Source organism: Fusarium phalaenopsidis (genome assembly GCF_050370095.1).
Source record: "Fusarium phalaenopsidis strain FUZ10S chromosome Unknown contig_32322, whole genome shotgun sequence".
NCBI lineage: Eukaryota > Fungi > Ascomycota > Sordariomycetes > Hypocreales > Nectriaceae > Fusarium > Fusarium phalaenopsidis.
In genome coordinates this window covers 43,246-184,548 of record NW_028145396.1, presented here as the reverse complement: position 1 = coordinate 184,548, position 141,303 = coordinate 43,246, and the positions used below count along the sequence as shown (strand labels likewise).

Genomic DNA, 141,303 nt, shown 5'->3' with positions numbered 1-141,303 from the left:
GTACATAAACAAGCCTCCGCCACCATTAGGGTTCCCAAGGCACGTAGCCGCAACAGTGCGAGTCGACAGTTGATCCTTCTCACTGAAAACCAGTAGTATAGTTGAACGATGGTGTTTGGATTGCCTGTTATGTTTCTTTATTTAATCGTGTCATACTTCGTTCAACATAACGTCGAATAGCAAAGACCGCGAACATCGCGACTTGTTAGACACTTCCTCCTTACCCTGCACTGGCATGGGCTAAAGAATGCTAACTAGCACGAACGTAAGTAGTCATCTTAAAACAAAGGCTCGACGAATCTCACGGCGTTGGCGTTACCAAAGCGAGCAGGCATGCCTCTGCGCACTGAGCATACAATGCGTTGCACCAAAGGAAGCTTGTTCCCATCGTGTATGGCCCGGTAGCGAGGCAAGCCATGAGAGCGCCAGCGCACCCGGCCTCACAAGCAGCTAGTGAGACAGGTCCTGCAATAACAACTGGTGCGAGAAGGAAGAACGGGCGCATTGCGGACTGTGATCGATTAAGTTAGAGCGCAGAACGACCAGCAGACATATAGGGCAGAGTCGATTGATGTTCTGATATCGTTATCGAAACTTACTGGTTCTAGGTATTACCGTAAAATGGCGGTGTTATGAGCGGCTCGCGTTAAGCCTGTATGGATAATAGAGGAGTGCACTGAGTTGAGTCCGTGGTAGTTGACGCTCTCTGATATACCCAGTCGGAAACAGCCAGCAGAGGGCGTCATTATATAGAGCTTCTTGTTGCTTTGGTATCGTATCTGACCACGAGAAGACTGCCTCGATCATCCATTTAGTGGCTTGGTATCCTTGCTGCCATACAGCGCAGATGGTCAGCTTGGCTATGCTCCAACTTGATAATGGCCAATCATGAAGGCAGCACCTAAGCCCGAACACAGAACAATGTCAGGCTCTGAGCACTCAAGTGCCCAGCCAGCCAGTGGTAGACAAGTTCCAGTGGGTCCTTTTTTCGGACTAATGCATTCGAGTTTTGTATGTAGCCAGTCATCCGAGCTGCATCGCTAGCGAGGTGTGGTGTGTGGCAATGGGTAGTATAGGTGGCGCCTTCTCGTTGGTAGCATTTGTCTTCCTGTCGCGAATGATCTAGCCACTGAATCACATCGAGCAGGGCCTCAGCATTTACGCCACCAATCGCATGTGAATGGCCTGGAAAAACCGCAGATCCATTGCACGGGTGAATAACAGATCATGTGAAGCTTGACCCTTACGGACCAACAATCTATATAGTGACCTATGGGGCTCACTTAGATCTATGTTACTAGCCCCAGCTCAGAATCATATAGCTACGATCTTATTCCACTACCCACCCTATCGATTACATTTGCAGCGTTAGCTATCGAGCGCTTTGCCAGACCGTTCAATTCATACCATCTCGAACATGGCCTATCAGCAATACCATGATAATGACTGGAAAAGGATGCGGCCTATCATCGAGGATCTTCTCTATTCGGAAGCAAAAACATATGATCAGACGGCCTCGATTCTCAAGGGCCACTATGGATTCAGAGTCAGGTATGCTATAAGCGTCGCATCACATCACATGATAGCACCGGGAAAAAAAAAACAAAAAGGGGGATAGAAAAAAGAGTTAGGAGGAGGGGAGGAAAAAACTCCACAAAAAAGGCCACCGAAGCATTATCTCGAAACAAAAGCCTAAGAAAAACCCAACCCAAACATCCCATATGGAAAAAGAGGAAGAAGAGCCCCGAACCACACAAAACGGGGGGGTCCCTCTCCCCTCCTCCCTGGTCGGCAATCAATGGGACCAAAACCCGACCCTTCTCCTTTGGGATCCCAAAAAGCAAGTTCTAAAAAAAAAGATGAACCGGAGAAGAATATAAAGTGGGGAGGGGGGTGGAAAAAAACAAACTACCCACCGTGGAATGATCCCGAATTAGAGACCCCCGGGGCCCCATCCCAGAATCAAATTAGAAAGAGGATGAAGAACCACAAACCGCCCCAGCCGCAGGTGCCCTCACCTCCCCCACCAGATTCGGGCACTCATGGTTGAACACCAACCCGACCCCTCCGAATCCCACAAGCAAAAAAGGGCTTCTCTTCTGTTTCAACCTATGTAACCGGAGCCTTCGACAACCAAGAATGGAAGACCGAGACATTTTCCAACGGTATTATAGATGATTTCGAGCAATGGACGTTTGACAACCCTCCCGGCGTCTTCAAGACGTTCGCATTTCTAATTTGCGCGACTCTGTGCTGCCAGCTAGGATGCATGTTGGGGCCCAGCTTCTGCTGGAGTCCGGACTTAAAGAACTTCCGACCTATCTCAACGCTTATTCACCCGGAAGCTCTTCTAACCCTTATTGTTTTGTTGGGGTTTTTCAGTGATCGCATGCCTACAGAGCGCAAGAAGCTTCTGGATTACTGCATCTCTACGGTCGAAGAGGCTAATCCTTTGGGAGTTGTACTTCGTCGTATACGTGACGCAGAGCACGCAGAGCACGCAGAGCATCAAAGCCCGGATAGCGACTTTCGGGCAAGCTTGCTTCATAACGTCGCGACCATATTCTGCAACAAATTGAGAGATCGACTAGGGCCCGATAAACTTGGTTATGCCATCTTGCAACCCTTGCACGTTACTGGAGAGAAAGAAGATTTCGAAAGCCTCGCATGGGACGACCCTGGATTAGTCCAGAAAAAAGATCAGAAGTTTTTCAACTCTGACCTAAACATCAAACGCTTTATCGTCCTGGCTGTTGAGAGATTCGGTGTGCGAGAACTCCTCCAGATTGAGGATACACTGAAGCGGCAGAGAAGTCTAGCAGAAACCAACAAAGACCTTGAGATGATAGACCGTTATCTGACGTCTCTTCAGCGGCCAATCCAGAGGATAGGGTTTCGGGACTGTTTCGATGACGAGGAGCTATTTAGGAAATACTGGAAGCGAACAACTGGCGACTGGGAGTCGAAGCAGGAACCCCTGTGCCCTAACCATATTATGGATATGTTGCAAGGTATTGGCAGGTTCGAGCTCTGGGGAGATACGACCGAAGTAATGATGATTAGAAAACACCTAGATCATGTCTTCTTGGCTCTAGCAACGGACCTAGGAAAGCGCTATAGGATGGTTGAAGGTGCAAGTCTCTATGGAGTATTGCAGGAAAGCTGAGATAATAGCTCGTGGGGTATATTATACCTCAATTTCAATGATATTTCTACTCAAGTCCACCCCCAGGCCCACATAGATCCACGGCACTCTACCTTGAGTCCATCGCCGTCAAGACCATCTAGTAAAGTGTTGTTTTGCTGATCCCTAAGGCTCGTCATTGCTAACCAGTTAATTAATTAAGCCTCGCAGGACGCATAGATAGTCAATTCTAGGGGTAAAGGTAAGAGGGATAATAGTAATAAAGGCTTAAGGACTATGATGGGCACGCATAGACACTTACCCCCAGGTTTGAAGGGATTCCAAGACCAGCAGGATGCAAGGTCTCTAGAGTCGCGCCGGATGCTGTGTATAGAATTCACTTAAGCGGCGATGTTCTTCGCCGAATTTAGTAGCCAAAACCGCGGCACTCAGACTTATTATATTATTCTTCTTCTTAAGGCAATAACTAGTTAGGCCTTAGATACCTTTTTGATTACTAGAGCGCTAGGATAGGAGAATAATAGATCTATAAATTATTTCCCCTCTACCACCCTGATTAGGTAGTGCTTAGTTTACGCCCAACAATCATAAACCCTAGGCCGTTTATCCCCTCATACCTACCCTATCGCATTAGCTAACATTCGCAACCTATATATCGCCGTCCTCTGCTTCCCCAAGATGCTTCTTCGTGTGTTCAGCTATGTGTGCCACCACGGACCGCCACGCATCCGTCGAATATACCGGCCCGCCATCACCGGGTGGTCCATCTGGCCTAGAACCCCTCGTCGTTGATCCATTCGATACTCACCATATTCAGCCTGCTCTGCACCTCCATCATCCACCCTGATTCTTCCGGCCAGGTCGAGAAGGCATCGTCGAGCACAATGACCTTGCTGTAGTGCACTATCGCTCGCAGCCGTTCCTCGAGGTCGATATCCATCGGCATCGGGTTCTTGTGGAACCGCCCTCGGCTGATAAAGTCCCTATCGCCATCATCCCCCGACACCACCGATCGGGCGAGGACCGCAATCCACCACACGAGCGGGTTGTTCCGCGGCGTCGACTTAGGCTTCCTCAACGCCTTCATAAGCAGCAGCTGGATCGGTGCCCAGACGCCCTCGAACCCTCCCCTTCTCCCGCCTCCGCGCTATCGCCTTGAGATCCACCTGCCAGACCTCTTGCTCGATATCTAGAATGTCGTCGATCTGGCTCTCCGTCAACCGCATACCCATCTCCTCCAGCGTGCCCTCGTCTTGCGAATGACAGATGAACCCCACCAGGCTCGTCCAGATGGACTGGTATCGTCGTCGCCGACTGAGGTCGCAGACGGCCGCGAGGCTCTCAAACGCACCTCGACCCTCATCTTCCCCGCTCTCATCCATGCTGTTCAATGCGGCCCGCGCCGCCCGTGGCCATCGCTCCGTCATGGCCTCTATCCCGTCCAGCCCGTTCCAGAAGGCCGACTGGATGATCATGCGCCTCTGACGATCCTGGACAAATCTGCGTCTCTGCTCTCTCGCATCCTCGCCGCCACTCCTGAACTGCACAACCTTGCGGTTCGGTGCCAGCGCTGCATCCGGCGTGGGGCTCGTCGCCGATAGGTATCCGATCCAGTTTCTCTTGATCCTTTTCCAGACTTCATCGTCCTCTGCCTCCCTGGGCGGAGGAAGTTCATCTCCTGGAGCCATCCCTCGCAGGCTGCGCGGTCTGTATCTGATAGCCGTGCCATGCGGTGCGGAGCCTCGTTGTGCTCTGTTGGTAGATCTGGCTGTGTGGACCGCTCAAGCGCGATCGTGTAGAGTTCTGTAGCCGTCATGACTGGATATGCCGGATGTATGCGTTGGCCGTGAGTGTAATTCTGCTGTAATGTTAAGGTAATTGGTATTTGCCGTGAAAAAGGAAATTTGTGAAGAACTATTGAGAACCTTGCTCTCTCCCTCTGACTACTGCAGGTTATGGTTCTATATCACGTGACCTTTGAGATTATGCTACCTACCCTGCTGCTGCTACCTATCCTCAAGCTTGGCTGTTGCCATGTAATATGGAGGCCGCTAGTTTTCGGTCTTATTACTGGACGATCATGAGTCGATCGAGCCAGCCGAAGCAGTTAAGCCACTTGAAGTCCTCACTTAAGAGATGTCAAGGCAATAGAATGATTGTTCTACACTGAGAAGTTCTGGCAATTTATAAAATGGCCTCGTAGTGATGGTAATTCAAGTGCAGCATGCTTTTGAAGAATTTGTTTACTTGTAACCCTGTCTTAGCTACCTATCATTAATAATAGCCGAGCATCTATCTACCCATTCTTCCTTATTACTCTTGAATACACTGCCAATAAAACTCCTCGGCTCCTTCCATGAGAAATATTAGGTCGTTACGTAATTTGAAGAGCTCGTCTTTAGGCGTGAGACGTGACTCGCAGTTGCGTGGGCTATCCCGATTGCCCTTGACTTTAATCCAACCCAGTTCTCGAAGCATTCGGTTGTTGACCCCTTTGTGCTCTACGGTTACAGACGGTTAGGTAATCAGTCATCCTATTTCGTCGACGTTGAACGGGACCGTGGATATGACTCACCGATTTTCTTCGTCATCTCAGACACCCGCAGCACTGAATCACGGTCTTTGTCCCATGGAAATGCCTCCGGCCGCAGGAACCAGAGCATTCTCGTCACCATGTTGGCTGCTAGAAGAGCCGGGTCCCTTCTCCTAGTCGTCACGTTGAAGGCCTTTGTATTGGGCCGAACCTCGGGGGTTGCACTCGACGCTGTGATGGTTAACGTGAGCATGAGCATAAGATCACATAATGGATCCTCGAGGCATTCTGTCAGACAGCAGTACGCCACACAGTAGTGGGATAGTACGCCCTGATCTCCTTTCGCGAATAGCCGACGTATCTCGGTGAAGCCTCTTTCCACAATATCTGGGATCTGCTTGAACGGTATCTTACAGCCTAGATCGATTCGTGGTCGGATCCTCGCTCGCTTGACGCCAACCGAATCGACCGACCTACGAGCCTCCGCCTCGAGCGCCCGCCTCTTGAGGCTGTCGGGCCGAGCCGCGAGGACAGTGGCGATGCAGCTGCTCCGACGAGTTGTACTACCTGCTGATGCGTCAATCTCCGGCGATGAGAGCCAGGTACCCACTGATACTCGCAGATACCATAGCAGCTGCGATACCCGAGACCCACTGGGCCCTCGTTGCAAAGACGCCTCTGGTGTGTTGGATGGCGGCCCGGAGGATAGAAGGCCATGTCGAATGTGTCGGTGCGATAGACTCAACTCCTGGGTGACCCTTCCTGCCGCCCTCCATCAGAGCAACGAACATCTCTTCTGCAAAGTCGCGTCTCGTCTTTAGCACCATCCTCGATTCATCTGTCGGACGGTCATCGAACTTGAGTACTTGCGCTGATAGTTTTTCGAAATTTCTGTGATGATGTCAGGAACGCTGGGGAAGCTAAAGAGACTCCTGGCACGTACGATGTTTTGAAGGGACTGTCTTGCGCCTCCCAGGCCTCTAACGCAATCATCGCCCGAGCACTCTCCTCGTTACCCGTGTCGGCATCACCATGCGATCCAACGCCGTCCCTACCGCCACTACGGATACCACGGTTCAAGCCACGACGAACTTGGCGCGCGATAAAAGCGGCCGTCTCTGGTACCCATAGATCTCGGAACACCTCGTGGAGAAATGTCGTCATCCTGTCCATCCCGTCTATCGATCGACCCCCAAGTTCAGCAAACCACAATTGACTGTGTCGGTTGGATGCCACCGTTCTATCGTAGTGATACTCTAGCGAGGCAACGTGCATCAGAACGGGCCGTCCGTTGCTCAACTGTGGCCATCCCACAAGGTTGACGAGTCCTCGCCCTTCTCGGATGTCCAGCATTCGCGGCGATATGAATGGCCATCCGCATGTTCTTAGACTATCAATCGTACCGAGAAGCCTCATAACTTTGGTAGGGAGCACCCTCGGGTCCCCGGTGAAGCAAAAGTTGCCCAGTCGATCGAGCGCAGCGACACCCTCGGAGAGAGCCATGCCCAGTCCTTTCGACCCAGCCTCGCGGAAGCGGCGGTCCATTTCTGCTATGGCTGCCTCCATAACCTTGGCGAAAGCCACCATGACTCCTGGGAAGATATCAGGAGAGAAACGCCGGAGGATACCTGCATAAAGCTGTTTCTCTTGAGGAAGAGTCGCATGAGCTGGAAGATGGGCTGTAGTACGCTACTGAAGTTTCGACGACGGCGCACGAGTCGTGGAGCATCGATGGAAATAACCTGCTCGAATCGGAACGCAAACTCATTCGCCTGCATGGCTGCCTCAACCCTTTGTCTCTCCCGCGCAAAAGGTGTCGATGCGCCAGGGTTGTCAGGTGTGAGTCGCCCCCGCACCTGGGCCAGTAGCCGCTGTTGCTTGTCCTTGAGCCGCGCCGTGCGCTGAGCCTCCGTCGAGGGGATGGTGAGAGCAGCTGTGGCGAGACCGTGGCTGGCTAGCAGGTCGTGAGGCCCATGACGGATAGACCGTTTCAGGTTGGAATAGCCCTGGAAGAAGCCGAACGAAAGCACGTCGGCACCCTGGTTCTGGTGGCTCATGTTCTCCTTCATGACAGTAAACAGGTCACTATCCAGGAAGGCAGGTGGACGATCCGATGTGAAATTGCCGTACGCTGGGTGGAAGCCGAGTGGGTAGAAGGTATAGTTGCTCCCGTAAACTCCCCAGCCACCCGGTTACGGTCGGCAAGTAAACATACAGGAGGACCTGGTCTTCCTTCTGCATCGGGATGCTTGTTTGCTGCAGTGCAATGAACGTCAACAGCCAGGGCATAGGAGACGTGGCTGATGTTGTCGAGGTTATACTTCGCCTCAAGGGCCTCACGCAACCGCATCAGGCCAGGACTATACAACGCATCATGTTCTCTCTGGTCCTCCGTTGCTGGTACAGATGCTGATGATGGAGGTAGACTGGGTGGCGAGACGTCTGGCGCTTGCCTTGACGGACGTCGCCACTACCGTCAGTATCTGGGCTCAACGGCTGCTGCTGGGAGTTGTCTTGCCCATCGTATTGATGCTCCTGATCATCTTGTAGCTGAGTCCCGTTATGTTGGCCCACATCAGTGTTCTCGGATTCGTTCATCCATTCAAGGAACCTCCGCTCCCGCTCTTCATCACCATCACCATTGTTGTCGTCGTCACCATTGTGCCTGTTCGCGTCGGCTTCGCCGTCAACAATACCTCGATAATCCGTATCGATTCGCCCTGGACTGAGGCTAGGTGGTATTTGAGAAGCAACATCATCGTCCGCCCTCTCCGACACGAACAGGCTATCGTTGTCTTCCACTTCGACGGTTGGTTGATCATCGTATAGCTCGTCGAGCTCATCCTCTCGTTCCTCCCCTCTAATTCGCTCCCATCCTTGCTGTGTCGCCGGCAAACTATTGTTTTCTCCATCATCATCACCGTCGTCGGTCTCGTTGACTCGTCGTCCAGACCGTCGAGATAGGCTGGCCTGATGACTGTCTCTTCTTCGAGGTTCGCTATGCCTTCGTTGACTTCTATGTTGATGTTGGCGCCATAGTCGTACGCGTGGAAGGCGGGCTGATGATCGGTCCAGAAAGGGTCGTCTTCTACGGAGAACCTTTCGAGGAACTCCGTCCAGCCATCCATGAATAGTGTCTGGAATATGACCCACTTGTCAAAGGCAATCATCTGCGTCTCCTTGCCTCCGAGGGCCCACCTCGGCTCAACACCTTCACCAAGGAGCTCACCTTGAAGGAAGATGTCCTTGATGTACGATGCGAGTAACAGAGCACGGCCCTGTACGAGGGCAGTCCTCGTATGTGTTGTATCGTGTCGTCGGCGGGGGTGGTTGGTCCCAGCAGCTCTCTGGCTTGGATGCATGACGATGAACCAAGCTTCGAGTGGCGCCGGTGGCAATGCGGAAGGTACGGCCGCTCAGGTCGAAATCGACGCCCTGCACATGCTTTGCGACATATGGGGCACTCCAGTGGCGAAAGGATATTGTGATATTGTCAAAGAAGTGGCTAGACCGGCAGATCGGCCGACGCGGTAGACCGACGATGCTAACGAAATCGAGCCGAAATACGGGGTAATAATCGTCGTCCTCGCTCGCCGCCTTTGACCCTGTCTTCTTGCTCCCATAGTCCAATACAACTCGGCGCTGGAGGAGGTCAAGAGCACGTGTCCCGTCGAAGGCTTCGTCGTTCGTCTCGTCGATGAGCTCGTCAGCTAACACGACATGTCAGTCAGACACCCCAGACAATTTGAAAAAACTAGCAGCGCGTTCTGGCTCAGGTTCTAGGTGGGGAAGAGCGTAGGAAGGGAAGGGAAAGGACTGAAATAAGTCACTGCTCCTACACGCTCTTCGAACAATGCTGTGCCATACCATACATCCAGGAATCACCGGCGCGACGGTCTACCCTCCAGCCTCTTTGAAACTGGTCTGTAGCGTCTTCTGTGCTGACTGCACTCCCTTGGATGCTCGCGGGCTCCTCGAGATAATGTTCATCGGCCGAGAACGGCGATATAAGCTCGCGCCTCTTCTTGGTCCTCGCCGTCATCAATGTCAGGACCATCAGAGCGAACATCGAATTCGATTTCTTCTGGAAGCCCTAAGCACGACATGGTAGGCTTCTCAGCGTCCGTCACAACGGTTATGTTGACCAACGAGAGGTGACCCTGATGCTCAGAGGATGCTGACTGGTGACGAAAAGGATATGAATTAACATGAAGGGTACGGGGAAATGACAATACTGAGGAATACACACTACTTGTTTCTGTCAGGAATATTCCATCATCGTCACCTGCGAAACTGCTCGCTGATTTATAGGATTCGGCTACTGTGCAAACTGGTACGGCTAGACGCGAGACGCGTCGCTCTGCCTCGTGCTGTCGTGGTCGCAACTGAAGCTCTTTACCAAAGGGACCGCGTCTTCAGTAAGGTTCGAAAGGAGAGCAGCTACCGTACCTACCGCCAGCTTTACCCCGAACACATCCATAAACAACCCGGGCCGGCATACCCAGGGTTAGGTGTCCGAGCGCGCGTGTGGCTGATGTCAAAACCTGAAATATACAGCGCTATCTCATGCATCTTCTTCGAATTATCACACGGAATGACATCAAATCCTCGTGATGCCCTTTATGCAAAGGGTTAGGGCGAAACCCGCGGGAAATGAGGTGGCTTGCTCGTCACAGGCACTATGAAACTCTGCAAGCTTATCACAGTTTAAAACAACAAGGGTACTCTACCCCCAGTCCAGTTCTTTCCGGCCTATCCGCATCTTTTTCCCTGTGTTTTCAACCTTTACCAGTGTCTGACTAGCCATCAGTTCCAGCAGGAGCGTACAAGTGGTCGCGATAGGAACGATTTTGGCCTAGCCTAGCTGTATCAATAACTTCTCACGGGTTAAAAACAATACATTTGGTCAAAAATTATGGCTTTTATTATCATTACTATTATTTTAATTACTGCTGCTTATTGTTTATTTATTGCTGTGCGACTGCCGATGGTTCGCCGGATTGAATCGTATATCTTTGGTATAGGGTATGGCTCGCTCGTCGTTCCCAGCTGCCGCCCCGCCTGCCCTGCGGAAGGATCAACGCTTACTTCCGGACGTCGCTACAGGCCCATCCATCCAGGATGATCTCTTTGTGGCTGCGAGCTAAGGGCTTGTTCCTGGTGACGCTGGCGTTGTCGTCTCGCCCTAGTCATCTGGGATTGGCTAGGGCTTGGCCGCCCGTTCGGTAACGTTGTCCTGGTTGCTGGTGATTGGTGGATCCAGCCGTTCCCAACATCTCCCTTTGGTAGTTTCTGCAACGGACGGCCGACTTCAGCTGCAATGTAAGACTTCTGAGGAGGTGGCTGATAACCGTGATCCGCGGCATTCCTTGCATGTGTTCCGTCTTGGTGGCGGGGGCTTCTCAGTGCCGTCTCCTGGGCTGGAGGCAATCCAGCGAACGGCGGCAACGAAGGTGGCTGCTGTTGAGGATGTCTTGATGGCTGGCGCTGTTGCCGCTGCTGCTGCCGCTGCTGCATTCGGAGTAATAGGTCTTCTTCCATGGCCATTGTGCGCCCGCTGTCACGCTGTGCCCTGTCTGCCGTGTTGATCGGAACAAACCTTTGCGAAGATGGGGGGCTCGATGATACGGCACCCTGTTGTTGACGGAGCACTTCATTCGGGACGTGGCTGATACGCTCGTCTGGCAAGTGCCGCTGCTGTTGCTGCTGATCATCGTGTTCGGAAATTGCAGTGGCGGACGTCATTCCTGCCAGGATCCTCTCGTACCCTGGTATGCCCCCCTGGGCGTTCTTGGGGGTGCCCCCGCCCGCCCAACGCTCCTCTCTCTCCGCTCTCCCCCTCTCCCCGCTCCGGCCCCGCAGCCCCCCCCGAGGGGGACCCCCTGGTCCGAAAAGGGCCCAAGTTCCCTCGAGGCGTACACGCCTCTCAATGCAGGATTCTCCTTCACCTCGGGAATATTTCCCAGCTGACTACAGATAGCTCGTGTGATGGCCGAAGCCGGTGGTCTGTGGCGCATCTCAGTCTGCGGCTGGTGAATCGCGTCATCCGCGCCGATGCGTTCAGGGATCGAATCCTCCCACACCGGACGAAATGCAGGACCAACAGCGTGTTGGACGATGTGAAATAAGCCCATCCAGAGATCGCCGGTGCTGAAGCGTTCTGCATATTGCTCATAATGTTCTTCTGGCATCAAGTCGAGATAGTGTTTCGTCGAGGGATCCCTGAACTCGGTCATATGGCTGCGGACGTAGTCGAGGACCTGCCTTTCCAGGGTCCGTGAACGCAGGTCGAGCCAGGACGCGACATCGTCGGCGCCATCGACATCGTCGTCTTCTCTGAGCCGAGTCCACCAATCGTCTCCATAAGCAGTCGCCTTGAGACTTTTGATCGCAGGCACCAGGTCTTCTCGTCGTAAAGGCTTGTTGTTCTCGTGAAGACCGATGATATCAGCGGGTTGGGTGTTGACCCAGCGCACTACATGGTCCATGACCTGTGCCATGACCTCGCCTTCCTCCTTTTTGATCCGCAATAAAGGCTGCACATCCGGAAAACGAAGAGTAAGGTTCTGTTGAAGATGGCGGCAAAGACTGTCATAGGCTTCCTTGTCAAGCGAGGTCAGAAATCCGGTTCGCCGTGTTGCCTTTGTGCTCGGTTTGCCAGTGGAAGGAACCGATGGAGTGGAGTTGCTATCGCCGCTGCTACTGTCCTCCTTGGGATAAAAGACTTGGTATACATCTGCAGCATCATAGGTGTCGTTTTTGAGACTGCAGGCGAGCATGGTCCAGTCTGAAATCTGAATGGACTCAGAGGCGGAGGCAGGAAGTGCCCTTAAAGTTTCGAGTATCTGATAGAACGTATCGAACCAATACTGCTCGTGCAGGACGATGGTACACCCAAGTTAGCCACATATTATTCTAGGCAAGGCTTGATCCGAGACTGTCTGGGGTGGGAGAGGTGAATGAATAAATGGTAGGTCCATCACGGATGTCAAGGGTGAGTTACTCACATCGTCCAATCTGTACCCTGCGATCTGATACCATTTTGAAATGTTGAATGTGGTTCTCCCCAGAGAGGTTCGACACCAGCGGGTAATGCGAGGTCTCCACCGCTCGCTTCTCCACAGCGTGACGAGACGGCTGATGGGAAAGCGAGCTTCACTTGTCAGGCACAGGATATCCAACATCCTTTTCTCGATACCCTTCTTGTTGACATTTTTCTCGGCAGAAAATAGAGTGGGGTCCCGGTCAAAGGCGGAGGCGAGCTGTAACCAGATCTGACCATGTGTATCGGGCAGGGTGAGATCGCGACGGTTGACACGAAGCTTGATGTCAAGTTCGACTGGTAGAGTGTCTGTGTATAAGGATGAGTATTGTTTGTTATGTATGTATAAGTAGTATATCAGGTAGAGAAGATCTGCGGATTGGGGGTGATTGAAGAGGGGTCACACCTTTGTCGTAAAATTCGCAAATCCACCACAAATCGCTCGAATCAGAATCCGTCTGTTTCACGTAGTCTTTCAGAGCCTCGATGCGATGCTGGCCGGCCATGAGCTCAGGTTTCTCGTCGCCGTTGAAGTCGGCCCAGTTTTTGAAGGATAGCACATGCTGACGTCGGTCTTGGGCAGTGCTCTGATCAGCGTCTGGGATGGCGTCGATCATTTTTTGAACGGCGGCAGCACTGCAGGAGACCTGGACGTAGTGCTGCTCGGCTCGACGTGCGAGGCCGCCATTCTGGAAAGAGCGACAAAGATGGGCGACGTGATTGCGGTCGAGGGGCCTGTTGTTGCCACGAGACCAGGCGGAATGGAGGAGATGGATGGGCAGCTCAGCGACGGCGAGGCGGTAGGGCTCCGCCTGTTTCCTCAGGGAATCGACCTCGGTGAAGGAAGGTGGAGGAGGCTTTGGTGACTTGGCGGGCTTAGGTGGTGATGATGGGGTATCGTCGGGGACGGGAAGTAGGGAGGAGAGGTGGATAGACGGGGTTCACGGGAAGGGTGGGTAGGGGTAGTTTTCAGCCGTTTGGAGGGCCGGGGATCGGGGTTGGATTTGGGAGGTAGAGGGCGACCAATTTTGATCATTGTTTGTGATGATTGATTGATGATTATTATTATTGGGATTTATTGTTTGTGATTTATTTTATTTGATGTGGGATGTGGAATTGTAAAAGGGTAAGAAGCAACAGGTGGGAAGAGATGAGGGTTCGGGTTATTATATTGAATGGGAGTGTTAAGGTACAGGGGGTGGGGAAGGTGACTAATTAAAAGAAAGGAAGACGGGAGACGGGAGACGGGAGACGGGAGACTTCTGGGCTGCTAGTCAAGAATTAGATGTCGTCAAGAAGTGGCCAAAGGAGCATAGATGGTAGTCAGGGAGAACGAATGAGAAAGGTGGAGGAGAGATGGAGGCTTAGAGGTTTGAGGAGGGGAGGGTGCGCACGGACACCTAAACCCAGGTTTAGGTGGGGAGGGCGTCCAAAAATGGCAAGTTTACTGGTAGGCTTCTAAAATATTAGGGGCTCGTGGTATGGATAGCCCAAAGACGCATAACTTTTAACCCTAACCGGGACCGGTTCGGGGTGATCTTTGACTGCAATAGCGCTAGCGGTTGTTTCTAATTCAATAGCGCTAGCGGTTGTTTCTAATTCAATAGCGCTAGCGGTTGTTTCTAATTTAATAGCGCTAGCGGTTGTTTCTAATTCAATAGCGCTAGCGGTTGTTTCTAATTCAATAGCGCTAGCGGTTGTTTCTAATTCAATAGCGCTAGCGGTTGTTTCTAACCCTAACCCTAAATATTTTAATTTTTTTTTCTTCTTCTTTATATTTTAAATTATATTTTATTCTATATTAATGCCTTTTTTTTTTTTATATACTTTTACTTTTCTTCTATTATTTCTTTATCTTAGTACCTCCTACTCTTTTATTTATTTTCCCTTTATAATTCTATATTTTTTTTTTTTTTATATTTTACTTTTTCTCCTTTATATTTTATTACTCCCTCTTTATATTTCTCTTATGCTATATATCTCTCTTCTTTCCTTATATCCTTATATATCCCTTTACTATACTCTTTTACTTTTAAATTTTATACTTTTTTATTTATTTTATTTTACTCCCTTACTTATCTTTCATTTCTTAATTATAATTATTACCTCTTATATAGCTCTTATTTACTTTTTACTCTTTTTATTAAATTTATATATTATCCTTATTATTTAATTCTTTATTATAATAATAATTTTATTTTTATTTTATTCTTTAATTATTTTAAAATTACTTTCCTATATAATAATAATACCTACCCTCTTACTATATACTATATAATTAGCTACCCTATATCTCCTCGCTTTATCCTTAAGCTCTTAGATACTTACCCTTTATAACTTTTATATTTCTATTATTATTTAGATTACCCTAACCCTCTAAAGCTCCTAGCCGATAGGGGTTAGTTACTTATATACCTCTATCTTATTCCTAACTAATTATAGCTATTAGTAAAATAGCTCTATATCTTATTTCTCTTTTTTTTTTTTTAAAAAAAAAAAAAAAAAACTTAATTTACCCCTATTATATATCCTTTCCTTTATATTACTCTTTTATATTTTTTTTTTTTTTTTTAACCCTATATTCCTTATTCTATTTCTCTAGCTTTAATTATATAACTCCCTTCTTCTACCTATCTAACCCTACTCCGCAGTCTCTGCCATATATAAGAATACCCTGCATATATTCCATGCTTATAACCCACCCCAATCAATCTGCCTCCCTATCTATCTCTATACCTCCTGCTACTTAATTCTCCCCTTATCCAAACTACCCCCCTCCCTTTTAAACCTAAGCCTAGAAAACAACTCCTCTGCCTCCCCCGGCGATAGCATATATATATACGCGATCATTGATACTATAATACCCCGGTACTAGTATTCCCCTATTAGAGTTCTTTGCTAGCCACCCTATACCTTATCTTCCTCCCACCTAATATATACTTCCTGCGAAAAAAAGCATTCATAATAGCCCCTAAAACCCTCTATTCTTCTTTCCCTCCTTAAATAACTTTATATCCAAAGCCCTATATTAAAAATCTTCCTCTCTAACCCCCTACTAGTCCATGCTATCTCGTAGTCTATTATAGTATAGTCCGCGTTATTATTAGCTAAATCTAGCCGATAGCAAAACATATAGCCACTAAATAACCGCTCCTAGAGCCTCTCCTTAAATAGCTTAACCTCTCTTGCTTCGCTTATAGCCCTGTTTGTCACCCAGCTTCGAATTAGCCGCATATTAATTTCTTGCTCCCTTATATCCACCTCCTTATCCTCTTCGCTTACCTCTAAATCTTCTAGTTTAGCCTCCTCGCTAGCGGCCCGGCATATATCACACTACTCCTCCCCTTTATCGCAGCCGTCCCAATTAATACGCCTATCTATCTCTGAGTCTAATACTATACGTCTGCATACCCTCCCGCTGACGAAGTCTTCCATAGACCCGTAACCCTTAAACCCTATTAGTCTCTTTGCCCGCCCCTTAATTACCACCCGCATTACTATCGCCTTACTCTACTTACCGTCTCTCTTAGCTCGTCTACTCTACTATGCGTAATCTACTATCTCGAATGGCATCTCTATATATATCACTACTTGAATATCTAGGACGTCGATCCCTAACCCGAGCGCATTAGTAGCTATAATCACCCGCCCTCCGCTATATCGCTCTCGCTCCACCCCACTCATCCAAGCTTATAGCCTCTCTGCCTTGCCATCTTAAGTATTAATATCTCGGTGGTAAGCGTCGCAGTTTAGCTTAGTCGCAAGAGCATTAATTGCTATAACTATATTATAATATATAATTATCTTCGCCGGCTATGGATACTCCTTGAGTTTCTGATCTAGAATCTCTCGCACCCTTGTCGTAACCGCCTCGCTAGCCTCTTTGGGGGTTACTGCTGCTATTATCTATACGCTATATGCCACGTTTGAGCGCGTTATGCTGGTTCTGATCATAGTTATATCCTCTGGTCGCGTATTAATTAGCTCGAAAAACTCCTTCTCCTTGCTTAGTGGCAATATTGCCGTTAGATATACTATCTATACCCCCACTAGTGCTAGCCGCCTAAGCTCTCTTAGCCTCGGTCAGAAGTCCCGCGTGCCCTCTAAGATAGTATAAGCCTCATTAAACATAAACCCGTCGAGTTATGCTATCACTTAAAGCCCTTCCACATAATTATAGAACCGCTTAGTTATTACCGACTCGGGCATAATAAAAACAAGCAATACCGCCCCTAGGGACTAATCGCTATGCCACTTAGCATATAGTATCTTTATCTTCCGGCAATATTCCATTAAGTCGCCCTATAGCGATACTAATAGAACTATAACCACAATTACGCCGCCTAGGTAGCTCGCTACTAGTAGCATAAAACCCAAACTCTTCCCACTACCTATTCTTATTACTACTACTATTAGGCTCTTATTCATTATAATCGCCTCGATTGCCTCCCGCTGCACACCCCAGAATATAGCCTGCTCTCCATAGAGACGAGTAAGTTCACGGTTAATATTAATTTAGCGGCATAGCTTCTATCTCTTTAATTATAACTCTTAAAGTGCTTCGTAGTATATAGATATATTCTTCTGCTTATGGCCTAGCTTAAGAACCTCACTGAACCCTCTTATCGTAGATAGAAATCCTAGTAGCCGATGCCACTCTTTACTAATATATTAAAAATTAACTCGATGCTCATTGGTCTTAAAAGCTCCCTCGGTTATAAGTCTTCTATAGATTAAGCCTGTGATCTTAGACCCGTGACCAGCTTACAGATCATACAGATTATCCCTATTATTATCGCTATCGCTATCGCTGTCGTCAGAGTCTGCTTCCCGCAGTAGTCTCGTATGGGCTATAGATGCATTCCGGAAGTATCGTCGTCTGATCGCAGTTAATATATGCCTCCAGCTGCTGATATTAAGCTTCTGCCCATACGCTGCAATACCGAGCCTTCGGATGATGCGTGCCAAGCGCGGTGACATCTAGTGCTCCCCGGGTCCTAGCTTCTAAGCGCCTTGCCCGCCCTCCCCAGCCTGGCTAGCTTATTCTTGACTAGCCTCTATAGTGCCGCCGGGTTATTTGTTGTCCTGCGGGCCACTACTCTCCGGTATACCCTTAGTAGCCCATAAACTAGCGTTAAAGCTAGACCGGTCTTATATATTAGCTTAGATATCCTCCCAGAACAGCAAAACAAGCCATAAGAAGTATACCAGCGGAGTGCTAACCTCCCGCGGTAAGAACCAATAAATAATCTTAAGCCTTCTAGATATTAAGAAGCCTTTATATATACCCGTGATAATCATAATGAGCCCCTAGTTAACTAAAATATTCTAGATTCCTCTGTTGGCTATATTGCGGTGTTGAATCGTGAGAAGCTTATATACCCTTAGGGGAAACCCGCCACTTAGCTACGCTAGAAACAGCAGCAACTCCAAAGCTTTCTCTACCTAGAGACCATATTAATATGCCGCCTTTATATTTAACTCTATGCCACCATCGCCATCACCTACTGATTTAACCCACATAGCCCTTAAGCTATCGTCCTATAATATCTTTTAAACGACCTAGCCTTTGCTTATGCCTCTATTATACTAGAATAGTTTATCGATAAATAAATAGCTAATCGTTTCGTCAGCAGCGTTATCTAAGAGCTTGCCCCACGGGATCTCAGGTAAGCCAAGCTTAGTCAGAGACTAATTTAAAAACTCTTTGTAAAATAGCAAGTCCTTATATAGTATATCTTCTAGCTGGTAGACAGCCATTCTTATCATAGCCTATACGTTAAGAATACTAAGCTAGATGCCCTTAAAGACAATATGTTCCTTATCCTAGCTTACCGAGCCTTGGGATGCCGTATTATTATGTGTAGCTATGCCAAAGTTTCAGAGTCAGATGATAAACTATATTAGCGTTATTTCCTAACCCTCTCCTCCTCCGACTATAAACCGGCGAGTTATCTCAGATATAAGCGCAAAGTTACTTAGATTATTCTCCTCTGCCTCTTCTCGGCCTTGGCCCTATTGCATCTTTTGCTTAATGGCCTTAGCTCGCTAATCAACTGCGTACTTAATGATATAGAGACGGGATATTGCTATGATTACGGAAAGCTTTGGGGTGAAATTCGCATAGCCCTCCTAAGTACCATCCGCATAGACGCTTAAAACCGTTAAGAAGCTAACAAGAACGCTATTATACTCTATGTCCTTAGTGAAATGATTAAGAATAGATATATAAAGCTCTAAAATGTTATTTTCGAGCAAATTAAGAAGCTTAGATACTTCGGGAGCCTCTAGGTCACCGCTATGGTCCTTCTAAGCATCGGTTAAGTTATCTACGTGCTCCATCATCGTATTATATGTATTCTGCTATCTCTTACTTAGCTTAAACGGTGGCCGATCTGCCTTGTTATTGAAAGACATATAGCGAACGATATAAGCAAGTAGTTGTTTGACTACGAGTGTGTATCGTCTCTGAGTCTCGGGCTTAAACTAGAAATGAAATAACTTGCTCCTCTCCTTAATAAGTTCCTTGCGGTTAACCTCAAATAGAGTATTCTAAGAGATATTTTCGGGAGTAATGACGGCTTTAGCGTGGTTAACCATTCGATCAAAAGCGATATATATAAACCAAAGCTGAGCGTCGTCTGACTCGTCTGGGTCGTTCGGATCGACTTCGTATTCCATAGAGATTAAGTCCCTTAGAAAGTCCTTTTTCCCGCTAAATTCCTTTAAGTAAAGAGCAGAACCAAGCCGGCGAAGCCATGGATTCGGCGCCGTAAAGTCATCCTCCGCATCGATGCGCCCTGCCTCTTAGCTCTAGATGCTATTGCCTTTTCTTTGAAATGCATCGATGGTCGCTTGAAGTCTGGCCTGCGAGCCGTGGTCTTGAGACCTTGACTAATCAAGATTTAGCCCCCTTGCTACTTCAAATAGCTCGCTGCCCAGACCTCGCAAGAATAATCGTTGATAATACACCCTAGTCCTCCACGGGCTATTACTTCTTTCCTCTTTGGCCATAGCAGCTAAGCGATGTCCACCCTTGAGATCTAGATCCCATTAGTGCTCGATCTTAAGATACTCTTAAATCCATCGCAACTCTATACCCACGTACCGGCAATCCGGCGGGGATATGCTCTGCTCTGTGATAAACTCGCATTAGATGCCTCCCATACCTGGCGGACCTAATCTAGCAATTAGCGGTATATTATTGGGCCTTAGTAGTAGATTATTATGGGCTTCGTGCTAGTTCTAAAAGACTTCATAATTAGATGCCTACCTCTGCGCATCCTTGATTATCTTAGCGCCAAGATAATGCGGAGCACTGCGAAGATATACCTTAACCTGCTTCTATGTGACCGTGATCCTATATATTTAATAATAGAGAAGCCAGAGTTCTAGGTTATATATAAAGTACTCTATTATAAATAATTTAAAGAAAGCAAAGGTTAAAATTCCTTCTCTAAACTCTAGTAGTAACTACGCAGCATTAATACCAGTTTAAACCCCCTTTATTCTATATTAATAGTTTAAGCTAAGTATAATAAACCTAATAATCAATAGCCACCGCCGACCCTTATAAGTTAAGACGCTCTATTATTAGCTGCAGCGGTTAACCCTATGCTCATTAACCCTATCGCCTAATAATCATTAAAGAAAATAATCTCAAAGTAAATACGCCGCTAAAGTATAAAACTAATAAATCTATATATAAATATTAGTATTAATTAACTCGCAGATATTTACTTTATATTATTTTATCTTTTTAGCTTATTATAACCATCACGGGGGCCACTTTACTAATCATTGGCTAGAGCTCATTTTAATCGTCGGCTAGAGCTCATTTTAATCGTCGGCACATCCATGTCATGTAAGCGCTAAAATATTTCCTATATTAAATTAATCATCGGTTGCCAGCCGACGCAAGCCATAAATGTCAGGGTACGGGGGGGAATGACAATACTGAGGAATATATATTACTTGTTTCTATCAGGAATATTCCATCATCGTTACCTGCGAAACTGCTTGCTGATTTATAGGATTCGGCTACTGTGCAAACTGGTATGGCTAGACGCGAGACGCGTCGCTCTGCCTCGTGCTATCGTGGTCGCAACTAAAGCTCTTTACCAAAGGGACCGCGTCTTCAGTAAGGTTCAAAAGGAGAGCAGCTACTATACCTACCGCCAGCTTTACCCCGAACACATCCATAAACAACCCGGGCCGGCATACCCAGGGTTAGGTATCCGAGCGCGCGTATAGCTAATATTAAAACCTGAAATATATAGCGCTATCTCATGTATCTTCTTCGAATTATTACACGGAATAATATTAAATCCCTCGTGATGCCCTTATGCAAAGGGTTAGGGCGAAACCCGCGGGAAATAAGGTGGCTTGCTCGTCATAGGCACTATAAAACTCTACAAGCTTATCACAGTTTAAAACAACAAGGGTACTCTACCCCCAGTCCAATTCTTTCTAGCCTATCCGCATCTTTTTCCCTATATTTTCAACCTTTACCAGTATCTAACTAGCTATTAGTTCCAGCAGGAGCATATAAGTAGTCGCGATAAGAACGATTTTGGCCTAGCCTAGCTATATTAATAACTTCTCATAGGTTAAAAATAATATATTTAGTTAAAAATTATAGCTTTTATTATTATTACTATTATTTTAATTACTACTGCTTATTATTTATTTATTGCTATATGATTGCTAATGGTTCGCCGGATTGAATTATATATCTTTTGGTATAAGGTATGGCTCGCTCGTCGTTCCCAGCTGCCGCCCCGCCTGCCCTGCGGAAGGATCAACGCTTACTTCCGGACGTCGCTATAGGCCTATCTATCTAGGATAATCTCTTTTATGGCTGCGAGCTAAGGGCTTATTCCTGGTGACGCTGGCGTTATCGTCTCGCCCTAGTCATCTGGGATTGGCTAGGGCTTGGCCGCCCGTTCGGTAACGTTATCCTGGTTACTAGTGATTAGTGGATCTAGCTGTTCCTAATATCTCCCTTTGGTAGTTTCTGCAACGGACGGCCGACTTTAGCTGCAATGTAAGACTTCTGAGGAGGTGGCTAATAACTGTGATCCGCGGCATTCCTTGCATATGTTCCGTCTTGGTGGCGGGGGCTTCTTAGTGCCGTCTCCTGGGCTGGAGGCAATCTAGCGAATGGCGGCAACGAAGGTGGCTGCTGTTGAGGATGTCTTGATGGCTGGCGCTGTTGCCGCCGCTGCTGTCGCTGCTGCATTTGGAGTAATAGGTCTTCTTCCATGGCCATTGTGCGCCCGCTGTCACGCTGTGCCCTGTCTGCCGTGTTGATCGGAATAAACCTTTGCGAAGATGGGGGGCTCGATGATATGGCACCCTATTGTTGACGGAGCACTTTATTCGGGACGTGGCTGATATGCTCGTCTGGTAAGTGCCGCTGCTGTTGCTGCTGATCATCGTGTTTGGAAATTGCAGTGGCGGACGTCATTCCTGCCAGGATCCTCTCGTACCCCTGGTATGCCGCCTGGATCGCTTGGAGTGCTTCGCCTGACCAAGGATTTCCTTCGTTAGACTCGTTGCTTTCCACTGCTTTGCGGCATCGATTGGAAGCCCATGCGAGGACAGTATGATCGATATAGGCACTAAGTTCGCTCGAGGCGTATATGCCTCTTAATGTAGGATTCTCCTTTACCTCGGGAATATTTCCTAGCTGACTATAGATAGCTCGTGTGATGGCCGAAGCCGGTGGTCTGTGGCGTATCTTAGTCTGCGGCTGGTGAATCGCGTTATCCGCGCCGATGCGTTCAGGGATTGAATCCTCCCACACCGGACGAAATGTAGGACTAATAGCGTGTTGGACGATGTGAAATAAGCCTATCTAGAGATCGCCGGTGCTGAAGCGTTTTGTATATTGCTTATAATGTTCTTCTGGCATTAAGTCGAGATAGTGTTTCGTCGAGGGATCCTTGAACTCGGTTATATAGCTGCGGACGTAGTCGAGGACCTGCCTTTCTAGGGTCTGTGAACGCAGGTCGAGCCAGGACGCGATATCGTCGGCGCTATTGATATCGTCGTCTTCTCTGAGCCGAGTCCACTAATTGTCTCTATAAGCAGTCGCCTTGAGACTTTTGATCGTAGGCACTAGGTCTTCTCGTCGTAAAGGCTTGTTGTTCTCGTGAAGACTGATGATATCAGCGGGTTAGGTGTTGACCTAGCGCACTATATGGTCTATGACCTGTGCTATGACCTCGCCTTCCTCCTTTTTGATCTGCAATAAAGGCTGTATATCTGGAAAACGAAGAGTAAGGTTCTGTTGAAGATGGCGGCAAAGACTGTCATAGGCTTCCTTATTAAGCGAGGTTAGAAATCCGGTTCGCTGTGTTGCCTTTGTGCTCGGTTTGCTAGTGGAAGGAACCGATGGAGTGGAGTTGCTATCGCCGCTGCTATTGTCCTCCTTGGGATAAAAGACTTAGTATATATCTGTAGTATCATAGGTATCGTTTTTGAGACTATAGGCGAGCATAGTCTAGTCTGAAATCTAAATAGACTTAGAGGCAGAGGTAAGAAGTGCCCTTAAAGTTTTAAGTATCTAATAGAATATATCGAACTAATACTACTCGTATAGGATAATAGTATACCTAAGTTAGCTATATATTATTTTAGGCAAGGCTTGATCTAAGACTATCTAAGGTAGGAGAGGTAAATGAATAAATAGTAGGTCTATCACGGATATTAAGGGTAAGTTACTTATATCGTCTAATCTATACCCTGCGATCTAATACTATTTTGAAATATTAAATATGGTTCTCCCTAGAGAGGTTTAATACTAGCGGGTAATACGAGGTCTCTACCGCTCGCTTCTCTATAGCGTGACGAGACGGCTGATGGGAAAGCGAGCTTCACTTATTAGGCATAGGATATCTAACATCCTTTTCTTAATACCCTTCTTATTAATATTTTTCTCGGTAGAAAATAGAGTAGGGTCTCGGTCAAAGGCAGAGGCGAGCTATAACTAGATCTAACCATATGTATCAGGCAGGGTGAGATCGCGACGGTTGATATGAAGCTTAATGTCAAGTTTGACTGGTAGAGTGTCTATGTATAAGGATAAGTATTATTTATTATATATATATAAGTAGTATATTAGGTAGAGAAGATCTGCGGATTAGGGGTGATTAAAGAGGGGTTATACCTTTGTCGTAAAATTCGCAAATCTACTATAAATCGCTCGAATTAGAATCCGTCTATTTCACGTAGTCTTTTAGAGCCTCGATGCGATGCTGGCCGGCCATGAGCTCAGGTTTCTCGTCGCCGTTGAAGTCAGCCCAGTTTTTGAAGGATAGCACATACTGACGTCGGTCTTGGGCAGTGCTCTGATCAGCGTCTGGGATAGCGTTGATCATTTTTTGAACGGCGGTAGCACTGCAGGAGACCTAGACGTAGTGCTGCTCGGCTCGACGTGCGAGGCCGCTATTCTGGAAAGAGCGATAAAGATGGGCGACGTGATTGCAGTCGAGGGGCCTATTATTACTACGAGACCAGGCGGAATGGAGGAGATGGATGGGCAGCTTAGCGACGGCGAGGCGGTAGGGCTCTGCCTATTTCCTTAGGGAATCGACCTCGGTGAAGGAAGGTAGAGGAGGCTTTAGTGACTTAGCGGGCTTAGGTGGTGATGATAGGGTATCATCGGGGACAGGAAGTAGGGAGGGAGAGGTGGATAGATGGGGTTTACGGGAAGGGTAGGTAGGGGTAGTTTTTAGCCGTTTAGAGGGCCGGGGATCGGGGTTGGATTTAGGAGGTAGAGGGTAATTAATTTTAATTATTATTTATAATAATTAATTAATAATTATTATTATTAGGATTTATTATTTATGATTTATTTTATTTAATATGGGATATAGAATTATAAAAGGGTAAGAAGTAATAGGTGGGAAGAGATAAGGGTTTGGGTTATTATATTGAATAGGAGTGTTAAGGTATAGGGGGTGGGGAAGGTGTGACGATCGTGTGTTTCCCAAGGGATAAACCGGTCGTGCAGGGTTTATGTTGGCAGAGAGTGCTGGGCGTAGTCTGAGCAATAGGTTGTAAGTCACGTCTGGTAATATGCTCAATGGTATTGAGTGTAACCAAGTTGTATTGATAGCTGAGGTAGCTAGTACATAAGAAAGTACAATGAGCGTGTTCTATATACTTGGGATCAATCCTTGGACCGACGTTCTCTGGGTTCGGTCCATTGGTAGGGCCGACGTTTTCAACGTTCGGTCCTGGGACCCATGGGAGCGACGTTCGGTTTCCTCGGTCCTGCTTAGTCAGAGTGTTTTCTGCCATGCTTCCCCGCCTGGCCCATGTCATGGCCGTGACACGAGGTTCCCTCCCCGTTGGTCTTGTCCTCAAGACCAGTTTCAGCGGCCAAGTGTTGTCGGTGGGTAACTCTGACTTGTAAAAATTTCCTTTGCTGACGTGATGTCAGGCCGGGTTTCCAAGCGTACTTCTTTGCGAAAGCTTTCCGAAGCGCAGGGTCTTTCTGCTTATATTGAGGCTTTTGGTTCCGAAATCATGCCTTGTACTCGTTGTTTCCGCCAGGGTCTGTCCTGTAAGGTGGTTTCCGATCGTTCCAACCGTTGCTCCAATTGTGTTGATGCGAAGGTTGTGTGCGATGGGGCCGGCGTGGCTTCCTTCCGTGAGTGGGTGTCAGTGCTTTTTCACGGCGGTTTGGCTGATTTCTTGTAGTTGCGAAAAATATCCGGGAGCGCAAACGCCTGGAAGGTGAGGAGGCTGAAGCAGAGGCTGCTTTGGAGGAGGCGATGGCTAAGCTTGCCCGCATTCGGAAGCAGAAGAGGTTGCTCAAAGCGCGTGGTGACGAGGCTTTTGAGCGCGGCTTACGTGCCTTGGAGGAATCGGGCGAGCTCCGTGAGGAGTCGTCCGCTGTTGTGGAGGCGCATTCTTTTGGGGCCATTGACTTGATTGATTGGAACGCTGTTGGTCTTGACGAGCCTGTGCTTGGCGTTGTTGGTGGAAGTCCTTCAGAAGGCGTTGTGCACCAGTGAGGTGTTCTGGGGGTTCCCATGTGTTTTCTGAGTCGGGGTAGTCCTTCCATTTGATGAAATACATTGTTTTGCCATTGATTTTGTTCATGTCGAGGATGGCTTCTACGATGTATTCTTCTGGTCCGTCGATTTCTGTGTCTGGTTCTTTATTTGTTTTCACCTGGATGGTGTCTTGTGCTGGCTCGAGTAATGAAATGTGAAAGATTGGATGGAGCTTGACCTTGGGTGGTAAGTCCAGTTCGTAGTTATGTTTCGAAATTTTCTGCTTAATCTTGTATGGTCCGATGTATTTGTAGTCGAGTTTTTTGTTTTGTCGTTTTGTTTCGATGTTTTTTGTTGCGAGGTAGACCATGTCTCCCTCCGAGAGGATCGGTCCCTCGATTCTTTTCTTATTGGCGTATGCCGTCATTTTGTTTCTGACGAATTCGAGTTCTGTTTTCATTTCTTCATGTAGGTTTCGTAATTGGTCGCTGGTGAGGATCGCCTTGGGGTTGATGATGGCGTCTCGGGATTGTCGGTAAATGTCTGGTGTGAACCCGAAATTGGCGTATGCTGGTGTGACCTTGGTGCTTTCGTTGGTTGCTGTGTTGTAGGCTAGCTGGGCAGCTGGTAGCTTTTCAACCCAGTTGTTTTGCTCGTAGTTGATATAGCATCGGAGGTATTGTTCCAGTGTTTGATTCATGCGTTCCGTTTGTCCGTCTGTCTCCTTGTGGTATGCAGTGGAGAGTTTGTGATTGATTCCCAAGTATCCTGTGAGGCTCTGCCAGAATTTTGATGCAATGGTGGTCCTCGATCTGTGATGATCTCGAGTGGTAGTCCATGTGTTTTGGCAATGTGGAAATAGAAGAGATAGGCGAATTCTTCGGCCGTTGTTGCTTCTCTATAAGGTATGAAATAGGAGAATTTCGTGAGTCTGTCCACGATGACGAGAATGCTATCGTAGAAGTTTCCAGTGGCTGGTTCTTCTGATAGGGGTAGTTTGGTGATGAAATCCATAGTGATTGAGTCCCATGGTTGTTGTGCAACTGGGAGTGGTTGTAGTTTTCCGTATGGTTTGTGGCGTCGTGCCTTGGTTTTCGCGCAGAGGTCGCATTGGTTGGCGATGGTTGAAACAATTTTCTTCATATTAGGAAAAGTAAACGTCGTTTTGACTCGTTCTAGGGTTTTATTGATTCCTTGGTGTCCGTGTAGCAGGTGTTTGTGTATTTCGCGTACGAGGTCGTGTTGTAGTTCCTGTGGTACTTGTTGTTTGTCTGTTTTCTCATTGTCTGGGAGGTGTTGGTTGTATTCTAGGATTCTCGTGAGTAGTGGATTGCCCTGTTCCACTGTGTAGGTTGTTGCAATGATTCGTTGTGTGAGGTGTCCTTCCTGCGTGAACTGCAAGAGTTGTTCCTTTGTCTTGGTTCTTCCCGTGTCTAGGTCGGGGCGTCGGCTGATGGCATCGGCTCTGCCGTTCTCCGTTCCTTTGACGTGGATGATGACGTAGTCGAATTCTGAGAGGTATTCGGCGTACCGGAGTTGGCGTCCGCTGAGTTCTTGTGTTTTCGCGAAGTGGGTGATGTTCTTGTGGTCCGTATATACCTTGATCTGGTGTTGGCTTCCTAGGAGATAGTGCCTGAATTCTTTGAAGGCGTTGACGATTGCGAGGAATTCTTTGTCGTAGATGGGGTAGTTTAGTTCCGCTCCATGTAGCTTGTGGGAGTAGAATGCGATTGGGTGTAGGAGTCCTTTGTCGTCTCGTTGTCCAATCTGTGCGCCTAGGGCGAAGTCCGAGGCGTCGGTTTCGAGTTCGATTGGTTGAGATGGGTCGAACATCTTGAGCACTGGTTCGCTCAGGATGAGTTCCTTGATTTTGTCGAAGGCGTCCTTGGCTTTGTTCCCAAATACGAAGGTCTTGTCCTTCTTCGTAAGTTCCGTCAATGGTGCAGCTATCCGTCCGAAGGCTTTGAGGAACTTGCGGTAGTAATTGGCGAATCCAAGGAAGGCTTGTACTTCCTTGACGTTCGTTGGTTCTTCCCATTCCTTGACCGCTGAGACCTTCTTGGGGTCCATTCGTATCTCGTTGTGAGAGATGATGTGTCCGAGGAATTCCACTTCCGGGGCGTGGAATTTGCTTTTCTCGGGTTCCACTAACAACTTGGCGTCTTGTAGTGTTTGCAGTACCTTGTGGACGTGTTCCGTGTGTTCTTCCTCCGTTTTGGAGAAGATGAGGATGTCATCCAGGTAACATACAACGAATATGTCCAGATGTTCTCGTAGCACGTTGTTGATCATTCGTTGGAATGCAGCAGGTGCATTGGTGAGTCCAAAGGGCATAACGAGGTACTCGAATAGTCCGTACTTAGTACGAAAAGCGGTTTTCCATTCGTGTCCTTCTTTGATCCGAATAAGGTTGTAGGCTCCTTTGAGGTCGAGTGCTGTGAAATACTTCATGCCAAAAAGCCGATCCTTCAATTCGCTGATGAGAGGTAGCGGTGTGCGATCCTTGACCGTAATGGCGTTGAGCATCCTGAAGTCGACACAAAGCCGGAGCTTTCCGTTTTTCTTCGGAACGAACATGACGGGGTATCCGACAGATGACTTGCTTTCCCTGATATATCCTTTCCGTATCATGTCTTCGATGTATTCCTTCAACACTGGTAGTTGTGCTTCGTTGAGTGGGTAGAGTTTGCTGAAGCCGGGTTGCTTCCCATCGATGAACTCAATTTCTAGGTCGTAGTGTGTATGCTCGGGTAGGCCTGTTTCGAGTTCTTCCGCGAAGAGTTTCTTGTAGATGCGATACTGCCATGGAATGTTCTTGAGTCGCTCTTCTTCTTCCGGGTTATCCTGTGGTTTCTTTTGTGGAGCTAGGTCCTTTTCGAGTTCATGAAACTGTTGCATGACTCGTGCGATCATCCTTTGTCGCTGTCGTTTTCGTCCTTTTGATGTTTGTGTCTTGTCCCTGTGGGTGGAGAGGTGTCTCGTGTTGGCCTCTGCCTGGCTTCTCCGGTTCCTTCGGTAGAAGTTTGAGATCTCGTGTCGTATTCTGAGTCGTCATTTGCTGTGGAAGGTGTCTCATCGTTGAAAGAGAGCACTTGGCCAGTCTTCCAGTCAAAATGTGGGTTGAATCGTTGTAACCATGGGTACCCGAGTACAAGATCATGTTGCTTGTTCGGTACAACGTCGAATGAAATGCCCTGGTTCTTTCCTTCAACGAAAACTTTGAGGTGATCAATCTCGCTGTCGATGATACCGTTGTTGTAGTCGAAAGGGGTTCCTTCTAGGTTGACAACCGAGTAAGGCGTCTGTTTGTACCTCCATGGTAGCCTGAGCCTATTCGCCGTTGTCGGGTCGAAGTAGTTCTGCTCAGCTCCGCTGTCCACTAAAGCGTTCAACCATTCTCCTCTGACTCGTACTTTCAGTTCTAGGCATCGTCGCCTGTGTACTCCGGTGGTGGAGTAGAGGGCCTTCTGGGGTAATGTATTCCCTTGTTCATCCACCCGTCGCCCTGTGTCGGATGGGGTGTCTAGTTTTTGACATTGCCAGAGCGTAGTTTGTGTGATCAAATTCACACTCGCTGTTTGCGCAGGCGTCGTAGTCGTGCGTGTCGTCCTTTTTGTGCAGCCAGTCCTGGTACTGCCGTTCTTGTTCGGCTCCGGGGTCTTCTTCGTTTTCCTGGCTGATCGTCTTTTGCCAGTCCTCGATCTTGTGAGTGATCCGTTTCTTCTCCTGAGTGGCGTGGTAGAGTTTTGAAGAATATCGCGCGTTCGCGACGCCGATGGATTCATACCAGTGTACCACTTTGTACCCTTCCGTTTCGTACCATAGGTAGGGTTTATGGTTTGGTTGATGTGGTAGTGGGACGGGGAAGCAATCTTGCTCTTGCTTCTCCTCTCGGTGGGTTTCGCACCAATGGTGTTGGCACGACATCCAAGAGATGCTAGCATGCTCCTGGTGTGTCGGGTATGTCCTTACGTCGTCTCGTGGATTGAAAGGTGCTTCCGGATGTCGAGGGTTTTCGGCCAATTCCCGATGGTAGGCTCGAATGCAAATTTCTTGCTCATCTGACGTTTCCACATGTTCTCGTGCGGTCTGGATGTACCTTTCCCTTAGGCTGTTCCAGTACCTGTTATTGTTTTCGTCGTACAGTTGGGGGTAGTCTTCCTCCTCCCATAGTTCTTTGTCGCTTTTCCGGGGCTTCCTAGAGCGCTCCTGGTGTAGTTCTCTCTGTAGTTGTCGAGCCTTGTGCTCGAACTTGGTTCGATTGATGTTGCTACTGCTTGTCTTGGCAATCCAATCATTGCGTGGCAGTCTGCTGTGTTGGTCTGTTTTTTGTCGTTCGCAGATTTCATCGTATTCCCGTGATGCCTCAATCTGGTGTCGAGGGCATAGGGTATGGTTGCACCGTGTGGGGTCATCTTGTCGGCAGTCCCTTCGGTGGACTGTGGCGGGCACCAAAGTTGTTCCTTCTTCTTCGTATCCCACAATCCATTTCTTGTGGTCAAATCCTTCTGCGGCGGCTTCTTGGAAGTCGGCTTGTTCGTTCGATGGTTGTTGTGCTGAAGGGGGTGTCGTGGGTTCTTCGATTTTGGGTTCGGCGCGTCTGGTCACGGCGATGGTACGTTGTGACATCAAGTTGCCTGGTTGCTGTCTTCCCTTGTTGGGCTCTGGGAGTGGTTTCCATCCCACGTGTTCTGTAATGTGCGAGCGGTTGTTCTTTTGAGGTTTGACTGGTTCGTGGAGTCGTTCCTTCGTAATGTTGTTGATCATATAGTTGCCTTCCGCCTGTTTTTCTGAGAGGTATACTTGGCTGTGTGGCATGTCCAGCTCATCTGGTTGGATGCCGGTTTTGTCGTATCCTTGTCGAGCCATTCCGAGTGTTCTAACGGTGCGGATGGCCGTCTGGGGTTCGGTATCTGCCCAGGTGGATCTTACCTGTTTCTTACCTTCTGGGAGGGGTTGTCGTGGCCTTGGTTGATAGCGTCCCTCCTCCGTATCCCGCTGCTTCTTTCGGCATTCATTTGCCTTGTGTCCCTTCTTGTGGCAGTAGTAACATTCAATGTCCTTGCTGTCCTTCTGGGCTGCTCCAAGTTCCATAGGTCCTGCGTGGGTCCCGTAGGAGGTGTTGCCCCTGGTCTGTTCTCGCCTTCGAGATTGGTTGGCGTTGTTCTTATTGCCCCAAATTCGTCCTTTGTTGGATTTTTCCATGCGTCGTTCAAACTGTCGGTTGTCGATCTTGATAGTCATGTCGATGTAGTCCTGGAGATTGTCGGGTTTTTCCGTTTTGCAGAGTTCGTCCTTCACCTCATCCTTGAGTCCTTCGTAGAAAGCAATCTGAAGGGCACTTGTTCCCCAATTGAGAAATGAGGTGATTTGTGTGAACTCGGCTGCGTAGGTCGAGGCGGCCTTTGTCTGTCGCAGGTTCTTGAGTTTCTGCGTGGCCTGTTGTTCTTCATCGATGGTTCCGAAGTTGCGTCTGATCGCTTCTTCAAAGTTTTCGTATTCGGCGAAAAGGAGTTGTGTTTCCTCGGTGGGTTCATTCCCGAGAAAGTCGCGCAGCTTGGGTTCAAACCAAGTGAGTGCGTTACCCGTGAGGCATCTGCTGGCGTGTAGGACCTTGCTTTCGGCACTGGCCATCCTGGTGGGAAAGTACCGTTGGTATGCTCTGAGGGACGTAAGAAACGTCCTGACGTGGGTGGCCTGTCCGTTGAATGGTTCTGGGTCCTTGGGTTTGATGATCTCGCCGATGTCTTTGTGGGTAGTACCAGCGGCGGTGTGCTCGAACGTCAGGTTGCCGAGATCGTGAACCTGCTGTTGTGCCAGGTCATTTTGCTGGGCTTGGAGCGTGGTGAGTCGGTCGATCCGGTTCTGTTGTTCGTTGATTGTTTGCTGGTATTGCTGCTGTTGCTGTTCCATGGCTTGGCGGAAGCGTTCCTGCATGTCGTTCATGGATGCCTCCATGCTGGCCAATCGTTCCTGAGTGATCCTGGCGTTGTTGCGTGCGCCGTCCAGGAGGTTGTTATGCTGGATGCTCAGGTGGTTGTACTTATTTCTGAGTTTGCGGACTTCATCTTCGTGTGAGGCCGGGACGATGTGTTCTTCGCCATCGTCATCAGTGTCCATCGGGATGTTAGGTTCCTCTGGTTTGGTCGCGGGCTGTCCCTGTTGGGGGGTGACAGGCAGCTTGCTGCGAGGGGTAGAAGGAGATCCAGTGTTGGGTGCCATGGTAACAGTATTGCTCAGAGTATGCAGTACACTACTGAACAAGAGCTATCAACGTGTGACGATCGTGTGTTTCCCAAGGGATAAACCGGTCGTGCAGGGTTTATGTTGGCAGAGAGTGCTGGGCGTAGTCTGAGCAATAGGTTGTAAGTCACGTCTGGTAATATGCTCAATGGTATTGAGTGTAACCAAGTTGTATTGATAGCTGAGGTAGCTAGTACATAAGAAAGTACAATGAGCGTGTTCTATATACTTGGGATCAATCCTTGGACCGACGTTCTCTGGGTTCGGTCCATTGGTAGGGCCGACGTTTTCAACGTTCGGTCCTGGGACCCATGGGAGCGACGTTCGGTTTCCTCGGTCCTGCTTAGTCAGAGTGTTTTCTGCCATGCTTCCCCGCCTGGCCCATGTCATGGCCGTGACACGTATAAGAGGGAAATAAATAAAAAATAGCATTTTATACTTAGTATAGCCTTTATAAATAGCTAGTTATACTATTTAGCCTTATAGGCGCCTTAGTGACCTTTTAATAATATATTAACTATATGCTATAGGACTACTTAGATAAGTTTTACTTAGCTTATATTAATAATATTCTTATTTACTTAGATAGGTCCCTAGCTAATTATAAAAAGAAGGTAAAGCTAGTCCTCTAGAGGTTATAAGAGGTAGGCCTATAGATTAATATTAATAAATATAAATTTAAGACTATAAGTATTAAATACCTTAGATTTATTATTAAAGCTAGGCGAGGAATTTAAGTTAACCTAGAGAAGGTAAAAGTAATCTAATTATAAGAGTAGCTTTATTTAGTTAAGGAAGTTAGAAGGTTCTTAGGCTTTATAAATTATTATTAATAGTTTATCTTAAGGTTTTTTTTTATTATATTACCTCTTATAGCCCTAATAAAGAAAGAGGCTATATTTATTTAGTTAAATAATTACTAAATAGCCTTTAAGGAGCTTAAAGCGCTTCTTATTAGCATACCTATGCTAGCCTAATAAGACCCTAACTAAGAGATAATCCTTAAGATTAACTCTTCTAGATATATTACTAGGGGTGCCTTTTTATAAGTAAAGAAAAATAAAATTCTCTAGCTAATAGCTTTTTTCTTAAAGAAAAACCTACTTATTAAATATAATTATTTAATCTATAATAAAGAGCTACTTATAATTATTTACTATTTAGAATACTAAGATATAAAATTAAAGAGTATAACCTCCTTTCTAATCCTTATAGATTACCTTAACCTCTAATACTTTATAAAGAAGTAATAACTTAGTAAAAGGTAGGTCTACTAGGCAGAGATATTATCGCGGTTTAACTTTATAATCTAATTCTAACTTAATAAAGAGGCTATTATCTTAGATGCCCTCTTATAATAAGAGTAAGATATGCTAGAGGATTATGAGGATAACTAGATTAGAGGCCGGTACTTATAGCTTTTATAGCTAAGTGAAAGGAAAGATAAGAAGTATCTAATTATAAGGGGAAAAGCAGGCTATATTTCGAAGGGTAATATAGACTAACCTAGAGATTAAGAAGTAAACTAAGATAGATAAATTAAAAACCTTTTTACTAATAATTAATTATAATAACTATAGGACTAAGGATTATAATAATATAACTAATACTAGTTAATCTATAAGGCTATGCAATAAGGCAAAAGGCGGCTGCCTTTATAGTAGGGACTCCCTATTATGCTATCTAAATGCTTAATCGATGAGGGAGAATAGCTTTGTTAGCGTGAGCGGATATAAGTCCTAAGCTATGAGCCGCTCCGCATAAGGATTATCTAAGATATGTATGATTCGGCGCTTACTGGTCACCTAGGACGGGATATATTAAAGTCCCTTGTTAGTAGATGGTTCTATTAGCCAGGGCTTGACTTAGACGTATAGTAATTTATGCGGAATTGTGATACTTATGGCCGGAGTACTATCTAGAGAGAGAAACGCCGTGGCCTCTTAAAGCTGCTCTTAATCCCGGACTAGATATGGTTAGAGATATCTATTGATTTTATTATGGATCTCCCACTAACTCGATTAAATAGTTCTATAAACCTTATAGTTATTATAGACCGTCTCTTAAAGAGTATTATCCTTAAACCTATGAAGGAGATTATAATTAGTGCTATTACTAAGACCCTATTATGGTGCTTTGTCTAATACTATAGTATCCCTAGGGGAATCGTAATAGATAGAGGGACCTAATTTATAAGCCGAATGTGGAAGAGGCTATATAAGCTGCTCCGTATCTAATAGAGGCTATTAATAGCCTGGCACCCCGAGACCGATGGAGCTATAGAGAGGGCTAATTAGGAGGTTAAAAGATATATCCGTATCTTCGCTACCTACGCATAGGATGACTGGGACGAACTCCTGCCTGCAGTAGCAGTGGCTATCAATAACCGTCTAGTAATATCTATAGGACTACTCGGGGGGCTGACTAATGATAGGCCGCCCCTCTCTTCACCAGAGAGGGGGTGACGAAGGCTATAACCGCGTCACTTTTGTAACCACCTTTGAAGCTGTAACTGCATCACATCTTGACGAAATAGAGGCCAAATAGAATAAAAATACTATCAGTGAATATCGATTAATCTGATCAATTGATACTATTAATTTGAACCTTCTTGAAGCTATTCCCACGTTGTTGTGTGTAAGTAAATGTGATCCCTAGCCTCGGGCCCGCGACTGCGGCACGGGAATTGTTACTCCGGCCACCACAATCACCGGCTCGACCCTCTCGTCATCCGAGTAGCTATTACGCACCCGATGATAGCCAAATCCGCCCCAATCTTCACGGCAAGATAGATCCTCTTCTTCATCACTATTCTCATGTGAATAATCCCCACTTCCGGCCGCCAAAGCGGTGCGCGTGAAGCTCTCGATCTGTGTGTTCGTGATGATCTCAATTTCATCGCTATCCGAGTCCTCGTTGCCGGGCAACAGAGGCGTCATGCCTCCTGATGATACCGAGAGCACATCCTCGGGTATATCGTCTTGATGACCTCGCAAGGCTGCAGCCTTGGCAACTTCTGCTAAGTAAGCGGCGGCCTCGGGAATAGCTTCGAGTACGTGAGGACCCCAAATTCGATAGTAGAAGTGCCGGGTTTCCTCGTTGGCTTCGATCCAAAGGCGCCGACGATTCTCTAAGATCGATATTTCCTCCTCAGACTGCAGCTTCTGGCGGTCAGCTTCTTGTGAAGCTATCGCGGCGGCTTCTGCGGCGGCTCTTTCTCTCTTCGCTTTCACAGCCGCACCTCCACGCAGTCGAGGCCTGCCAGCATCACGAAGATCACGAAAGTCGGCTTGCTGCTGGCGCTGTAGCTTCTTTAGGTCTCGCTGCCGCTCTTCTGACTCTCGAGCTTCCACCTTCTTCTTCAATTCACTTATAGTAAAAGCACCATCTTGAACCCCTCGAATTTGACGACGACTTCGTATGCGGCGGGCCTCGAGACGTATTCGTTCTTTCTGTAAAGCGATGATATTCTCATGTGAATACTGCGTGACGATCGCGAGGTCAATACACGCTTCAGCGTGCCGAATCGTCCTACGGGCCGGGCTATTGAGGACCTCGAGATCCTTCTGAATAGTTGCAAATTGCTTCTTTACTTTCCTTGGCGTTACTATCTGCTGTCTTAAAAGTCGTGGGAATAGGGGCTTATCTTGCTCTTCCACGTGATGGCGAAGGGGTTTGAGTATAGCTTCCGGGTTAAAAGGGAAGATTCCTGCCCTCTCAAAGCCAACGTATATATGACATGCTTTAAAAGCTGCGGCATACATACGATTCCACTGATTGAGGAAGTCAAATCGTGATATTTGAGTCCCTCCGCCTGTGATGAAGTCCCTGAGGGCGCTACGCTGCTCATTTTTGAGATGCTGATAGACTCCAACGTCAAGAGGTTGTAGACGATGGCTCATATGACTAGGGAGGCGGAAGGGGATAATATTAAACCTTTCACAATACAAGATAAATTCAGGGATCTCATGAGCAGAAAATGAATCCATCAACAGCAGCCTATAAGTCGTCGGCGCCGGCCGGACTTAGAATCGCGGTTTAAACGCGTATTCCTTATCAAACACTTCCTTCGTGATAGTCAAGGGATAGCCAAACCACTCCTCAATAGAGGAGTTAGCAAAACTCTCGCTAGCTACAAAGGCATAGCGGTTAAAGTGTTATAACCACTGCATAGCCCGCTGTGTATTATTAAAGCCCGTATCCGTGAAGGTGAGGACCACACGCTCGTCAATATCAGCACGTGTATACTCCTCGAGGAGGACTTTGGCGGTGAGGATAAGGAAAGAAGGAATAGCCCGGCCGGCGGCGCTGACGGCATCAACAGACGTAAGAGACTCTTTGTTCCCCGGCTGAAAGACAGTAGGTCGCCGATTTCGTTTCTTCCTAGTAGAAAAGAGCTTCAGGCTACCGTTTATCCACCCAATTTGTAAGGGGGTCTCATCAAAATTCCAAAGGTTATACGGCTTGATATCAAAGCGGCGCAAAACAGCGTCTAGCTCGTGGAACCAATCTGCGATATGTTATATATCCATCTCAGCGCTGCCACGGGTGACTTCTCTGACCGACGGCGACGAAAGTTGAAGCTCCTTATGCCGCTTTTTAAACCTCCTTACCCAAGCTTCTGATACAGGAGGCATAGGACCGTTGAATCGGTGTTGCCGTAGAAAACTCGCGTAGTTGCGAATAGCTTCTCCTGTGACCGCAAATGCGCACCCCTCCACAGACTGAATAAAGGTAACTAAAGCTCTTTCTTCTGGCCCAGTCAGGGCTGCTGGTGTGCCTCGTTGTGAGTTAGAAGGAAGAGGCTGTCCCCTTTTTAATAGATATATGTATTTCTTCGTCAAAGACTCCTTTGCGTGGTGAATTGCAGCTGTTTTCGCGATGCTGTATTGTTGTGGCGAGGGATTCGCCCGAGTTGTCGGTGGCGCGGATGCACCGGATAGATATGCATGCGCCGCACGCGCCGCAGCGGCGCTTTCTTTGGCTGAAAATCGAGGCATAGTGAATGTCAATTGAGAAGTGCTATTATTTTAATTTTGAAGCTATTCGGACTTGAATTCATTGAGAATTGGGATAGTTACAGCTTCAAAGGTGGTTACAAAAGTGACGCGGTTACAGCCTTCGTCACCCCCTCTCTGATGAAGAGAGGGGTTGCGTAAATCGCTTACCTAATCCCCCGAGTAAGTCCGTTCTTCCTCACGCACGGCTATAACCTGGAACCTATCGAGATCAATGAACGGCTCTGACCGGATGGGAAGTCGCCGGTAGCTCGGGCCGAGTCTATTATCTAAAGACTAAAAGAAGCTGCCGAATGGGCGTAGGCCGCGATGGCCTCAGCGTAAGAGCGATAAGAGGAGAACGCAAATACCCGACGGCAACTATCTGATTAGTTTAAACTAGGAGATAAGGTATGGCTACGACTCCGTTATATACGTTTAGACCGACCCTCTAGGAAGTTTAATTAGCTCTTAGCTAAGTATACTATCCTTGAGATTATTGGATTATATGCTTACCGCCTTAATACCCCCCTAGGGATCTATAATATGTTTTATATTTCCCTCTTATGGCTAGCTGCGGATGACTTATTGCCTTCCTAGTGGTCTGATGATTATTGGCCGCCTGCTATATTGATGGATAATGGCGAGGAATATGAAGTTGAGGAGATCTTATAAGTTAAGAAGGTGCGTAAGTAATGGAAAGCCCTAGTGAAATAGATAGGCTACGTGAAGCTAACGTGGGAACCACTTAATTAAATGGTTGATATAGTAGCTTTAGCACGCTATGAGGCTTAGCATGGCAGGATGGGACCTAAACCTCCCCCTAGAAGAGGAGAGGAGGGGGGTATTGTAATGGGCTGAGCCCGTGGGGGTCTCGGCTTGCACTCTCGACTAAGACCCACATAAGCTCAACAGCTAAAAGGGGCTCTTTTCGCTTCTCTTTTTTCACTTTCTTTTCCTTTCTTCCTTAGCTTTAGGATACTCGTTAGAGTCGTTCAGCTAGTTGTTAATATACTCAGCTGGACCGTTACATTATATTAGCCCTCCCTAATATTAAAGTACTAATAAACCGCTTTAGGCATAAAAGAGTTAAACCTATTAGCTTCTTAGCGTCTACCCATCTTAGTCTTAAGGTCTAAGCGGCGCTTAATAAATCTAGTCACCTAGTTATATCTTAATTCCGGTTAGTTGCCTTATTATCTTAGCAGGCTCATAACATAAGCGCAAATCTAATTATAAGATAGAGCGTATCCTAGAGACTCCTAATAAAAAATCTAAAACGCTAATTTATCTTTTTAATTCTTAGATAACTATTAGCTAGGCTATATTTATTCTTTTACGGGTATTTAGCCATTAAGTCTATCAATTAAAGTAGTTTAAGGCACGTCGCGTCGCTAAGCCGCCTAAGGGGGTAAAAAGCTATTATCAGTGATATCTAATATAGCCTCGGCTATGTCGTCTTCTATATATTTCTAACGAGGCTAAGATAAAGGCATTTTAGTCATATTATAAGAGACTAGCAAGAGTAATATTAAGAAGGAGCGGTAAAGAAATTAGGGGTTAAAGTAGTAATATTTCCTTACTACTACCCGCATATATTACATGCCCTATTTAGCAATATAAGAACAGAAATAGAAATTTCAATTAGTTCTATACTTAATAGAAGTAATTGCTCTCAAATAACTTTTATTCTAGTCAAGCTATGTGTAAATGAAAGTATTAAGTTTTAGTAGTAGATTTTTTTTTTTGCTTGACGAAAGGGTGGGGTTGTCGAAAGGGTGGTGGTGCATGGTAGTGGTCTTGCCCTAACAACGTCAAGTTTGGATCGGTCGAAAAGAAAGTCCTCTGTAGAGACCTTGAGATCCCGCTGCACCTCCAGAACGACATTCTCGTCCACAGTACACTTCGCATTTCCGGGACCGCAGAGACTCAGGTCGTAGAACCCAGTGTTTCTTGCAGTGAAGTCGAAAGTCATGGAGGTGCAAAAGTTGGAACGGTCGACCAGCCCGTCGGGGGCATGCTCGACGAGCATGTACAGAGTATCCTTCAAAGTCTGAGAAAAAAAGCGGTTGTCGGTGGAGGGCTGATCCCCGTTGTACCAGTCCAACGTGATCTCTCCAAGTTTGAGGCGGGACTCATTCGGAAGTGGTACGAGGCGTTCGATCGCGACTCCAGAGCCATAGGATGCCCCAAGAAATGACCTCTGTATGGCCTCCCATGGCGTCGAGGTGTATGGGACCTTCAAGCTGGCAGAGCCACCACCGAACAGGGCGGGCTCTTTTGCATGCCGTCCAAACACAGTGAGCCTTGAATGACGCTCGACGAGAGGGAGAGTGCCTTTTTCGTTCTTCAGAAGCACGATGCTGGCCTCAGCAGCATGTCTAAGTAGATTTCGTGATTTTGGATCGTCGAGATAATGTGGTTCTTCGGCTTTCGGGAGGGGCGCGGCGCCAGGTGTTCCAACGCGGCCTGTTTTCCGTAGCAGGTCCAAAACTCTTGCTGTGGAGTTTGTTATTTGATGATTCGTTATATCTCCCTGTTTCAGGGCCTCCAGAATGGCTCCCTGGCTGCGGAATTTGGTGGGCCCCAGCATCTCAATGTCAAGCCCGGCCGTGAAAGCGGCGGCTGTGCTATAGGTTCCGAACCAATCCGAGATGACCACACCAGCGTAGCACCACTCGTTGCGAAGAATTGACAGAAGGTCTTCAGACTCGGAGCAGAAGGAACCGTTGACCGAGTTGTACCTGCAATATCGTACTTTGGTCAGACTTTAGGCTCTCGAAAGACAGGGTCAGTGACCACGCTGTCATGATGCACCATGGGTTCCCTAGCTCCACAACGATGCGGAAGGGTTCCAGGTAGATCTCCCTCATAGCTCGTTCGCTGATAACACTATCTCTCCATCTCCGTCCATTCTCTGCCTCGTTCGCTAGGAAATGCTTCGGGCTGGCAGAAATACCTTGTCCCTGCAGCCCCTGCGTAAAGGCAGAGGCAATGACGCCGCTGAGCATGGGGTCTTCACTAAATGACTCGAAATTTCGGCCACCTGCCAACCCTGTCTGTCAGTCGAGGCCCTGAGAGTGTACTTCAGTAATACTAACAGAGAGGATTGCGATGGATATTCATCGTTGGGGCTAGCAAGCAGTGTACGCCCTTGCGCTTACACTCTTCCGCAAGCAGGCGAGCAAGCTGCGCGGTCAGGTCAATGCCAAAAGACGCCCCGAGAGCGGTGGCACAAGGAATGGCAGCCGAAGGCGCTCCATTGATCCAGTCTTCTCCTCGAACGCCATTGGGTCCGTCCGAGAACTTCAAACATCCGAGCCCGAGAGGTTCGTTTTTGCTGGTATGCCAAAAGTCTTGCCCGGAAAGTAGGCTTACTGCGTTCGCGAAGGAGAATCGAGAGGCAGGATCTTCTTGATCAATGAAGCCCATGATGTTCGGCTGTAGGGGGATGTCAGAGGCAATGACAAACTGGAGCCAAATTTAAACCGCTGTCAATTAAAGCAGCTGAGGAGGATGGACTTGCTGATACGAGATCTTGAGAGAAAGGGAATCGAGTGGAGGGAACCGACAGGTCAAGTTCACATTGACAAGTCCCCTAGGGATGGAGTTGGAGCGATATCGGACTGTCACCTACCCATTCTTGGATTGGAATCTACTAGTACCTCTAAGATCACACTCAATCCAGGAAGTTTTGAGCCGTTTCGGGGCATTTCGGCTGCAGTGCCGGCCTGGGCATGGCTCTGGGCGGGATTTGTGGTTGGTCGGGGCATTTCGGTTCTCTCGCCGATGGCCACCATGGTCTAGAACACTGACAAGAGTTGGCGGAACTGACAAGCCTCCCTGGCAATCTCGCTCTCCATTTCGCTTCTCCCGCTCCTTCAACCTAGGTTTGCGAAGGCGACAGAGCGACCGGCTACCCCAGATGGGGTAAGAGAGCCCGTTCCAGATTTTCAGGACACGCGAGGTTCAGCTGGAGACTTAGCTTCGACAGAGTAAGAGACGGAGGCGAACATACTCGAGGTCCAAGGGCGAAGTGTTCGCCGTCTTTGTCGCATTACTGATCATAAATACGCCGTGTCCCGATGCGAAAACGCTTGCCAGCTTTTCCATCCAAACATTCAACAGCCATCCTACACCGAACAATCGAGCAAAGCCAGAGACACCAATATGCCTGCGAAAGACTACGCCGTTCCTCAAAAACCCCGGCCTGCTGAGTCTCTACCTCCTCCTCGTCCCAGGCTCTTTGATTGTCAGCGCGGCAATGGGATATGATAGCTCTTTGATGAATGGCATCCAGGGAGTCGATCGCTGGGTCTCTTGTCAGTTCTTTCACCATGCGAAGCGTCATTTCCTCCTCGAGTTGCTAACTGTTGAGAATTTTGCAGACTTCAACAACCCTGAAGGTGCCCTTCTCGGCATTATGAATGCGATCCTTCCTCTCGGCGCTGTCTTCGGCACGGTTCCTGCTGCTTGGGCGTCTGACCACCACGGCAGACGATGGGCGATGGTCGTCGGCGATATCATCGTCATAATTGCGACGGTGATCCAAACGGCCAGCATCAACAGTCAGTTCAACCCATGATAATCTTAATTGAGCAGCCTAACAATCCGGCCAGCCGTCATGTACATGGTGTCACGCTTCATGATCGGTTTCGGAATCACCATTGCGTCGACTTCCGCCCCGATGCTGGCCGCGGAGCTGGCCCATCCCGAGTCGAGAACGACCCTTACGTCCATGTACAACACTCTCTGGTATTTAGGGGTAAGCGATATAATCCTATTGCTGTTGGTGTCACATTCTACTCACACGTGTTGTCCAGTCTATTATCGCTGCGTGGACGACGTATGGCACTTATCGCATCAACTCCGAATGGTCTTGGAGACTTCCTCCAGCCTTGCAAGCCCTTCCTGCCATTATAAATTTGTCCGCCATTTGGTTTCTGCCTGAGAACCCTCGATGGCTCATTGGACAGGATCATCACAAGGAAGCGCGCGCCATTCTCATCAAGTACCACGCGAATGGTGATGAGAACTCGGCATTTGTCGCAGCCGAGTTTGACGAGATCCGTACCACTTTGCAGCTGGAGCTATCCGGCTCGCGCTCCTGGATGGAACTTATCAAGACGAAGACGAACAAGCATCGCACATTTCTTGTTCTTTGCTGCGCCTTCTTCCCTCAGTGGTCAGGAAATGGGCTGGTGGTACGTCTACTTAACGAAACACCTTTCTGATTTTAATGTTAACCATGTCTCCAGTCGTACTACATTGCTCCGGTTCTGCGGTCCATCGGTATCAACTCTCAGGAGGATATAACCCTGATCAACGGCATCCTTCAGATCTGGAACATGATCGTGGCAATGACAGGTGCAAACCTGGTCAGCCGAGTCGGTCGACGCCCACTCTTCATCGTCGCTACCAGCTGCATGTTGGCCGGCATGGTTGCGTGGAATGTTGCGGGCAGCGTGTTCGCCAAGACCAAATCAGAGGCCACCGGTGCCGGCATCCTCACCCGTGTTATCTTCTTTGCCTCTTCCTACAACATCTGCTGGAACCCCCTGGCTGTGGCGTATCCCGTGGAGATTCTCCCCTTCAACATTCGCGCTAAGGGCATCGCGCTCCTCATGGGATCCATCAAGGGAGCTAGCTTCTTCAACCAGTTTGTGAACCCTATTGGATTACAGAACCTTGGCTGGAAGTACTATATTGTGTGCTGCGTCTGGCTCTCTATTGTCTTGACAACTGTCTTCTTTGCGTTTCCTGAGACCAAGGTCAGTCCACCCCGCCGATACCCGATTCTCGCGTCCCGCAATCTAATCAAACTTACAGAATCGCTCCCTGGAGGAAGTTGGTGAGATTTTCGACAAGAACACTGCAGAAGAGAATGTGAAGCGCCTGGAAGAAAGCACCGTTGAGTGCATCGAGGATAAGATCAAGGGGCAAGAGTAAATAGAAAAGTACTAGGGAAGTTGCTAACAGCAGCCCGTTGTCAAAGGCTAGCGATGGTATCTCATCATGGTCAAGATTAATCTCACCGGCTACTTTCTACCGTTAACTTGGAAACATGTTCGGATTGTTTTCACTTAAGAAAGGAGAATAGAACATGGATTGATAACGTTCTATTTACGTCAATAGTAAAAGAATACTATTCGACCCAGACTGTTAAAAGTAAGCCATAGTAAGAAATAGAAATTTGCGTTATACAACTTCTAAAACTAATAGGCATTCTTTCTCTTCCTCTACCCTGGCTGAGAAATGGGCTTGACCTTCTCCATAGCAGAACGAACTGGCATTTTGTATTCCAACGTGAGACCATCCAATTTCACACCGTCTGGCTCCTGGCACCAGATTAGGATTCCCAGCCAGCTCTCGCCCTGATGATTCAAAACACCTTCAGGTACACGAAAAGACTTCTAAGGGCCCACTTCATTGATATAACGACCAAAATTGTACCCGTTGACAAACAACTGCGCACGATAGGATGGCGTAGGAACTGCCTCGTTGGCGAACGAAAAGAAGAGTGGCACATCCCACCCTTGGGGAAGGTTCAGATCGAAGGATGTGGTGAAATACCCAAGGCCCGGTCCAGAAAGGCCCTTTGTAATTGGATTCCGTTTACTCCATGAACGCTCCTTCATCGGTGGTCCGGGCTGGTGAAAGCCATTTCTCTCAACGAAGCTGCCACCCTCGTTCAATGGCCCACGGACACGATCCTGGTAGTCTTCTCCGCCAAGATTCCCGGTAATTCTCCAGCTTATTGCTTCTTGTTCCCGTTGCTGAAGGGTGTAGTTCAAAATGCCTCGTGGATGCTTCATTTCGTCGTCCCCGACCCAGGGGTTAAGCTCATATCCTTGGTTGTCTTGAAGAATAGTGAGGGTGTATCTGCGGCCTTGATCCAACCGGGGGAATTCGTACGTCGTGTTGGCGTCAGGCCTTGTAGCGTTGACCTTGGATGATCCCAAGTAAGTGCCATTCAGCCACACGGAGTTGGAAAAAGCCCACCCTCCCTGATTCCAAATTTCCAATCCTGTTTCGTTGCCCGAGGAAACAAAATGTCCCCGATATATCAGAAGGCCCGCATGAAAGCCGTAATCCCCGGAATACAGAGAACTTGGTGTTGAGAGAGCGCGATAGTCATTGTGCGAGTCTCGCAAATCCGCCTTGGGCCACCCAGCGTCATCGTACTTGGGTTTCACCTCTGGTAGGCTGTCGATGAATTTCCAGCTGCTGGTGGAAAAATCGGGAAGACTGATACGCGGTGCTTCGAACGAGGCATCCGTTGACCAAACGCCCTTGATGGGTTCCAAGTGCTTAAACTTCTTGTTGTTGATGAATAGATTCTTGACCTGAGCGGGCACGGCGAATACTTCTACAGTGGTCGTCTGGTTGAAGTCCGCCGAGATTTCGAGTCTGTTGCCCTGGACGCGTACACTCCGAACCAAGTATGGCCCCTTGATAATGATTTTTGTTTCAGGCCAGATTTTTGCAAGTCAACGACCCAGTAGTCATAGGCCGAATACTTCCCTAACGCGACAGTGTCAATGGACCATAAACAGACTGCATCGTAGCTCTATGACTTACCAAGCAGAACCAGCCGTGTGCTTCCAACGTCAACAATTGAACGGTCTTTTGCTGCGTCCCAAGCGATGACAAGAGAACCACCTTGCCTCTTGGTTTTGATGGATGACCTAGCACCTTCACGATGCTGATAGATTTTTGCGTTGCGCGGGATGTCAATGGCACACTCGTGACGCTCGTCAGCTCGGCCGTACAAGACGAGGACTTGCCGGCCGTCCGTTTCCGTGATGGCAAGGATCTCGACACTTGAGTATCGAAGATGAGTGTTACCGCTCAGCTGCAAGTCAGTGGTGAGAATCTTGGAATCCCGACCATTCAAGGCCAACTTCTCAACTAGCTGCGGAATCGTTATGTTACCCGCCCTTGTGGGAAGGGTGATTTTATACTCTGTCTTCTTCCGCTGAGAGTACTCGGTATGACGCAGCACCCAGAATCCAGTCTCATTGGCAGAGAGCGGCGTGACGGTCAGGTCGGTAGTGGCCGTCAGCGCTGTTGTTGCTCTTCGCGGCACAGCTTCCCTTTAGGCCGACAGAGGAGAAGAAGTACCCCAAAAGCTGGGCCTCGCCCCTTTTTGCGAGTGATTGTGCGGTCTTCAGCGATAGTTGCACCATAATCATAAGAAGTGTAGCCCCTTGGGTAACCCAAGTTCCCCCAGTTGGTGCCGTTTAATATAAGCAGTGCTAAATATAACTAAGAGCTATAAATTCATGTTGTGGTTAAATATTTAGATCTAACGTCACTAGCTTACCTTGAGCAGTACCTGGAATAACTTAATGAATAACTAGCTTGCCAATCGGCCAGTGATAAAAGGTTTGTTCTTTGCTATACTATGACAGCTTACCCCCACCTCTCCTTAAATATATTCACGCTCAGCTCCCATCAACTCATGCCCTAGCATGTACACCGAGTAATTAGACGGCCTCGTTGTTGATTTTGCCAGTGATGCCATCAATGACAGTTGTATCAAAAGGATCGACAACGGTAGTCGCAAACTGGCGCGCCGGCACCTTCTTCGCAAACAGAATATCGAGCTCGTGGTACGAGCGGTTCCAGGTCTCAGGCAGACGGTAGTAGCTCCAGACAAACATGCAAAAGCAAGTACCGCCCCAGACGAACCCAGTATAACCCTTGAGGTTCCACGCCTGCGGGTTCATGAAGTACTGCTGCAGAGTGCCGCCAATGGTGCCCATAATGTTAGACGAGTCGCGAGCGAGACAAATGGTCTTTTGCCGAAGACGAGTCGAGCCCATTTCGGCAGGGAGAGCCCAGCCAAGCTGGCCGGCAGACAGCTGAAAGATGAAAGTCCAAAGGAGGGTGAGGCAGGCCTGTGTCATGGCGACGGCCGAGATGTGAGTCCAGACGTTGAGAATACCGATGAGAATGAGCACAAAACACATGCCGCCCATGCCCCAGACGTAAATCGTGCGTCGGCCAAAGTTTGGCATGAGGACGAACCAGTTGATCAGACAGCCAAAGAATGCCAAGCCGGTTCCTCCAAGCGCAAGAGAGTAGGTCGTGCTCGTTCCGAGACCAACTTGGGAGAAAAAGTAGGAGCTGTTGTAAGCGAAGCAGATTCCACACAGGATCTGACCAGCAAAGACGACGCAAGAAATCTCGGTACGGCGGAGCTCAAAGCCCTTGAAGCAGTCCCAGTAGCTGGTTCCGACCTGCAACTGCTGCTCGAGGTTGTTGGTGTAAATGATGGTGGAAAGTGTCTTCTGAGGATCGACGTTGGTGGCCTTTGACGACTGTAGGCGGCGCAGAGACTCTTCGGCTTCGTGCAGCTTGCCCATTCTGACCAGATACCAGGGAGATTCGGGCGACATCCAGATGAGAGGAATGAGAACCACGGGCCAGACCCATTGCAAGGCAAAGGGAATTTTGTAGCCCCATGCATCGGTGCGCGTGGAGAGTCCTTTGAGAACACCAGCAGAAATCAGCTGGCCAATGATGAAGCACATATTCGTATACGACGTCATGTAGGTCCGGAGAACTGGTGGTAGAACTTCCGAAGCGTAGGCCGGGGCCGTTGTGGCGAGAATGCCCCATGGGATACCGCAGAGAATCTCGCCAACAACCAACGTGGGCAAGTTGGGGGCAAAGAAGACGACAAAGATGAAGGCAGTGAGGGCAGCCAGAGCTGCTAGCTGCACCCTTCGAGAGCCATACTTGGATACGAAGTAGCCGCACATCAGGCAGCCAAACACAGAGCCGACTCCCCCGCCCTGAGATAGTCCGGCTTGCCAAGCCGGGGTCAACTGGTATCCCGTTGGGGTCTCTGGAGTAACTCCCACGTATCGGCCGTACCTGATCAAGAACGACGCTAGAGTTCGCAGTCAGCAACCAGTTTGCATCTTCACGTTTGAGACAGTACTTACGATAGGCAAAGAAATTGGAAAGGAGGTTCGTGTCGTAGCCTTCCATGATGACACAGGTAGACGACACAAGCGCCCACATGATGGCCTGGGGATAGGCTCGGATGGCATCACGAATGCTGAGTTCGTGTTCGTCGGCAGTGCCTTCCAAAGCAGCCTTTTGGAGCTTGGTGTTATGGATTGTCGCTACCTTGGCAACTTCGGTCAAGGTCGTCTCGAGTTCAACTTGGTTGACCGAGGACGAATCGTGCTTCTCCATCGTGTAGGGAGTGGTGTCGGGCAATTCAATGTTGAAGAAGGTTCGAATCCGAATCGAGGTGGGTGGTGTCGATCTGGAGAAAACTATTTTCGATGATCTGGGGAACATATATATATGAATTGGTAGTCAATGAAAGTGAAGGCGATCAATGTGGTGTTGCTGGCTTTGGGATGACTGCCGACTCCAAACGACGCTGTTTTGCCCAGTCCACTGATGGGAAGATAGTCTCGCCACAGAACCGAAGGGGAATTATTCGGACAGAGGCATCGAGGAAATTGAGGTAAACCGGTTCTTGGTCTGGGCTGCAAGAGCTAGGTTACCCGAGCGCCTGGAGGAATTAAGTTTGTCGGACCGACATGTCCCCTCGCCACGCATCGACAAAGCAGCTAATCGGCTGAGACAATGAAGAACAACGATCGTCCAGCTCGTGAGAGGAGGGAGCTGGTTCACGGCTGGTAGCTCGTTTTCCCCATGGGGAGACTCTGCAGTCTCTGGACCGATTTTGTGGGGAAGCACGGGGACAGTCGACGCCACCGGGCCTTTGACTCGCAGAGTCCGAGTATTACCCCTTTTAGATAAGTCTTCTGCCTCCGGGGCGTCTGGTGCTTCTTGTCCGAAGTCTAGCCCGTTCGCAGGAGAACCCAAACGCGGGGCACATGGGACATGCGAATCGGGCTCCCCCTAGGCTTGAGTCTTTGGGGGCTTGATGGAATTCGCTCGGGTAATCAACAAAGGCATTTTATTTTATCAAAATTCAACCATAACGATGCATCTAGCAATATATATACATAAATAATAGAGTAAAAAGTAACTAATTAATTAATCTCCATAGAGCAATTTTTTTTTTAGTATTAGCTAAAAAAATATATAAAATAAGTGCTTAGAGGCTACTTACGAAATGTTATTACACCCTGGTCGCTTAGTCTAGAGCTTAAACCAATCCCCTTGAGATGCGTAAGGTGCTTTTCGGTATTTGTGGACCCCTTTCCCCACCTTCCCCCCAGTACAAGACGGTAGCGAGGAATCGCCTCAGAAAGATTTGTAACTTTGACTCTCACCCGAAAGAGGTGGGATATCACGTATCGCACATTTTAGCCATTTTGATTGGATCCTTACCCCCCAGTACGCAAAAAGCACCTGACGCATCTCAAGGGGATGAAAGGAGGGCTTAGACCGGGCGGGGTCCTTGTTGACTCCACAGTGGTTTCCTAACAGGAGAGGCAAGCCGGTCGCGGCTTGCGCATAGAGCCTTGAGGAACGGAGATGGCTATGGCGGTTTTCAAGGTGTTTTACAGCATTGGCCAAGAGCCTGCTATGGAGATTTTCACAAATGCTATTCCCAAGGTTGCGTGGTCTCGGCTGGCCCAGTGGCGAAATGTTCGGATTTCCCTCGTCGGACAGCACATTCGGCGATTCAGGCTTTGTGGTGGAGGATGATCGTGCAGACGCAGGTTATTTAAACCTAGAGCATTCGATTCAATTGCAAATGTGAAGCCTCTTCTCTTCTTCAAAACCGATCCTTTGACACGCGTCAAATCGATCTTTGTAGTTGTTCTCGTCCTGCCATGACACGAACCATGATCCACACAGTCGTCGGCGCCTCCTCACCCAGCCGTAAGCCCTCCCCCCTCAAGCCACTCCTCATCATCTAACAATTTGCAGCCATCGTGGTCGACGTGACTTCATTCGCCCTCAACGGCAAACACGTCTCGCACCGCTTCCACGTCGATGCCCCCACCGGCGACCTCATCCTCAACCACTTTGGCGGGCCGGTAACCGAGGACCCCGCCGAGGACGTCGGCCCCAACGGCGGCGGCTAGTCCACGCAGCTGCACCTCCGCCGCGAGTTCCCTGACCTGGGCAAGGGGGGCTTCCGCACGCCCGCCGTGCACATCAAGCACAGCAAGGGCTATGCGCTGAGCGACTTCAAGTATAAGTCGCACGATATGATCAGGGGAAAGCCCTCTTTGCCTGGTCTGCCTAGCATGTTAGGCCGCGACGACGAGGTCGAGACGCTAGTGCTGCACCTACGGGATAGCTATAGCTCTATCGCGGCGGATCTATATTACTCTGTATTTCTGAAGCATAATGCTATTATATAGAGCGTAGGGATCACGAATAAGAGGAGCAGTGTGATTAGCGTTAAGAAGTGAGTGCGTTTCAGTATGGATTTTCCGTATAATGAGAATAAGATGCTATATTTGCAGGGGGACTATGACAGCAAGGTTGTGCTGCTGGAGAGGGTATAGATAGAGTCACGGGTATCACTGCTGGCTGCACTGGTTATGATTTTCTTTTTCTTTTTTTTTTTTTAATTACAAGCGTCGAAGAAAAGTAAAGACGGACTTTGGAAGGAATACTCATTATCCAAGTGATAGTCCAATACTTGTATCAACTTGTTCGCCCGATAGTCCTGCATCGTCCCAAGTTGGCGACGGTGTGCTCATGTCCAACATGCCTAATTCATCTCCAAACAGCCAGGTTAACGAGTCGACTGGCTCTTCAACCTGTGCTGATATATCCTCGACAACAGCAGTTGGGGTGGCTGTTTCTGTCTCCTGTGGCATTTCCAGCCGGAAGTCGATATGGGGGGTTGGGTCTGTGAGTCCCAGGACGCTTTCAGAGTATTTCAGCAGTGTAGGCAAGAGATGGGATTGACATCCCCGGATAGTAGATAGGGACTCTATGACTGCGCAGAGCAGGTCCCGAGGGCCGGTTTCGAAGGATGAGCAGCTCCAGCTCGGTAGCATGGCGCTATCCGCAAGACTGACGCCAACGTCAAAGAGTTTTTGTTCCTAGAATGTGTCACCTAGGTTAACTCAATATTGACGACCTCTCACTCACCATTCCAATTCCATGACAATCCTTTGATTTCGGGCCCACAGATCCCAGCGCCGATATGATAATCTTGCCCGCATCGATCGGCAGACTCGGCGGCAGCAGCACCCCAAAGTTGTACGCCGACGACAACGGCTTCTTCCCGACCGCGAGGCGCCACATGGACACCCTCAGCCATTGCTGCGTGATGAGCGTGTCGAAGCGCTGGCTCGGGATGACGCTCTGGTCGGCCTGGATGGTGCACAGCTTGTCGTTGATGGTGTGCACGAGCGACAGGTCCTCGAGCTGGTTGCCGTCGCTGGGGCTCTGCCACTCGTAGAGCGACCAGGGGAGGGACTCGAAGAGGCGGATGTGGTTGATGAAGTCGTTCATGACGACGGGGCAGTCTGAATCGACGGTCCGGGGCTTTGTGATGGAGCTGCGGAGCATGACTGAGCGGCGGTGTTGGAGGGCAAAGGTTCTGTTGGTCAGCTGTTGCACAAGCCTTGCATACCAGGGGCCTTACCGTTCTGTGACAAAGAGCAGCCAGAAGACGCGCCGCCTCTTTTCCCGTTCCATATCGGGTAGATCGTGGTACCCTGTCTCGCGGGTAATATCCAGCGACTGAGCAAGCGAGATGCTCTGGTTGAGGTAGAACCACGCATGCCGAGGATTGTTGAGGTTTCCGTAGCTTGCAAAGAGGAAAAAGGAAGCCAGCATGGAGTCGACGGTCGTGTCGTCTATGACGTTGTACTGGCGGAGCGACGTCTCGGCAAGGCGGATGAGCATCTCGCCCGTCAGCTGCGGCTCTAGCGGTATATCTACCTCTGGTCCTTCGCCAATTGGGGCATTATCTATCCCGAACTGCATCCTAGTGGCGGCGCAGAGCGCAAGAATGAGTGCGTATCGTGAGGGGGGCAGCTCTTCTAACCGGGCTGCGTCAGCGAGGAGCTCGTCGCCGTTGATAACGGGCATGATGGGGAATAGGACTTTGAGGAAGAGCTGGATGTGGGCGATGAGTGAGACGGATAGCAACCTGCTTTGACCCGGTCTCTCCGGCAGATGATTAATTAAAGGCAACGCCGTGTTGAAGGCGTCATGCTGAGTGATGACCTGTGCCGATGCTGGCGTAGGACCCTCCGGGCTGCGGCTGCTGCCCCCCCCGAACCAGAGCGGCGCCGCATCCCGGGTCATGGTCTGAAAGGAACTCTTGCCAAAATCGACCAGCCTCCGCCGTAGCTGCGACTGCCTGCGTCCCTGGCCCTCCTTGGGGCCCTTGCGGCGGATGCTGTACAGGTACTGGCACAGCAGGTCCCCGGCGTGGCAGTTCTTGCATGGCTGCCCGCGGTCGCATTTGACCTTGCGGAACCGGCAGCTGTCGCACGCCTGGCGAGGCTTCTCCCGGTTGCCGGCCATGTTGGGGTGGAGTTGCATGGGAATTGAGTTGGGAGTAATTGTCAATTGGGAGGAGATGAAGGCCGGCGGAGTACTGCGGCTCTACTGGGCGCCTGGTTCTCCGCAGAAGCGGCGAAATATCGATTGGATCACCTGCCCTCCCCAATGGGGACCCCCTCACTTTGCCTAGGTTGAGATCAGGTGATGTATCATGAGCCGACGGGTTAGACCCAACTTGCAAGTAGTACACACGCCTAAAAACGCCTCAATGTCGGCCCGACACAATGATTGCCCGGATAATCATACTATCTCATAAGTGCCCCTCGGCAACGAAACCAATCTAAACAGCTCAACCGCGCTACGAGAGCGCAGGGGTATGTATCATAGGTAATCCTCTAAGGATGGGTTTCCTACTCAAATTACAGCATCCCCTACATTGCACTGAGTGGGAGAAATTAAGGCAAGGGGGAGTACACCTTAGTCGATCGGCTTGTCACTGCCGTACTTGGCCTTCCAATCTTCATTGATTCCCCGGTAATCCTCAGGTCCATACGGATCCCAAATCTCGGACCAGAAGCCGCCTTGCGGTGAGGCTCCAGTCCAAGGTCACGCTGCAGCAGGTCAAGATACGGAACTGCGTCAAAGATGAAACTAGGGTTCCTGTTGCCCCAGTCGATAGGATAGCGCCATTTGCCGAAGCGGTTGTGTAGCACCGTCTCGTATCGCAGCTTCGACATCGACACCTCATCACCGACGGCGGCAGTAGGATCCTTTGCGAGTCGACCCAAGAAGTAGGCGCTGATCCAGAGGCCCTGGAGGTGGGCGGTGATGATGTTGCTGAAGTTGCTGACCATGCCGATGAAAGCGATGTCGCGAGTCCGAAGGAGGCGCTCAGACGGCGGCACTAGGAAATGATAGAGCATGTACGGAGTGAAAGACTTGCATGGTGTCACGTCGTCGCTACTGCTAATGCCTTTCTGGTCGGTCAGGGGAACGTAGTTCTTGTTCCAGACAGGCTGATGCTTGAGGCGTGGGAAGCGCTACATAATCTCGTGGTCAGCCTTCTTAATAAGCGGATGCTGATTCGCGGGAACGCCTAGGTTGGGTTGGCGGGCCCGCCAACCCGCCATTCTAGGAAAGATGACTAAGCCCCCTAATTCCTTCAGTATCAGTATCAGTATCTAATAACGAATTCAAATTCAATAACACAACTACAAATAAGACATAGCTACATAGCTAAATATAAAGATTACTGCTCCTCAATCTCCTTCTCACATGCCCTCCAGATCTCGCCTAGCCCTCGTCTGCTCGAAAAGGGCTACACTACTATCTCATCGGCTACCTAGGCGTCAAGACAATCATTCTCGAATTTATCCCAGTCAAGATAGGCCATCATCTCTTCTTTAGTCCATTCCCTAGAGCCTATTAGCGTTATACAGCGCTTAGTCATTTGCTTCCAGTCAAGGCACCAGTCGTAGTCGGCTTTGCTATATCATAAAGGCAGACCCATCGCCTTCCGATACTACTAGTTAGTCTTAATGCTGCCGCGAGGCTATGCCCTATACCAAGCATCTCTCGCCGCAACATATCTCTGATGGATAGCCCGGGGGTCATCATATCTTAGTGCCAGAGCCGCTACTACTGCCGGTGCCTCTATTATTGCCGGTGCCTCTGTTATTGCCGGCGCTGTTGTTGAAGGCGGCGCTATTACTACCGGAGAGGATAAGACTGCCTATGCCTGCCTCTGAGCAACCTGCTCTAAAAGCTCTTAATGCCGAAGAGGGCATGCGTGTGAAGACATTATATGGCCGATCTCATGGCATCTGCTGCATCTTAGTGGCGCCTTTTGCCTGCCTATAGCTTCAATAGCTTCAAATGAGCTTAGTAGCCTTCTTGTGCTAGATACTGGTTGACTAGACCTTGCTGCTCTTACCTCTACCATCTTGAGCGGCTCAAGCAATAAGGTCGGCTTCCCTAGCCGATCAAGATGCCAATGCTTATTGAAATAATGAAGTTAGAGAGATTGGCCTTGCTCTATGAAGGTCTAAATAGTATAAGCACATAGCAGCCCCTGAGTCCGAGTAAACACGCCTATATAAGCAGGCAGAGGCCCCTGAGCATCTAGAAGGCGCTTCCTTTATTCCTTAACCTTCCGCAAGGCATAGTAAGATACCCAGGCTTAAACACTACCATAGAGGCTTTTTGAGAGCTCAATTAGGGTGTGGATCTATTGCTTTGCTTAATTTGCGCGGAGCTTAGCAACCTAATAGACTAAAGCTCATTAGATAGAGCTCTAAGCCTCGAAGAGATCTAAGGTAGATCTCTTTAAATAGCCTTTAAGCATACTATGGATGCCTTCAACTTGGGATGTAACAACACTGCCAAAGTGAAGATGCTAATCGACCTAAGCTTTCACAAGCTTCTGCTTATAAGGGCTAAGCCAGGTTGACTTTAGGTATACTACCTCATTAATATAAGTAGGTAGATATTGCTCTTTAAGCTCTTGTACTCGTTATTCAAAGGTAGCTTGATCTAGTGAGTAGATGATTAAGTGCTAATGGCTAAAGAAGGCTTGCCACTTTTCCTCGCTATTATCTGCTAGATCTAGACCTAGCTTTGGAAGAACAAACTTCGGCCGGCAATTAGTAACAACAGCCTTATTAGCATACCAAAGGCAAAGCAGAGAGATTGAATCCGGAAAGCAGATATCAACGGCATTCATGCATGCCTCTGCACAGTCAGTTAGAATAACTAAAGGAGGTTGAATCTAACTGATCTCATAGAGGGATTTAAGCCGCTCAAGAGCCCACAGATAGTCATCTATAGTTTCCCCCCTTAGGAAAGCAAAGGCAATACAGAAAGATCAATTAGATCCATCAATGCCAATAATATCTAGCAGTGGCATACCAAATCTATTAGTCTTGTATATACAATCTAATAGTAGTAGCTCTAGATATATCTGCAGATAGGCAAGTGAGTCAGGGTAGGCAAAAAGAACCGCTTCAACGCGATTATGCTCATCAACCTGAAATCAGCTCCAGAAGCCTTACTAGTCTAGTTGATTAATAAGTGCTTACATGGAGGATCCGCCCTTACAGGCATCTCGGCGGCTCTATAAGATCTGATTTGAAATATCCTTCTGCGTTGCAAGCGTAGATATATTCTGCCATAGATAGGTGTTGATCTCCTTAGGAGCGATTCCAGCAGCATCAAGCTGACTGATCTGGCCTTGTTGATCTGCTATAAGCCGCCGGCGGATTGGATGAGCAGTTGGATGACTGCTTGGCTCGTGGTTATGTACAGCAAAGCGCTTATCGCGCCGATGGCGCAAGGCCCAGCCGCCCTCATCCTTTAGCTGCTTTCCAAGGATTAAAAATAGGCAACCAGTGCATCTGGAAGTTATCTGCCGTATGCGCTGCCTTGAGGGGCTAAGAGGCGCCCCTCTGCGGTCACAGGCGTATATAACAACACGCAGTCCTGATTTTTCCACTATTGACTTTCCGTTTATAAAGGCATAACCGCGAGTAAAGGCCCAATCGTTGATAGCTTGAAATAGAGCATCTCGAGAAGGAAAGGTAGCCTCAGGAGGCATACAGTCAGGTGGAAATTGCCCCATCTTTGATTAGAAGGCATAGATAGAATTAAACGTGTAACGGCCAGCAGCATTTGTTGCCTTCTGCGATGAAAAGGGGGCTTAGTCATCTTTCCTAGAATGGCGGGTTGGCGGGCCCGCCAACCTAGGCGTTCCCCTGATTCGCGAGGTCCTCTTCTGGCGCTCCCTCTGTTGGTGCATGTGGGAGACCAAGCTCCTTCTCGATTCCTTCAGGTAGAAACTTCATAGGCGGTATATGTTTCCAGCCGGTATTAGCAAGAAGAGCATCTGATTCAAACTCGGTGCCATCTGATAGGTGGACCTTTCCTGGGCTAAGGTGGTCAATCTCGCCAATGTGGATGTTAACCATATCACCCTTGACGAGCTCGAGGAAGTCAGTATCATAGTTAAGGATGCTAAAGCTGGTACCCGTAAACATAGCCTCAATCCAAGGCTTCAGCTTGGCCGTGTTCGGGTGCGAGTCGTACTTATTGAGGGCCATGACATCGCCGTCGAGGATGCTCCAGAAGCCGTTGACAATTGCTTGGCCCACGGCAGTGCTGTGTAAAAAGCTGCGAATACCTCTGTAGCCGTCAACCCCACCCCATATACAAGGGCTGAACCAAGTGAGGAACCGAATGTCTGCTCAGTCCTGTCAGAAGCTGGAGCGGGGAGGGGAGACTGAGCAGCACATACTCGCCAGCTTCTCAAGCCATTTCTTGAGCGGCGTCACATACGCCGGTGCCATCCAACAGGGACCATGTCCAGATGCTAGTTTCTCGCGTCAGTTTCGTCGAGTAATCAAGCGCAACGCCAGGACAAAAACATACACCGGATTACCCAGTTAACCTTAACACCGGCCATGATATACGCATAGACTGCATCCCAGGCGAACTTTGTCCCGCCAAACACTGTCACGGACTTGCCCGCTTGTATCGTGTCCTTGTTCTATAAAAAATACTTGCCGTGGAATATCTTGCCGCCAAACACCTCTTGGCCATCAAAGTGCGGGAGGAAAGCCTCGGAAGTCAGGCCGGTCGCGATAATGAGCCGGCGCGCGCAGACTTTGGTTTCCTCTTTCTTAGAGCTGGCGACTGTCAACACCCATCCACCCTCGGCCGTGTCCTGATGCTCAGCCACAAGTACTTTTGTCTTAACGCGGATCAAGTCGTTGATCCCGAACTTGGCTGCGTAGGCCTTGAGATAGGCGTTGATGACCCCGCCGGGATGTGCTCGCCCGGCTTGATGTTGAACGTGGCGCTGTCCATGGGAAAGTCGGGGTATTCGTAGGTTCCCAGGAGGTTGTTGCTCTTGAGGCCTGGGTACAGGCGATGGTCTGCCCACGTGCCACCGAGCGTGGCTTCTGATTTGAAGACCGCCAGAGAGTCCTCTGGGCAAGTGCAGTGATACTGCTTTGCGACGGCTAAGCCGTACCATCCTAACAAAGAGGTCCAAATTAACATCCCATGCTATACTCCGTAGGAGCCACTCAATTCGCCCTATCCAGCTACCTAGACGTGAAGGATACTAGGCCAGTGGCATGAGGATCAGCATTGGCGTTACTCACCCGCGCCAACGACAACGCAGTCGAACTTGTCCATTGTATGTCACTTTTGGTCGTCAAGATGCGTGCATGGGTCCAATTCTTAGGGATGACTTGGTACCAGGGTTGTGATGGCCAGGTTCAAATGCTAGGACTTTATGTCAGTTGCAGGCGGGAAGGTTGGACACACAGCAGCTGTTGACAGGGCCACGACGTGGCCTTCCTAATTGGGCCTAGTCCGCCCGACGAGCCGGAGATCACCCGGCCGGCCATTGAAGGCACGTGACCACCTTCAGAGCTATTGTACAGGGCCCAATCCAACAGAAGCTTATACAGTGGTTGTTTTATAGTATAGTCGTAAGCTTCCGTGGCGATGGATGAAGCCGGAATCAAATTCAGCCCCAGAACAGGCCTTGGCTACAGGGGGTTGCTGACACATCCCACCGAGGAACAGATGGAGGTTGGGGACCTTCATCCTCGGCTGACTTGACGTATAACCACTCAGGCAAGAAATGATAAGGAGAGCAGAAGAACAGATGGAAGCGATTAAACATAATCAATGTATTTTAATGAATAATACTTAAGAACTTGACCATAGGATGAAATCAAGAAGGGAGGAGCCAAGTGATTCTAACTGCAAGGTTGCACTGCAGTCTAGAGGATGTCTAAGTTAGGAGTATGCAGGCGTCATCACAACAACCTAAAGTCCCCCAAAGGTAGCATATGCAATGCTAGTCGATGACCGAGCACCTAGCTCATAAAACATGTGTGTCGTGCCATTCTCTGTAACAAAGTAAGGAGCAGCAACACGCTCGCTGGCCTCAAAGAGCACGACAGCCTCGGTTCCCACATCCCGCAGGGTTTTATCAATAGTTCGGGCGTAGATCTTGCCAGGCTCCCTGTGATAGACGACGTAGCGCTGGCCGTCCCAGTCCCAGAGGTTGCCACCAGAGACGTTAGCGCCGGGCTCGCTGACAACATAGTCATCAGCGACCGTCCAGTCTTCTCCGTTGAAGGACTCAGCGAGCCTGATCTTTCGGATGTTGTTGGGCTCGTTGACCATGTAGAACATCGCCCAGATATATTCAGATTCGGGGTCGGGGTGGCGGAAGACGCGAGCGTAACTCGACTCAGTAGTGGTAACAGGCGCGTCAGAGTTGCTAACCGCAATACCGCCGTAATCGAAGTTGATGCCATCTTCTGATGTAACCCAGCGGGTGACGCTGTTGGCGCCATGAAAGTACATGTACATCTTTTGCTCTTCCTCGTTCCAGACTGCGTCGGCGCTGGAGACATGCCCAGGCCGCGGGTTACCCAGCGCAGGCCAGTCCCTAGAGATAACCGGGTTGCTCTGGTACTCGATCCATGGCCCGTTGAGATTATCGGAGTATACGAATGAGATACCGCCGGGGTTGTCGTGCGGCGCGTAGTATAAGTACCATTTTGCGAGAGCGGCCTCTCCGAAGTAGAGGCTGGCATCGAAGACGCTGGGGAAGATGAACTCGTTGTTGGGATTGTACTTGAGATTTGCCTTGTTGAACGCCGGTCCTTCATTCTCGAACCTTGGCAAGACACCCGGCGAGGATGTGGGCTCAGCAGTTGTCGTGGAACCGGTAGTGGAGATGGTAAGGAAAGTATCCTTCAGGTCGGAATAGGAGCTAGTCGTCGAGACGGTAACGGATGTCTCAAACACATCAGGATAGACATCCGATGTGGAGGAGGAGGCGGCCTCGGCCGCGGTCTTGCTGGGTGCGGTCCAAGTAGTCGATCGAGAGGTGAGTCTGCAGGTGCTGGCCTGAACCCCGGCGAGGATTGCCAAGACCGCCACCAGGCTCATAGTGTTGGAGATCATTGTGCATAAACGGGTGGAATGCCGTGAGGTTTACTGAGTGACTGGACAAAAGGCCAAAGCCTTGAGAACGAGATCAACGAAAGCTGGGAAAAGGAGAGGAAACGCGCTGCCCCTTCCAAAACCGTTGGCAAGGCTCCGTGTTTATATACTGAGTAGATCCATCTTTCTCCTGGTTTGCTTCTAACTTTACTGTTGTGTGGTTCCGTTTGTTGTTGAGGAGCCCGCTGGTTTGTGTTTCGATGGCCTCTGGTTGCCGAGTTAACTTTGAGTGTTGATTGTTGGCATGCATTGCTAAGCGGCCGGTGCTACCCACACGCAAACCTTGCTACCTCGAAAAAAGCAGTACGTCCATGCGCTCCCAAGTTGCTTGTCTTCGGCGGTGCCTGTCAAAGCGGGCGTCGAAGCCGTGTGCTAGTGCAGCCCAAGCATATCAGATTGGCTGAGTATGAGCCTATCTCGCGATTGAGATTGGAAGGCAATGTATGTCCCTGGCAAACGTCATTATGTTATTGGCACTGCATTGATCTGTATGTAGGTGATGAGAATAGGAAGTTGATGACGAGAGTTCTACGGTATTGTTGAGTCTGAGCGGATATTAGCTCAGGGGAAATTATGGGGCGGGGAAGATCTTTCCTGTCTTTTGTAGGAGTATCAAGGCGGGTTTCCGTACGAGCTAAAATGTAACCGAGCTCGGGGCCAAATCTAGGTTTCAGTGCCTGGCTAGTACGCATTAAGGCTTAGGCTATCTGTGTGTAGTTGAGATAAGGTTTGGACGTTTGAGCGCGGCGCCTTCTGGCAACGCTATGAAACTCGTCTCACCTAGGGCAAAAGCGCCATTTCTAAAAAATAAGGGCTGTATATTCTCCCTCTAATTGCGCCTCTGGCGCGAAAGTTTGTAACATTTGTCTTGTTGCAAAACAGATATGGTTGGGCATGATTCTACTTGGGAAAGAGGAGACAAAAGTTCTCGATCCTTCAATTCTTAGACGTGACGCGTAACGGCTTTAACGCACGATGGAATAAAATCCCACTTTGCCAAGGCATTGTTGGGACTACTTAGTACCAGGGAAAGAAAACGAGAGAAGCATTTGGCCAGACCGCGACTCCTGCCGAGTCTCGGGCATTTTCTCCTCTGCGACTGTTGGCAGTTTGTATGTACGCCGAGTGCTCTAATTTCCACATTCACAGATGCAAATCTCCTCTATCAGCCAGTGAGAGGGACCGACCATCGATTATGTAGTATCGCGCGGGAAATGATTATCAGTTATCCTAGATCAGGCTCGAAACTAGCCACGGACAACGCTTGGGTAAATCCCGGGGACGTCTTCTTTCAACCATCTATCCCCTTCTCCCCTCACGATTGTCGCAATACGATGATGTCTTTACCTGAAATGCTTCACAGTGGCACCAGCATCCACGAAGCAGAAACATCCCTTCCCGGCAGAGTTGCTATCGATTGGTCCGTCAGTGGTGAGAGTGTGGATGGCATTCAGAGGGGTGCCACGCTGAGCGTTGAGCGGCGTCAACGTCTTCAGGGGCTTCGGCTCTATGATTGTGCGTGTCCCACACTCAAACAAGCATCCCTCCTCTCCCACGTAGCAGCGCTTGGGCTCGAAGCAAAATAAGAATGACGGACTTCGCGGTTCAAATTGTTAACATCGGATCAACGCACCCTGTCCTGAAAGTGATAGCCACTGAGTTTCGCCAGAATCGTGCAACCTAACCCCATCAAGCTCCCAACCGGTTTGTCAGCGCTTTTCTGGTTTGTACTACTACCGTTGCTTGCGTCAGCACCTAGCCTGCCGCAGGCCGAACATCAGGCGACGGGAAGCGTGTTCAATTGCCGTTTGTTGCGCCAGCATGATCAACTAACAACACCCACAGCTTACCTGTGACGATCGTGGTATTCCCAAGGTATAAACCGGTCGTGCTGGGTTTATGTTGGCAGAGGATTAGGTTGCATACTCTGAGGTAGAGGGTATAAGTCGCGTCTGGTAATGTGCTCAAGGTATTGAGTGTAGTTAAGGTATATTGAGAGCTGAGGTAGCTAGTATGTAAGAAAGTGTAAGTAAATATGCTCTATATACTTGAGGTGGCTTATGTTTATGAGTCAGGACTCACCGTGAGTCGTGAGCCGTATCGTGAGTTGTGGGTAGTGGCTTATTGTACGTGCTTCCATGTCTCGTGAGCCATTTGCTCATTGGAGGGTTTTGGTGGAGGCGCATGTGACCGTAGCGGTTGTCATGACTGGTGCCGTGATAGAAAGCAAGGACAAAACTCCGCACCCAAGGTGTGTTATCAAGCCTAAAGGCCGCCTTGCCATATACCTCTTGTGAAGATAAGGAGGTCTCGGGGATTTGACGAGATCCGGGCCGTGGTTTGAGCAACACGTAACTCGATACGAGATGTGTTAATACTTTTTTCTTCTAAATCACATCTATAGCGCCTGACACCACATTTCATATTTTGTGCCAGCGACCATGGTAGAACCAAACAGCTACAATATCATTAATCAGACCAAAATCACCTCCACTTGCCACCGAAGCTGCCCATCTCCCCACACTTGAGCCACATCACATGCGCCATGTTTGCTGTAGACTTTAGGTTGATAAGTTTCCGGCCTTGCCGGCATTGCCGTTCCAGGATATTCAGACAATGGATGCCCTTGAGACCGCAAATAGGCCTTGCTTCGGTAGTGCTTGTGCACAAGACGTGATTGTGACAGCATAGTTGCCATGTGTCTGGAGATCTGTCTTGCAAATGTTACGTCCATCTCGACCCGAAAAGCTGCTAGTAAACTGACCTTAGCTGGGCATAAAGGCGGCTCTCTCCTCTGGTGTCCTCTCTACCAAACTCTTCCCATTTCCACAGGTGTCGAAATTTTATCAGCTCTTCTTGCAACTCTCAAAACCATGCCCGGTAACGAAGCATTGAGGGTGAACCCTTTCGTGGTCAATGACCGCACTGTGGACATTCACATCACCACCCATGGTTCTGATTGGTATTATGCTGTGATGTCCGTGATGGGTGTCACTATGCTTGTAATCCTCGGCACTAGTTTCCTCAAGCCCGCTAGTAGTCGGATCTTTCACTACATTCTTGCAGCAGTCGCCTTTGTTGCCATGATCGAGCACTACAGCATGGCGTCCAACTTGGGCTGGGTGCCCATCGACGTCGAATGGCAACGCTCTAGCCACCTGGTGGCTGGGGTGAATCGGCAGATTTGGTGGGTAAGGTACTGCGGGTGGTAAGTCTTGCTCGAAGCGCCAGTGGATTTTGTAAGGATACGCCTAAGACGCGAACAGGTTCTTGATCTGGCCACTCATCTCCCTGGCCATCCTTCTCACGACCGCAGCCCCTTGTGTGCAGATCCTCTGGACGTGTTTTCTGAGCTCTGCCATGGCTGTTATGGCGGTGGTGGGTGCCGTGGTCCGCTCCGATTACAAGTGGGGTAAGCAAGTGCCACGTCCATCCATGCGATACTGAAAAGGAAGAGCTTACCATCCAGTTCACAGGCTATTACGGATTCTGGATCTGGGCTTGGCTCATTATCGGGTATCACCTTGTCTGGGTTCCCCGCCGATTCGCCCAGGTTCTCGGCGAAGATGTCAAGCTTGTGCACGGCGTCACAGCCCTATGGGTCTGGTTTCTCTGGATGTTGTACCCAGTATGTTGGGGCATAAGCGAGGGCGGCAATGCAATATCCCCAGACTCCGAGTTCATCTTCTACGGCATACTCGACTGCTGCCTGATCCCCATCACAAGCGCCTTCTTCTTAACCTACCAGTGGAAGATTGACCCTGCGCGTTTGGGGCTCTACATGCGCACTTACGACGATCCGATTCCTTCCAGCAGAAGAGCACCCGCTAAGGAAAAGACTGGAGCGACGAACGGCAACGACGTCGCTGCAACTGGAGCCAGTGGGGAGGTTGAGCCAGAGAACGTCCCTCCAGCCCCGGCTAATGTTTGAAAAAGCACTGGGGAGTTTAGTTTCCGCAGTTCTTGTGAGATCAGAGAGAAGGGGTAGGGAAATTGGCTGGAAACATGATGCCCCTCCCGGGTTGTGATCGATGGGTCCCTCCCAAGGAGCCATCGCGCATTATCGGCACTTCATAGTAACAATTTGATTCTACCGACTTCTCTGGATGTAAATGTGAGCTTGTTGAACTTGAACTGAGTGAGCAAGGAAGTCTACACATCAGATGTGGACGATGGCTTCAGGGTGACTCGGGTGATAATCTACCGTCCGTGAAGTCATGGGGGTTACCATCCACCTACGACTTAAGCCCCTGGGATTAATCTGCAAGAGGGATACAAGCATAAGGAAACCCCGACTCGGAACCGTTGTGGCTACTGAGACACGGCGCCCTCTAACATGGCTCTGGCGGGCCGACCTGTGAGGCGACCCAAAGGCTCAGAGGAGGCCCAAGTGCTTTTCTATTCTGACGTTATAAAGTTTTTAAAGCTGACAGCAGCAGATGATTGTCGGATCTGTCATACGAAGTGGCTGAGCCGTCCAGGCGGGCACCGGAATATATGACGGAAAGGGCGGGTATGGCGGATGCGACGGAAGTCGTCAACACCACGACCATTAGTGAAGGAGGTATGTGACTGACTCTGAATGGCTTTGGCATGTACCGCATTCGCACCGGGAGTGAAGTCAGGTTCCTTCCAGCCCCGTATTCCCATTCTATCCGGGTTGGGGGGGCACTGCATGTATCATACATCCAACAAACAACGAATCATTCATATCAAAACGCGTAGTTAGAGTTTGAAAGCCAACTCGTCTTATCCAGCTGTGCTTCTGAGTTAAAGAGCATGAAAGTCGGGACCTCGTTAGAAACTTTCCAAAGATTCATTCATTCAGAATATTGCCACTTTCCTCTCGAAATATCTCCACTAGGCAAGACCACTTGCGCCAATACAGGCGAGAATGCCGGAGCATTAAAAGGCGCTTGGTAAACACTTTGATGAGGACCTTTGTCACTGTACACTGTTCGGGATATGGATTCATTACACATTTCCTTTCCCTTGGGTGGCGTCTGGGGCCTCTGCAAGTTGACATGGGGGTACTGGAAGTCTCTAATCCGACCTCGACTTCAAAAACGACCTTGGCGGGGTAGCATCGAGACATAACCCAGTGAAATAGCCGTCATCCTCGGTTGTCAGACAGACACTATTTTCCTCCTCTCATTCGGCCGACTTGTCTCTTGGATCGCATTCTCGGCTCCTATCTCGTAAATTCGGGTACTGTTTCGCCACCGGCATGCGGTGACATACATGATGCCAACCGGTCGGAACGGCCGGTGATTCCGCCAACGACCGAGAAAAAAGCGTCACATCCACTGCTCCGTCGCACACCCGATTAGGCTTCACACCCCCTATTACCAGAACATGCAAAATGGGCGACCCGGTAGATGCGCCGGGAGGAGACGGTACCTTGAAGCGGAAGTGGGTAGCAAAGGCCTACGAGACGTGCAGGTCAATGAAGTCCAGGGTAAGCCAATTGGCCCATTAGTGCTTTTGGATCCATCCCATCGCTCACCACGACCGCCTTCGCAGTGCGACGTGCGCTTCTTCAGCCTAGTGGAGCGTGTCCTGCAGACCCACCTAGTCTTGACGCGGCCCAGCCCTTCATCGATGTTTACTTCTCGACGATGCATTTCCCCTACCCCTTTGTTCCATAGTCCGTCTTTAGGAAGACCTACCGCAAGATTCAAGATTCCCGCAATGAGAAGAGACGTCTCGGTAGCACTCGGCTCGCACTAATATGTCAGCAAATGCCACCCGCTTTGATCCTTTGATCCTTTGGCTCATTTACCTGAACAGATGTCATTTGCGCCATTGGCGCCTACTATACATCCTTCACTGGGAAGGATTCCGGCATAGGCAAACTTCACGAGGTCTACTTCCTGCATGCTCTTTCTTTGACCGCTCCAGCCGGTACAGATCGATCCATCGACCAACTCTCGCTGCTCTTGGTCCAGTGCTTCTATTTATTGGCGGTCTGCATAACAGACAGGTGGGATCTTGCGAGAGATTCAACGCTATCTTCTGACTTGGATGCAGATGCTGGACGACGCTGGGCCAGGCTGCTCGCACAGCCAGAGCATTGGAATGCACGTGGAGAATAGAGCCCAGACAACCTCGAGGGCAAGGACCTCCTCAAAGCCGAGAATCGACGACGAGTGTGGTATTCTATCTACGTCCTGGATCGCTTGCTTTCTCTCCAGCTAGGGCGGCCGCCAGCCATCCACGACTATGATTGTCATGTTCCATTGCCGTCCCGGACTGGCGACTCTGACATCGACTGGGACGGCACTCATCTTGCCACGGCGGAGGAGGATTCGTCGTCCACCATTGATTACTTTCTTGCGCTTATTGCCTTTTCCGGGATTGTTGGCCACGCCCTACGCGATCTGTACGGCCCGAAGAGGAACCAGCGTACCACAGATGACCTGGTTAGTACCAAAGACCTGGACCAGCGCCTTGTAAACTGGAAACTGGGGCTGCCTGGAAGGCTCCGTATCGACCTGGGCCACGCGTTTGAGAAAGGTTTCATCTTCAAAAGATAGGTGGAGATGTTGTTCCCTTTCCCTCCTTTTCTGCATAGCATAGCTCATAAGTAGTCATCTAAGCTAACACAACGAAGTGCAACATGTTGGCTATCAAGTTCCACCATCTCCGCGCCCTCATCTACAGGCCATATCTGAGCTATCCACTCTTGAGACACCTGGACGACGCCAACGTGGGCCTCATGCAAACTGACTGGTCTGTAATTAGCTTCTATGAGAAGAGGTGCGTCATGGAGGCGCGGGAGACGGCCCGCCTGATGTATGGCATCTCTAGCGAGGAGGCCTTAGTGCACGACTTTCCCTGGTGGCAAATGATCTCGTCTCTGATATGTTCCGGCTCCATCCTGCTCGTTTCAAGCATCTTCACCCAGCCGGCGGATGACACCTTTGCTGAATACGCGGATGCTCTGTCCGATGACGCCGAGACTTGCCTCAAGGTATTTGAGGCCTTGAGTATCAACTCGACTGGCGCCCGGATTGCGCGGAACATGACGGAGAGACTGAGAGAATGTAGCGTGAAGTGGAGTATGCACCGTTCATTTCTAGGTGTTTTGACCTGGCACTGATCACCGTCGAAGGACAAGCCACGTGCACCTCTCTGCCCGCACACTCTCCTCCCAATCTGCACGGGCAACACATATCACTGTCGGAGGGTGTGGTGCCGATACCCCAGGACTGGCCAGCAGAAATCGTGGACTCCATGGCCGGGTCCGCTCAGTTTTCCGGTGCTGTTCAGTCTGGGTGGCAGTTGTGATTAGAAAGGAGATGTGAGAAGTTCTACGGTGAGGGCGCCAAGGCTGCTCGCGCCAGCTCATCCACGATAATTTTGTCCGCTCTACCTCATCGCCATCCGCGTCTAGTAAATACATGGGATACTCCTCATCATGGAGACTATAGAAAGCACGGCGTAATGATGGGTTTTATTCATGAGCTTTAAACTTACTTATATTCATATGAGCTTAGTCCATAGAAAAATATGTTCTTAGCGAGGGGTATAGAGATTACTTCATATTAAAATAACTATCTCCTCTGCTGTGCGAAGACTACAGCAGGTCACTCGCCCCGCAGTTAGTATCTTAACTGATCTGAGAGCGTTGACTCGACATCATGATAGAGCATTAACTTCCCGGTACTTGCCACTCCTCCTGAGACGAGTGCTTCATGAAGTCACGGAGAATACGCTGGCCTCCATTGGGCTAGATCCTTGCGGGCGACTCAGCTGTAGTCTTCGCACAGCATAGGAGATAGAAAGTAATCTACGACGAAGCCTACTATGCGGAAATAAGATAAGGACTTCCTTATATGTGGTATACTAAAAATACGCAAAGAGAAAATAGTTAAGTGCTGACTTCTATAACTTCTTTTCCTATGATGCGAAAGGGATTAAAGGCTTAGAGTTATTAGATTAAAGCCTTAATCCGCACCGTTCTTATGAGATGCATCTACTCGGCCTAATCCGCCGTATCCAAGGTTGAAGGTCCCGTGTTATCTTTGTGAATGTATGATTTCCGGGATTGACGGCTCCTTCGGATGTGTTGGATAAGGTTGTGTTCCGTACGGAAATGCTATTCACCTCTAGGAAAGTTAGACGCCCGATCCGGGCCCATTCGGTTGTTGAATTTTAACCTCGTACTTCCGGGGCTGGGCAAGACATCTGGAGCAAAAGCTCTCGGCCTCATCGTGACGTCAAAAGATGAGCCGCTTTATCCGTCGTGGCTTGGGATATAAGATGGCAATTTGGTTCGCTGGCAGTATTACTGTCTATGACATTCCCATACCAAGCCTTCTTGGTACCCAAGTCACCCACAACCTCTCTTAGACTGGCGTGTCTCACATTAACTACAATGTCAACGAATGGAGAAAAGCCGAAGCCGGCTCGCGGAGAACGCTTCAAGCTCCGGGAAGACTATCGCGCCCGACTCCCGACACATGTTTCCCGCTTCACAGGGTATCGCCCTCCCAATGCGACAGCCCCGTATGACCCTTTGCCCTTCCCTCCATTCTCATGGCTCCGCCATATTCCTATGAAGTTGGAGATCTGCGTTTTCACATGGTGCGGTGCCTTCGGTGGCATCCTCCTCATCGAGGCCATCATGTCGACCAACACCGCCTTCCACGACGTATACAATGCCCCCCTGATCATCACGTCCTTCGGAGCATCGGCCGTCCTGCTATTCTGTGCTATTGAGTCTCCACTTGCTCAGCCGCGGAACTTCGTCCTTGGGCATTTTGTCTCGGCACTTGCAGGGACTGCCATTACTCGGCTCTTCGTACTGAATCCTCATTACCATGCCTTCTTAGATGAGGGCGGCTTTCATGCGAATGTCTTCGTGAATGGTGGCATCTCCATGGCCACATCTGCTCTCGGACAGTTCCTCATTGGAGCTGTGCATCCGCCGTAAGTGAACAAACATCAAGCGCTTCTCAGGTCAAGAACTCTGCTGAGTCTGCCTTCCGCAACGCAGGGCTGGCGCCACAGGACTGAACGCTGCTGTTCAGAGTGACATCGTTACGCTGTCTTGGCGCTATTTACCCACAGTGCTCGCATCCTCCTTGATAATGCTTGGCTGGGCCCTGCTTATCAACAACCTCGGCCGCCGCCGATATCCTATCTATTGGTGGAATGCTGGGAACACTTTCGTGTCATCCAAAAAACGAGAGAAGCACAAGGAGCAGGTACGCGAGCTGAGAGAGGTAGAAGCTGGATTGAGAGGAACGGAGGGAAGTTTGTTCGACAGGAGTTCGAACGGAGAGAATGGGGAAGGGAGGGCAGAAGCACACGCTGTGGCAATGCACGACAGTGGAAGTACTTCCTGATTTCAGTGGACTCTCGATAAATTCAGTACAGTAGTGTTCCACAGCCAAGACAAGACCCTACAGCGCCGTGTCGACCATCCTTTCCATCTTGGCTTTTTGTCCATCACGTCAAGTCCTTCCACGTTTCCCGGGGAATCTCTTTAATTCGAGAGTAGAGCGTCTCGTCTTCTTGTTCCCATGGCCTGTGTCTAGGAAAGACAAACTGCATCATGACGAGTTGTGGCTGCCCCAAATTAGAGAAGTGCGGAGAAAGTGCCTAACGACTCCAAGGCCCCAACAAACTAGAGTAACAAAGCGCTTTACCAAAGCTCTTCTCCCCAAGCCCTTGTTCACGGCCCTATCCTCTTGCGACTGTATCTGGCACAGATAGTCTTGCTCAGTAGCAATAGCTGCTTCGAGAGTAGAGTGGCGATATATAACGCGGTCATCAGGGTTTTGTACGGGTGGTGGAGCTATGACTTCACTGAGATTCAAGAACGAATCTGGGACGTCATAGCTCGTCCTTGCCATGGATGCTCGCCTTGGTATGGTTGAATCCATGGAAGGGTTTGACGAAATCCTCTCAGTATTCGGTCTTAATTTAGTCTCCTGACTTTGGTTTGATGGCATCAGCTGCACTTTCTTCAGCTCCGAAATTGGCGGTTTCTGCTTCGCTTCTGTTAGATTCATGGTGGAGGACTCATGGCATGATAGAAATGATGGCTGACAGTTATGATAAGGACCAGAACCTATCCAGTGAAATTCATCTGAGTCGATCGGAGGGCAATTTAGTTGAGAAGCTCGCGCTATCAGGACTTGAGGAGAAAAACAAACGTGAATTGAAGTCCGGGTGGGATGTGCAGTGAGCCCGGTGGTTAATCGAAGTCAGACCCAAAAATAGCTGTGCACATACTGTAGTCGCGGCAAGCCGCCTTCTCCGTGCTCCCCAAATACCGTTTACGGTGAGCTGCTTCCAGTCGCCAGTTCCGATATGACCGTTCCTATTGGTGGAAGTCTCGACTCTGAATGATGCACCAGCAATGGGACCCAGGGCTGACCGAGATTCCTTCCAGCACGGCTTTCCCGGTCTATCCGGTTACCCGGCGACCGAGTTTTCCGTCCCCAGCTGACGAGACATTAGCTCATCACCCGATTGGCACTTACGGTAGAAGCCGGTGATGTAGAGATTACGTATTATGAAATGCCGAGAAACTGAACATGCCCCAGAGTGACGGCATGCCAAATTCAATGACCGTCCGAGTTCAGTCATAAGAACATCGGCATCGAGGCGCAACCAAGAATGCCCAATCCTTCAAGGAGTCGAGGCTCTACACAATAGCCTACCACGAGCAATCGCAGACCTAGCAGTTATGCAGAGAACCATAAATATAGCCTGCCAGAAGAATACATATATCTCAGTAAACTAAACGATCCTACTTATATCGAAAGCCCTGAAAACAAAGTTAAAGCTAGACTTTGTAGAAGTTCTAAGCGTAAGGGTGCCTCGCATTACTCATAGCTTTCTATTAGCTAAAGGAAAGAAGGCATTAACGTACGTACATGATAAGCGAGTGGAACAGACAAGCGAGTGGAACAAAAATCCCTCAACCTACATCATCTCTATTTAATCAATTAATTCCTAACCACCCAGTATGTCACAGTCAAATAAAGAAGCTAATATCCTTCTTGCTCTTCAAGCCCTTCAAAATAACCCAAAATTATCTCTCCGATGCGCCGCAAAGATCTATAAAGTTGGTCCTACGATGCTATGGCGCCGGCAGCAGGGCATTCTTTCTCCACGTGATACTATACCAAAGTCACGGAAACTATCTGATCTAGAGGAATAGATTATTATTTAGTTTATTTTCGACCTAGATTTGCGAGGATTTCCCCTGCGACTACGTGGTATTTGTTGAACAATTCAACTGCGCCAAAAAACAGGGCGCGCCACTAGTTTTCGGCACGATCGCAATTGCTCCTCTTATTCAACAGTATTAAAGAAATAGCTAATCGATTGCTCGCCGACCGCGATGCGCCACCCATCGGCAAGCGCTAGGCTTCTAACTTCGTTAAGTAATACTAAGAGCTTAAGACGTATTTTTTTTATAAATATAATTATTAGAGAGCTAAATGCGAAGATCTAGCTATTATTCATGATTAATTTAGGCTCGTGGAGAATATAATCGCGAAATATAGTATTACCCTAGGTGATATCTATAACTTTAATAAGACCGGCTTTATAATAGGCCTGATTCAGAGCGGAATGGTCGTCATAGGCGCAGAAAGGCGTGGAAGACTGAAATTAGTGCAGCCTGGAGACCGGGAATGGGTTATAGTCATTCAGGCGATCAATGCGGAAGGCCAGGCTATCCAGCCGTTCATCGTGGTTACGGGCTAATATTGTTGAATAAGAGGAGCAATTGCGATCGTGCCGAAAACAAGTGGCGCGCCCTGTTTTTTGGCGCAGTTGAATTGTTTAACAAATATCACCTCGCCAATTGGTACCAAGAAAGCAACCTCCCGGGCGATTGGGCTATTGTGACGTCTGAAAATGGCTGGACTGATAATGAGATAGGTCTCGAGTGGCTAAAGCACTTCAATCGGCACACAACCAACCGATCAACTAGTCCCTATCGTCTTCTAATCTTTGATAGGCATAAAAGCCACTACTCGGCCGACTTTGAGATATATTGCGAGGAGAACAATATTATCACGCTTTATATGCCGCCTCATTTATCTTATCTACTTTAGCCTCTTAACGTTAGGTGCTTTAGGCTACTTAAAAAGGCTTATAGTCGAGAAATAAAGCATCTAATTAGATGTTCTATAACCCATATTTTAAATACTAAGTTCTTTCTAACCTTTTATGCTATATATTAAGCTATTATAATAGAAAGAAATATTAAGGGAGGTTTTAAAGGAGCCGGGCTTATTCCTCTTGACCCGGAAAGTATAGTCTTAAAGCTTAATATATAGCTATAGACTCTAACGCCGGTTAAGGAAGAGGCTAGCCCCTTTAACCCTTAGGTCTTAAAGACCCTAAAGACTATCCTTAAGGCCGGGTCTTAGTCCAAATACCTTAAAAGACAAATTAGAAGGCATTAAAGTAGCTCCCCTAAGTTAATTCTAGAAGCCCTAAAGTCTCTTTTAAAAGAAATAAAGGCAATAATGCATAAGAATGCCTTATTAAGGTCTAAGGTCTAAGACCTTCGATAGGCGAATAAGATATTAAGCCGGCGGCGGAGGGCAAAAAGGACCCACCTATAGAAAAGAGGTAAGATAACTCTAGATAAAAGAAGGCAAGTAATTAATTAGATAGATATTAATGCGTAAGTAATAGCTGAATTATTAAAAAGTGGTAGTTAAGGAGGGTTAGTACGACTAAAGGAAAGGCATTATTTAATATGCGGCAAGACTAATTATAATATAAAAATATATTAGGATATTCCTAAGATATCTAGGGAATAATATAGTAATAAGTTTTAATTAATTAGATAGTTTATTATATTTTTATAGCAATTTTTATTTTAAAGGTTAAGAAAAGTATTTCACTCGCTTATCTATTCCACTCGCTTATTATATACATTAACATACTTCAAATTAGCACACTAATTCAACAATCAATAGCTTATACGGCTTCAATTCAACGATTAACAGCTTCTATAATATTAAATCCACGACCAATAGCTTCTATAGCACTAATTCAACTTACCGCGCTTTTCTTTTACTACAGTGAACCCAATTAAGGGTCCCCATTACTTCCTTAATAATGCCCTTCCTCCTAAATGCGACTATAACTCTCTAGAGGAACTACATACAGCAATTAATACTTAGGCAGCGCCACGAGGCTATGCCTTTATGACCTAGAAGTCTTAGAAGACCTCTAGTAAAAGAACTAGAGTTATCTTCAGCTATGACCGAGGAGGGCGCCCTCCTCGGCCAAAGAAATAGCAACGGCAGACAATATCACGTCATACAGAATACCTCTTCTCTATGATAGCAATAGAGAGCCTATATAAGACTATATAGAGTATAAGGCATCGCTCTAAGCCTAACTTTGGTCGACATAATCACGAACTAAGCCTCAGTCAACTAGCATATCTAACATATCATTAGCTATTATCCTCAGATAAAACAATAATCTAACAACTCACCAATACCGGCGTTACGCCAAAGGAGATTAGTTTCTACTTACATATAAACTCAGATTTACTTATTATATAGCGAGATATCTATAATTATATTACACGGGGCAAACAAGAGCTTGCCAAAGGTCAAAGCAATATGCATGCCCTTGCCAATAAGCTTAAGAACCAGGGCTTCTAGAGTCAAATACGCCTTAATAAGACCGGCAGAGCTATAGCGGTATTATTTATATACCCAAAGTCACTGGGATATATTAAATTATATCCTAAAGCGCTTATATTAGACTATATATATAAGACTAATAAGTATAGGATACCTTAACTCAATATAATTAGTATTAATGCTTATTAATAATCCTTCTATATTGCATTTATATTTCTAAGTAGCAAGGAAGAGGGGGACTTTATCTAGGCTCTAAAATGGCTACGGTATATATACGAGCTTCATAGAGCGGCCCTTCCATCTATGATACTTATAGATCGCTGCCTTACTTATATAAATACTATTTCCTCCCCCTCTTATTTCCCTAAATTAGCCTTACTCTTATGCCTTTAGCATATTAATAAGGCAATTCTAGCCTATTATTAACCCGCATTTACTCGAGATAAAAGTAATCCTTAAAGACTTAAAGAGTAAAAGAAGTTCTATAACTCTTAGCATAAGATTATAGCCTTAATAACTAAGGATATCTATAATGAGAGGCTTAAGAAGTTTAAGGAGCATTACCTCGCTAATTATATTAATAAGATAAGCTATATCATAGAGACCTAGCTAGCCCCCCATAAATGAGGTTTATAAAGGCATAGGTTAATTAATACCTTCACTTTAAATAGTTTATTACATCACGGGCTAAGGGCATCTATTAGCTTATTAAGACCTATTTAAAAACCTCGCAGGTTAACCTCTTTGAGGCCTAGAGGGTTATTAACCTTATTCTATTAAACTAGCTCGCTGAAATCGAGGTAACCTAAGCTAGGCAGTAGATCACTTTACCTCTTTAGCTATCTGGGTTATTGTATAGTAATATCCGTGGTTGGATATTATATGATGCCCTGTGGAAGGTTAAGGCTTAATGGGAATAGCTATTAGCAGAATATCCTATGTATATAGGGGTTTTTACTAAGACTCTTAGACTGCTTTATGCTTATACCCTTTAGCTTTTATAGGTATAAAATTAGCCCCTTTTACTATATTAATTCTATTTATATTAGTATCTTAAACACTTAGGAAGCCCCTAGCTTCTCATTAAGCCTCGCAAGCAATTCAACCATCTAGTAGCTAGTTTAATGCTATTACTAATAAGCATATAGCGTAAGCCTTATGCATTTAAAGCTATTAAGAAAGTAGTATAACTAAAGGCACCGCTAAAGTATTCGAAATATAGCGAGGTTAGCCATACTATGAGGTCTAAAGTATGCCCCTTACGCTATAAGCATCTATTACTAGCCTCCACCGAGACCGCTACGATAATATATATAATAACACATATATCTACTCGCTCTATAACCCGCTTATTATCCCCGGGATTCCCATCAGGGGCCTCTATTATCTCTGAGACTATTATAATAACACATATAATAATACACACAACAACCCGGGTGCTATCTCCCTCGGTAGCTAAGCTAGCAGCCGCCAAAGAGGCACCTGTATTACGAGCTAATGACCCCTATGCCATTTATTAATGATATAAAGAGTCACGAGAGGCCTAGTATGCTATATTGCCTCGGGGAGCCCCCAAGACTAATCAGCTATATCAGAGGGCTATGGGGCTGCCAACCCGCTATAGTAAAGCGGACTATGACTAGTGCCTTAATTATAAGCAAATAAGGAGACATTACAAGGCAGGAAGAAGCATTAGAGATTAGACTAAGGAGGAGATATTAAGTTATCTTGATTGGGATAAGGCTGAGAATGAGCGTATTAAACAGAACGTAGGGATAGAGATAGCAAAGCAGCCATTCTCAGGGCGGCGAGGTATATAGGAAATATAAGATACTACCGAGAGAGATCTTAAAGTACAAGAGAGATAATACGGAAATAGGAACCCCCCTAATTAATATTTATAGGAATAATACGGTATGCAATTAGTATATATCATCATAAATACAAAGTAAATACTAATCTCTAAGTATAATTATAATAACCCAATTGCTTGATTGAATAGAGCTATGGCCGAGTTCATATGTAGTGCAAAGTAGGCGCCTCTTATATAACAGATCTTATTTGCACTGCTGGCGGTGTCTGTATTGGCTGCCTTATACACACATCGGGCTTACATAAGAGATGATAATGGCACAGCTAGGGCAACCCATACCGGCGCACCCGGGAGCGCGATTAATATCACGTGATTTCCTGCGCACCCGGGCGCCTCAATAAGATCCGTTATGTAAGCCCGGAATGTATGTGTGAACAAGCGATAACCCTCTTTAATTTAAACTATATTAAATCGAGCCATTAGGTTATGATAAATATACTCGGATATTCCTCTTTTTTTTCTCTTTATAATGATATATACTAACTATATTTCCTATTAAACCTATAAATGTTCTTAGGGGGGGTTCTCGCCTCTATAATATGCCTCCTATAATTCGCGATCTCTTTCATAAGCATCCTAGATATGCTATATACCTCGCCGCTACATGAAGGGCTGCCCTGCCCTCTCTTTCTTAATGCCCTGTTTAACCCGTTCATTCTCAGCTTTATCCTAATTAAGATAACTTATTATCTCCTCCTTAGTCTAAGCTCGAAGGCTATTTTCTACCCTATAACTATGCTCTATTTGCTTATAGTCATAGCACTAGGCATAGTCCGCTTTACTGTACCGTAGTGGTAGCCTTATGGCCTTCTGGTATTGTTGATTGGTTTTTAAGGCTCCCCGAGGTAATGTATTGAACTAGGCCTCTCGTGCTTCCTTGTATTATTGGAAGATAGCACGGGGGTTATTAGCTCGCAATTTGGGCACCGCTTTTATACCTATTGTAGGAATAATTGCCGGGGGAGACTGCATTATAGTTATTATATGGGTTATTATATGTGTGGTCGTAATAGTTGTAGATATGATAGAGGATCCCGATGATGATGACGGGGATAATGAGCGGGTGATAGAGCGAGTAGATATATGTGTTATTTTATGTGTTATCGTAGAGGTTTGGAGAGGAGCCTATAATAGATATTTGTGGCGTAAGGGGTATGCCTTTGACCTTATATTATGGCTAAGCTTATGATATCTCGAATACTTTGGCGGTGCCTTTGACCGTGCTGCTTCCTTAACACGTTTAAATGCAGAGGGCTTATGCTGCGTGCTTATTAGCGGCAGCGTTAAACCAGCCGCTAGGCGATCGAACTGCCTGTGAGGCTCAATAATAAGCTGAGGGGTTCCTGAGCGTTGGAGACGCCAATGTCGATGGAAATGGTATAGTTGAAGGGGCTGCTTTTGCTCTAGCAAAGACTGGAGGGTATAAGCACAAGGCAGACTAAGAGTCCTCGTGAAAACCCCTGTATACATAGGATACTCTTCTGATAGTTATTCCCGCTGAGTCTTAACCCTTTGTAGCGCTTAATATGAGATTTAACCGCGAATATTGCTATATAATGCCCCTGATAGTCGGAGAGGTATTTTAATATGCTGCCTAGCCTGGTTAGCCTTGAGTTCAGTAAGCTGGTTTGATAGAATAAGCTTAATGATCCTCTAGGCCTCAAAGAGGTTAACTTGCGATGTTTTTATGTGAGACTTGATGAGCTGATGAATGCCCTCGCACCGCGATGTAACATATTGCTTAAAGTGAAGGTATTGGTTGACCTACGCCTTAATAAACCTCTCCTTGTAGAGCTCTAGCTAGGTCTCTATGATATAGCCCACCTCATTGACGTGGTTAGGGATATACCGCAGCTTGAACTTCTTAAGCCTCTCGTTATAGATATTCTTAGTCGTTGAGGCTATAATCTTATGCCAAAAGGCATAGAACTCCTTCCACTCTTTATGACCCTAAGTATTACTTTTATCTCGAGTGAATGTAGGCATATAATAAGTCAGAACTGCTTTATTGATATGCTATAAGCATAATAGCGAGATTGACTCAGGGAAGCAAGAGGAAACGGCGAGCATGCAAGCAAGGCAGCGATCTGTAAGGATCACGGATGGAAGGGCTACTCCGTGAAGCTTATACATAGCCCGTAACCGTTGAAGGACCCAGGTGAATTCATCCTCTTCCTCACCGCTGAGGAACGCAAATGCAATATAGAAGGATCGCTGATAGGCGTCGATACTAACTATATCAAGAAGAGGCATCTTGTACGTATTAGTCTTATATGTGCAGTCTAATATAAGCACTTCAGGGTATGATCTGAGGAATCCTAGTGATTACTAATATGCAAATAATACTGCCGTAACCCTGCCACTCTCGTCAAGGCGAATTCGGCTCTAGAAGCCCTCGCTCTCGAGCTGATTAGCAAGGGCATGCATATTACTTTGACCTTTAGCAAGGTCCCGCTTGCCTCGTGTAATATAATTATAGATATCTTGCTGTGTTGTAAGTGTATTTGAGGTTAGGCGTAAGAAGGATCTGATCTCCTTTGGCGCAATGCCGGCATTAGAGAGTTGCTGCACTGTTGATTCCTCTTCGGTTGATAACTGACGATGCGTCGGGTGTGCTGCTTGACTGAGACTTGGTTCGTGATTATGTTGACTATGCTTAGCCCCGGGACGATGCCTTATACTCTATACGGTCTTACTTAGGTCTTCCTTTGCGAGGACCGAGAAGAGGCAGTCTGTACGGCGTGAGCTGGTTTGACGACGCCGTTTCGAGGCTGAGGCGGAAGGGGGCTTCCCGGCACGGTCACAGCTATATATAGCCATAACTCTTCCACTGGCAGTCGTCTTAGACTTTCCGGTTACGAAGGCATAGCCTCGTGGCGCTGCCTAAGCTTGAATTAATGCGAATAGTTCCTCGCGCGAGCTGTATTGGCCTTTAGGAGGAAGAATATCATCAGGGAAGCAACGGGGGGCATCAATTGGGTCCATTGTAGCAGGAGAAAGACACGGCTAGTTGAATTGATACCGTAGAAGCTATGGATCGTTGAATTAGGGCGTAGAAGAAAGGCGCGGGAAGTTGAATTGATGCCACCGAAGCTATTGGTCGTTCAATTAATGTCGCAGAAGCTATTGATCGTTCAATTAATGCTTTGATCATTGAATTGAAGCCGTAGAAGCTCTTAATCGTTGAATTGATGTGCCAATTTGCAGGATGATACCCCTTTTTCGGGCTTACATAACGGATCTTATTGAGGCGCCCGGGTGCGCAGGAAATCACGTGATATTAATCGCGCTCCCGGGTGCGCCGGTATGGATTGCCCACAGCTAGCTGTGCGAAAAGGCACGTGATGATAATTGCACAGCTAGCTGTGCCTGTATCAGCTCCCGACAACCTTCCTTAACCACTACTTCTCAATGATTTGGCCGCTACCTATAGATTAATACCTATCTAATTAATTACTTCCCTTCCCTCGTCTATAGTTATCTTCCCTCTGTTTTAAAGTTAACTTCTTTTTGCTCGGCGCTGCTTACTAAGGACCTTATTTAACTATTAAAGGATCTAGTTCTTAGACTTTAGTAATACTATTGTTACATGCCCCAGTCACATAGGTCCCCCACGTGACGAATCTAGCTCTATAATGGCCAGATCCAGCAGCTTTTAGATAGAATCAACTTAGTTTTAGATTACCTCTTATGTGCCTTCTTTGCATTGCGACTTATGTTTGTTTTGACCTTCTAGCTGCTAGAAACAGTTCTCATCTCACCGCTTTCAGTAATACTTAGGCCTCTTACTCCCCTAAGAGGACTATAACAACTATTTAATATATTATTACCTTTATTCCTTTAGAAAATAACTTAAGAGCCTTAAGAATAGATACTAGGGAGCTACTTTAGTGCCTTTTAATTCGTCTTTTGAGGTATTTAGACTAAGAGTTAGCCTCGAGGATAGTCTTTAGGGTCTATAAGACCTAAAGGTCAGGGAGGCTGGCCTCCTCTTAAACCGGTATTAGAGTCTATAGCTATATATCGAGCTTTAATATAACACTTTAAGGGTCTAGAGGAATAAGCCTGGCCCCTTTAAAGCCCCCCTTAATATTGCTTTCTATTATAGCGGCTTAGTGGGTAGCATAAAAGGCCAGAAAGAACTCAGTCTTAGAAACATGGGTTATAGAGTATTTAATTAAATGCTTAATTTCTTAACTATAGGCTCTCTTAAGTGGCCTAAAGCACCTAATATTAAGAAGTTAGAGTAGATAGGATAAATGAGGCAGTATACAAAGCGTGATAATCTTATTTTCCTCGTAATATGTCTCAAAGTTGTAACGGTCCAGCTGAGTATATTGACAACTAGCTAAACGACTCTAACGAGTATCCTAAAGCTAAGGAAGAAAGGAAAAGAAAGTAAAAAAGGAGAAGCGAAAAGAGCCCCTTTTAGCTATTGAGCTTATATGGGTCTTAGTCGAGAGTGTAAGCCAAGACCCCCACGGGCTTAGCCCATTATAATACCCCCCTCCTCTCCTCTTCTAGGGGGAGGTTTAGGTCTTATCTTACTATGCTAAGCCTTATAGTATGCTAAAGCTACTATATTAACTATTTAATTAAGTAGTTCCTATATTAGCTTTATATAGCCTATTTATTTTATTAGGGCTTTTTATTACTTATATACCTTCTTAACTTATAAGATCTCCTTAATTTTATATTCCTCGCTATTATCTATTAATATAGCAGGCGGCTAATAGTTATTAGACCGCTAGGAAGGCAATAGGTTATCTATAGCTAGCTATAAGAGGGAAATATAGAATATATTATAGATCCCTGGGGGGGTATTAAGGCGGTAAGCGTATAATCTAATAGTCTTAAGGATAATATACTTAGCTAAGAGCTAGTTAAACTTCCTAGAGGGTTAGTCTAAATATATATAATAGAGTTATAGCTATATCTTATCTCCTGGTTTAAACTAATTAGATGGTTGCCGTTAGGTATTTATATTCTCCTCTTATTGCTCTTACGCTAAGGCCATCGCGGCCTATGCCTATTTAGTAGCTTCTTTTAGTCTTTAGATAATAGACTCGGCCCGAGCTACCGGCGACTTCCTATCTGGTTAGAGCCGTTTATTGATCTCGATAGGCTCCAGGTTATAGCCATGCGTGAGGAAGAACGGACTTAGTCCTATAGATATTGCTAGACGGTTGTTGATAGCCACTGCTGCTGCAGGCAGGAGTTCGTCCTAGTTATCCTATGCGTAGGTAGCGAAGATATGGATATATCTTTTAACCTCCTAATTGGCCCTCTCTATAGCTCTATCGGTCTCGGGGTGCTAGGCTGTTAATAGCCTCTGTTGGATGCAGAGTAGCTTATATAGCCTCTTTTATATTTAGCTTGTGAATTAGGTCCCTTTATTTATTATAATTCCCCTAGGGATGCTATGGTATTAGATAAAGCACTATAATAGGGTCTTAGTAATAGTACTAGTTATAATCTCCTTTATAGGTTTAAGGATAATACTCTTTAAGAGATAGTCTATAATAACTATAAGGTTTATAGAACTATTTAATTAAGTTAATAAGAGATTTATAATAAAGTTAATAGATATCTCTAATTATATCTAGTCTGGGATTAGGAGTAGCTTTAAGAGGCTATAATATTTCTCTCTCTAGATAATACTCTAGCTATAAGTATTATAATTCTATATAAATTACTATATATCTAAGTTAAGCCCTAGCTAATAGAACTATTTACTAATAAGGGACTTTAGTATATCTCATCCTAGGTGACTAGTAAGCGCTGAATTATATATATCTTAGATAATCCTCGTGCGGAGCGGCTCATAGCTTAGGACTTATATCCGCTTATGCTAATAAAGCTATTCTCTCTTATTAATTAAGCATTTAAATAGCATAATAGGGAGTCCCTACTATAAAGGCAGCCGCCTTTTGCCTTATTATATAGCCTTATAGATTAGCTAGTATTAGTTATATTATTATAATTCTTAGTCTTATAGTTATTATAATTAATTATTAGCAAAAGGGTTCTTAATTTATCTATCTTAGTTTACTTCTTAATCTCTAGGTTAATCTATATTACCCTTTGAAATATAGCCTACTTTTCCCCTTATAATTAGATACTTCTTATCTTTCCTTTCACTTAGCTATAAAAGCTATAGGTACTAGCCTCTAATCCGGTTATCCTTATAATCCTCTAGCATATCTTACTCTTATTATAAGAGGGCATCTAGGATAATAGCCTCTTTATTAGGTTAGAATTAAATTATAAAGTTAAACCGTGATAATATCTCTGCCTAGTAGACCTATTTTTTATTAAGCTATTATTTCTTTATAACCCAACCCAAAAACCCCCCCATCCCCCATATCTCTTTCAACTCCCAACCTTAAATAACTATAATAAAACAAACCAAACCCAAACCAAAAAAAAAAAAAAATTAATTTTTTTTTTTTTTTATTATATTATAATTATATTTATTTTTTTTTTTTTATAAATTTTTAAAAATGTTATATTATAAAAGTTTATTTTTTATATTTAATTATTTATTTCTAAATAAAAATCTTTTTTCTAAAATAAATTAATATATATTTAATTTAATATTAAAATTAATAACCAAAACATCTTTTTTAATTTATATCTCTATAATAGTTATTTTATTAATATTAAAAATGATCTCTTTAATAAAAAAATACACTAAAAAACACATCTATCTAAAACACATACCTATCAAGTACGTTAAAGTATTAGAGGTTAAGGTAATCTATAAGGATTAGAAAGGAGGCTATACTCTTTAATTTTATATCTTAATATTCTAAATAATAAATAATTATAAATAACTTTTTATTATAGATTAAATAATTATATTTAATAAGTAGGTTTTTCTTTAAAAAGAAATTTATTAGTTAAAGAACTTTATTTTTTTTTACTTATAAAAAGGTATTCTTTAATATATCTAGAAGAGTTAATTTATAAGTAGTTTTTCTTAAGGATTATTTCTTAGTTCCTATTAGGCTAGTATAGGGGTATGCTAATAAGAAGTGCTTTAAGCTCCTTAAAGGCTATTTAGTAATTATTTAACTAAATAAATATAGCCTCTTTCTTTATTAGGGCTATAAGAGGTAATATAATAGAGGAAAACCTCGGGATAAACTATTAATAATAGTTTATAAAGCCTAAGAACCTTCTAACTTCCTTAACTAAATAGAGCTGCTCCTATAGTTAGATTACTTTTACCTTCTCTAAGTTAACTTAAATTCCTCGCCTAGCTTTAATAATAAATCTAAGGTATTTAATACTTATAATCTTAAATTTATATTTATTAATATTAATCTATAGGCCTACCTCTTATAACCTCTAGAGGACTAGCTTTACCTTCTTCTTATAATTAGCTAGAGACTTATTTAAGTAAATAAAAATATTATTAATATAAGCTAAGTAAAACTTATCTAAGTAGTCCTATAATATATAGTTAATATATTATTAGAAGGTTACTAAGGCGCCTATAAGGCTAAATAGTATAACTAGCTATTTATAAAGGCTATACTAAGTATAAAATGCTATTTTTTACTTATTTCCCTCTTATACCTATACCTTATAAAAGGCAGCGATTATATCTAGCTTAATTAATTACTTTGCCTTAGATAGGGACCTTAAAGTCTCTTTAATAAGTAATAATAAGTATTAGTCCTTCTTAGTAATTATATTAAGACCTTAGTAATCTATATAAAACTATAAGCTACCCCCTAGCTTCTATATAAAGAAGATAAGGGCTAAGGCAAGGGAGCTACTAATATATATAAATCCCTTATTAAGTAACTCTATTAAGGTTCTTCTAAGAATAATTAATTCCTCATAAGATATTTTATATAGGGGCCCTAAGGGGCTCTTTTCTCTCTTTATTAAGCCCTTATTTTAATAAAATCTTATAGTTAATACTAGGTTAATATAATAGTAATTAATTAGTAAGCTTCTAATTAAATACTCTTAAGAACTTATAGTAATACTTAGGAGCTTTTCCCTTAGATTTAATCTCTTTTTAGTATAAAGGCCTTTTTAATATCTAAGAGGCTTATAGAAAATACTCTTAAGCTATTATATTTTCTTTTTATTTCTTAGCGTATTAAACTAGACCTATAAAGACTATGCTAGTTAGGCCTAGTAAATTAAGTTATTAAAAGCTCTTAGGGTCTTACTTATTTACCTAGTGGTTATATAAGCTTATATATAATTATCCTCTTATAGGCTAAATAGTAATATCCTCTTTATTTATCTAGGTTTATCTAAAAATAACTTTATCTCCTTAGCTTATTATAATATAAAAAAGACTTATTTCTTATAGTAGCTATTAATATCTATATTTATATATATTATATGCCTAATAGTACCTAGCGAGGATATGTTTACCTGCTTAAGTATTTATAGGATAATAGGAATACATAGCAGGCATAGCTTATAGGTAAGGGTATTAACAATTATTTTATAGCATAGATATCTACTATTAATAAGGGCTATTAAGTAATATTCTTAATTAATCCCTATATTAATATAGAAAGGTTAATTATCTATTTAATCCTCTAGCTCCTCTTACTTAGCTTAAGCCTATTAGTACTCTTAATAGCGATTTTAGTTAAGAGCTACTTATTTTCTAATTCCTCCACCAAGGCTACCTCGCTTAGGCTACTAGCTTTATCTTTATCGCTTAGGTCTTAGTCCCTTTTTTCCTTAGCTTACTCCTTATAGCCCTGGTTTTACGCTTAGGCTTCCTTACCTCTTCTAAGTCTTACTGGCTTCTTTGGTATTAAGTATAATAAGCGATAATATAGCTAACCTCGCCACATTAGTAGTATTTCCGCCTATCTAGGAGCTTTGATTTATATCTCTTAACCTTTATGGGTTCTTAATCTATATGATTAGATGCCTCCTTTAATGGCAGTGACCTCTATCTAGGTTACTCCTAGTTAGGGCTTAGGCCTCATCGCTGCTCCTACTAGTTACCTAGCTTCTAGTTATAGAAGTAGAGCTCTTCTAAGTTGGCCCTAAGGCTCTATAGCGCATTAATAAAGGAGGGATATATCTTTGGTAAACTAAGCTAGCCTATAAGGTAGGAATAGAGCTCTTAGTTAACCATATGCTTAAGAGCATTAATCCGCACTAAGTCTACCTAGCTAGCTCCTCTGCTATCTATGAGCTCCCTCTTAAACTTAGGGAGAAAAGATATAAAGCTCTTTTTATTTCCTTATCTTATTATCTCTAGCTAGCTAAGAGCTTATTACTTAATATTTAAGTCCTTATAATAGCTAGCTAAGTATATTATAAATTCACTTAGCTTAAATTACTAGTTTAAGCCTCCTTTTTTAAAAAGGCTATTATTATTACTTATAGTATTTTAGCTAATTTAAAGTAAATATAAGTAAATTAATTTAATAGTTCACTAAGGGTAAGGTTATTAATGTATAGTTTATTTTATATTTTAAGTTACTAGGCCTAGAACTTTTATTAAGTTTTATTAAATTATAAGGGGTCTAAGAGGATTAGTTTCCTCTTTATTAATAGTTATTCCAGCGAGGAGCTTTATTAAAGTTTAGGTCTGGCTATATTTAGGGGCTTTAGCGGTTGCGGCGTTAGAGCTGGTATTATAATCGCTGATTAGATAGCGCGAATCTAATTCTTTATCTCCTCGCGGTTGGTTTCTTATTTAGCGCGTAGGGCTTGTAGTTCCTCTGATATTTATATTATTATTTGCATTATTATCTAAGAGGCTTAGCTAAGGGAGCCCCCGTCTTAGTTAAGAGCTTTTATTATAAAAGCTACTTATATTAATCATTTATATCGGTTTATCTCATTAGGTAGGGTCGATTAATTAAATACTTATCCCTTTAGGGGATCTTCTATTAATCGCTCCGGTAGCGAGGTCTTAGGGGGGGGAACTTCTATTACTCATGATTTATATAAGGTCTTCGCAGGGATATACTTAGCTCGACCGCCACATAGGCAAGAGCCTTCTACTACTCGTGATTGGCACGAGGTCTTTATAGAGGTATATATATAGCTTAACCGCCACATAGGCAAGAGCCTTCTACTCTTCCGGGCTTAATCACATAGAAAGCCGAGCAGGGACTAGACTAATTAACCTAATTAATTAGTCTTCCTATTAAAGGACGGAGCTTTAGGATAATATAACGGTCTAGCTAAGTATATTGATAACTAGCTGAACGACTCTAATGAGTATCTTAAAGCTAAGGAAGAAAGGAAAAGAAAGTGAAAAAGGAAAAGCGAAAAGAGCCCCTTTTAGCTGTTGAGCTTATGTGTTACATGCCCCAGTCACATAGGTCCCCACGTGACGAATCTAGCTCTATAATGGCCAGATCCAGCAGCTTTTAGATAGAATCAACTTAGTTTTAGATTACCTCTTATGTGCCTTCTTTGCATTGCGACTTATGTTTGTTTTGACCTTCTAGCTGCTAGAAACAGCTCTCATCTCACCGCTTTCAGTAATACTTAGGCCTCTTACTCCCCTAAGAGGACTATAACATTATGTGGGTCTTGGTCGAGAGTGCAAGCCGAGACCCCCACGGGCTCAGCCCGTTACACCCCTTGACGTTGGGTGCTTTAGCCTGCTAAAGAAGGCTTATGGTCAAGAAATAGAGCGTCTGATCAGATGCTCTATCACCTATGTTTCTAAGACTAAGTTGTTTCTGGCCTTCTACGCCGCACACGAGGCCACTATGACAGAAAGGAATATCAGGGGGCTTTCAAAGGAGCTGGCCTTGTTCCTCTAGACCCTGAAAATGTGATCTCAAAGCTTAATGTGTAGCTACGGACTCCAACGCCGGTTGAGGAGGTAGCTAGCCCTCGACCCTTGGGTCTCAAAGACCCCGAAGACCGTACTTGAGGCTTAATCTTAGTCCGAATACCTCGAGAGATAAGTTATAAGGCACAAAAGTAGCTCCCCAGAGTCAATTCTAAAAGCTATACGGTCTTCTTCTAAGGGAACAAAGATAGTTATGCATGAGGTTACCTTATTAAGGCTAGGGTCAAAGACCTTGAACAGGCGAATGAGATACTAAGTCGGCGCCAGAGGGTAAAAAGAACCTGACTATAGAAAAGAGGGGTAATGATAATAGAGAAAGGAAGGCAAGTAATTAATTAAATAAATATTAATGCGTAGGTAATAGCAAAATTATTAAGAAGTAATAATTAAGGAAGGTCAGCACGACCGGGGGTTTAGCATTATAGTATTTATAGTAAGCCTAGTTATAATATAAGAATATATTAGGTAGTAATTAAGATATCTAAGGAAGAGTATAATAAGTAGTTTTAATTAATTAAATAATTTATTATATTTTTATTATAATTTCTAATTAAAAGGTTAAAAAAAGTAATTAACTTACTTACCTAGCTAACTTACTTATTATATATATTAAATAACTAAAAATTTACTTTTTAGTTTTTTAGCTAATATATATAATAAGCAAGTTAGTTATATAAGTAAGTTAGTTATTTTTCTATACCTTAAAGACTAAAAATTATAATAAAAATATTATAACGTGTTTAATAAGTAAGTGCAATAGACAAGCAAGTATAATAAAAATCCTCACCTTATATCTTTCTATTTAATTAATTAATTTACAACCACCTAATATATCAGGCCCTAGTAATAAGGCTAGAATACTTCTAGCACTTCAAGCTATTTAAAATAACCTAAAATTAAGTCTCTGACGTGCTGCTACTATCTATAAGGTCCGTTATTAGACCTTATATCGCCGACAGCAAGGCATCCAATCTCGACGCGATACTATCCAGAAATCGCGCAAGCTATCCGATCTAGAGGAAGAGATCCTTATTCACTTTATTCTCGATCTAGATTCGCGAGGATTCCCCCCTAGGCTTCGTGGTATAAAAGAAATGGCTGATCAATTGCTTGCCGACCGCGACGCGTCACCAGTTGGCGTGCGTTAGGCTTTAAACTTCGTCAGGCGACACCTAGAGCTTAAGACGCGTTTCTTTTAGAAATACGACTACCAGAGAGCCAAATATAAAGATCTAATAGTTATCCGTAACTAGTTTCGCCTCGTGGGGAATATAATCGCGAAGTATGGTATCTAATCAGATGATATCTATAACTTTGATGAGACTGGCTTTCTTATGGGTATGATTATAAGCGGAATGGTTGTCATAGGCTCGGAAAGACGTTTAAAGCCAAAATCAGTGCAGCCTGGAAACCAGGAATGGATTATAGTCATTCAAGCGATCAATGCGGAAGGCCAGGCGATCTAGCCGTTTATCATTAGTGCGAGCCAATATTACCTCGCTAACTGGTACCGAGAAAGCAACCTCCCGGGCGATTGGGCTATTGCGACGACCTAAAATGGCTAGACTAATAATAAGACTGGTCTTGAGTGGCTAAAGCACTTTGACCGGTGTACAGCCAAGCGATCAAATAGTCGCTATCGTCTCCTAATCCTCGATGGCCACGAAAGTCACCAGTCCATCGAATTCGAGAGATATTGCGAGGAGAAGAAGATCATCCGGCTTTGTATGCCACCTCATTCCTCTCACCTGCTTCAGCCACTTGACGTCGGGTGCTTTGGGCTGCTAAAGAAGGCTTATGGTCGAGAAATAGAGCATCTAATTAGATGCTCTATTACCCACGTTTCAAAGACCGAGTTCTTTCCGGCCTTCTACGCAGCACACGAGGCCACTATGACGGAAAGAAATATCAGGGGGGCTTTTAAAGGAGCCAGCCTTGTTCCCCTTGACCCTGAAAATGTGATCTCAAAGCTTGATGTGCAGCTACGGACTCCAACGCCGGTTGAAGAGGTAGCTAGCCCCTCGACCCCTTGGGTCTCAAAGACCCCGAAGACCGTGCTTGAGGCTGGATCTCAGTCTGAATACCTCGAGAGACGAATTAGAAGGCATAAGAGTAGCTCCCCAGAGTCAATTCTAGGAGCCTTAAAGTCTCTTGCAAAGGAACAAAGGCAATAATACATGAGAATGCGTTATTAAGGGCCGAGGTCAAGGACCTTCGAGAGGCGAATGAGATACTAAGCCGGCGCCGGAGGGCAAAAAGGACTAGACTACAGCGAAGAGGGGTAATGACAGTAGAGGAAGGAAGGCAAGCAATTGATCAGATAGATGTAGATGCGCAGGTAGTTGCGAAATTGTCGAGAAGTGGTGGTCGAGGAAGGTCGGTCGGGCCGGGTGTTCGGCGCTATGGTGTCTGCGGCAAGCCCGGGCATAATGCAAGGACCTGTTAGGTAGTGATTAAGATGTCTGGGGAAGAGTATAGTAAGTAGTTTTAATTAATTAAATAGTTTATGGTATTTTTATTATAATCTCTAGTACAAAGGTTAGGATTTTTATTGCACTTGCTTGTTTGTTGCACTTGCTTATTAAACACGTTATAATAAGTATATATATTAAATAAGTATATATATTACTTTTCTTATACTTATTAAATAAAAGCTATAATAAAAACATTATAAACTATTTAATTAATTAAAACTACTTATTATACTCTTCCTTAGATATCTTAATAATTACCTAATAGGTCCTTGCATTATAGCTAGGCTTACTATAGATATTATAACGCCAAATACTTAGTCGCGCTGACCTTTCTTAACTACTACTTCTCGACGATTTAGCCACTACCTACGCATTAATATCTATTTAATTAATTACTTACTATCCTTCCTCTACCGTTATTACCTCTCTTTTTATAATTAGGTCCTTTTACCCTTTAGCGCTAGCTTAGTATCTTATTTGCTTATTTAAGGCCTTTGACCTAAGCCTTAAGTAAGGCAACCTTATGCATAACTATCTTTATTCCCTTAGAAGAAGACTATATAGCTTCTAGAATTAACTCTAGGGAGCTACTTTTATGCGTTTTAACTTATCTCTCGAGGTAATCTAACTAAGATTAAGCCTTAAGTATAGTCTTTGGGGTCTTTGAAACCTAAGGGGTTAATAGTTTAGCTACCTCCTTAGCCGGTATTAAAGTCTATAGCTACATATTAAGCTTCGAGACTATACTTTCTAGGTTAAGAGGAATAAGCCTAGCCCCTCTAAAGGCTAATCTGATATTTTTTTATATTATAGTGGCCTAAAATATAGCATAGAAGGCTAGAAAGAACTTAGTCTTTAAAATATAGGTTATAAAGCATTTAATTAAATACTTAATTTCTTAACTATAAGCGTTCTTAAGTATATTAAAGTACTTAATATTAAGGGGCTAAAGTAAATAAGATAAATAAAATAATATATAAAGCATAATAATATTATTATCCTAGTAAAACCTCTTAAAATTAATAAAATAATAACTTTTATAGCTATTAAGGATTAAGAGATAATAAGAACTAATTAATTAATTAGTTATATACTAGTCAAAGTGCTTTAGCTACTCTAGACTAGTCTTATTATTAATCTAGCTATTTTAAGTTATTATAATAGCTTAATCACCTAGGAGGTTACTTTCTCGGTACTAATTAGCGAGGTAATATTAGCCCGCGCTAATAATAAATAGCGGGATCACCTAGCCTTCCGCATTAATCGCTTAAATAACTATAATCCATTCCTGGTTTCTAGGCTGCACTGATTTTAGCTTTCTATGCCTATCTATGCCTATAATAACTATTCCGCTTTGAATTATACCTATTATAAGGCTAGTCTTATTAAAGTTATAAATATCTTTTAATTAGATATTATACTTCGCGATTATATTTATTATAACTATAAACTAGTTATAAATAATAGCTAGATCTTTGTACTTAGCTCTTTAGTAGTTATACTTCTAAAAAAAACGCATCTTAAGGTCTAGGTATTACTTAATAAAGTTAGAAGCCTAGCACTTATCAATAAGTAGCGCATCGCGGTCGGCAAGTAATTAATTAGCTATTTCTTTAATACTATATAATCGCGGGGGAAATCCTCGTGAATCTAAGTTAAGAATAAACTAAATAATAATCTATTCCTTTAGATTAGATAGTTTGCGTGATTTAGAAATTTAATCACGTCGAGATTGAATGCCATTGTGCCGGCGACGTAAGGCCCAATTGTTAACTTAGTATAGCCTAGCAGCGCCTCGGAGACTTAAATTTAGGTTATTTTAGAGAGCTTAAAGCGCAAGAAGGACTTAACGTTCAGAATAGAGTTGAGGCATGATTTTTGGTTAATAATTAATTGATTAAATGGCATTGGTGATGATTGAGGGATTTTTGGTGCATATACTTGTTTGGTGCACATGCTTATTATGTACGTTATCCTTTTCTTTACCATCTCCAACCGCATTGGGGTATATATTGCCTCCATTCTCAGTACCACCTCCTTCATGTTCTATTTCCTCATCTTTTAGTCATAGCACTCAGCAACACTTTCGGGAACAACAGCAACAGCCTTCACGCTCGCCTTCCAATCCGGTCTTGCTCAGATTGGCACACTGGTTGGGCCTCAGTTGTTTCGACAAAAATGGGCACACAACAGATACAGAAACAGCTTCATTGTCGGCGCTGTACTGACAATAGTCGCTTTCTTGGGGACTCTGTGGACTTAGTACTCGACTCGCAACAGCGAATATAATGCCATGAGAGTTAGGCGCGAGCTTCTCAAAGCGGGAGCTGAGGGGAAGGTACACCATAGTGACAAATCTGTGAGGAGAGGAAGTTTTCTAAGAGGATCAGACGGGACAAGACGCAGGAAACCAGGACCATTGAGGTTTAAGTAGGTAGTAGGTTACTACCCCTTTAAGATCCTGGCCTCTACGCCTATCATCTTGGGTGCCATAGCTTCAATCCCATGGAATAACTCGCCAACATATCGGTAACGATCAGAATCTATTGTTGAAACACTCATAACCTGCACCTCATATCTCTATCTAAATGCACATCCATCTTCGGGCTCCATGACCCAGGTCAAGTCGAGTTCGAGTTGTCAGCGCAAGACCAAGCAGCAGAGCCGCCGGTTTTGTCGTAAGAGTTGATGATACCAACGATTGAGCCATAAGTGCCTCCAATCATCAAGAACGTACCGATCACAATGATAAACACACTCCAGATGACCATAAGAGTCCACTTGGTAGTTCGCTGCTCCTTGTTCTTGCCCTTGTGCCAGTTGTCAAACAACCACATACAGCCCATGGGCTGTAGGCACTGAAAGGTTCCGAAGAGCGCGCCGACAAGAGAGACGAGGCCACCAAAGACGGGAATACCGCTGGCGATGATGTACGCGATGACGGCCATGGCAAAGGTGCAGCCAAGCCAAGTAGACCAGTGGGTAAAGGTGTTGGCAGTGAGATGCTTGGAGCCTCGTAGGAAGCGGATGAAGGCATACTTGGCGGGGACCTATTTCCACTGGTTAGTTTATGCCTTTTGGCCTAGTGCTAGCAACCCGTCCCGATTTGACCGGTATGGATGATACTCACATGAGTGTAGAGACACGCGCTGACGATCAAACCAGGGAGAGCCAGTCCGTAGCTGATCTTCTTGATAGTCTTGCCAGCAGATCCCAAGGCTGGGGATGCAACATACGTGCCGCAATAGTAGTAGACAACAATTCCAACAACAATATACGTGACAGTAACGACGGCCTGGCAAAGGAACAACGCCTTCTTGTAGTGACGAGGTTCGCGCATCTCGGCCGCGATCGGGAAGAAGACGGGTGTGCCGGCGTAGGCGAAGACAAAGGCTGAGATGGCCGAGATGGCATCTGCAAAGGTAGGGCTGTTGACCAGCTTATAGTCGGACTTCCACTCGCCCTCCTGGGGCGCCGCGTCAGGGCGGTCCTGGACGCCGACGGCGACGGTCACAACAAAGACTGCAGATGTTGTTAGACATCTCTCACGAGAGAGGTAGATATGAGATTACTGACTGGCTGAGACAAGAGTCACCAGGCCGATCCATGCAAGCCAGCTGACACGGTCGAGCGTACGCACGCTGGCGGTTATGAAGGCGACGATACAGGCCACGGCGACATAGACTGCAGTGCAGGTTGCGTGGGTGGAGAGTGTGTTGAGGGCGATCGAGATGCCGAGCATGCCAGAACCGGCGATACAGATGGTGTAGAGAGCGTATGAGATGCCATAGACCTCCTTGCCGACTCGACCAAACATGAGTCCAGCTGCGTCGTCGATGCCATACACCTCAGGGTGGCGAAGCTTGAACTTTCCGACGATGTAGTCGGACCACGTGGTGAGGACTGCAATTACCAGCAGGCAGACAACACCAGGGATCAAGCCGAGGACGTCGAAGGAGGCTGGGATGGACAAGACACCTAGGCCGATCTGGGACTTCATCATGAGGACCGACGTTCCAAGCCATCCTACCTAAGTGACATGTCAGTCTTTGTCTGTCATCTCGGATAGGAAAATGATGCATACGTTGCGGTAGTTGGGGCCGTCTTCGTGAATAGTACCAAAAACCGCATCGTTGGTCACGCCTGGCTCGTCCTCGACATGGTGGGCTTTGGTGGGAGCCTCGGGGACCTGATTCTCGGAGTCGTAGTGGCTCATCGCGGATGGTCGTTGATGGGTGAGAGAGAGCGAGTGTTGGGGTTATCGCTGGATAGATGGGGGAGTCTGGGGAAGGGGACTGGCATTCTTCGCAACTATATAAACGTCTCCTTCTCGGCCTGGGGTAGATCCACTACAATACGTTTTGGCGAGCGACAGAGTTGTAATCTCGTGGAGATTTTGATATCTTGCCCCAGCCTGACTCGCATCGCGCAGACCACAGTGGGCACCTTCATTCTAGAACCAGAAGCCATGTTGATGTGGTTCGGAGTTCGTGGCCCCATCGGATGGAGAAGCTTCCAAGACTGAGCCGCTGGAAGCCGGTTTCAGACGAGTGAAGAGATTTTTTGCTCGACTGTCGAGACTTGACCACTTTTAAGTGGCGCGGCTTGGGTTCTTTCGGTCTAGCGGCTCCCCCAAAACGGCTCATCCACGAGAGACTCGCGGGTATTGTGGCTCTTGCCACCCATGGATCAAGCTGAACAAGCTTTGTGTTGCTCTCGGCAAGCTGATTACTTGAGGTTATCGGGACAGGACGTTGCGGGTCAGACACAGGCCTTCTGCTGCTGAAACGGTGGCCAATACATGTCCTCAACTGTCGGTGATTCCCTCCGACCTTGGCGGTTTCCCCAATATGGCTTGGTGCGGAGTAACTGGTCCGGCCCAGGTCAACTTCTCTACCCCTGGATTACTCCAACTGAACCCCTCAGTTATTCGCTCACCCCGACACCTTCTCCACTTTGAGAAGAGTTCGGCCCGAGATAAGGCGGCCCAGTTATCACCACCATCTCCAGTCCGGGTCTTGATTTTTGAAGTCCTGGTGGAATCATGGCCCATGCACAGATCAACGCGGACACTTCTCAACTGCGCGGGATGAATGGGTCCGGCGAGATACAACGAAAGGGGGGACATGCGGAGAAGCCATTTGGGGTTATACGTAAGAGAAACCGCGAAAGGGGATGAATAATTTACTAAAAATTTATCACATGTTTCCTTAGCGGGAAGCTCTAGATCAAAGGGCCCATGGGGAAGATTAACAGACCCCGTGTTGGGCATCTCATGAGTGTTTATTCTCTTGAACGATGGCATGATGTGGAACCAGCGCCAAGGTAGAGATGTCGGGCGGCAAGGAACGCACAATCTCATACTCAACTCACAGAGCAATTTCTAGAGAGCTGCAATGATAGGTGCCTGATGATCAGACAACAAAACTGTTCCATCATCAAACCCCATGGCGTAACATTGTCTCGCCGAACGTTAGGCTCTCTTCACCTCCTCCAGCGCCTCTTCTTGCCTGCGTCATCAGCTCCGCAGCCACTTCTGCTTCCAGACTTTTCTGACGTGGTAGTCCGGCCCGCTTATTTCTTCGAGAAAGACTTACTCGCCCCACTACTAAATCACTACGTATCAGGTAGCAGGTACAGGAAAGCTTGATGGCATTCTGTTTATGCTCGTCAACTGGTCACTTGGCTCGGGAAGACGCCGCAAGCGTGTGGCACAAAGGCACTGCGTAAAAACGCCGCTCCACTTCCCTTGGCCTGGCGATTATCTCAGGGGTGGCGGCCAACAACGATATCAGAGTGGCAGCCATTGCCCGAGCCAAGACAACTTGGCATTGCACAAGTTGAAAAGTATCTCATTGCCTATGCGTAGGATATTCTTATATATTACGACTATGCTTGGCAGGCTATTTAGTAAAAACACCAACTTCCACATGCTACATACCCTACAGAAGATCACACACAGCCCCTGGCTGCTCTGTCACTAGGTCTCACCACTAGCTGTCCTCGCACGAGCTGAATCAGTAGAAGCACTTCAACGGCATGCGAGCCACGTCACCCCGTGGCAACTCTGCTTATATGCTGGAGCGATTCAGGGCAGTTTTTCAAGAACCATCTTTCTCGCGCCGATCCTCCATGTCTACGTGTTTTTGTAGCTGCTGACCTACTCATATGTCCTTTCCCATCCCGCTCTCTATACTTTCTGGAGCATGCAAATTCCCTTTCTTTTCTAGGGATAGCCGCTCCATAAGTGCCTAAGGTGAAGAGAGGAAATATGGGGACCCTGAGGCAAAGGCAGGCCTGGAGGCATAAGAATGGTTGGGATGTGTGATTACATCTGCTCCACCGCAACATAACATCCGTTCCCGCGTTGTAGATCCCGAATTCCACAGTCCATACCCTGTAAACTATCTGTACAAACAGGCAGAGCATGCCCCCATACGCAGAGTGAATATCAGTGGGCTGCCCTCGTGGTAGCCACCCTAATAATAGCCACTCTCGATACACCATCTACCATAGAGAAACTTGGGTATTTCCCAGTCATAGCCCTCGACTTCTTCTATTGCCCATAGCTGATGCCGCAGTTTAGTAGGAGGAAAGGTGCATAACTTAGTGAGTAGTTAAGCCAGGCATCTTGAAGGATATTCGGGCTTTAATGCTCGGGAAAATCCCGCATGACAAAGCCTTTCTTTCCAATGCAATTACCCCAGCTTTCCTTTGCCGCACAGCACAAGACCCCTGACCTGGAACCCACCATCGCCAGAATTGCGTGAAATGAGTGGAGCGCAAGTAGACTTTGCTGAAGCCAGCTAGCACCTCCTAACAGTCTCTTTAAACCAGGGGTGGTCCAATATTTCAAAAGGCAAAGGTCTCTTGGTAGGATCATACTGCAAGATTCGTCGAATGAGGGTTTTAATCTGTTGTGCCTCATCCTCGTCGACATCCGGTCGTGTCTGGTCAAACAACTACTCCATGGTGAAATCTTATACCACCAGAGGTTCTTGACCTTCCTTAACCCCTCCAAGCTGGCAGTTATAGAGTTCTTTCTCCGACGTAAAGTATAGCAAAGATGTTTGCCATTGCCGAGAAAGGTTATCGGCCGCCCTCGCAGACAAGTTCATCCTCGAGGGCAGCAAGGTCATCGCCGTCGGCCGTCATCAGGATCGACTCGGCGCGTTTGTGCAGAAGCACGGGGCCGCAAAAGCCAGCGGGGTGCGGTACGACATTAACGATCGAGCTGGCCAAGACGGCTTCATAAAGGAGTAAGCAACCCTTCTATCCAAGTGTGCTACTACTTCTCCAGTGAACTTTCTAATGCACACAGGATCGTCGATCGCTATCCCGACCTCGACTGCGTCTTCCTCAACTCCAGAGTGCAGACCCAGGTCCGGCTATCCAGACCTGCAGAGGTCGACTTGGATGCCTTCCACCAGGAAGTAAGCACCAACTTCAACAGGCTCGTCGACCTATCCGTCAAGTTCCTCCCCCATCTGCAGAAGAAACCTGTGCCGACCGCCCTCATCGTCACGGGGACGCTCCTCGCGCACGTCCCTACCGTCGTCATGTCCGCGTACTCGGCGTCCAAGGCGGCGTTGGCGGCGTACGTCGACTGTCTGCGCCGTCAGGACAAGGCATCCTCGACAAAGATTATCGAGATGTGGCCTCCCGTTGTGCAGAGTGAGTGGCCTGAAATTACTTGACAGGAACATGACTTGCTGAAAAATTGAAAAGCCGAACTTCACGACTACCTGGGGCCGCAGAGGGGCCGGGCCATGGGTATGCCTGTTGGGGAATTCATTGATAAGGTGTGGCCTCCCCTTGCTGTTGCGGAGGAGCACGTAATTGTTGGCGCGATTGGGCCGGAGGAGGAGTTCTTGGATAGCGTCAAGTGGCGCAGAGAGCAGTTTGAGGCCTTGTCGGGGCGCATGTTGAGTCACTTTCAGCTGTGACATGGCAAACCAAGACGTTAGGAATTCAGTCTCCTGTCACTCTTTGTCATAAAAGACTTTTGTTATTCTAGACTGGCCCAACAACAACAGAGGTACCCTTCAGTCCATCCGCCTCGGCAGAAACAGTAACCGAACCCGCAGCCCCAGAGTTTAGACGAACTATAGCAAGAGCAAGGCCGTTAAATGCACTCCTGGTATGTGATGGGAAAGCCACAAAGTCCGCTGCATTCCCATTGTCCGTTGCGATGACCTCCCCCGGACCGGAGATCGAGAACCGTATCTCGTTATTCGCCCGTGGTGCCACAAGTCCTTTGTCGTCCGTCACTTCAAGGGTGATGAATGCCAAATCCTCACCATCAGCTCTGATGTTCCCTCGATCCGCCGTCAATCTCAACCTCGACGGCTTCCGTGTAGTCGTGACAGTATTGTTCGCCCATTCCTCCCCGTTTCTAAAAGTGACGACATGCAGCTCCCCAGGTTTATAAACGACATCATTCCATCTGAACCGATAAGCATACTCATCTCTTGTTCGACGACCCTGCGAGTAGCCATTGAGAAACAGCTCTGCCTCATCAGCCTCAGAGAATACATGAACGGGCGTCACCTCGCCCACGCGCTCAGGCCAAGTCCAGTGAGGCAGAATGTGAGCAATGCGCTCATCAGGTCGCCAGCGAGTCTGATACAGCCAGAATCGATCCTTCTTGAACCCTGCCAGATCCACAATGCCAGAGTACGAACTCCTCGCAGAGTAATAAGGCGTCGGCTCACCGATGTAGTCGAACCCCGTCCAGACAAACTCCCCAGCGACGTACGGGTTACGGTCCTGCTCTGCAAAGACCTTGTCGGGGGATGAACCGAAGGGCGCAGAGTAGAGCTCGTAGGCGCTGACCTGTTGGAGAGTCGAGTTGCCGCCCGAGGTGTCGTTTACGGGGGCGCTGCTGTAATTTGTGACGGGGAACAGGTGGACACCGCGAGAGCTGAGTGTGGATGCTGTCTCGGAGCCGAGGATGAGCTTGTCCGGGTACGCTTTGTGATAGTCGGGGTAGAGGGGGTGGGTATGGATGCCTTGGAGGTTGGAGTATGCTTCTGTGTTTCTGATTCCGGCGCCTTGGTAGTTGATGTTGAGAATGTCGAGGACCTGGGGGAAGGGCATGCCGGGTGTTGCGTAGTTCTCTGATGCTGATGATGGTCTTGTCGAATCTTCTTCCCTTAATATGCCCTGAAGCATCTTTGATACTGCGGCTCCTTCTTCGGCGGTGTATTGCTCGCCTACTTCGTTCCCGTAGCTCCACGAGATGATTGAAGGATGATTCCTGTCACGTCTTAAGAAGGCTCGGAGGTCTGGCTCATGCCAGTCGGGAAATAGCAAGTGAAAACCAGCGGCGGTCTTGTTGCGTTTCCAAGCGTCAAAGATCTCGTCGATGACCAGGAATCCCATCTTGTCTGTGAGGTCAAGAAGCTCAACTGCAGGTGGGTTGTGAGACATCCGGATAGAATTGCAACCCATGTCCTTTAGGATTTCCAACTGTCGCTCGGCCGCTCGGACGTTGAACGCCATGCCTAGAGCGCCTAGGTCGGAGTGCTGGTTGACGCCTTGGATGGGCACCTTTTCACCATTGACGAAGACGCCTTTGTCTGGGTTGAATTCCAGAGATCGAATCCCGAATTGAGTTTCGTACTCGTCGATGACCCGATTATTGACCTTGAGCCTGGTAACTGCAACGTAGAGATTGGGCTGCTGAGATGGCGGCGGACCCCAAAGACGAGGGTTGGTGAGGGTTGTGGAACTGTTGAGGCGGGTGGTATCCGACGGAGATAGGTGAATCGTCTTGGATGGGAATGTTCCAACTTTTTTCCCAGGGTTTCCAGTTTCCGGGTCGGATGTGAAAATATCCGTCTCTACTCTAATTGCTCTCCTCTTTCCCGCCTTGTTCTGAACCTGAACGAAAAGATCAAGTATCGCGGACTTTTTGGAGACATCCCGAGCAGTGATGTATGTCCCCCACTGAGATACCTGCGTCGGGTCGCCAACAGTAAGCCAAACGCTTCTGTAAAGCCCAGCACCAGGATACCATCTGGACGAATCTGGGGCGTTGTCAAGCCGAATAGCCAGTTGGTTCTCACCGTATTTCATGAAGGGCGTAAGGTCAAGACGGAAAGAGTTGTACCCATATGGCCATCCACCGACGAGATGCCCATTCAGCCAGACCATAGCATAAGACATGGCGCCGTCGATGTCGAGGTGGATTCGTTTGCCCCGAAGAGAGCGGGAAATGTCTAATTTGCGGCGGTACCAGCCTACTCCATGAACAGGCAAACGTCCCATGCCTCCACTGATGACAGGGTTTTCCCCTTCATAAAAAGGACCGCTGATGGCCCAGTCATGAGGCAGATTGACGCTCTCCCAGTCGTCATCTTGGTACGTGCTTTGAACAAACGGGATGTCGATCTCCGGATCTCCGTCTGGACGTTTGTGATGGCGACTCTTGTCCGCAATAAAATCATTTCCAGAGGGGAGAATCCAAGGTTTAAGGACGGTGGCGTTTTCGATCTGGTTTGGGAGATGGTCGTAGACGACTCCATCTGGATTGGGGACCGATCGCCAGAACCGCCATCCTTTGTTAAGGTTGATGCGTTGGCGAGGGACCGAGGTTGCTTGAGTGTCTATAATGAGGACTATGAATAAGAGCCCGAGCAGAGAACCCGAGTATACCATAATGGAGATGGTTTCAAGGATGACTGAATTACTTGGAAGTTGGTGGCCATTGGCGAGTTTCCGTCCTATGTACTAGAATTCGACTAGCTGAAAATAAAGTGACCATATCCAGCCATCTCGTATCATTGGGGCTATTAGGCTAAAGATAGTGAGGGGTATAGATCAGGGCATTGTTGGGTACGGCTACGATCTCCTTAACAGCCGACTCCCCACGGGGTCAATGTCGATCTGTGGATCATCGCGAGACAATAGCACCATCCGCTTCTCAAAGGAGCTAATGCCGAAGATCGTCACAGCCAAGTCATTCAGGCTAAGTCTCAGTATCCAACTGCCGTACCTGCCATCCCGGAACTTATCCATCTGAGGTAGCAACGAGGCGGATACTATAGGCTAAAATATTCCATTGACCTCCGCTAGCCCGGGTTATACCTGGTTTGGTGAATCTCCTCTTTCAAGCTCATGGATGCTACGCTGGAACGAGTCTTGAGAGTTCCGAGGCAGATCGAACTGCGTTAGGACACCCTGAGATCGCAGTGGTTGAGCATTGAGTCATCGAAACTAGCTAGCTAGCTCTACGCGTCTTGCCCATCAAGGGCAGGATGCTTCCACAACTCAAAAGAACACGGTTGAGTCATCGAAACACTGTGTTTTGGGTACAATGAGAGCCGACTTGGAATTACCGTTCAAATATATGGACCGGAAATCGAGAACCCATCTCCCGGTACGCATCTACATTCGGATGCAAATGGTCCCCCGAATCAAACTCGGGACGCAGCTTATCCCCGTCTCCAATAACCGACGCAAAGTCAACGGCATAGTCAAACGTCCCATTGTTCACAATCCAGTCATTTACCTCCAACCTCGTCTCCTCCCTCCTCGCATCCCCATACTGGCTTCCAGTGAAGGGGGTGATAGTCGCGCCAACGGTCCGCATATTCGCCTTCTTGCAGGCCGCGACTATCTCCGCGTAGGCATTTATAAGGCGCTCGGTGAGCTGCCGCTGCGTGAGGTCGTCCGTGGGAGAAATCCCAATGTCGTTGACGCCTTCGAATAGGAGGACGTACCTTGCGCCGTTTTGCTGCAGGGCGTCGCGGTGGTAGCGCTGAAGGAGAGGGGGGCCGAGGCCGCCGCTGAGAACGGCGTTTCCGCCGGCGGCCTGGTTGTTTACGGCGATGTGCGGCTTTTTTGATGCCTGCAGACGGGCTGCGAGGAAATCGGACCAGCTAGGAGCAGTCAGTATGATGGCATCTTTGATGATTTCGGACATGAAGCCTTGAGGCCTACCGGTTGTTTCGATCATCCTCACTTCCACGCCCATCAGTGATACTGTCTCCCAAAAGAACGACTGAATAGTGATTCCTTGGTGCCCAGGTCTCAACTGCGCTTACAAAATACCAGTGTCGAGTACTGGCCTCGGAGACTGAAGATGCGTTGACAAGATTACCGGTCCCCATCCATGAAGTCGTTCTACTGCCAGGATGGCCGGTGATCTTGTTACCCAGCTGCCCATCTTCAAGATATATCGACAGAGCAAGATTTGATAGAGGCGGAAGCCTAAAGTAGACGGGGTCGGAGTCGACAAGTTCCCCTGGGCTGATGGTTGTGGACGCGGAACCCTCAAAAGTCAGGCGTCTCGTGGTGGATCCATCGATCTCTCCGACACCGGCATTTCCATTGAGTGGAAGAGCAACCGATGCTGCCGTGATGGGTAAGGGGGTTTTGCCAAAGACGTTAGAGATTCGAATACGGATGCGTTCAGCCCGGATGGAAGTCCGGAGAGTCTGGCGTATAGTGCTGTTTCGGAACTGGTATGGAACATCTTCTCCTCCCTATTTGATACTTGAGTCAAGGCGTTTGATATGGAATGCACACAATCGAATACTCACAAACGGGGACGGGGCTAGATTACCGATCTCGACCTCCTGAGGCATCGATGTCCATGTCCCTACCCAGTGTCTGCCTTTGCCTCGAGATGCGACAGTGATGCCTAGCATCCAAGCTGCAAGCAGCAACCTCGCCGTAAAGAGTTTCGTCATGCTTCTCTTCCCGTTGGGCTCGCAAATCGAAATACCAGGCTGCGGAATCTTGATCAGTCAGGAAAAAGAAAAGTGGCCATTATAGAGCCTCGGATATTTTAGCTCCTCATGGCACGATAATATCCCAAATGGTTGAATATTAAAACCCAAATATTAATAGCCGGCCGTTTTAGCCGGGAACCCCGGATGAGACTCCCAAGTCGATCACCTTCTCCATAGAGCGGCCAACCCGTAGCACTTTTCCTTCTAGACCAACTTAAATCCCCTTGGCTAATATTTGCCCACGAATCAATCGTCTTGTCGGAGTCTAGGGTCCACCTTGTTCCGGCTAATTGAAGCGACCTTCTCCGCATAACGTACATAATAAGCGAGTGTTATAAACAAGCGAGTGTTACAAAAATCCCAACCTTTAAGATAGGAATAGCCGTAAAAACATAACAAATCGCTATACTCTTCTTCAGATATCGCTACAACTATTTGATATATTCTTGCATTATATCCCGTCTTTCCGCATCCTCCACAGCGCCTTTCCCTCAGCCTCGCTGACCCTCCTTGACCACTACTTCTCGACGATTCGCCCTCTACCCGCCTATCTACACTAATCTGATTAATTGCTCCCCTTGCTTCTCCTACTATTATCACTCCTCCTTTCTATAATCAGGTCTTTTTTGCCCTCTGGCGCTGACTTAGCAGGTCATTTGCCTATTAAAGGTCGCGGTTCTCTGCCCTTAATAAGGTATTCTTATGTATTATTGCCTTTATTCCCTTAGCAAGTGACTTAAGAGCTCCTAGGATTAACTCTAGAGAGCTACTTTTATGCCTTCTAATTTATCTATCGAGGTATTTAGACTAAGATTTGGCCTTAAGGACTATCTTTAGCGTCTTTAAAACTGTAAAATACCTTATTTATAAGAAGGTCTTTTATAAATAAAATTCTAGAAAAATAAGCTTATAGGATATAAGCCTAGGATTTTATTACCCTTTTAGGAAGGTCATGTAATCTCGGACTTAGGGCTTTATTATAAGCCCGATAACGCCGTTAAACCCGTCTCCTTCTATAGGGTATTTCCTATCCGGTTTTAAATATCCTAGTTTAAAACCCGATAGGTTTTAACTTCTATTATGCTATAACTCGGCTTCTAGTCATCCGTTACTAGCAAAACTAATAGGGTTTTAAAGCCCGGAATTAGGGCTATCCGACGGTATAACTTCTATCCGAATCGGGCTAATAGATTCCGAGCCATTTACTATATAAGCTATAAACCCTCTCTTAGAAATAGCTCCTAAGATCTTTAATCAATTCAGACAATAAGAACACTAATTAGAAGCTGGTCTTCTCTATTTTAACCCTATCTTCTATTTGCCCCACTCTTATTACTCTATGATTCCTTACCTAGCCAATCAGCTTTATATAAGGACTGATTCCACTGCCTATTCACCTCCTATCTCTATTACCTACCCTATAGTCTTTGAAGACTATATTTCCTCTATTTTTCAGTCTTTTACAAAAACCCATGTGGTAAGGGAGCCGGCCTCCTCCTTAACTAGCATCGGGGTCTATAGCTATATATTAAGCTTTAAAATTATGCTTTCTGCATTAAGTGGAATAAGTCTGGCCCCTCTAAAAGCCGCCTTGATGGCTTTCTCTATCATAGTGGCCTAGAATGCGGCGTAAAAGGCGGCAAAGAACTTAGTCTTAGAAACGTGGGTTATTAAGTATTAGATTAGATGCTTGATTTCTCGACTATATGCCTTCTTAAGTAGGCTAAAGTACCTGACATTAAGGGGCTAAAGTAGGTAAGACGAATAAGGCGGCATATAAAATATAATAATCTTATTTGCCTAGTAATATTTCTTAAACTCGAGAGAATAGTAACTTTTATAGCTATTAAGGATTAAAAAATAATAATAACTAACTAATTGCGTCTTTATATACTAGTTAAAGTGCTTTAGCTATTTAAGACCTAGCTTATTATTAGTCTAGCTATTAAGAGATATTATAATAGCTTAGTTATCCAGAAGGTTATTATCTTAGTACTAGTTAGCGAGGTAATATTAGCCTATACTAATAATAAATAGCGGGATTACTTAGCCTTTTATATTAATTACCTAGATAATAGTAATCTATTCCTAGTTTCTAGGCTATATTAATTTTAGCTTTTTATATCTTTTAGAGCCTATAATAACTATTCCGCTTATAATAATACCTATTATAAAGCCAACCTCGTTAAAGTTATAAATATTAGCTAGGTTAATATTATATTTAGTGATTATATTCTCTACGAGCTTAAACTACTTTTAAATCATAGCTAAATCTTCGTATTTAGCCCTCTAGTAGTTATATCTATAAAAGAAATGCGTCTTAAGCTTATTATGTCGCTTAACGAAGTTAGAAGCCTAACGCTTACTGACGGGTAATATATTCCGGTCGGCGAGCAATTAATTAGCTATTTCTTCCACACCGCGCAGTCGCGGGGGAAATCCTCGCGAATCTAAGTCAAGAATAAACTAAACTATGGTCTATTCCTCTAGATTAGATAGTTTCCGTGATTTAGGGGTAGTATCATATCGAGACTATATGCCCTTGTTGTCACGGCACCAGTTATGACAACCGCCGGAGTCACGTGTGGCCCACCATAACCGCCGAGCACCCTGCGACTCACGCTGCCAACGGTACGTACCGTGAGCCTCGAGGTAGGACTCACAATCTAGATCACGACTCACCGTGAGCCTCGACTTATGAATCATAAGCTAGACCAAGTATATAAAATATACTCATTATACTTTCTTATATACTAGCTACCTCAGCTATTAATATAACTTAGTTATACTTAATACCTTTAAGCATATTACTAGACGTGACTTATAACTTATTGCTTAGACTATGCCTAGTACTCTCTGCTAATATAAACCCTATACGACTAGTTTATCCCTTAAAAAACATACGATCATCATATATTAATAGCTCTTATTTAGTAATATACTATATACTCTAAGTAATACTATTACCATAGCACCTAACACTAGATCTCCTTCTACCCCTCGCAGCAAGCTGCCTATTACCCCCCAATAGGGATAGCCCGCGACTAAACCAGAGGAACCTAACATCCCGATAGACACTAATAACGATGGCGAAGAATATATCGTCCCGGCCTTACACGAAGACGAAGTCCGCAAACTCAGGAATAAGTATAACCACCTAAGCATCTAGCATAATAACCTCCTAGACAGCGCACGCAACAACGCCAGGATCACTTAGGAACGATTAGCCAGCATAGAGGCATCAATAAACGATATGTAAGAACGTTTCCGCTAAGCCATAAAACAACAATAGCAGCAATACTAGCAGATAATTAACAAATAATAAAACTAGATCGACTGACTTACTATGCTCTAAGCTTAGTAAAATAACCTAGTATAATAATAAGTTTATAATCTTAGTAATCTAATATTTAAGTATACCGCCGCTAATACTACCTATAAAGATATTAGCGAGATTATTAAACCTAAGGACTTAGAACTATTTAATAAATAGGCTATATATATTAAGATATTCCTTATATCCTTTAAAGCATACTAATAATACTTTCCTACTAGAATAGCTAGTGCTAAAAGCAAGGTCTTATATATTAGTAAATACCTTATAGGTAATATACTTACTTAGTTTAAACCTAAGCTATATAACTTCCTTAGGAATAAACCTACTAAGGAAATATAACTCCTTTTTACTAAATATAAAAACTTTAAAGAAGTAATTAAATATAACTTTAGGACTATTAATAAAAAATAATAGGCTATATAGAAACTTAAGAACCTATAATAAATAAAGGCCGCCTTAACCTATATAGCTAAGTTTATATAAATTACCTTATTTCTTAACTAGGGAATAAATACCCTTTAGATCGCTTTTTATAAAGGACTTAAGGATAAGATTAAGGATAAACTCTATAAAATAGAAAAACCTAATAACCTCTAGGACTATATTAATATAATTATTAAAATTAATAACTAATAATTTAAATAATATATAGAGAAATTTAATAAAAAATAAATTTAAGGCAATAAAAATAATACTAACTAATCTTAAAGGCGAGAATAAACTAGGGGCAATACCTCCTATAAAACCCACGCGGGACCTATAGAACTTAGAGTAGCCTAGAAAAATAGCAAGGATATTAAATATTATTATTACTATAAGAAAGGCTATAAGGCTAATAAATATCAAAGGAAATAACGAGATATAGAGGAAAGGCGCTATTAGCCAAAGCCATAACAGCCCCTCCCAGAAGGTAAGAAATAAGTAAGATCTACCCGGGTAGATATTAAACCCTAGACGGCTATCCGCACCGTTAAAACACTTAGAATAGCTTAATAAGGATATAATAAAACTAGTATCTAATTAAATAAGCTAAATATGCTATATAGCTAAGTATACCTTTTAGAAAAATAAGTAAAAAGCAATTATATAATTAATAATATCATAAAGGAATAACTCTATAAACTAATTAAACCCTAAAAAACCAACTACTCGCATATTATAAAATACATAAGATAGAAACTACTCCTAGAGCTTAATAAGGGAAAATAATAACTAGGTAACTTAATATTATAATATACTATCGCTATGACTAGACGCGCTAAACCTAAAATTAAAGAACCTATAATATCCCCTTTAGTATAATAACCCTTAAATAAATAAGCCGACTTCTAAGAAGCCGCTATAAAAGGATTTAACTATAAGAAATAGATTATAAGATATAAAAAAAAGGAACAACTTCTAATACCCGCCATAATCTACCAAAGGGACTGCTAATAAGATGACCCCACGCGGTGTAATTATACCCTATGCCCTTAATACTAGATTAAAGCATCACGGGAATATAATAAAATCTACGAATAATAAAAAACAGACTAATATAATAAACTACCACGCAATAATTAAATTACTAAAATAAGTAATAGCAATATTAATTAAACCAAGTTTAAGCATAAGGCCTAAAAACTATAAAAAGAACTATGCTAAGAGCGCTCTAGGAAGCCCTGAAAGAGCAATGAAGAACTATAAGAAAAGAAAAACTACCCCTAACTATACGACGAAAACAATAACAAATACTAAAACAACCTAAAGGAAAGGTATATCTAGACCGCATAAGAATATATAGAAATATTAAATAAGTAAGAAATCTATATTTAAGCCTACCACTAAGAATTAACTAAAAACCCTTAATATCTAAAAGTACCTTTTAATCTATGAGATAATATAAAGATATACCTAATATACTAGGAGTATATTAATATCTCTTAGATATTATACTAATACCACTAGTATAAAACCTACCGAGAGGAGAAATAAAGATAAGATTACTTCCCCGTCTTATTACTATATTAACTAAATAATAAACCCTACTTATAATATAAAATAGAAAGATATAAAATAATATATTAATATAAATCTATTAATATCGCAAATGCGTAATATTTTTTAAAACTCTATTATATTACTTAGGAGAAGAAATAAATCACTTATAAGATTAAGGACTAATAAAAAACTATTAGCTAGGAAAATAAAGAAGACCTAGGAGCTAAATAAAAACAGTAATACTAGGACTAGCTACATAGCTAGAATAATATATATAACTATAACGCCTATGTAAATAATAAGTATAAATTTAACTATACTAACTATGCTCTAGTAATATTAAAAAACTAGGCACCTTATCTAATATAGGGCAATAGGTGGATAAATAAAGAAATATATTACCCTAGAAGGCCCTCTACTTTACCATTAGAGTATATAGGCGATAATACCTAGAACTAAAAATACGAGTTAAAAGAGAATAATTAAACGCTTTAGTAGATAATAGAGCTAAGTAAAACTACTTTAACCTAATAATAGTAAATAGGCTTAAGCTACTATAGAGGTATAAATAGATGCCTTACTTAGTTATTAACCTAGAAGGAACCCCTTTTAATTATAATAATAGTATTATTAATAGCGAGATTAATTACCTTAAAGTTCTTATTAAAGGAAAGAATTAAGGTATTTTATTTAATATTATATTAAATAAGTAATATAATCTTATACTTAGGTACCTATAGTTATAATAATTTAACTTATATTTCGACTAAAAGACTAGCTAAGTGCTCTCTTTTAATAATAAGGTACCTTTTATAGTAAATAATAACTTAAAACATAACGCGAGATCTTAAACTTTTACTAAAGAGACTAAAGAAATTAGGCAAAGGCAAATATAAAATACCTCCCTACTTATAGGGATAAGATATAAATATTAAAAGGGATAAAAATAATAATAATAAAGGATAATTATATAAGTTATATAATAGTTTTATAAACTTAAAAAGGACCTAGCTCTATAAAAGAAACTATAGGATAACCTAGAAGAAGAAAAGTAACTTAAGAATATCCCATAGTAATATCATATCTATAAGAAACTCTTCGCGGAAGAACTTAAAATAGGCCTACCCGAGTATATATATTACGACCTAGAAATTAAGTTTATTAATAGGAAATAACCTAGCTTTAATAAACTCTACCTACTTAATAAAGCATAACTACTAGTATTAAAGGAATATATTAAAGATATAATATAGAAAGGATATATTAGGGAAAGCAAGTTATCTATTAGATACCCTGTTATGTTTATTCTAAAGAAGAATAGAAAGCTCTAGCTTTATATCGATTTTAAGATACTTAATGCTATTATAGTTAAGGATTGCATATCACTACCTCTTATTAGCGAGTTAAAGGACTAACTCTTTAGCATAAAGTATTTCATAGCACTTAACCTCAAAGGAGCCTATAACCTTATTTAGATTAAAAAAAAATATAAATAGAAAACCGCTTTTTATACTAAGTACGGACTATTTAAGTACCTTATTATGCCCTTTAGACTTACTAATATACCTATTGCATTCTAATAAATAATTAATAATATACTATAAGAACATCTAGATATATTTATTATATATTACTTAGATAATATCCTTATCTTCTCTAAAATAAAAGAAGAATATATAAAATATATCTATAAGGTATTATAAATACTATAAGACACTAAGTTATTAATAGAACCTAAGAAAAGTAAATTCTATACCTTAGAAGTGGAATTCCTCGGATATATTATCTCTTATAATAAGATATAAATAAACCCTAAGAAGGTCTTAGCGGTTAAGGAATAGAAAGAACTAGAGAATATTAAGGAAGTATAAACCTTCCTTAAATTTACTAATTATTACTATAAATTCCTTAAAGCTTTTAGATAAATAGCTATATTATTAATAAAACTCATAAAGAAAGACAAAACCTTTATATTTAGGAATAAAGCTAAGAATGCCTTTAATAAAATTAAGGAACTTATCCTAAGCGAACTAATACTTAAGATATTTAACTTATCTTAATTAATTAAACTTAAAACTAACGCCTTAGACTTCGCCCTAGGCGCATAAATTAGATAATAAGACGACAAAGGGCTCCTATACCTAATTATATTCTATTCCTATAAGCTATATAGAGCAGAACTAAATTACCCTATTTATAATAAAGAATTCCTCGCAATTATTAACGCCTTTAAAGAATTTAGGCACTATCTCCTAGGAAGCTAATACTAAATTAAGGTATATATAGACTATAAGAATATTACCTACTTCGCGAAAATATAAGAACTTAGTAAATAATAACTCTAGTATGCTAAATACCTCTTAGAATTTAATTATATTATTATCTATATTAAAGGAATAGAGAATAGCAGAGCCGATGCTATTAATTAATGCCCCGACCTAGATATAAGAAGAACTAAGATAAAGGAATAACTCTTATAGTTTATATAAGAAAGATACCTTATATAATAAATCATCGCGATAACCTATATAGTAAAATAAAGTAATTTACTATTTATAAAGATCTTAGAATATAACTAATACCTCTTAAATAATAAAAAAATAAATAAATAATAAATACCTAAGGAATTATAATACGACCTTATACGCGAAATCCATAGCTACCTATTATATAGATACTAAGGAATTAATAAAACCCTAGAATAAGTTAAAATAATATTTACTTTTCCTAATATAAAGAAAATTATTTTAATTATTACTAATTAATACGACCTCTACGCAAAAACCAAGGCATAACGCTATAAACTATATAGAAAACTACAACCACTCCTAATTATATAATAACCATAGGACTCAATTACTATGGATTTTATTACTAAACTACCCCTATTAAAAAAACTAGCCACTAGAAACTTCTATAATAGCATTCTTATTATTATAGATAGACTTATGAAATTTTCCTATTTTATACCCTATAAAGAATTAATAATAATAAAAGAATTCACCTACCTCTTTTATTTTCATATTACTAAAACACATAAAATACCACTCGAGATCATCATAGACCAAGGACTACTATTCACATTAAAATTCTAGCAGAGCCTCATAAGATATTTAAGAATCAACCATAAACTCTCTACCACTTACCATAAGGAGACCAATAGGCAAATAAAACGCATAAACTAAATACTAAAATAATACCTTCATTACTATATTAACTATAAACAAACTAATTAGGTTAAAAAGCTACTAGCTGCTTAGCTAGCCTATAACACAGCAACTAATAAAAGCACCAAGGTCATACTAGTATATGCTAATTTCAAATTCATACTAGATATTTACTAATAATCCCGAGATACTATTATTAACCCTAAAGCAATCCTCACTAATAATTAACTATAGAACCTATATAAAGAAATAAAAATAAAACTTAAATTTATTAAAAATAAGATAATAGCATATACTAATAAGAAAAGAATTAAAAGACTAATCTTCTTAGAGGGAAATATAATCTACCTCGCAATAAAAAATATTAAAACTAAATAATAAAATAAAAAACTTAATTATAAATATATTAGACTATATAAGATTAAGTAAAAAATCTTAAAATATAACTATAAATTAGACTTATTACTTAAAGTTAAACTCTATCTAATTTTTTATATTTTATTACTTAAACTAATATAAGATACTATCTAAGTAAAAATAAATAAAAAACTAGATATAAAAGTTAATAGATTAAAAGAATATATTATAAAAACTATCCTTAATATAAATAAAATTAATAATAAAATAATATACTTTATTAAATAAAAGGACTACCTAGACTCAGAAAATATATAAGAACCCCTAGAATACCTCACTAGTGCATAGTAACTATTAAAGAATTTTCATTAGTAACAACAGGCACGAAGAGGTTATCCCAATCAATAACATCCACAGCACCGGCCAGCTGCGCTTCAGCCACCGCGAAGGATTCCGCATTCTCCACGGCCTCCAACTCATCTAGCGTCTCAACATTCCGACGAAGCATCTCTGCCCCACGCTCAACCAGCTGACGCTTCTAACGACAAAGACGCATTAGATGATTAAGCTATTTATTTACTTACTACTATAAAGAAATCAACTCTAACTCCGCCACCTCTTCCTCTTATTCTAAACGACGCTTTTCTTATACTAAGCGATTAGCTACCCCGGAAGTTAGAAAAACACCACAGGGAAGAATAAAAAAAAACATACTAAAAAGAAGAGTAATACCACGGCTATTATATTTCTAACCACGTCGAGTATACTAGGCATAATGCTTATAGCCCTCTTTTGCCTAGCATTTTAGCTATCGCGGTTTATAGTAATTATAAGGCATAATTAAAAAACTAGTGTTTTTAATAAGAAGGGCTTGGGCCTTTTGGTTACGCGTGGCCTTAGAATCTAATATGGTATCAGCAGGAAAGGAGGAATAAGTATAGGACTAAGTTACGCACCTTAGGATATGGCCGCAGAAAGTAGTCTTAAGGATAAAACCAATAGAGAGGGGACATTATATCACGGCACCAGTTATAATAACCGCCGGAGTCACATATGGCCTACCATAACCGCCGAATACCCTATGACTCACGCTACTAATAGTATATACCGTGAGCCTCGAGGTAGGACTCACGATCTAGATCACGACTCACCGTGAGCCTCAACTTACAAATCATAAGCTAGACCAAGTATATAGAACACACTTATTATACTTTCTTATATACTAGCTACCTCAGCTATCAATATAACTTAGTTACACTCAATACCTTTAAGCATATTACCAGACGTGACTTATAACCTATTGCTTAGACTACGCCTAGCACTCTCTGCCAATATAAACCCTGCACGACCGGTTTATCCCTTGGAAAACACACGATCGTCACACTTGTGGCGACGCTATAATCTCATAGGATCAACTTTATAGATCTTTGCGGCGCATCAGAGAGATAATTTTCAGTCATTTTAAATAGCGCAAAGGGCGAGGATAATATTAGCTTCATTATTAAACTCAGACATATTGGGCTATTAAGAATCAATCCACGAAGCGGATGTGTTGTAGGTTGAGGGATTTTTGTAATACTCGCTTGTTTGTAACACTCGCTTATCATGTACGTTAGTTGTTGACGTCGGTTGAACGGCCGAATCTTATGATCTAACAGCATCTCCAATCCCCCCAGTAAGCCATGCGGCCAGACTTTGAGTACTCTGCACTCTAGCAACAGCATTTTCTTTAAACACTCCGTCAATTGTCTCGCTGCGGGACTCCTCCAGTCGAGGAATATCCGGAGACTGCTCCTCAAAATCGAGCATCACAGGATTCCAGCCCGCATTCATAGCCCTAACACCATCCTTCTTATATTCGTCACTGATATATACCCTGCTCAAGAATTAACTGCCGAAACGGGGCTCGTTCCTAGTTTTGAACCAATCATGCCTCTCAGTTATCACAGGGGTCATCCCATATTGAAACGGGGCCCGTTCTCATTTCTGACTCTGAACCGCGATCGCGAAACGGGGCCCGTTTTCGCGTCGCGTTGGTCCGTGCCAAAGGTGGTAAGCGCCGGTGGTTCTCGATAAACATTCACGGTGAAATCGGACGCTCGGTAGAAAACCCTTCCCCGGAAAGCTGGTGCTGGGCGAGAACCTGCTGGCGGTCGGGAATAGTGATGCAATTTTCTGTACACGTACGTACTATATTTTAAGCAGTTGTACGTGCGTATAACTTTCTTGTACGTACAAAATTGTACCATATAAATTTCTTCCTTCCTTTTTAGGCAATAGCTTTGGCTACGAGTACTCTCACGGTCCTGGTCTCCTGCCATTCTAATCTCGAACCACTGATTCCACTTTCGTACCAACCCCCAATACATCACCTGTCGACTGTAATACGACCTCTCACTCGAAATCTCCATTGGCGGAGGTCATCACATTATCCATCCAGACCTTCTTGCCCTGCGCATTCACAAATAACTTGGGTATGAATCTTCAAGTTCCAGCCAGTCCTTCTCCTCAAGATCCGCCCAGCGCTTTTTATGGGAGTACTTCTGATCCTTAAGGCGATTTAATACGCGGTCATTCATAAGAATGAAGGCCTGCATGTCCGCGTGCATGGGCGTAAGGCGATTTCGAGCTTTCGTGTGTATGAAACTGATAGCGAAGAAACTTCGTTCGGAGGGTACGGAGTTTGCAAGCGTGTTCATTACCTTCACAGCCACTCTAGCCAAAATCAAGCCTTGGTTGAGGAGGGCCGACGGCATTGTTTCTTGAGTTCAATCATTTTATGAAACCCTCCTGCCGTCGAAGCCGTGGGTCACTCGCATCCGTGATGGGTCCGACCTTAGGTCTTTTTGGTAGTTCAGTGTTTTCCATCTGAGAGACGCGAAATTTTGAGTCTCGTCTTCCGAGGGAGGTGATGGGAGTCTCCGTTTTCGATCTTCTTGTCTGATGGCGTGCTTCAACGAGGGCTCTATTCAGGGCTCAGATCTCAGTTTTCTGTCGTTGCAGATGCTATCCAGCCAGGCCAAAATGGATGTTTAATGGGACATTTTCTTGAAAATGGAGATAAGAAGCCGGAATTAATGACACGGGCGAGTGATTGCACAGCCATAATAAACGTTGCGTCGCTTCGTGATGTCGACGAGACAACAGTGGGGTAGTAGCGATGCCTATAATTGGTTAAGTCACAGGCTCAGTCAGTCAGTCAGCAGATCAATCATCAACATAGCCAACTATGTAAATCCTTGGCGGTTTTGAAACAAGATCGTAAAGTACCAATATTGAGCAGGTACGGCAATTGAGCGCGGGTTTTTGTGCAAGGTCGAGGTAACCACTATCGTCGGTCCCCCCCAATGTGCGTGGAGAGGACGCCCTGTGGTCGCGCAGTCTTGGTAATTTGGGTACTGCCCTCGTCACGTGGCTTCGATTGGTCTCGCTCACTAACAGGCTTCACGCAGGATGACCATAAAAGTCTCTGGCCCCAAGAGACTAGCACACGTACAAATTGTCACGAAATTTTTTTTTGAGGAAGAGAGCCCGTGCATCGAAATTCCCAGACACGCATTGAAGGCCAGAAGTGTTCAATCTGTCCAATAGCCGGTCAACACTAAGAACTTGCAGCCACTTCGTCGGCCCGCAAATACGAAGAGTTCGTTCGACAGGTAGGCTCGGTAGCAGTTTGTCTCGATCGTATGCGAAAACTGCTTTGATTCGCCCCGCCGTGAATGCATATCACCGAGGCTTTGCCCAAGAATTGATCATTCAGTCCGACTCAGACCTTAGAAACACCACGCGCCACACGAGAAACGGGCGGACACTGATAATCTGGCTTGAGTTCGGCCCTTCCTGTCACGTCGTCTAAGAATAATTTTTCCATAAATTCTTGTGTGTAATGTTGTGTGTATCTGTCAGCCCCTGTCCATCTACTTCCATCTATGCATCCAAGTGAGTTCATATTGCTGTATCGGTTTACACGCCCTTTATGCAGTGCATTTCCCGACACTACCCGTGCTCGCTGGTGCCTGGTTGTCCAAGCACAAGGGGGTGGGTCAAACTCAAGGCCCTGTCGAGTAACCCCTCGCAACGAAATGCGGCTCCACTCCTTTAACTTCAAAACATGTGGGTTGCGATGCAAGTGTCCTTCTGAATCGATTCTCACGACGACATCAAGCCTACGCATCATGGATGGATCAAGGCGTGAAGAAGAGCTGAAGGAACTCCTGCAAAAGGCAGAACAACGCGCCGAGGAGGCAGAGAAAGGACGAGAGAAGGAACGACAACGCGCCGAGGAGGCAGAGAGAGAACGACAGAAGGAGCGGCAACGCGCCGAAGCGTCAGAGCAACAAACTCAGCCAACGATACTCAACGAATACATCGCTGCCTGCCATTCCCTTGTATCCTCCAGCTTTACCATTGAACTAAACCCGAAATTAACCTCAAAGGGTCCTATCACCAATCCGCGAAACCAATGGTGTCCCACAAATCTCCGTCCATGGCCTGACTTTCTTCAATAATAGAGGATCACATTCGGCACGCTCTACGACACCTTCTCTACCGATAGTCGCCTTTTTGAGAACCGATCGTTCCTCGCCGGCTTAGGAAATAGGATCTCGAAGCGCAAGATAGCAGACGAGAAGGCGCTTAAGTACTTCCTGCACAACAGCGTCGAGGATCCAGTCAAAACCATCATGGATCAGCTCAAAGAGGTGGAAGAGGTCAGAAGTGCATTTCATCTAGGAAACGGCATCATTTTCGAGAATTACCCGCATGCCCTCAGCGATATGGCCGAGGAGGTCATCGACCGCGAGACTCTATCGACACCACCTTCTACCCCGGACCACCGACTCGATCTTAACTAGCTACGACCCGATTAGATCTACATCTACCGATCCGACAACGCGGGCTCGACGAGACATACGATGATCTACATTTCCGAGTACAAGCCGCCTCACAAATTAACTGCGCCGCACCTTCGTCTTAATTTACGCCCGATGAATATTTATAAGGACGTGGTCAACCGAAAGACGATCCCGACATCCGTGGACCCGAATGCGCGTTTCTAGTATCATGCGGAGAGACGGCGACGTGTGGGGGATGAGCCCGTGAAGGAACATGCACAAAGGGATCCAGGAGAGTCATCTGATGACGAGTCGGCACGGAATTTGCCAGACACGCCCAGCCCGACAGAACGGCGGACACATCGAGGAGGGTCGAAAGGCCAGGGAGGTCAGGGAACTCGACGCAGTCAGCGAATTCTGGCGCAACGGCCGCGGGGCGGAGGAGGAGGAATAGGATTAAGCAACGATAACGAACAAGGCAGGCCGTACTACGCCCAAAAGTGCCTTTTAGGGCTCGTCAAGGGCGGCGTCCTCGACCCAAGATGCCCGAACATGTCACTTCACATCAAGCAGCACAGCAAGCAGCACAGCAAGCAGCCCAATAATCACCGCAGCCACTGCCGTGGCCCAAGCCGCGCCTCTGCCCGTCATCTAATCGATCACGCTAAATTTCTTCAGCTTCTCCGGGAGCAGCTAGAACGGTCATTAGACGAGGGGATCACGCCGTTGGGGCACGGTGGTACGCGCGGCGTACTGTTCCAAGTAACCTTGCTTGCGTATGGCTATACCTTCGTCAGCAAGGGCACTGTCCAGGCATTTGTCAAAGACCTTGAGCATGAGGCGGCGGTTTACCAACGTCTGCAGCCCATCCAAGGTAGGCATATGCCCGTGTTCCTGGGGGCCATCGACCTCCAGTCGATGAATAGGACTTATTACTATGACCACCGAGTCTATGTGATACACATGACCTTTCTGTCGTGGGGAGGAAATGACCTTAGTCCGACAAGGGTTGTGGGTGGTGTGGAGGAACAGTTCGAAGAGATGGCAATATGGTCGTTGCGCGCAATGCATCAGCAAGGAGTAATCCATAAGGATATACGAAGGGCAAACATGCTGTTCAATGCGGAGATCAATGGAGTCGTAATAATTGACTTTAAAAGAGCCTTGCTGCTGGAGCCACCTCGACGTCCATTGGCTCAGGTGGTGCCGAACAAGCGAAGACGGAAGCCAGAGACGATAGATCGCAGCAAGTCGGCGGATAAATCAAGCGATCGAGGTCAAGTTAGCCAGGTATTCTCCGAGGACATTAGGATATTGAAAACAGTATTCAGGGAGCGTAATATTCACAAGCCATAATGTAGTGAGCAGCATCATGAAACGGGAGGTTCATATCCAGCATTTCCGGCCCTTCTCGCCACCGTTGTTTTTCTTGCCCTGCTCCTTCAACATTGTCAGTCAAGACCAGGAGATGGGTCTGAAATAGATGACGACGTGAGACCCAAAGCATTGTACCTCCATTGGATGCGATGAGCATTTCTGGCGCCCCACTACCCCTCGGCCATTGCATCTAGTCTTTTCCTCTAGAGCCTCGACAAGCGTTTCTCTCCTTGCACCAGCACCCCATACATTGGAAAATAAATGCGACATACCAAGACTTCAAGACTTTACCACGCTTTTCCTTATTTCAGGTGTCACCCCCTTCATCAGATAAATTTTTCTTTCTATGGATTTTCCAAAATCCTCTTCGCCTCGTTTGGTGCCTCAAGCAGTCGCAGCAAAGGCCGATGTTTCGATCGAGGCGGCTGCGATTGTCTCAAGGTGCTAGCGGCCTGGAGAGGTGGAATATTTCGCCGCAGGTTCATAGTGGGAGAAACATATGCTTGTGTAATGACGGCGCTCGCATTCTCACGGGTGATGAAAACTGCAATGGGTGTCTAAACATCGAGGCAAGACACAGCCCATCTAATGAGTCGATGAATCGAAATATTTAAACAAGAATCCCCGTTGCTGCTCCGCTTTTATTCTTGCGTATGTGTTGAGAGATATAGACTGCTTGTCGCCAAATATGCAGACCTTCTTGCGACTGAATCGGGACTTGGGGAACTCTGAGAGACTTACTCGTCATCCTATTTATAGTCTTTCATTCCGAGGGTTCTTTGCAGGTTCGAGTTAGTATTATGACCTTTCAGTACGTCATACCTAGCCACCTGGATAAAAGGATAATAGATATAAGGACTTACGTGACGGTAAAGTTCAGATACGTCCCAGGAGGAAAGGCCTGGGGAAGGAAGAAGGTCCACTCTGTGAACATGCTGTAGTCCATCGACATCTGCTCTAGGTACCCAGCTTGTCCTCTGGATTAGGTGGGAAGTTGACGTTGAAGACTCCAAAGCCGGACTGGATGTAGGCGTTGAGCTTTCCGTCAAAGTAGGACGCGCTGGTGCTGGCGGCGCTCGCACCGTTGCCGTTAAAGGATGCAAGTATGTAGCCGGTCTCGTAGTACGGTTGAAGGGCCATACAATTTTTGTTGTTTGGTTGCAGCGTGTGGCCCTTGAGCTTGATGGGCTTGATCTACGTGAATGCTGGGTTGCCCTTTCTGACCACGTCAAAGTCAACCTCGCCGACGCCTCCAACGGATAAGGTCGGGTCAAACTCTCCTTTTAAGTTGAGCCCGCCGTTAAGTCGTTTGACGTTGAGCCCGTTTTCCATCGAGGTCAGTATTGTCCCATTAGATCAGCGGGCATGCAGTCTGTGCTAGGTATGGGATTTGCGACTTACGATCATTGAGAAGCCATAGGTTAAATCGGCTTTGAACTTGCCCCTAATATGGGCTCTAAAGCCAAGCTCGTAGTCCTCTCTATTAAACTCGCAACTTTAGACCGTGTCCCAGAAGAGGGAAGTGTCGACTTCTTCGTCTAGGTACCTTTTGCCCTCGGTCTGCGCGAGTGGAAAGATGGTAGGCTTTGATCTGCAAAAGAGTTTATTTAAAAATAGAATAGGCGGAGGCCAATGGAAAGTTGCCGACCTTCGGACTCTTTCGGTGAGACGGCTCGGGCTCAGGAGTTGGGAGGGCACTATGCAAATATGCGTCAACAAGATTGGCTAGGAAGCGGAGTTTGAAGTATCCAACTCACATTATCGAACATTTCAACAATATTGCACTCAATACCTCTCTCCAAGACTCGGAGCAGCCCACAACGTCTTCGCTCAGATATATATCTCTGGCTATTTGGGTCTCGTTTTTGAGCCATTCGAGTACGTCCGAATAGCAGTTGAGGAAGACCAGAGAGGCTCAGACTCGTCCTCGCGCTCCTTGGGCAATGAAATCGCCCGCGAGTCGCTAGTGATCAGGACGAAGCCATAGACAGTCTGGTTGGTATTGATCTCGCCAACATCGGCATTGCCTCTAAAGTTGATGAGCGCATAGTTGATCTCGGCATTGTTAGGGCGAGCATTTCAGCAGGGAAGATGTGCTCGAGGTCCACCAGCAAGAAAGGAGCCTGGGTGTGCCCGATAAGCTCGCCCTTGTATACAGCCCTTGGGGCCTCGAGATTTGGGATGTTGAGATTGATAACCCAGACCATGAGACCATGGAAACCCATTTTGCTGGCATAATCAATCTTCATTTGGAAAGTCTCGACATTGTCGAAGCTAAAGAGATGCTCAGCAATGATGCTTCTGTTTGGCTTATTACTGAGCTCACGAGATCCAGCTGTGGCCACCGTAGACCATGTATCGGACAGCGGCAGCCTCGTTCAAATAGGGAGTTCCGCCTGTTTTCTTGTAGATCACTGTAGGCATCTTGGCTACTTTCTCATCCTGCCCGAACAACTGGAGACTTACCTGACAGTGCGTAGGCTATGTCCACTAACGGTTGCCTTGCAGGTCCTCGATTGACGCGCTACTCTCACTCTTAGAAATCTCGCCACATGTTTGGAGGTACCTTCTATTTATAGTGAGGTCGCCATACAGCTTTGATCGACTACCTGATCTGTAGGTGAGCGATTGTTCAATAAAAGCTGCATCGGCCATGCTAATGTAAATCGTCCCTGAATGATCTTTGTTCCATAGAGTGTGGTATGCTGGAACATATGCCAGTCTGTCGACTTCTCAAAGCTTAGTCGCATCTACTTACCGTCAATCGCTTCGATGCTAATACAAATATCCAGCGGGTACTTAACCTGGTTCGCATGAGCATTTTAAAACCTAGATAGCCCTTTACTTACGGTTAGCTATGCTTGTCTTTTCTTTCCCTCGAAAATGCATTATGCCTTTCTGTCAGCCAGGGGAGTTAGACAATGAGAATAAAGATATACGTGATTGCGAGCAGGAGTCCTACAATTCTCTGCGGTGCTCAGTCATCTACACGCAGAAATATCGATCTGACTACGCTTCCAGCGCGGGAAAGTCCAAAATCGAGCCCCGGACGGTACCTCTCAGCTGCTGACGGTTATTAGAATCGTGCTTTTCTATCGACTAATCGCCACTTGATGGAGGGAGATCCTCTTTATCGCTACATAAGCACGTACGTGTTCCAAAAGGTGATGCAGAAGATATATGCCGTCATTATCGGTTGTGGGTTCTCACTACCTTTCCAGTCGAGAAGAGGAGTCAGGCGAACAACTCCACGTTGCTAACCCTAGCTCTTCCAGAAGAATGCAGTCGGGTACAAATACTGTCCTACAAGAACGTCGATTGGTTATCTCTCGTTTCCCCCTTTGAGAAGGATAATTACAAGTTGTGCGCCTCCTTGAAGGGCCTGCGGCTTTGCGGTTGGGGCGAAGACGACAATCTCTTCCTCGAGCTCTATGACAAGGTATTGCTTGAGAAAATTCGCTTATCATCTGGAAGCCTGGGTGGCCTGCACCTCCTTATCGATCCAACGACCTTGCCGTATGACATGGAGGCAAGCTGTTTGTGTTTCCCAGAGTTTACTCTACGACGCAAGCACATGATCCTGCCACTGCCTAGCGGTACTGTGCATGAGAGCGTCTTGAAGTATGAGGCCGACCGGCCTCGCAAATCCGGCTACGTACCCGTATCTAGGGCTCCCACCGAGGTGCTCGAACGGAGGCGGGTCTGGTCATGAGTTCTATCACGTAGTGATGTTGGAAGACTCACCGAAAAACGGACAAGTTTGAACAGCATCCCCGATTTGAGCTGAGACTTTTCAGTTACGAAGAGACTGCCATAATGAGAGATTTGAACCTTCCCTATTAATGGCCTTTCAGGGGAACTTGGTGTGTTTCACTCGTGTGGTTTTGCATCTCGATGCTTAGATCAGCAAGGTTGACGAAGACCAATCAGAGAAGCCAGGACTTGGTAAGATGCTATAGGTATAGTCTTGTTGTCTTATTGATGTGTGCGATGAGATTATGGATAATGGATTGCCCTCTCACAAATCCAATTGCTCTAAGTCATGGGACTTGGCCGCTTACTGAGAGAAAGGAGTTTCCTCTTGGTTACGTCTCGTCTCGCTTTCGCAAATGATGGCAATGAAGGCTGAGGTGCCGTATAAGAGGGCCTAGAGGGTGGTTTCCTTTTTCAACGACCAAAGGGAAAGGAAGAAAAAATACGGGATATAAAAAGGCGTCCAGGGAGTCAAAAGATGAACCTAATTAGATCCCCCTAAGCAGAAGGAACAGTTTTCTAACCTCGTATCGCTTGATCCGCAGTCTTGGCTGGCAAGAGTGAATAAATACGGGGCTGATGCTTCTTGAAGATAAAGCAAGTGATTCCCTCTTTCCTCCCCCCAAGCCCGCCAAGGGGTAAGCATAAGACCTAACTCGTGTTATGGGTGAGTGGGCTAGATGACTCGTTGTCTAGCCTTAATCACCAGGAGGGACTAAACGAGGAGTGTGTACTCCTGAGAAGCCAAATGCTTTTGCTGCCCCTACCTTGACTATAGTACAAAGGAATCAAGATAAGGCTTTGGTTGTTGTTGATCACCATTGCTGCCATCGCTTAGCTAGTCGAACCCCATGAGAAGTCATTTGATATGCCCTGAATTCGAGACCACGGCGAACTCATATTTATCCTCGGGTATGCTTTGAGGAGAGGAAGCGAATGCTAGGGACAAGCCCGAGCAGGTACATATAGTGAAATTACCAGCCATTTCAGGACACTTAATAATGAGGCGGAAAGGGGCGGTATAAATTGGACTTGGGCGGATGGTGTACCCTCTTTAGAAAATGGACTAAAACGGCACTCGACCTATTTGTCTAAATTAGCCACCGTTCTGGGACTGCGAATCGCAACTAAATTCGCCCCAATAAGCTTCTACTTTTGTCTCTCTCCGTTCACTAGAAACAGAGTCTATTTTGACAGTTCGTAGCCATGACCCTGATACGAGTAAAGTGTATTGTGTGCATCAGCACGTGATCCTGTATGTTTACCACTGAGATTAGGGCAGACTGATTTTGATCTCTGTACGCTACGTCTTGTAACTAGTTGACCTTCATTTGAAGTGCGCGTTCCTGCTCTGACGACAACTCGGCACCCTGCTCCTCACACAGAAACTAGCATCATTCCTTCCCAACATCGGGTGCAACTGACAGGCTGTGGAGCCGACCCAGGACGCGTGGGGGGGTCGATCGCCTGCGGGACAAGCTTCAGGGCCAGGTGTCAGTCCGGTGCGTTAAGACCCTAGAATTATTTCACGACGATATTCTCCACATTGGCGGCTCATAGTCGAGCGGTGTCAGCCGTAGCGGGTCGAGTCTCAACGACTGAAGGCGCTACTTTCGTCGGGGCTCGAGGATGCTGGTCTACAAGATTCAAAGGAGGAAATGGTTGGGGTCGCGGGACGACAATGACGGTAATAGAGGCGGTGATCGGCAAGGCTAGGCATGCTGCTAGTTGACTGACTACCTAAATTGTGTGGATTAGTTAGGTTCCTTTCCCTGCCCCACACACCCTTCGCCAGCGCCGTCATATCACGAAACGTGGCGCAGAGCAGGCATGACCCCCTTGTTCCGCGGCATCCCATGGCGTTCCCGAGCTTAGTGTGCCTCGCTTAAAGTATGCCTCGCTTAAAGTATGATGGGTGCTGTTCCCATGATCTCGTCCTCCCTTCTGAGGGCCGCAGTCCTGGCCTGGACCTTCAGCTTCTCAGATGGCCCCACACGCTCCGTGAGATAGCAATTCTGACAGGAGCGGGGCGACGCCCTCTGAAAGTGGATGTGCAACTTCGGAGCGTGACGTGGGCCCTTGCCGCCCGTGTATCACGGAGACCTTCCACGCGCCGTTGCCTGGCTTGTACGTATTTTTCGTATGTACCCTCTACTGCCTAGGAAATTGCGCCGTGAAGTCCAATGGACCCATGAGCACCTGGGCCACTGCCCCGCCTGTTGCTCCAAGGCGTTTCTTAGGAGTGGGCGTGGGAGCACTCCGTCTGGCACACTTGAGGCCCATTTTGCCCAGCGCCGAGAAAAGAACACCTACAGACAACCCGACCGATCGGGCGAGAAGCTATAAAGCATATAGCGCGGCTCAGGCCTTCAGCAGTACTATCATAGTATCACCACCGCCCGGAACCCGGCTTGTAGTTTACGTGGGGCAGATTTAGCGGATCTCCATAACACCTCGAGCAGGGCGTGTGCCTCGTGCAGATCTTGTAAAGGGCAACTGCGGGGAAACGATCGGTAGAGCTCAGCTCTGGGAGACAAACTTGGGTGGCTATGATTGTTGCACCTAGGTTTGCTGGCATTAGTCTTCTCGGGCATCTCGGCGTCAGCCGTCACCATAGGTACCCACGTCCACACCAATGACGCCTTGGCACTATCAGGGCAAGACTATCTTGCACAGTCTTAACCAGGACGCGATGACGAGGTGATCGATCAGCATCATGACGCGAAGGCAGACCGCCATACGAATCAATGGTATTGCTCCCGCTCTCGTAGCATCGCTCGAGCGCCCTGTAGCCAGCTTCCAAAGCCCTCAGGCCTTGGCTTCGACGCGGAGCGAGAAAACCAGGGAACCAAATGGGGTGATTTCCGTCATCTCCTCTCCGGGGAAAGAGACAACTGCGTCGATCCATTGCCGTTTTTAGTTTTTATAAAAACCCTTGTCTAAGATCCCAGTAATAGCTTATTTGACCGGCTGCAGCCACAACAGCCCCGTCGTGGGGGTCGAGTCTTACAAGCAGGGCGGATAGCACACGCCAGATAGACGGCCTAATCACAGGCAGTAGATCAAGTCATGGTGGGCACAGATGGCAAGGCGCAAATCATGGTAGGGCAAAACCGGCCCGCCCCGCGCTAATCGCTTAGAGCTGACGAGATGATCTGCGTTACCTTTCGCCCTTAGAGGAAACACTTGCTGCTGCATTGCAGATGATGTTGGTTGCAACAGACCTTCTTGTCTTACACGATACGAATACCCATGAGTTGCTTGTCAACCAACAGCAGCCAAGGCGGATAAATCCGGCAAGATGCGGTGTTTTCTCAGCCAATGTTGCCAGAAATGCATTGACCTGCCTATTGCTGCCTGATGCTTACACCTACAACAACACAAAAGAGTAATGCACTTTGCCGTCGGAACTGCACGTTGCCTTAGTCGAGCTGAGGTGGCTTACTGGGGGGCTGCGGGGGCACGTGACCGGTCACGCTACGTTTGAGGGAAGCCTGAGCGGTGGCCAGTAATCAAACGACCCTCTTGTTGTTGTTCAAGACGTGCATCTTGATGGGACATTGGGTCCAGGAGAGGAGGCCATCCCGCCGTTATTGCAGCCCGAGGCCAGACGGTAAGTGGACCACAGATCACAACAGCGCGTCCGCGATTACATAGATTAATATAGAATACTCTCTTACGATTAAGGAGATACCTGATATTATATTTACAGCTAAGTTTAGTAGTTTTCTCCATAAATATATGTACACTCATCACAGCCTCATTAAGAACGGAGGCACCAAGGTAGAGGATAAGGCTGTCGATACCATAGTCCTATGAGAAACCCGTGTCATAAGAGTCTACCTCAGGCCATCACTGAATTCTCATCACCTTATTTAGGGTGGCTGGAGCCCCTCCATTCTGATTCTCAACTACCTATTCACTGTAACGCTGGCCAGTTTCGCCAGAGAAGTAGCCGTGCAAGATGGTCTTTTCCCAACTTGATGCTTCGATATTCTCAGCCAAGAACGAAAACAACGTCGGCTTTTTGAACGCGAGCGTGGACTTTTCCCTCGTCAAGGTCGAAGTTCCCAAGCAGTTCGAAGGCTTGGGCAAGGCTCTCTCCCCGTACCGGCGGGAGAATGCTGAGCGGGGCCCTCAGCATAGAACGGCTCGCAGACTCGGAGCGTTGTTCGAGCAAGTCATACCGAACATTGAAGTGCTAGCTGCTACATACGGAGAACGGGTCTCAGAGATTGCAACATCGTGCCAGCTAGAATTGAAGGTGAGAAACGCCGGGCTCCAACCGACCAGTTGACTCCACCTGACAGCTTCGGGGCCGTGACCCGCTGATTGCAATACAGGCTACCGAGTATGGGCCGTTCGCAGGGTATGTAGGAGTTGATGGCACCTCCATCTACGCTGCAGCCTCTTCTGGAAACAGCGTTATGGCTTTACACTTGTTGGCCTGTATGTTGGCACGCATGTTCTCGGGCGCTGAAGCCACAGCCATCTGGGCCCAGCTCGTCGAATCCCGGCTAAAAGAGATGGAAAAGAAGGTGGATGCTTCTCAAATAAATGGTCTGGTAGCTCTATACGCAGTGGACCATGGTCGCCAAATCATGAGGGACGACCTTGCAGCGTGGGATGCGAGTGCGCGCGCTTGGCTCCAGACGGCGAACCAAGTAAAGCGGCATCAAGACACGCAGCTCAAGCTCATCGTCAAGAACATTCTCTCCATACAGAGTTCCGGAGCGACCTACTCAAATGTGGTCGAAAACTGGGTTGTTGCCATGACCACGATCCAGAAATCCATCCAGGGCGTACCACAGGATATCACCAACAACTCTGTACTTCTGGGGCTCATGTCGTGGCACATCTATCCCGACCTACACGTGTTTTCTCCCAACCAATACGTCGCATTCGATGATCCCCTGGTCAAGGCCGGGGGTGTCATCACTCTCGGGCTGGAGCAGCAAGGCGAGAACCGAAGCGGCGTCAGCTGGTCCGTCTCTCTCTCCCACTTGCGCTTCTACGGGGATCCAGTCACGATCGAGAGGTCCTCTGAAGAGGATAGTGACCGAGTCACGGCTCAGGAGCTACGACTTGTCGCCTTTGGATGTGTGTTAGGGAGTTGGGTAAACCCAGCATCGGTCAATATTAACGAAGCCGCCGAATGCTTTGACGCGCTTGGCGATGCTCTTCAGCTCGACACCTCAAAGAATCAAACGAGCTATAATGCTCCTTTGGGATGGATTGTGCCGCTTATCGACGCTGCAAGAAACTTCCTGTCGTCTGTCGACAAGGATCGGGAGTCTGCGCTCTACTTTATCGAGTTTGGGAGGCGAAGAGGCCGCAAATTCCTCGACGACGACTTTCATGGCGTATTGCCCATGTTTGGATTGTCAAACCCGTATCTGAATTTCCAATTTTCCACTGAGCTCAGGGCTAGCCGCGACGATCCGGTAGCGTTCATAGCAAGACTTCGCCAGCTTGCTAAAGACTGTAATTTTCACAGGGACGACACTGTTATCATCATCCGCTCTCGATGCCTCGTCAACCCCACGGTTCCTGAAAGCAACGAAAGTTTTGATGAGAATTGGGAATTTGCTTCTGCAATCCCGATGCAAAGGCCTACGGCCAAAAGATCGCGAGATGGAGAGTTCCAAGTCACGGAACGCCATACCCGCTGGATTCACATCGACCGCACTCAGGACCCTCAATTGCAAAGGTATCTCGATGTCCCAGGAAGTCCAGACAGTACAAATGTACCAGAATGGACTCTAGACGTCGATGACATGGACGAAGGAGAAACAAGTATCGCCGCAGCCCGTCCTTGCAACTGTCGACATGAACAGCAAAGTGAGGGCCGCTACTGTCAGACAGATTGTCTTTGTCAGATGCGGGGCTTTCACTGCACTTCAATGTGCCTCTGTCTCTATGACTTCGATGGGTTCGAAGAAGGTCTGCGCTGTGTGAATACCCGAAGCTGCGTCCCACGATCCGGAGTAGTAGATGAGGACTGCTTTTGGCTTTCCACAAGAAACAAGTTTGACGATGTTAAGCTGACCAGTCAGAACGGCGAGTTCACGTGGAAAGATCCTCCTAATCCGTATCTCCAGCGATATTCAGAGATGAGGAGCGCATCTACCCGAGCAAGTGATCAAGCTTCCTATCGTCTCGTTGCAAACCTTTTCGTCCCAACATACCGCCATGATAGTTCTTATGGCACAAACGCGGTCTCTCGTGAGATCAATTTTCGGTCAGCTCAGGTGAATAGCAGCGGCGGGCTGTTTCTCAGCGACCGGGCCATGGTCGATATACCAAGCTTCAGTCTCTCAAAGCTTACCAAAGTCTTTCGGTCCGCGACTCTGGATGCAATGGAACTGAGAAAATACCTACAAAATGTTCCTGAGAGGGGAATACTGAATTTTTCTACTTCTTTAATAGGAGAACACCATCACAGCCAACTATTTTTCAAGTCCCTGAAAGCCATGGCCGCGGTATCTGATCTCTACGTGGAGTGGCCAGAAGCGACAATCTCCATTGCGACCACCAAGAAGCCACTGGGGCTCGCTTACTGGGCCTCCAATGTATGGGACCATTCGAAGCTTGGCAGCGACGGCAAAATCTGGCGCTCGACCAAGTTCTCGTGCCTCGCCATGCTTGAATCCGGTGGACACGACATACATCCTGATCAAGTCGAACTAGTCATGGCGATGGCGACAGGAAACTCTATCTACGCCTCAGAAGCGCTTCTGCAAGATCCTTCACTGCCAGACCACTCTGGCGTCTCTGCATTCGAAGGGATCCGACGCATCATTGGTAACGTGGGATATCCCGGCGTAGTATTACTCACCCCCCCACCTACCCCGCGCGTCCTACAAGTCGACGAGACGAGAGGGCGATTCGTGCAGGCTGACCAGTTTGACGGAATGCTCCGGGATCTCTTCACGCAGACGTCTCTGCATCTGAAGTTTACGGAATTCAAGGTGCCGCTGGCAAGTGCCCGCGGTGCCGTTGATGCTGACGTGGTATTGCGCGAGGCGATTATATCTGTGTACGACGGGCCCAGATGGATCGCCGACCTGGATATCCTGCAAGCTTTCGAAAGCCCGAACCTGATTCGCCTGCCAGGATGCGAGTGTCCAAGACACGGAGACGACAGATGTATGGGGCAACTCCTCGCGACGATAGCCGGGGAGCAACTCAAGACTATAACCACGTGGGATGAGCTCCTGCTGTGTAGAGAGAATTTGTTGGAGGGTGAGATGGGAGCAGTGAGTGTCTATGGAAATTGGTTCGCACGGCTAGCTGTGGCGGCATTGGCGACTTGGAGGGGATGCCGGACTGTTGCATTGGCGTCCCATTGTGTCTGTTCTCAGTGTGGGAAATTGTATCTGGCAGGGAGTCCTTGGGTTTTACCGAATTCAGGGGAGCTAACCCTTTTTCTCATGTAGAGCGCGACGCCTCAGTTGCAGGGTAAGAAGGCATTGTTCTGTATGGTTCTGAGGGTGTATGTGCCTTGCCCCGCGGGCATAATGATCGAGCCAGCTATGCCGTTGATGGCGGAGCCGGTAAATTTCTCGAGTGACGTAAAGTTCTGTCGATGGCAGAACGTGTGGGAGGAGGCACCGCCGTCCAATACGTGAATTTGCTTGAGCAGACCGGACGGCTCTGATGCAGCCAGGCCAAACTAGGGTTGAAAGGATAGAAGAGCCGTGTTTAAGAAGGCGACGGCGGTGATGTGATCCTCGTCGAGTTGCAGTGGCGAGGTGTTCTCCTTCCTCTTCTCAAGTTTGGACTCTCGTCGTTCACTCCGAAGTGCTCGTTTTCTTCTGAACTCCTCAAGAAGGTCGGGGTGTAGGCCGAAACATCCGGCCTTGATATGACCTGGTCTATCGCAGTGGCCGCACGTCTGAGCCACTCGGTCTTTGCCAGGACCACGCATTGCAGACAGCAAGGTGGTTTGTGTTTTGGCCTTTTCTCGAAAGTACCGCCCTTGCCCTCGCGGAGAGGCCAAATAGACTCCCAGCTGAAGAGACTATCAACGACTTATCCCCAAATGCTCCTAAAACCCCGGGTGATACTCCTAGTATCCCAGGATGCCATCCAGGTTTGGAATGATAAATACTTTCTGGGCAAACTGGTTGCGCTAATCCACCCAAGTCATGTTGTTGCTGCCTCTAGAAGCGAAGGTCGTTACAATGGGAAGCCATTAGCACCTCGCTTGTACGCAGCGTGCCCAAAGAAGTCGACGAATAGGGAGGCAACGCGCGGGCAAGAAGAGCAAGCATCTGTTGAGCAACCGCTGCGCTCAGGAGCTGGCAGCGAAGACTCCAACCTGGTAAGAGGGAATCCGCAGCATCGAGCGACCAATGCTCCCCCAGCGCCCTTCGGGTCAAAGCGAGGTAAACACGTACGAAAGCCTAAGCGGGCTCGAGCAAACCAAGTTTTAGTTAAGGAGTGCGGAGGTGAGCGAAAGATGAAGCCAGGGCAATTGCTATCCCACGCTTACTATACAATGAGGACAGCCTTTACTCATCAATTGTTATATGCTGACGATCTTTGTCACGTCGAAGCTATGGGTATCCTTCTCCTTCTTGTTCCCTTCGCTCGGTGCAGCTCCTGGGAGGACATAGCCTCGTTGATTGGCCACCAGCCTTATACCGTTGCATGTCAAGTCCGTTGAGTGATGCGTGTGGCCAAAGACCCAAACCCTCACACCATCCCACCCATCCTGACCCGCCAGGTTGATCGCGAAGGCGCACGTCCACGGATTCTCAATATGCTCTAGCCGAGATGTGCCATCTACACTGGGCGCATGGTGTGTCGCTAGTAGGAGCCGCCTCTTTTGAGACGTTGCTTGCGCAACTTCCTCCCGAAGCCATACAGCTTCCTATACGTGGATCTCGTTATGACTCTCGACACTCCACTCGTTTATTTTTTTTTATTTTTTTAAAATCGTTGATCTTGGACTGTACGACACTGTACGCTTCCTTCGGGATTGATGACCAGAGCGTGCACCCTAGGATCGTTAGGGCAGAGTCGGGGTCGTCCCATCGTGCTCTGTGTAGGAGGAGTTTGTCGGCAAGGGTTGGCTCCGCCTCGAGACGTCGCGCTGTCTTCAGCCCAGCCTCGTAGTCCAGGCCATAGAACTCGTGATTTCCTAATACTAGGAACACCTTGTACCGGCAGACCTGCGTTTTAAGAAACTCGAGGTATCGATCGTAATCAGCAAGTCGTACGATGTCACCGCCTAAGAGAAGAAGTGCCGCGGTTGCAGGGAATGTGTATGATAAATATTGTTGTCCGACCTCCAGATGGAGATCAGACAGCACTTGGACTTTGCCAGTCGATGAAAGATGCAGGAGCCTTCCAAGTGCCCGCAAAAACGCTCTCATCGGTACGACCTAAAGGTACTCGGCGAAATGCTTGTGGTGGTGTGATACAGGAAAGCCCAATTCGTCGGCCAAAGATTGAATACGGATGCTCCTCTAATCTCATTCTCGAGTAGCCCGGGTTATATCGCGTGTGTTTTGTTAGGGTGGTTGTCCTGGCGTCGCTGTGGCTTTTGATGTTCGGGGCCCCATAGGGACACGCCTAGGCGCGCTTCCACTCGCGAACGCGCAGGCGTGCAGATTATGTCAGCCCTCAATTTGGCCTAAACCCCACAGTCGCAGTTTCAGGGGCTCCGTCTGTTGCTGCCACTGCTGAACACAACTACAGTCTCCAGGAGCGGGCTTCCGCTATGGCCCAAGCAACATTTCCTGATGATGTGCTCCCGCCGGAGGGTACATACGATTCACGAGAGGCTCTACTCGCAGGCCGATGGTCTAAATGACGGGTCTGACTGTCTTGGTTTTATTTCACCCTCATGCAATCTACGATCATGATGACGATGGGGTAGCTGAACATGATTGAATCCTAAGCCGAATTGGCAGCTTTTTGTATTCATGTATATTGTAACGGGCTGAGCCCGTGGGGGTCTCGGCTTGCACTCTCGACCAAGACCCACATAAGCTCAACAGCTAAAAGGGGGTTCTTTTCGCTTCTTCTCCTTTACTTTCTTTTCCTTTCTTCCTTAGCTTTAGGATACTCGTTAGAGTCGTTCAGCTAGTTGTCAATATACTCAGCTGGACCGTTACATATATGAGGCTCAATATCGCCAGTTCTTATAACCATATAATATTCCATAATCACCAAGCAAACAACTCAAGCGAAATACACACCCCCTATATCCATTTCCTAATACCCATATCATATCCTCAAATTTAGGCAGCTTAGGTGTCATGGTTAAAGAAATCCCCCATTCCTCCGACTCCAAAGATGCTGTCCGTATCTACCCCATAAACACTCAAGGTAGTTCGCCATCATGCTACCAACTGCTGTATCTATTTCTGCTTTTAGTAAGTCTAGGCACACTAATATATAGAGAGATATGACGAGGCAAGACGAGGAAAGAAAGAGAGTAATATAGGATATGCGCACGCTCCCCGGTTTCGTACATATAGTGCATAGAAGCGCCCCGAATATTAATCCGTAGTACCCCACTTCCCTATATTTAGTTGGCCCGATTTAATTTCGTCCCTACGCATATCCTTTCCTTTACATTCTGCAGCTGGTGTCACTTTCCTATTCTTTGCTTAAGGAATTAATTATTGCCTCGTCGATAGGTTCCCTCTCCCTGCCAGGGGTTGCGCGCCCACTCTAGTTGCCCAGTTAGAATCGTGTCTATCCCAAGTCTGGAGTTTGGGCATATTTTATCCCGGGCCCCAGCAAGAGGCCTAGCATAAACCTGCTATTCTGGACATGGCGAGGTCGGATCGAAGGGCATTACAGACCAAAGCCATACTAAGAGACTTGGATCGAGCTGCGAATCGTCTGATAGAAAATCTCCCCAGACGAATTGAAAATCGGTTAGCCCAAGAGGCTCGTTTACGGGAGGCAGCTAGTCAGCCAGATAAATCCTCATCCCGTTCAGTGCCACTTTCGTGCGCTACCATGGGGGAACGCCATAATTCCCTAGTTGCGGATATTGCCAAGTGAGGAGATTACGAATATTGCAATTTAAACTATAAATTCCTAACTCGATTTTCTTTAGCTAGGCTATTCCCTTCTGGTTAGTTTGCAGATGTGACCATATATCTTAGAGAGGAATTCGTCTTCTCTGGATATAGCTATATCCTCGCAACCAGGAGTGAATACTTTAACAAAGCGTTAGGCAGCGGCCTAATAGAAGCCCAATCAAAGGAGTTTCGTTTCCTAGGAGAAAGCGTTCATGCTTACTGGAGGGTCTTTTAGTTTATTTATACGAGTGATTATTCTAAAACCACTTCCGCAGAGCTAAGCTCGCCAGGTCAGTATATTAAGGTATCTCCTCTTTACCTGCTAAGAGTCTAGTAGATGATAATGAGCTTATGTTATACTTTTAGGTATATATAGTAGCGAAGTACTTCTTAATCGACTAACTTACGGATATCGCACTGCAACGATTCGAATCTAAGTCAAGAAGCAAGTGGGATTTAAAACTATTAATAAAGTGTATCTAGGATGTCTATGATTTAACTACCGAGGACGACCATAAAGTGAGAAATGTGGTCCTTGACCTAATAAGAAGGTATTAGACATCGCTTAGGGATAAAAGTAATTTTTAAGATCTCCTCCGCTAAGGTGGAGATTTTATATTAGACTTAGTGGTTAAAAGCGAGCTAGGAATTTAAATATAGTACTGTCGTCTGGCGAGAATACCTATTCCTCGCATAATTGTAACTAGAATCTATAACGCAAGTATCTCGATTGCTGTTAACCAGGACGTTATCTTGCCCAGAAACTCCCCTTATAATACAACATGGTGCAGTTAGTTGATCAATGGGATCGAAGCTATATTTCATAGTCTATATCTATCGCATAACTGAATGAGGCTGGCCGTCAGGCAGCATCAGACAGCAGCGAATCTCCGCGCTGACTTTTCCCTTACCAATCGCGCGTATCACGATATGATTTTAGCAGCAATCATTCACCGACGTAAGGCATAGGTATTAGATTATTTCTTAATTCCTATTAGAATTAACCTAAAGATCATCTATATTATAAGTATGCTATTCCATAGTAGCAATACAAATAATAGTTCCTTATTAGTATAGTCTTAAAAGAGAGATATAGATATATGAATATATAGGAAATACTTATAGTTAATTCTGAGTTACCTATTGAGATACTAAACTACATAAAGTTTAAATAAGTATCTTAGTCTAAGATTAAAACCTACTAATCTATTAAGCTATAAATGTAATATTTCCCATGAAGTATGTGATGATCGTGTGTTTCCTAAGGGATAAACCGGTCATGCAGGGTTTATATTAGCAGAGAGTGCTAGGCGTAGTCTAAGTAATAAGTTATAAGTCACGTCTGGTAATATGCTTAATGGTATTAAGTATAACTAAGTTATATTAATAGCTAAGGTAGCTAATATATAGGAAATTATAATAAGTATGTTTTATATACTTATGATTAATCTTTGGACTAATATTCCCTGGGTTTAATCTATTAATAAGACCGACGCTTTTAATATTTAGTCCTAGGACTAATAGGAGCGATATTTAGCTTTCTTAGTCTTACTTAGTTAAAGTATTTTTTACTATGCTTCCCCGCCTAGCCTATATTATAGCTATAATATAAGATTCCCTCCCTATTAGTCTTATCCTTAAGATTAATTTTAGCGGTTAAGTAATATTAGTAAGTAACTCTAACTTATAAAAATTTCTTTTTATTAATATAATATTAGGCTAAGTTTCTAAGTATACTTCTTTATAAAAGCTTTCTAAAGCATAGGGTCTTTCTACTTATATTAAGGCTTTTAGTTCTAAAATTATACCTTATATTTATTATTTCTACTAGGGCTTATCCTATAAGGTAGTTTCTAATTATTTTAATTATTACTTTAATTATATTAATACAAAGGTTATATATAATAGGGCTAATATAGCTTCCTTTTATAAGTAGGTATTAGTGCTTTTTTATAGCAGTTTTAGCTAATCTCTTATAATTATAAAAAATATCTAGGAGCATAAACGCCTAGAAGGTAAGGAGGCTAAAGTAGAGGCTACTTTAAAGGAGGTAATAGCTAAGCTTGCCTATATTTAGAAGCAGAAGAGGTTACTTAAAGCGCGTAGTAATAAGGCTTTTAAGCGCGGCTTATATGCCTTAGAGGAATTAGGTAAGCTCCGTGAGGAGTTATCTGCTATTATAGAGGCGTATTCTTTTAGGGCTATTAACTTAATTAATTAGAACGCTATTAGTCTTAATAAGCCTATGCTTAGCGTTATTAGTAGAAGTCCTTTAAAAGGCATTATATATTAGTAAGGTATTTTAAGAGTTCTTATATATTTTCTAAGTTAGGGTAGTCCTTTTATTTAATAAAATATATTATTTTACTATTAATTTTATTTATATTAAGGATAGCTTTTATAATATATTCTTTTAATTTATTAATTTCTATATTTAATTCTTTATTTATTTTTACCTAGATAGTATTTTATATTAACTTAAGTAATAAAATATAAAAGATTAAATAGAGCTTAACCTTAGGTAATAAGTCTAGTTTATAGTTATATTTTAAAATTTTTTACTTAATCTTATATAGTTTAATATATTTATAATTAAGTTTTTTATTTTATTATTTTATTTTAATATTTTTTATTATAAGGTAAATTATATTTCCCTCTAAGAGGATTAATCCCTTAATTTTTTTCTTATTAATATATATTATTATTTTATTTTTAATAAATTTAAGTTTTATCTTTATTTCTTTATATAGGTTTTATAGCTAATTATTAATAAGGATTACTTTAGGGTTAATAATAGCGTCTTAGGATTATTAGTAAATATCTAATATAAATCTGAAATTAATATATATTAGTATGACCTTAGTGCTTTTATTAATTGCTATGTTATAGGCTAGCTAAGCAGCTAATAGCTTTTTAACCTAATTAGTTTATTTATAGTTAATATAGTAACGAAGGTATTATTTTAGTATTTGGTTTATATATTTTATTTATCTATCTATCTCCTTATAGTATATAGTGGAGAGTTTATAATTGATTCCTAAGTATCTTATAAGGCTTTACTAGAATTTTAATGTGAATAGTAGTCCTTGGTCTATGATAATCTCGAGTGGTAGTTTATATGTTTTAGTAATATAAAAATAGAAGAGATAGGTGAATTCTTCTACTGTTATTAATTCTCTATAAGGTATAAAATAAGAAAATTTCATAAGTCTATTTATAATAATAAAAATACTATTATAGAAGTTTCTAGTAGCTGGTTCTTTTAATAGGGGTAGTTTAGTGATGAAATCTATAGTAATTAAGTCCTATAATTATTATGCAATTAGGAGTAGTTATAGTTTTTTATATAGTTTATAGTATTATGCCTTGGTTTTTATATAGAGGTTATATTAGTTAGCGATAATTAAAATAATTTTTTTTATATTAGGAAAAGTAAATATTATTTTAACTTATTTTAGGGTTTTATTAATTTCTTAGTATCTATATAATAAGTAGTTATAGATTTCGCGTATAAGGTTATATTATAATTCCTTAGGTATTTATTATTTATTTATTTTTTTATTATTTAAGAGGTATTAATTATATTTTAAGATCTTTATAAATAATAGATTGCCTTATTTTACTATATAGGTTATTATAATAATTTATTATATAAGGTATCTTTCTTATATAAATTATAAGAGTTATTTCTTTATCTTAGTTCTCCTTATATCTAGGTCAGGGCATTAGCTAATAATATTAGCTCTATTATTTTTTATTCTTTTAATATAAATAATAATATAATTAAATTCTAAGAGGTATTTAGCGTATTAAAGTTATTATCCGCTAAGTTCTTATATTTTCGCGAAGTAGGTAATATTCTTATAGTCTATATATACCTTAATCTAGTATTAGCTTCCTAGGAGATAATACCTAAATTCTTTAAAGGCATTAATAATTGCGAGGAATTCTTTATTATAAATAAGGTAATTTAATTCCGCTCTATATAGCTTATAGGAATAGAATATAATTAGGTATAGGAGTCCTTTATTATCTCATTGCTTAATCTATATACCTAGGGCGAAGTCTAAGGCATTGGTTTTAAGTTTAATTAATTAAGATAAGTTAAATATCTTAAGTACTAGTTTACTTAGGATAAGTTCCTTAATTTTATTAAAGGCATCTTTAGCTTTATTCTTAAATATAAAGGTCTTATCCTTTTTTATAAGTTTTATTAATAGTATAGCTATTTATCTAAAGGCTTTAAGGAATTTATAGTAATAATTAGTAAATCTAAGAAAGGCTTATACTTTTTTAATATTTATTAGTTCTTCTTATTCCTTAACCGCTAAGACCTTCTTAAGGTTTATTTATATCTTATTATAAGAGATAATATATCTAAGGAATTTTATTTTTAAGGCGTGGAATTTGCTTTTCTTAGGTTTTATTAATAACTTAGTATCTTATAATATTTATAGTACCTTATGGATATATTCTATATATTCTTCCTCTATTTTAAAGAAAATAAGGATATTATCTAGGTAATATATAATAAATATATCTAGATATTCTTATAGCATATTATTAATTATTTATTAAAATACAATAGGTATATTAGTAAGTCTAAAGGGCATAACGAGGTACTTAAATAGTCTATACTTAGTATAAAAAGCGGTTTTCTATTTATATCTTTCCTTAATCCGAATAAGGTTATAAGCTCCTTTAAGGTTAAGTGCTATGAAATACTTTATGCTAAAAAGCTAATCCTTTAATTCGCTAATAAGAAGTAGCGGTATATAATCCTTAACTATAATAGCATTAAGTATCCTAAAGTTAATATAAAGCTAGAGCTTTTTATTTTTCTTTAAAATAAATATAATAGGGTATTTAATAAATAACTTACTTTCCCTAATATATTCTTTTTATATTATATCTTTAATATATTCCTTTAATACTAGTAGTTATACTTTATTAAGTAGGTAGAGTTTATTAAAGCCGGGTTACTTCTTATTAATAAACTTAATTTCTAGGTCATAGTATATATGCTCAGGTAGGCCTATTTTAAGTTCTTTCGCGCAAAGAGTTTCTTATAGGTATAATATTACTATAGGATATTCTTAAGTTACTCTTTTTTTTCTAGGTTATCTTATGGTTTCTTTTATAGAGCTAGGTCCTTTTTGAGTTTATAAAACTATTATATAACTCATATAATTATCCTTTATCGCTATTATTTTTATTTTTTTTTAATATTTATATCTTATCCCTATAGGTAGAGAGGTATCTTATATTTACCTTTGCCTAGCTTCTTTAGTTTCTTTAATAAAAGTTTAAGATCTTATATTATATTTTAAGTTATTATTTACTATAAAAGGTATCTTATTATTAAAAGAGAGCACTTAGCTAGTCTTTTAGTTAAAATATAGGTTAAATTATTATAACTATAGGTACCTAAGTATAAGATTATATTACTTATTTAATATAATATTAAATAAAATGCCTTAGTTCTTTTCTTTAATAAAAACTTTAAGGTAATTAATCTCGCTATTAATAATATTATTATTATAATTAAAAGGGGTTCCTTCTAGGTTAATAACTAAGTAAGGCATCTATTTATACCTCTATAGTAGCCTAAGTTTATTCGCTATTATTAGGTTAAAGTAGTTCTACTTAGCTCTGCTATTTATTAAAGCGTTTAACTATTCTCCTTTGACTTATACTTTTAGTTTTAAGCATCGTCGCCTATGTACTCTAGTGGTAAAGTAGAGGGCCTTCTAGGGTAATATATTCCCTTATTTATCTACCTATCGCCCTATATTAGATAGGGTATCTAGTTTTTTAATATTACTAGAGCATAGTTTATATAATTAAATTTATACTTGCTATTTGCATAGGCGTCGTAGTTATATGTATTATCCTAGCTATATAGCTAGTCCTAGTACTACTATTCTTATTTAGCTCCTAGGTCTTCTTTATTTTCCTAGCTAATTATTTTTTATTAGTCCTTAATCTTATAAGTGATTTATTTCTTTTCCTAAGTGGCATAATAGAGTTTTAAAGAATATTACGCGTTTATAATACTAATAGATTTATATTAATATATTACTTTATACCCTTTTGTTTTATATTATAAATAGGGTTTATTATTTAGTTAATAAAGTAATAAGACGGGGAAGTAATCTTATCTTTATTTCTCCTCTTAATAGGTTTTATATTAGTAGTATTAATATAATATCTAAGAGATACTAGTATACTCTTAGTATATTAGGTATATTTTTATATTATCTTATAGATTAAAAGGTACTTTTAGATATTAAGGGTTTTTAACTAGTTTTTAGTAATAGGCTTAAATATAAATTTCTTACTTATCTAATATTTCTATATATTCTTATATAGTCTAGATATATCTTTCCCTTAGGCTATTTTAATACTTATTATTATTTTTATTATATAATTAGGGATAGTCTTTCTTTTTTTATAGTTTTTTATCACTCTTTTAGGGCTTCTTAGAGTGCTCTTAGTATAATTCTTTTTATAGTTTTTAGGCCTTATGCTTAAACTTAGTTTAATTAATATTACTACTATTAGTTTTAGTAATCTAATTATTACGCGGTAATTTATTATATTAGTTTATTTTTTATTATTTATAGATTTTATTATATTCCCATAACGCCTTAATCTAGTATTAAGGGCATAGGGTATAGTTATATCGCATAGGGTTATCTTACTGGTAGTCCCTTTAATAGACTATAGCAGGCACTAGAAGTTATTTCTTTTCTTTATATTTTATAATTTATTTCTTATAGTTAAATCCTTTTATAGCGGCTTCCTAGAAGTTAGCTTATTTATTTAAGGGTTATTATGCTAAAGAGGATATTATGGGTTCCTTAGTTTTAGGTTTAGCGCGTCTAATTATAGCGATAGTATGCTATGGCATTAGGTTACCTAGTTATTATTTTTCCTTATTAGGCTCTAGGAGTGGTTTTTATCCTATATGTTTTATAATATATAAGCGGTTAGTTTTTTAGGGTTTAATTAGTTTATAGAGTTATTTCTTTATAATATTATTAATTATATAATTACCTTCTATTTATTCTTTTAAGAGGTATACTTAGCTATATAGTATATCTAGCTTATCTAGTTAGATACCGGTTTTATTATATCCTTATTAAGCTATTCTAAGTATTCTAATAGTGCGGATAGCTATCTAGGGTTTAGTATTTACCTAGGTAAATCTTATTTATTTCTTATTTTCTAGGAGGGGCTATTATGGCTTTGGTTAATAGCGCCCTTCCTCTATGTCTCGCTGCTTCCTTTAGTATTTATTAACCCTATGGCCCTTTTTATGGTAATAATAGCATTTAATATCCTTACTATCTCTCTAGGCTACTCTAAGTTCTATAAGTCCCGCGTAGGTTTTATAAGAGGTATTACCCTTAATTTATTCTCGCCTTTAAGATTAATTAGCATTATTCTTATTGCCCTAAATTTATCTTTTATTAGATTTCTCTATTTATTATTTAAATTATTAGTTATTAATCTTAATAGTTATATTAATATAGTCTTAGAGGTTATTAAGTTTTTTTACTTTATAGAGCTTATCTTTAACCTTATTTTTAAGTCTTTTATAAAAAGTAATTTAAAGGGTACTTATTCCCTAATTAAGAAATAAGGTAATTTATATAAACTTAGCTATATAAGTTAAGGCGGCCTTTATTTATTATAAGTTCTTAAGTTTCTATATAGCTTATTATTTTTTATTAATAGTTCTAAAGTTATATTTAATTACTTCTTTAAAGTTTTTATATTTAGTGAAAAAAAGTTATATTTCCTTAGTGGGTTTATTCCTAAGAAAGTCGCGTAGCTTAGGTTTAAACTAAGTAAGTATATTACCCGTGAGGTATTTACTAGCATATAAGACCTTACTTTTAGTACTAGCTATTTTAATAAGAAAGTATTATTAATATACTCTAAGAGATATAAAGAATGTCCTAATATATATAGCCTATTTATTAAATAGTTCTAAGTCCTTAGGTTTAATAATCTCGCTAATATCTTTATAGGTAATATTAGCGGTGATATATTCAAACATTAGGTTACTAAGATTATAGACCTACTATTATGCTAGGTTATTTTGCTAAGCTTAAAGCATAGTAAGTCAGTCGATCTAGTTCTATTATTTATTAATTATTTACTAGTATTACTACTATTATTATTTTATAGCTTAGTGAAAGTATTCCTATATATTATTTATAGATGCCTCTATGCTAGCTAATTATTTTTAAGTGATCTTAGCGTTATTATATGCGCTATCTAGGAGGTTATTATGCTAGATGCTTAGGTGGTTATACTTATTTCTAAGTTTACGGACCTTATCCTCATATGAGGCCGGGACGATATATTCTTCGCCATCGTTATTAATATCTATTAGGATGTTAGGTTCCTCTAGTTTAGTCGCGGGCTATCCCTATTAGGGGGTAATAGGTAGCTTACTGCGAGGGGTAGAAAGAGATCCAGTATTGGGTGCTATGGTAATAGTATTGCTTAGAGTATATAGTATACTACTAAATAAGAGCTATTAATATATAATAATTATATGTTTCCTAAGGGATAAACCGGTCATATAGGGTTTATATTAGTAGAGAGTACTAGGCATAGTTTAAGCAATAGGTTATAAGTCATATCTAATAATATGCTTAATAGTATTAAGTATAACTAAGTTATATTAATAGCTAAGGTAGCTAGTATATAGGAAACTGCAATGAGTGTATTTTATATACTTATGATTGATCTTTAGACCGATATTCCCTGGGTTCGGTCTATCGGTAGGACCGATGCTTTTAACGTTTAGTCCCAGGACCGATGGGAGCGACGTTCGGCTTTCTCGGTCCTGCTTAGTCAGAGTGTTTTCTGCCATGCTTCCCCGCCTGGCCCACGTCATGGCCGTGACAAAGTATATGCTTTTCTAACTCGGTATAGATAATAAATAGTATCCTTAACCTATGGATTAAGTATATCGATGCACTAGGTGAAATATAAATCAAGCCTAATCCTAGCTGTCTGCCTTTCGTGACGAATAAAGTCTTATTCCGGCATACCTCTTCGGCGAGGTATCTAAAACGCGAAGAGCCGTTAGAAATATTATAGGAGTCCTCGGTACTATTAGGTACTATATCGTCTAAGTTCCTTTTTGCCTAGTGGCTATATATATAGAATACTTCCTCGGGTTAAATGTTTAATGCTCTACGATCTGTAGGTGTTACTCTCGCCTCTATGATAAGCGTCGAGGCAAATATGGACTTAAAGCTATTGTACTTGATGCTGTCCCTTGCCAAATTGAACCAGAGCCCAAAGATATTATGCTTACTGACCTAAAGTCTCCTATAGAGAGAGGCATAGTAAGGGGGACTATATACGGCTATCTCATCTACTAATAGAGCATGAACCCGTAATATCTAGGAACTTTCATCGAGGTAGTAGTTAGTACTTAATATTATCGCTGAAAATTAAGCCTAGATATTTTCTCTGGGATATGGCAAGAGTGCGAGATATCGCGATTATATGCGCTAATCTAGTACCTATGAGGGTATATTATCTATAGGAGGACCGGGTATTAGGATAGTTATATTATATGCTTTTGAGAGTATATATACTTTGATATCACTATAGCCGGCAAAGTATAGGATATCTAGGTTATTATGCTATTAAATATACCTATTCGTAAATCTTATGTAGAGTTTAGGACTTATTATGCTATAGCTTAGTAGAAACCATCTGTGATCTATGTTATTCTAGGAGATAAGCCTAAAGAGTGTATTTAGCTGATTATGGCTCTTCTTATAACCCTAGGTGCTCAAGGTTTGAGCCAGGTGAGGAAATAAAAAGGGCTTTCTAGCTATAACCTATGCTCTTAGCTGGCTAAGTCGTATAGCGTGTCAAAATAGCTTTAAAAGCTAAGGCATAGGTAGGTCGTGAATAATAGATAATAGCGCTTATATTGCCGCGAAGAAGGTTATCCCCCTGATAGTTGAGCCACCGCATTGGAATTTAAGCTTAGAGGCTAATGTAACTTCTTGGACTATTTATAGCCTGCTGAACCAAGGGCGGTTTACTAATGTAGCCACTATAGAAAATAGGACTATCATCGGATTAAATATATTTAATAAATCCTTTAGGTATCCCGCTATCTATAGGTTATTAGTGGCTCTTTCCTAGTCTAAAGAAGCCTTTAGGTTAAGAGTATTTATAACTAAAATATATAATAGGTTAAAGGCATACTTACTATTCTTTTTATAAAGTCTAAGCTAGCATATTACTCACTGGGATTATATGAAAATCCTTAATATAAGCTTAACTTATTGCTCTTATTCTGTATTATTCTCTTAGTTAATATATATTTAATCTATCTAAATCGCTATAGTAGTGATATTAAATAGAAGATAGTCGAGGGCCTAGAATAAAGACTTCCTAATCCTAAATTAGCTGCTATTAATATAGAGGATTAGATCACTCAGTGATGGATTACCCTAGATATATGATAGCGCTGAATACTTCGGGGCTTTATTGAGCCTGGATTAGATGAGACGTCCTTATATTGGGTCATCGGGGCCGGGCCGTGTGAGCTTAAGTAGTTGAATGCTGTCGAAGCTGCCAAGCTTCGCATGAAGGCGGGTTGAATCTATTACTACGTCGCGATGCGGACCGCAAACTGAGTTGCTAAGTCAAGGTCACGATAGGCACACGTGCGGGGCAGGATCGTTTTCGAATAGATAGATGCCCAAGGTGTTGTTGCTCACATGACGAAGGCAATGTGCAACTTGGATGGCTAAGTATATGGCCGTTTTGGGGATACGAGTAGGCAGCAATCGGCTGACGCATTTTAGGCAACACTGATCGAGAGAAAGGTACAGCATGGTACCGGATTTAGCCGACTCCAGCATTCATGGCCTGTGATGCGAAAAATAGGCCGTTAGGCCACCCAAAAGGTAGGGGGCCTCAATGTAGTAATTGGGATTGGCCCCGTCCCTATCAACAATTCAGCAGCAATGTTGCCCCCCTACTCAAGAATGCAGACTAGAAGTGCGCCGCATTTCCACTTCTCTACCAATCACTAACCCTGAATCTCTGTCCCATTTTTCTCGCGTCGAAATGCGCCGCATTTCCAGTCCAGGCCTACTTCTCAGAACGCGAAATTCGCCCCGTTTCCAACGCGATGAACCGTGCCAGCGCGTCGTTATAGCTAATAGATTATAACCCCCTTCTTTTACTCCTGCATATACTTAAAGATACGTAAGAATCAATCATGTCTGACCTTCTATTACCTGCCGATAAACCTATCACTATATCGTAGCCCATTCAGCTTCCGAAGAAGAAGCTTGATAAGCTGGAGAAGCTTGGCTTGTACTACAATTCACCAGAGCCCGCCATCATCTGCATTCAATGCGGCTTTGCTATTAACCCCAGTCGCGCGTCGCGGCACCCAGGCGACGAGCATCATATCCCCAAGTCTGCCCGCTGGG

At 44.9% G+C, this 141,303-nt stretch overlaps 22 protein-coding genes across 22 annotated transcripts; 8 read left to right on the top strand and 14 right to left on the bottom strand.

Moving 5' to 3' along the window:
• Nucleotides 1-4,209: 4,209 nt before the first annotated feature.
• LRP88_12659 (uncharacterized protein) lies at nt 4,210-4,833 on the bottom strand (the record flags this gene model as incomplete). Its single annotated transcript, XM_083249051.1, has 1 exon — nt 4,210-4,833. One exon carries the CDS (start codon nt 4,831-4,833, stop codon nt 4,210-4,212), a length of 624 nt encoding a protein of 207 aa, XP_083095210.1.
• Nucleotides 4,834-6,256: 1,423 nt separating this feature from the next.
• On the bottom strand, nt 6,257-9,747 carry LRP88_12658 (uncharacterized protein; the record flags this gene model as incomplete). Its single annotated transcript, XM_083249050.1, has 8 exons — nt 6,257-6,569; nt 6,622-7,306; nt 7,387-7,844; nt 7,894-7,978; nt 8,045-8,546; nt 8,600-8,907; nt 8,963-9,388; nt 9,546-9,747. 8 exons carry the CDS (start codon nt 9,745-9,747, stop codon nt 6,257-6,259), a joined length of 2,979 nt encoding a protein of 992 aa, XP_083095209.1.
• A 1,901-nt stretch (nt 9,748-11,648) lies between these two features.
• Nucleotides 11,649-13,337, bottom strand: LRP88_12657 (uncharacterized protein; the record flags this gene model as incomplete). Its single annotated transcript, XM_083249049.1, has 4 exons — nt 11,649-11,684; nt 11,783-12,506; nt 12,861-13,029; nt 13,127-13,337. 4 exons carry the CDS (start codon nt 13,335-13,337, stop codon nt 11,649-11,651), a joined length of 1,140 nt encoding a protein of 379 aa, XP_083095208.1.
• A 13,568-nt stretch (nt 13,338-26,905) lies between these two features.
• LRP88_12656 (uncharacterized protein) lies at nt 26,906-31,952 on the bottom strand (the record flags this gene model as incomplete). Its single annotated transcript, XM_083249048.1, has 4 exons — nt 26,906-26,981; nt 27,127-28,619; nt 28,910-29,109; nt 29,300-31,952. The coding sequence occupies 4 exons, from the start codon at nt 31,950-31,952 to the stop codon at nt 26,906-26,908; spliced, it is 4,422 nt and encodes a 1,473-aa protein (XP_083095207.1).
• Nucleotides 31,953-38,696: 6,744 nt separating this feature from the next.
• LRP88_12655 (glycoside hydrolase superfamily) lies at nt 38,697-40,402 on the bottom strand (the record flags this gene model as incomplete). Its single annotated transcript, XM_083249047.1, has 4 exons — nt 38,697-39,714; nt 39,770-40,016; nt 40,135-40,276; nt 40,349-40,402. 4 exons carry the CDS (start codon nt 40,400-40,402, stop codon nt 38,697-38,699), a joined length of 1,461 nt encoding a protein of 486 aa, XP_083095206.1.
• Nucleotides 40,403-41,140: 738 nt separating this feature from the next.
• LRP88_12654 (general substrate transporter) lies at nt 41,141-42,919 on the top strand (the record flags this gene model as incomplete). The annotated part of the gene is made up of 6 exons (XM_083249046.1): nt 41,141-41,222; nt 41,359-41,538; nt 41,590-41,735; nt 41,794-42,174; nt 42,229-42,741; nt 42,800-42,919. The coding sequence occupies 6 exons, from the start codon at nt 41,141-41,143 to the stop codon at nt 42,917-42,919; spliced, it is 1,422 nt and encodes a 473-aa protein (XP_083095205.1).
• Nucleotides 42,920-43,383: 464 nt separating this feature from the next.
• LRP88_12653 (uncharacterized protein) lies at nt 43,384-45,017 on the bottom strand (the record flags this gene model as incomplete). Its single annotated transcript, XM_083249045.1, has 3 exons — nt 43,384-44,388; nt 44,466-44,494; nt 44,552-45,017. 3 exons carry the CDS (start codon nt 45,015-45,017, stop codon nt 43,384-43,386), a joined length of 1,500 nt encoding a protein of 499 aa, XP_083095204.1.
• Nucleotides 45,018-45,459: 442 nt separating this feature from the next.
• Nucleotides 45,460-47,182, bottom strand: LRP88_12652 (uncharacterized protein; the record flags this gene model as incomplete). The annotated part of the gene is made up of 2 exons (XM_083249044.1): nt 45,460-46,871; nt 46,927-47,182. The coding sequence occupies 2 exons, from the start codon at nt 47,180-47,182 to the stop codon at nt 45,460-45,462; spliced, it is 1,668 nt and encodes a 555-aa protein (XP_083095203.1).
• A 2,619-nt stretch (nt 47,183-49,801) lies between these two features.
• Nucleotides 49,802-51,433, bottom strand: LRP88_12651 (Zn(II)2Cys6 transcription factor; the record flags this gene model as incomplete). The annotated part of the gene is made up of 3 exons (XM_083249043.1): nt 49,802-49,936; nt 50,027-50,438; nt 50,526-51,433. The coding sequence occupies 3 exons, from the start codon at nt 51,431-51,433 to the stop codon at nt 49,802-49,804; spliced, it is 1,455 nt and encodes a 484-aa protein (XP_083095202.1).
• Nucleotides 51,434-51,849: 416 nt separating this feature from the next.
• On the bottom strand, nt 51,850-52,248 carry LRP88_12650 (uncharacterized protein; the record flags this gene model as incomplete). Its single annotated transcript, XM_083249042.1, has 1 exon — nt 51,850-52,248. One exon carries the CDS (start codon nt 52,246-52,248, stop codon nt 51,850-51,852), a length of 399 nt encoding a protein of 132 aa, XP_083095201.1.
• Nucleotides 52,249-55,131: 2,883 nt separating this feature from the next.
• LRP88_12649 (uncharacterized protein) lies at nt 55,132-56,587 on the bottom strand (the record flags this gene model as incomplete). Its single annotated transcript, XM_083249041.1, has 5 exons — nt 55,132-55,628; nt 55,683-55,757; nt 55,817-55,934; nt 56,052-56,227; nt 56,554-56,587. The coding sequence occupies 5 exons, from the start codon at nt 56,585-56,587 to the stop codon at nt 55,132-55,134; spliced, it is 900 nt and encodes a 299-aa protein (XP_083095200.1).
• A 642-nt stretch (nt 56,588-57,229) lies between these two features.
• On the bottom strand, nt 57,230-58,381 carry LRP88_12648 (uncharacterized protein; the record flags this gene model as incomplete). The annotated part of the gene is made up of 1 exon (XM_083249040.1): nt 57,230-58,381. The coding sequence occupies one exon, from the start codon at nt 58,379-58,381 to the stop codon at nt 57,230-57,232; it is 1,152 nt and encodes a 383-aa protein (XP_083095199.1).
• Nucleotides 58,382-61,293: 2,912 nt separating this feature from the next.
• LRP88_12647 (opsin family protein) lies at nt 61,294-62,351 on the top strand (the record flags this gene model as incomplete). The annotated part of the gene is made up of 3 exons (XM_083249039.1): nt 61,294-61,628; nt 61,687-61,832; nt 61,897-62,351. The coding sequence occupies 3 exons, from the start codon at nt 61,294-61,296 to the stop codon at nt 62,349-62,351; spliced, it is 936 nt and encodes a 311-aa protein (XP_083095198.1).
• A 1,431-nt stretch (nt 62,352-63,782) lies between these two features.
• Nucleotides 63,783-65,710, top strand: LRP88_12646 (fungal specific transcription factor domain-containing protein; the record flags this gene model as incomplete). Its single annotated transcript, XM_083249038.1, has 4 exons — nt 63,783-63,878; nt 64,516-64,842; nt 65,034-65,481; nt 65,535-65,710. 4 exons carry the CDS (start codon nt 63,783-63,785, stop codon nt 65,708-65,710), a joined length of 1,047 nt encoding a protein of 348 aa, XP_083095197.1.
• Nucleotides 65,711-66,800: 1,090 nt separating this feature from the next.
• Nucleotides 66,801-67,358, top strand: LRP88_12645 (HPP family protein; the record flags this gene model as incomplete). Its single annotated transcript, XM_083249037.1, has 1 exon — nt 66,801-67,358. One exon carries the CDS (start codon nt 66,801-66,803, stop codon nt 67,356-67,358), a length of 558 nt encoding a protein of 185 aa, XP_083095196.1.
• Nucleotides 67,359-89,838: 22,480 nt separating this feature from the next.
• LRP88_12644 (transmembrane amino acid transporter protein-domain-containing protein) lies at nt 89,839-91,433 on the bottom strand (the record flags this gene model as incomplete). Its single annotated transcript, XM_083249036.1, has 4 exons — nt 89,839-90,267; nt 90,348-90,739; nt 90,794-91,247; nt 91,302-91,433. The coding sequence occupies 4 exons, from the start codon at nt 91,431-91,433 to the stop codon at nt 89,839-89,841; spliced, it is 1,407 nt and encodes a 468-aa protein (XP_083095195.1).
• Nucleotides 91,434-93,909: 2,476 nt separating this feature from the next.
• On the top strand, nt 93,910-95,163 carry LRP88_12643 (uncharacterized protein; the record flags this gene model as incomplete). Its single annotated transcript, XM_083249035.1, has 4 exons — nt 93,910-93,983; nt 94,306-94,476; nt 94,539-94,891; nt 94,946-95,163. The coding sequence occupies 4 exons, from the start codon at nt 93,910-93,912 to the stop codon at nt 95,161-95,163; spliced, it is 816 nt and encodes a 271-aa protein (XP_083095194.1).
• A 67-nt stretch (nt 95,164-95,230) lies between these two features.
• LRP88_12642 (beta-galactosidase) lies at nt 95,231-97,879 on the bottom strand (the record flags this gene model as incomplete). Its single annotated transcript, XM_083249034.1, has 1 exon — nt 95,231-97,879. The coding sequence occupies one exon, from the start codon at nt 97,877-97,879 to the stop codon at nt 95,231-95,233; it is 2,649 nt and encodes an 882-aa protein (XP_083095193.1).
• Nucleotides 97,880-98,555: 676 nt separating this feature from the next.
• Nucleotides 98,556-99,873, bottom strand: LRP88_12641 (SGNH hydrolase-type esterase domain-containing protein; the record flags this gene model as incomplete). Its single annotated transcript, XM_083249033.1, has 3 exons — nt 98,556-99,102; nt 99,164-99,708; nt 99,766-99,873. 3 exons carry the CDS (start codon nt 99,871-99,873, stop codon nt 98,556-98,558), a joined length of 1,200 nt encoding a protein of 399 aa, XP_083095192.1.
• Nucleotides 99,874-112,973: 13,100 nt separating this feature from the next.
• LRP88_12640 (uncharacterized protein) lies at nt 112,974-113,651 on the top strand (the record flags this gene model as incomplete). Its single annotated transcript, XM_083249032.1, has 2 exons — nt 112,974-113,186; nt 113,310-113,651. 2 exons carry the CDS (start codon nt 112,974-112,976, stop codon nt 113,649-113,651), a joined length of 555 nt encoding a protein of 184 aa, XP_083095191.1.
• Nucleotides 113,652-122,724: 9,073 nt separating this feature from the next.
• LRP88_12639 (uncharacterized protein) lies at nt 122,725-124,902 on the top strand (the record flags this gene model as incomplete). Its single annotated transcript, XM_083249031.1, has 4 exons — nt 122,725-123,024; nt 123,104-124,209; nt 124,258-124,499; nt 124,862-124,902. 4 exons carry the CDS (start codon nt 122,725-122,727, stop codon nt 124,900-124,902), a joined length of 1,689 nt encoding a protein of 562 aa, XP_083095190.1.
• Nucleotides 124,903-125,233: 331 nt separating this feature from the next.
• Nucleotides 125,234-125,973, top strand: LRP88_12638 (uncharacterized protein; the record flags this gene model as incomplete). Its single annotated transcript, XM_083249030.1, has 2 exons — nt 125,234-125,799; nt 125,877-125,973. 2 exons carry the CDS (start codon nt 125,234-125,236, stop codon nt 125,971-125,973), a joined length of 663 nt encoding a protein of 220 aa, XP_083095189.1.
• Nucleotides 125,974-141,303: the final 15,330 nt, after the last annotated feature.